Source organism: Trachypithecus francoisi, unplaced genomic scaffold (assembly GCF_009764315.1).
Source record: "Trachypithecus francoisi isolate TF-2019V2 unplaced genomic scaffold, Tfra_2.0 Lachesis_group13, whole genome shotgun sequence".
Classification (NCBI taxonomy): Eukaryota; Metazoa; Chordata; class Mammalia; order Primates; family Cercopithecidae; genus Trachypithecus; species Trachypithecus francoisi.
Window position 1 is genome coordinate 29,783,790 of NW_022681458.1, and position 144,179 is coordinate 29,927,968.

The window sequence follows — 144,179 nt, forward strand, 5'->3', positions numbered from 1 at the left end:
TTTTGGTTTATACTTTCCAGGAATTATTTTACACAGGATTATTTCCAAGGAGAAGGTCCACTGCATGGACAGGTGGAGGTACTGTGAACGTAGACAGGCAGACATGGCTTACAGTACAAAACAAAAATAGATTAGTGCTGCCTAAAAACAACACACCTAATGTTGATCCTGTACATTACATTGTGCTTTTGCAGATCGCATTTATAAATATCAGCTGACTAAAGACTTGCAACAACCCAGAGAGATAGACCAGATACCAGTGCTCCTATTTGTTAAAGAAACTGATGGATGGTTGAATGTAGTGAGAACAAGAAACCAGTTATCTTGCTTTCCAATTAATGCTTATTCTGTTTTAGAGTATTTTTAGTTTTCCCAGAATTATTGGCCCTAGCTCGGGAAAAGGTGTGTTGCTATCAATGAAATCTACAAACCCCTAATCAACTCATCGCATAACACAAGGTAAAATTTCTGAGGTTCTGTCACTCTAAAGAAAAGATTTTTAGAATGATTACTAACATGGACATTGGAGGTCAGTCTGTGGCATATCTGAAGATTCCAGTAATATATATAATACATTACACCTTTAAAATTTATATTTTTTAATTTAGCAAAAAATTGCTTTACAATATTACCACTTACCACGTATTTCATAAAGTAATGCATGTAATCAAATGCTGGAGAGAGAGAAAGAGAGAGAGGAACACTGATATATTACCATTTATAAGGTGGGAATTTTTTCTCAGTGCAGCATAATGCTTATATTGGAGCATTATCATTTGGAAGCCCACATAGATTTCAGATAATAAGAATATCCTCATTTGATGGCTTTGTGTGGGACGAATTTCTTTTTAAAAAGGTCTGTAAACCATAGCACTTCTCTGACACGTTTTTTGTTCTCACTGAACTCATTGCAGTTACTGAGAAATTAATAATAACTAGTTAGTCACAGGTGTGTGGTGTTTATTCTTTCCAACCACACAATGTTTCAGGCATACTGATTTCAGTTTGTTGACAAATTTGCAATGTTGTTGGAGATTAGTTCTGACACATGTAAGTCAGTACCAAAGAATCTAGCTTGACATCCTGTCCTAGATTCAACAAAATTTTACTCTTTGGAGTCTTGAATTCCTTGACAATAACAAGGATGTTAACTGCAAATTGGGAAAAGATAACTCATTCATATTTCACTGTATCATTGAATGTGTTCCTGTGTGTGTGTGTGTGTGTGTGTGTGTGTGTGTGTTTTTAACTATACAAAAAGATGAAAGCATGTTACTTACTGGTAGTAGGAAGACACCTTTTACCTCACATTGAAAAGCTTCTCAACCATTTTGCTTAGAAAGTGAAAGCTATTGTGCTAAGCAACAATGCCAGCCTGGCGGACACAAAGACTTCATGTAAAGGGTTTGCAATATCTGTTTTAAAAATGTCAGAGCTCTGTCTAAGTTGAGAACATTTCTCCCAGAATGATAACAAAGTACCCTGGTGACTGCCTGTACATTCACAAGGACTTCACTACTTTGCTTCCTACCCTTTTGCCAAATGCACGACAAAATGCTTCCGAACAAGACCTTACTAACACAAAGGAAGAATCACAGCAAAAAGGGTCTGACCTTTGTTTATTCTGAACTTAGCTTCAGAACTGATTAAGACCAGTGTTGAAATTTTAGCAATGTGACTTATTCATCAAAGTGCAAATTCCCACTGGTAAATCTGGAAGTTGCCAGGGGATTTGCTCCCACTTAGAAGTCGTAATCATTAACAATAGACTCCTGCCCAGAGGTAACTACTGTTAAGTTACAGAATAAGAATTCAGAATTTTCTAGTGGTGGGTTGGCTACTCTCAACTGGCAACTCTTAGAAAAGCAGATAGGAGGTTTCTCTGTACTGTATTTTGTTGTCATTTGTTCAAGATAGATTTCAGTTATACAGTGACTTATGACTCTATTTGGGGCACGTTTTTCATAGGAATAAGCAGTATCTTATGTACTGTCATTTAGGCTCCAAAAGTAAATGAAGTAGGTGAACATCTGATTTTACTTGAAAGGTTTTCCTCCTTCCCCTATTATCTTGTTTCTTTCATACAATGTTTAGAATTCCTGCTGTTAAAGTAATTTTTTAAAGCTATGATATCATTTTTAAAAACCCAGGGATTTCAATTTTCTGTTGTCGCATTATAATTCATCCCAAAACTTAGGTCTTAAAACAGTAATTTATTATTTGTCTTGATTCTATGATTGACTGGACTCAGCTGGGAGGGGCTTTTGTTCCACATGGTGTCTGATCTTCCTCATGCATTCAGCTGAGGCCGAAATATTCAAGATAGCCTCTCACCTACCTGTGAATCCTCCACGTGATTTTTCCTTGGTGGGAAGTCTAGCTCAAGCCTCTTTAAAGCATGGCACTGGCTTTCAAGAATGTAAGCTCGCTGGGTGTGGTGGCTCATGCCTGGAATCCCAGCACTTTGGGAGGCTGAGGCAGGAGGATCACTTAAACCTAGGAGTTTAAGGTTGTAGTAAGATATCATCATACCACAGCACTCCAGCAGCCTGGGTAGCAGAGGAAGACCTTGTCTCAAAAAAAAAAAAAAAAAGAAAGAATAAAAGAAAAGAGAGTGTAAGCTCCAGTGGGCCTCTTATTATCCTGTGTGCCTCTTATTAAGCCTCTGCTTGTATTGTGCTTGTTAATATGCAATCAGTCAAAGCAAGTCTCCTGGCTAGGTTCTAACATCAATGTGGGACTTCATGGATGTAGTGGGACTCCATTACAAGCCACCACTGTAACAGCTTGTCAGATCAAGTTAAAATGTTAAATGTGAAGGATCATGAGTACAAATTTGCTTATATTTATTGAGTAGTGTATAATATTAAAAAAGCTTTTCTCATGTTAGTTCTGAAGATTCTAACTAATCTAGGGTGGGAGAAGCTTTTACCATTATTGTCTTTTTATAGCTATAGAGCATACATTAGTGAGATTAGTGACATACTTTTTAAATTGAATCCTCAAATGATTTGACCACAACAACATAAGATAATAAATGACAGAGCTGTAACTTAAACACAGGTTTTCTGATTTTAAGAATGGTTTTGGTGCATTAGCCAGAATATATTTAGCCCTCAATTTTGTTTAGGTACTGCTGAGATTGATGAAATTGAAGAACTTCAGTCATACCTGTAATGATATTTTTCTGATGAAAGGGTTAATGTGGAAAATACCCCAATTGTTTGGAAGGCCACAATATCACATAACTCTCTGCAGTGCCTCATCATTAATGCATATGCTCAATAAATATTTGGTGAGTGCCTACTATGTATGTTCCAGGCACTGTCTTGGGTGCTGGGATTATAGAAGTGAACAAAACAGATAAAAACCAAAATCCTGCTCTTGTTGAGCTTATCTTCTATTAGAGAAATCACAAAATAACAAGATAAATGACCAGGCAGAAATTAAATCAAAGAAAGGGAGAAGCAACTTTAGATTGCGTGGGCAGGGTAGTTCTCATGGAGAAAGTGACATGTGAGATAAGACTTAAAGGAAAAAAGCAAGACTGACATGCAGATATTTGGAGAAAGAACACTATAAACAGAAGGAAGAACAAATGCACAATCTCTGGGGTTGAAGCAGTCTTGATAATGTTTGAGGAACAGTAAGGAGGCCAGTGTGGCTAGAGGAATGTGAGTGATGCGGAGGGAGACGAGATTAGAGAGGTAATGGGGACTATATCATTTAGGGTCCTGAATGTCATTGAAAAGACTTAGACATTTGTTTTGAATGAAGCAATGTCTGGAAATCACCATTTGACAGAGCGACCATCTAACCTATTCTTCAACTTCTTGGAAAGGGCTGCTATAGGAGGAGAGGAGGATACTTGTTTTAAAATGCTGAATTTCACCCAGATCTGAGAGTGAGAATCTTTGGAAGTAAGATTATGTAATCTGCATTTTAAATTGCTCCCAGCTGCTTCCTATGTCCACTAAACTTTGCGAAGTAACGCCTGACCTATTAGCACGTTTCAGCTTCCAAAGAGCAGATAATCAGGCCCAATTTTACCATCTGGGTAATGTTCAATGAGGCCCACTTCCAGTTAGGTTAATAAAGCTACAGCAGACTGCATGCTTCTGCAAACCAACGCTGATCTAGCACCTTCAAAATTCCCCATAGGAACCCAGTAAGAAGTATCTAGCAAAATAACTGAGGTGTGAGTACACAATCCACACAGCAACATTAAATTAGCCTTCTTAATCAAATGAGCAGCTTTGCAATTTGTACATCAACAAACCCTGCTGGAATGCGAGCCAGGAACCATTAAAATTAAAATCTATAATTCCGCTTTTTGTAAATAAAGGAGAATCACCGATTACACAGATATACACTACATTCCTAACTTCTTTTTCACTCACAGAATTATTATTAAGCAAAGGCATCACAGCATGTAACTAAAGAGCATCTTCCACCTGAGTTTCTAAGTCCCTAGAAATTTCTTTTTTCTGGGATAATTTTAGGGTGGGTAAATTATCTATTCTAACTATGTACTACAATACAGCAGTGGAATATTTGTGGTGAGTTTATTCCTAATGAGCAACAAACTGCTTTCTATCAGATTTATTTTTGTTGTGGTCTTAGATGTGTTACTTTTTCTTGTTGAGTGAAAAAGAGAAACTATACAGTTTGTGGTTGAAGAGAAACAAAAATTACTGATTTTGAACGTAATTTCAGATTCAATATGAACTATTTAAATATAAGCTAAAATAAAACATTTAGAGAGCTGACAATATTTTTTTCACTTAAATAATTTGTTGCAAAATACTGACTTTTAGTAAATGCAATTGCAATTAGCATTTGGGAATGGTAATTTTTCTGGGAATCCTAAGAAGCATAATAGCTCATTACAAAGTAAGGACTGGAACAAGCTAGCTTAAACAATGAACAGTCTCTCGAGTCTTGGGGTACAAATCATTTCCTTAAAAAAAACCTTTTCTTTCACCGTCTGGACCACATGAAACTTGTTTTCTGTGAATTGCTATTTGGTCAAATTTCTGATTCATTGTCATAGGTAACTCTCGCTCACTTATTGAAACTGACCTTGAGACTCTCTGTACTTTCACTTGTATTTCCATTAGAAAGTTAAAAATAATGTATCATCACTCTGGTATGGTTCTCCGCCCCAGCCCAAATCTTATGTTGAATTGTAATCCCCAGTGTTGGCAGTGGGGCCTGGTGGGAGGTGATTGGATCATGGGAGCAGGTGTCGCTCAGTGCTGCTCGTGATAGTTATGAGATCTGATTGTTTAAATGTGTGTAGCGCCCCGCCCCTCTTTCTCCTGCTCTGGCCATGTAAAGTGCCAGTTCCCACTTTGCCTTCCGCCATGATTGCAAGTTTTCTGAGATCTCCCCAAGCAGACACCAGCATCATGCTTCCTGGACAGCCTGCGAAACCGTGAGTCAATTAAACCTCTTTTCTTTATATTGGGTCAGTGCAAAAGTAATCGCAGTTTTGCCATTTTAATGCCATTACTGGAGCATTTTAATTGCCATAAAATGGCAAAACCACAATTACTTTTGCACTGGCCTAATAAACTATCCAGTCCCAGTTTTCTTGTTTTGTTTTGTTTTCTGTTTTTTTGTTTTTTAAATAGCAGTGCAGGAACTGACTAATACACACTGGTAAAATGGTTGTCCCAGAGTACTTTAGAAAGAGGTTACCATTTTGCTTTTCTTCATCTTCAAGATTCTCCATTTAATTAATCTTTTTATTTTTAATAAACTCTCCTAGATAACCTCTGCTCAGTTGTTTTCTCAATGGTTCAGCATGCTGGCGTACATTTCATAGTGTATATATCTCTCTCCTTCTATGGATGCATACGCTTTAATGTCTATGTTTCTTTCTTGTGGCCCCTCTTTCCCCTGCCTAACCATAAACACAATATCTGTGTCTTTATCATCAATTTACAGTAGTTAGAGAAAATATTTTCTTAGAGGCCAGATATTGAGAAGATCAGACAGTATGCAAAAAGAACAACTCTTCTGCATACTACAAAAAAGGAAGAGGAAACTACCAGCAGAGATCCTCTGACATCCCTTGTTTTCCCTAGATCTCTACTTCTTTAAAAAAGAAGGAAACCGAACAAACAAAAAACACTTTGCAGTCCATTTCTATTTTTCTTCCATATTATTTCTTCTACCTTGAAATCAGCTCCAATTTCTTGTATCGCATTAGTATTGATAGTAATTTAAATATCTACTAGAAAAAAAATTTTTTCCTTATTTTTCTGCATTTTTAAAGAACCAAGTGTCATTTGTTTTCTCTTACAATAATTTAAAATATATACAATAATGAAGTTTTCATCTCTTCCAGATGAATTTTCATTTACTTTTTAAGCTAACTTTGAATAAAGATGATTTAATAAAAAGCAGGGATTTTTTTTTTTTTTCCAATCTCTAGGAGTTACAAAAGGAGAAAAATGGGTGCTAGCTCTCTAATATAAAATGTAATACCAGATTGAAGCATTGCTGTACTTCATTTGTCAATTCCTAAAATGAAAGAAATACCCGAGGAAATACCAAAGGGAAGAGCAACACACCTGGCTAAGGAAGACAGTAGAAAGCTACAGTAACATAAATTAAGAAACAATGTTACCTTTGGTTTTTAAGTTTTACCTTCTCCAAGTTCGGGCCAGACTAGACAAGATCTGTTCTAGCTATAAAATCTTATTTTATATTAAACATTTGAAAGGATTTAATAAACATTGATGTTTTTAATGCAGGAAAATGTTTTTAAAACGGCAGAAATATTTTACTGGAATCTGAATTGTATCAGTTACATAGGAAGCCACCCTGGCTGTATTCTTCAACATGGCAAGTTGAAATGTACAAAAACTATCTATAATACAAAACACAATCTCGTGATTAGAATTTGTTTTATCAATTTCTTCCAGTATGATGTTTCTACTGGCAAATTATGTTGATTTGGAAACTGCATTAACCTGGTTTTAAAACAGTGCTTATGTTTCAACTTCCATCATCTACCCCCAGTTATTCAACTCTGAATTAATTATGGTTATTAACCCACTCTAAGAAATTAATGTTCTAGTAATGCAGAGGCTGGTTAAGGTTCAACAAAAAATGTATTCATTTATCTAGGAAGTATTTACTGACCTCTTACATGCAAGGCATCATGTGTAATACTGAAGTCTTACAAAGATAAATCTGTTAGCACTTTCAAGGTGATCACAGTTCAGTAGAAATTAGGAGATCATTTTCGGTCATTAAAAAAAGTATTTGACTTAAAAGACATATAGACTGAACAAGAAGGCAGTGAGATATATAATATTCATTTTTACTAGTAATAACAATAATTTTAAATTTTGCAAAGTAATTATTCATAATAACAGTGTTGACTTTTTAAAGCATTCCTGAAAGTCTGATCTGGAATTGGGTAAGGAGGTCATGAAAAAGGTGGTTGTTATGGAGATTTCAGAAACTAAAGGACTTCTGAAAAAAGGGAAGATCTTAACATTCTCTGATTTTTAGCCTCTCACTATGACCCTAACTAAATTTTTTATTTTCTTTGCTACTCTCCTCTAAGCTTAATTACTTGATACTGACTTACCATAGACCAAGAGTGCATGATGAGTGTATATATTTATTATTCTCATTATGATTCAAACCAACGTTCATTTTATAGATATAAGCAACCATGAGATAAGCTAAATTGTATGACTTCTTTACCTCCTGTATTAGTCCGTTTTCATGCTCCTGATAAAGACAAACCCAAGACTAGGTAATTTGTAAAGAAAATGAGGTTTAATGGATTCGCAGTTTCACATGGCTGGGGAGACCTCATAATCATGGCAGAAGGCAAAAGGCACATCTTACATGGCAGCAGGCAAAGAGAAAATGAGAGCCAAGGGAAAGCTGAAACCCCTTGTAAAACCATCAGACCTCATGAGATTTATTTGCTACTATGTGAGCAATATGGGGGGACTCTCCCCCATAATTCAGTTATCTTCCACCAGGTCCTTCCCACAAGACGTGGGAATGACAGGAGCTACAATTGAAGATGACATTTGGGTGGAGACACAGCTAAACCATATCACCTCCCTAGGGACAAATGTTCCTGGGCTATTTCTCTTTTGATTTTAATCCATTTTCTGAGAAGGAGAGTGGTGGGATTACCACTTTTGATAGAAACAATACTAAAGAAACAGGAGGCATAGAAATAGAGAAAGTGTCCCCATAGAAGTAGTTGGTTGACCACATTGCATTTTTCTAATCATTGGTCCTAAATCTTTTCTTGGAACAAGATTGATCATAAATTACATAAATAAGTCTCATTTCAACGTTTTCTGAACACTGACACATGCTGACTTAGGATATGCATGTTATATAATCAGTCAATTATTTGAGGTGATGTGAAACTTCAAATACAGACAAACAAGTATTGGGGACATATTATCACTTAGGTTTTTTTCTAAAGTATAGTTTTTGCTTTTATGAGAAAAGCTTATGATAAGTGAAATAAAATTCTGAATTAAATTCAGAAAATTATCATTTTAATCATATTATAGTATGTTGGGAAAACAAAAAGAAGAAGCTTTCTATTTCAGAACACTTGGTTGAATCAATACCTTTTTTTTTTTTTTTTTTTTTTTACACCTTAGAGCTGGAGAAAACTATGACTTTGCTCATTTCAGTGTTTGCAGGAGATTCTGGAAGTATTGGTGATGGTTGAAGGATTTCATTGTGTATTTGATCTGGATTTTCTATTTGTGTTAGTAGTGTGTATTTTAGCCTGGATTCCCCTGAAAGCAAAGCTTGAGGCAAAAGCACATGTGTTATTTCCTTTTTAATGGAGTACGATATCAGGAAAACAAAAGTCAGGGAAACCTTTGCTCATCTCTTGGGACAATTTTTCTGTCATCTGAATGATTGCATCTCAGAAAAGGTTTTTTGAGGGGAGAAAGGTATAAGAGTTTATTTAGCGTTGGCCGGATGTGGTGACTCGCACCTAGCACTTTGGGAGGCCGAGGTGGGCGGATTACGAGGTCAGGAGATCGAGACCATCTTGGCCAACATGGTGAAACTCCATCTCTACTAAAATACAAAAAATTAACCGGGTATGGTGGTGCGTGCCTGTAATCCCAGCTACTCAGTGAGGCAAGAGAATTGCCTGAACCCAGGAGGTGGAGGTTGTAGTGAGCTGAGACCGCGCCATTGTACTCTATCCCGGGGACAGAGAAAGACGCTATCTCAAAAAAAAAAAAAGTTTATTCAGTGTCTTGGCTCTCACTGGCCAAAGCCTCATCGTACAGCAGGCTAGCTCCCCTCTCTTCTAGGTTCCATGTGCATAGTAGCTAGGCAAGTCTTGAGACCTCAGTGTCAACAGAGAATCCTCAGAGCAGTACATAAGAATGAAAGATACATAGAGTGATATATCTATGGATGTATCACTATAGTGGAGGAATTTAGTTTATAAAGCACAAATATATCTGTTGCACTGATTGGAGCCCACAAGACCTGGTCAGTGCAAGTGGTTGCCAAAATCAAAAAGTAACAAAGCCCCAAGTGACAGGTGAGACAAAAGGATCTGAAGTAGCACATGAATGGTATGCAATTTTGTGAGTTAACATGATACCCACAGTGGACCAGCGGTTGCTCTAACCTGGGGTTTAGTCTGTAGCAGTTGCGTGAAAGGTTGTGGTAATAGTTGCAATAGTCTCAATAGAAGAAGGTTAGGATAAAAACCCAAATCATAATGATCCAGTCATCCTTGAATATATCAAACTCTTGCAATGCCTTTATAGTTGAGGATTATGAGTAGGAAGAATCCATACCACTTTCCCTGTCAGTTTAACCTTAACCTTGTGGGTTAGGCATGCATAATTTAAGTGTTCTTCCTCCACGACCTTCATCTCCCTGTGCAAAATTCAAGAGCAGCTGTTCACTCAAGTGAAGGCCCTAGCCCTGCTAGCTCATATTCAAGGCTCAGCTCTAACCTTGAGTGTCGATGTTTACATATTGCTACCTCTCTAGGATAAGTGGCAGTTAGAGTTATTGTGCTGTTCCTCAATGAGAGTCTTGGAATGATAATAAACATGATTGCTTCTTTCTGCCTGTCACTCCAATGACTAACACATATGATACTTAGTCAAATGTAGAATGCAAGATAGATGATAGATGAATTTAGTTTATACAGCACAAATATATCTATTGCACTGAAGGGGAAACTAAGATCTATAAAGAAGTATTCTTTTTAAATAGATAATTTCAAACCATTTAATCTAAGAATACTGTATAGCTTAATGTAACAATAATGTATTGGCCATGCATCACAAGAACTGATTGCTCCTATGGGTTCTTTTCACATGGTATAGTGTGAAGAGGTGATGATTTAGAGCAAGTCGTGCTTAATTAAGAATCTTAAACTCTTAAGTCTCCGGTTGCTCAGTATTAAATATTTCTAACTGAATAGTTGTTAAAAAGATTAAATGAGATAATTCGCATATTTATAAGTGCTTCATAAATAACCAAGTGTCATATATAAAGTGTCACATTTATGAGTTTATGTCAATGTTTCACATATAGACTAAAGCAGGGGTCCCCAACCCCAGGGCCACAGAGCCATACAGGCCGCACAGCAGAAGGTGAAGGGACCTGCAAGTGAGCATTACTGCCTTAGCTCCGCCTCCTGTCAGATCAGCAGCGGCATTACATTCTCATTGGAGTGGGATCCCTATCGTGAATTGTGCATGTGAGGGATCTAGGTTGTTTGCTGCTTGTGAGAATCTAATACTAATACCTGATGATCTGAGATGAGACAGTTTCTTCCTGAAACTCTCCCTCTCCCCTCCTCCCATATCCGTGGAAAAATTGTCTTCCACAAAACCAATCCTTGGTTCCTAAAATGTTGAGAACCACTGGACTAAAGCACTAGCATATATTTATATACATTTTGTATATGTATATATGTATATATATTTAATATACCCACCTCATCTGCTAGAATTTGAGCTCAGAGTAATGAGGACCTCTTTGAATGTTGAATAAATGAATGGGTATTTGGATTTACTTCAGTAAATTAACCAGCTTGATCTGTATTATAAACTCATTATGTTTAGAAAATTTGCAGTTATTCATTGATTGAGAAGTATATCTGAATGCCTAAAGTTTGCATGATACTGTGCCAAGTGCTGGGAATGTAAGATTGTATATTGTATCCTTACATTGTTTCTCCTTACATTGTACTGTCTAGCAAAAACACAGACATAGAATAATAAAACAATGGGATTATTGCTTTTACAGAATGCCTTATATACTGTGCCCCATTCATGTTTTATTTCAAATCTGTAAGGTAGTTATTGGGATCACTTAGTTAACAAATGAAAAAATAGTAGACTTGAATAAAACAGACTTACTTCAAATTCCTCATTATCATAGGTGGCTTCACAAACTCAGGCTCCTCATGAGTCAATACACAAAAGTTTGTATGTTTGGGTGCACATGCAAAACCCTATATATGTATGTCAGTATGTGATACTCAGTAAAATGACCAAATTATCATATACTTAATGCCTGAATCTTCAAGAAGTGGAAACTTCATGCTGTGAACTGGCTGAGATTTCTGGCTGCTCTTTAGAAAGAGGAAAATTTATTCAGGGAAAATTTATTACTCCTAGGATTGATAAAATTAGGTATAAATTTATTACTCCTGGAATTGATAAAATTAGGTATAAATTGTGGAGCATTTGAGAAGACAGGAAGAAGCTCTCTCTTGAAACTGGCAACAACTATGGATGTAGAAGTACTTAAGTGCAGAGCACTTCACTTGTGGACATATTTTATGTTTATAATTTTTTACTTCAAATAGTGAAAAACAGAGGCAAAATTAAAAGTAAGCAATCACATAGAACAAGCTAAGGGAGAAAACATGATAATATGAACTGTTTTGTCATTTTGATTCTTAAGTAATCATTTTAATTTGCACTCCCAAATTATGAGAAATTTATATGGGTTTTGTATGTAAGCATATAGACATTTGAAGCTTTTCCCTTTTTTCCTCCTTGTTCTTATGGTGAAGGAACTGATTTCAATTGGTAAAATAAAACCAAACAACAAAAGACAGCTGAACAGTGCTGCCACCTACTGTTCAGAGAGCTGTTTAGCACTGCTGGGAACCCGTTGTCCCTGGCAACTCATGGAAAATGAATATTTAAGTATTTACGGCATCCAAATAAGAAGTCCACTGAACTCCCTACAGAAATAACTTCTCAAATCAGCTAGTAGGCAATCATAATTATAAGTCCATCAGAGACTTGCAGTTAGTAGATTATGCAATGCTAAATTTTGTGTTTCACACACTCAAAAAAATGTAAGCCATCTGTGTGTAAGAGCATTTTCTATTGAAACGGATGATCATATTAAACGTAGTAATTTCTGTTCTGTGCTAATGAATTTTACTGGAGACAGAAATAAAACGGACACTAAAGACAGAGAAGCACCGTTGAGGATAAAGCACATTCTTTGTTGTAAGTAGCAAAAGACTGATATATTCAGCAAAAGAATGGTTCATAGAATTTTAAAAGGGTTTCATTTGGAAAATGATTTTAAAACTCGCCAGGCAATATTGACAGCACATCCTGTGTGCCCGCCAGCCAGCCAGCTCCTTACACAAGTGAGGAGGCAGAACCATCCTGGCGGGGAGGCGCTGACAAGCCAAATGAGAGTTGGCCACGGTCTTTGTTTGCTTAATAGGAAAAGTTATTACCTTTGCTTGTTATCCCAAGAAGGCTAATGGAGCTCTCATGGTTCTCTCTTTCCAGACACTAAATAACATCAATTACAATAATCCCAATTAAAACAGGGAATAGGAGATGTAAAGTCAAAAATTAAACCAATAATCCCCTGACTGACATCTTCTGTTACTTTTTCTTTGTCACTTGTACTCTTTAAAATTCTGGTTTCCGTCATTAACTCGCATCACCTTAAAAACCCTTAAATTACTTTGAGAGAGAGAGAGAGAGAAATGCATTTGCTCTAGCAATCTTAGTGTTTGAGGCTTTCTAGCATCAGTGCCATTGTGTACCTGATTTTCTTAATGCTGCATTCAAAATGTTATCTAAGAAGTGTAAAGCATAGAGTCAGAGAATGCATGGATTTAGGCTAAACTGAATTTATTTTCAATTTTGTGATGTCCTAAATATAACGACAATATTCTACTGATTGATGCCTCTAAGCTTTTATTCATAAACTCTTAAGTATTAATAGGTTATAATTTATATTCTCTACCCAAGTATTCTCAGGTTACAAATATTCTTAAAGGAAGATATTCCACATATTTAGTCAATACATAATTTTAATATAAATATTACATTGGTGCAAAAGAAAAGGCTTGACTTATTGTAATGTTAATCACAATGTTAACTTCATAAGAAAAAGCTGATAGAATGTATCTTACTAGTTGTAGAGCATAGGGAATCTATACGGTACAAGTATAGGTGCATATCTGAGGATTTATTTGCAATTTTTTCTAGAGACACTTGGAGGCCTTTGTACTCTTATGAAAATTAGATTTATGTAGTTAATTGATCATTGGACTTTTTCCATTTATGACAATATATACAGTTTCTGTATTTGTACTATTCCTACAACTACTATTGAATTTTAGTAGCTTAGTATTTTTTCCTAGACAGGTTTCTGAAGCAGTGCTAGTGCATTTTGTGAAATGAGATGTATAAGTATGTTAAAACAAACAACTTTCTACAAAATAGCAAGTGAATCTATTGTTGAGATTCCATAGACACATTTTTTAATGTTAGCCTGATCTAACACAAAATACGTCTGTTATCCTGGGATCCATGTCTGCCTCTCTGCTTCAGACTTGTGAATGAGATAATAGTATTGATTTATAACACATGTCTATGGAGTTAAGATCCAAAGCACGCTAATGCTATGAAATGGATTTAAGAAAACATTAGAGATTTTCATTTGAAAATATGTCTAGTGGATGCAGTCAAAAGCACATTGCACATGTTATTAATTCTCATGTGCTGTTTCATTTTCCTTTCTCTCTTCCTCTTTTTAAAATTATAATTCATTAGTGAAGATATTAAATAGTACTACAGTATAAAAAAAGGAACATCAAAAAAATTAAAGCGGAGTTGTAAACATGATGAAATTAAACCAAAATTTTTATGTAAATAACGCTCTGTGGAGTTGTTACGTAGTGACCCTGAGTAATATCTACGATTTTGGTATTTTTATTATACTTTTAAAATGAGCTTAAGACTTGAGATATGTTAAACTTAAAAGGCATGAATTTAATTGCACTCTTACTAAATGAGAGCAGTATGAATTTTATTTAATCAGATGTTAATTTACCCTTTTCTTGAGGTGGTACGATTTCATTGCTGACAGCACTACCTGGTACTTTGAATGAAAGGCACATATAACAATTAATAAAGAAATAGCAAATCCTTGAGAAGCTAGGCTTCGAATTTTCTCCTTGCAATCTGGTAGTGCAGAAAAGAAATTAAAGGTGACTTGAGTGAGTTCAATATACTAAAAAGGAAGGAGAAAGTCCTATAATTCAGTTTTCAATGGCTTCTTTCTAACTATATTAAAACAGTCTGAGAGACATAATTAATTATTTATCATTTTGTTGAGATGGAATCACACATACTTTACTGCACAATAAAATTTTATATTGATTTCAATTGTTTGGTATTCAATAATAAACTATTATTAGAATCAACTATTTAACATGACACTGATAATGTCATTTCAGGTAAAACCCAGTGAAGTGCCTACCTAGTGTGGTGTCTTTGAAATGTAATTAAGGTTCTATACTATGAAATGTATAGAACTGAAGAAGATTTTCAAAGAAATTATCTGGTAGTATTTATATACCAATATTATTATGGCCAATATCATCTTAATATAGATAATTTGCTAGAGGTTGCGATGGTTGGTAACAGAGTTTTTAATTTAATTTTTTTTTTTTTAGTGCATCAATATTTAGTTCATCCATTAAAGGACATACGGGGTAAAAATTGAGAGTATACATAGTGATTTTGAAGAAAATGGTAAGAAATAGTGTGCATTTAGAAATAGGGTTTATTGGCCGGGGACGATGGCTCACGCCTGTAATCCCAGCACTTTGAGAGACCAAGGCGGGTGGATCACAAGGTCAGGAGTTCGAGACCAGTCTGAACAACATGCTGAAACCCCGTCTCTACTAAAAATACAAAAATTAGCCAGCATGGTAGCGTGGGCCTGTAACCCCAGCTACTCAGGAGGCTGAGGCAGGAGAATCACTTGAACCTGGGAGGCAGAGGCTGCAGTGAGCCGAGATCACGCCATTGCACTCTAGCCTGGGCGACAGAGCGAGACTCTGTCTCAAAAATAACAAACAAAAAAAGAAATAGTGTTTATTTTTATTACAAATGTATTATCTGAGACAGAAACCAAAAATTCTTAAGCAGAAATATATTTGTTCGTCTTCAAAGCAGGTGCAACTATGTGTATATGAGTGCTGAATATATAGGAGGAAAGCTGTTTCTTAGAAGTAATGTCACTTCAAAATAATTACAAATGGAAAAGAAATTTTCTAAAATTTATTTTCACAGCGAAATATGATGGTGATGATAAGACAAAACAAGCCAAGTTTACAGATAATAGAAGTTTACTCCTGGTAACTTGATATTTCCAATATCTAATACTTCTGAGTACCCACTATTTGCCCAGCACTGGAGCTAGGCATGACAAATTACTTGGAACTATTAAGAAAACTCTAAGTCTGGTTTTGAGACAGGATCCTTTTATACAGCCTTAAGTAGTATAGCCTGAGTCTAAAACTTGTTCGTTATGTTAGCCTAGAGGAACAAACAATTTTACTGACCTTTCTTATAGGAAGGTCTGTCAGAGATTACATTGACCTTGACCTTGTTGTTTAAACCAGTTTACTATAGCTTAGCTCCTATGGTAGGGCTTTATATTTCCCCTTTCCTATCCTTGCTGTTCCCTCCCCACCACTTCCCTAGCTAGAAATAGTTGGGCTTTTTCTGTTTTTTGTTAGGCTGACCAAATTCTCATGACCACCATCAAGAAATATTTCTGGATGCTGTATCAACCCTTATATAACATTTCTTTCTACATCCTGCTTCCCTTAATTCCTCGCTAGTTCCCTGTCTCCCTTTATTTTTTCATAGACATACCTCTTGAAAGAATAGTCTGCAAATACTGTTTTCCTTTTTCATCTCCAATTTCCTGTCTAAACGACGATTCAGACTTCCATCCTGAATGCTTAAGCAAAATTTGTATCCACAATATCACTAATGACCTCCTAAATGCCAATCCTAATGGCATTTTTCCAGTCCTCTTCTTACGATGCCATTCTAGCATTTTGCATTTGACATTGACAGTCATTCTATATTTAAAACTCTGGATTTCTGCTGCACTGCTCTTTGCTGGGGCTTCTTCCATGCCCCTAACTTTGTCATCTCAGTTTTGTCCCCATGAGTTTTTCTTTTGTTTATTCCTTACGTGTATTTCTTCACTTTCGTCTCTGTGAAAGATGTCACCGAGATCTACAGTCTTAACTATCATACATATTCTGACAGCCTTCATGTTCATTCACTTATTCCTTCAGTTAATATTGATTGCCCACTTATGATATGCAAGGCACTGTTCTAAAGGGTAGAGAATACAGCATGAGTATGAGTGATAAATTCTTTCTCCTCGTGGTGCCTTCACTGTAGTCAGTGAAACAGGCAGCAGGAAAGTAACAGTATGCCTATATATTGTAGTCATAAGTGCTCTGATGAAAAATAAAGCAGGATAAGGGTTTAGAGACCTACAGAGGGGAGGATGATGCTTTAATTCAAACAGTTGGAGAAGGCCTCTCTGTGGACATAATATTTAAACTGAAGCCTGAATAGTATAAACATTAGTCCTGCATAGATCATCATCCAATCAGTAGCACTAACTGAAGTTATCCTTGTTTCTTCCTCTCTCATGCTCCTATTTTGACATTAAATAATGTTGATAATAGCTTTTAAATTTCTTTCAAATCAATTACTTCCCTCCATCTCCACCACCATTACTAGCACCACCCTGGTCCGGGCTGCCATCATCTCTCACTTGGACTGTGAAATAACCCCTTAACTCTCATTTTTCACTTCGATCTTCCTTCTGTAATCAGTCATACACTGTAGCCAATGAGATTTTCTCAAAATGTAATCCAATCATGTTATTCCCAGGCTCTCCATTTATACACCCCAAGGACTTTCATCACCCTTAAGATAAAAGTCAACATCCTGAGCCTGGCCTCCAAGATCTTGCAGGTTTGCCCTTGCCTACTCCCCCAGCCTTATCCTACATCAAGTTCTCTGTCTTGTTATTTCTGCCCACCTCCATTAGCTCTCTTACAGGCTCACCAAGTTTCATAATTTCTCTAATCCCAGTTCTGCACATGTATTCCTTAGACCTGAAACCAGGCTGCCTCAGTTAATATTCCAACTCTATTCTTTGCTGTGTGTTTTTGGGAAAGTGACTTAACATCTCTGTGCCTCAGTTTCATTATTTGTAAAATGGAAATAATAATAGTATGTACTTCATGGGATTGTGTAAACTGCTTAGGACACTATTTATCATTTAGCAAGTGCTAGCTGAGTGTTCATTATATAAGTTATTGCTATTATATTATAGTACCTAGATATAGTAGATTCTCAATAAACACTTGTTGAATGTTAATCCACTAGTTAGCCTCTAGAGGCTTGTTCTGCTCTTCTTCTAAGTACACTTATATGCAGGCCTCTAACTTACATGGAAATCAAGTTATTTTTCCTTAGGCAAAGACTATTGTATCCATTATCTACAATATTCTTGTAGGCAATTTCTCATTCCCATTAAATTAGCTTTCTTTTATTAAACTTAACTTTATGTTTTATAACTTGTCTTCGGTAATAAAATGGGCTATAATACATGATACATATTAATTAGGGATAAGGGTATTTCTTCACAGATGGTGTGTGTGCTTTCCATTTCATACTCAGATTTAATCTAAATTGCATATGAACTATGTCTATTGAGTTTTAAAAGTGAATATAAGCTACTGTCCTCAGCAGAAAAGAACAATTAGCACATTCATGAGCTAGAGCTCAATTTATGGTTATATTATAATGAATAACCATTTCCTAATTTAATAAAACTCTATGCCTTAACTGCAAATGTTAATAGATAAAAATAGTAGCTGAACTTTTCACTGGTTGTGAAATACAAAATATTAGATTTTACAAAACAGTTAAACTATGGAGGAAACATCTTATTTTCATAGCAGTTTCAATATTCTGCTACTAATACGACACAGTCTAAAACATTTCAGGACAATACTGTGATAACATGAAAATGCAACTTACCTTTAAGTAAATTGTATGTAGTTCAGCCAAAACGTTCTGATAGAAATTCAGGAACATTAGCAGCAATATCTTAAATATTTCTTATCGAGCTTCTTGTGAGAGATACTAGTACTATTGGGTACTAATCAGTATTAATATCTAGACATAAATAATTTTAATTTGTTAGAGGTATACATAGAATAGTAATTAAAATGTATTAATTTGTCTTAATTGAGAACACTGTAATATATTGAGTGTGTATACTTCAATATCATAGTTTACCCAAAGACATTTTAAATATCTTAGAACAAAAAAATGTGCCTTTAATTTTTTGACTCTCTTACACTTTTCAATACCGCATATCTTTTAGTGAACTGTCTCAATGGAAAGAAGATGCATGACCTCAGTGTTAACAGACATCTATGGTAGCTCTACATAAATATTTTATTAAAGTAATTCCTTTTACAGAAAATATTTTACCTATTCTTGGTCTTAATCTTAAAAGTGTAAACCAGTGGTGGTGTAATGCATTTGTAGCTATACTAAAACTTCTAACCTTTATTGTTCCTTCAAAATGTAATTCGATGTCCATTTTCAAGAAACATTGCTAATTCCTCCATTCAGAATTCATATTTCACCCCATGTGTTTATATGCCTTTGCACCTTCACTAGCATTTCTCATAATCTCTATTGCATTATCTCTGTGTATAATTGTGTGTGTATGCGTATCTGTTTGGGTGGATGTACATCCATACAATTTTCCTTGTCGTCTTTAAAAAAATCATAAATGGCTGTTCAAACACCTTGCTCAAAGTTAGTTATTCTCCAATACTGTTTGGATTTAGATTCGCCTTCTTCAAGTTGGAAAATCCAGCAGAGTCTACCTTCGTGATACGTTATTTATATTAAAAATAATAATGGGCTCGGTGCGACGGCTCACACCTGTGATCCCAGCACTTTGGGAGGCTGAGGCAGGATGGATCACTTGAGGTCAGGAGTTTGAGACCAGTCTGGCCAACATGGAGAAACTCTGTCTCTACAAAATATATAAAAAGTAGCCAGGTGTGGTGACGCACACCTGTAGTCCCAACTACTTAGGAGGCTGAAGCAGGAGAATCACTTGAACCTGGGAGGTGGGGGTTGCAGTTAGTGGAGATGGTGCCACTGCACTCCATCCTGGGTGACACAGTGAGACTCTGTCTCAAATAATCATAATAATAATGTCTAAACAAAATATACAATGAAGTTCTTCCTTACTTACCAAACCCCAGCCACGTTTCTCTTAACAGGCATTCTTAATGAAATGTTCAGTTTTGTACAGACTTTGATTTAAAGATTCTAATTCGTAAGGTCAAAGTTGGGTTTTGTTCCTAAATAAATCTTAGGTAGCACTTAATTTTAACGTTTGAATAGCTTGAATCTCCTGACACTGGCAAACATTTACATACAACCACAATATGCAGAAAGAGGAACTAAATTTGGTCAGAGAGAAGTCAAAAATAAGTCTGCTAAATCCTAGTGGATATAGAATTTTTAATTAAAATATTGGCCTTGAATGCAGATTTCATGTGTTTCCAAATAGTACAAAGTAACATGTATTTCTAAGCAGTGTCTCTTTGTGACTGGATTCAAAGAAAGAACTATTATATTTTAACAGACTTTACATTTTTTTTTTGCCAGTAAATATGGTATTTCTACTAGAATATTGATGTAGAAAAAAACCACTCCATTTTATTTTCATGTCTTTGCATAAGATTGGGTTTACAGTGCCATTATTCACAAAAGGCTTCCATAGAGTATTTTTTTTCTTGTAATTAAAACAGTAGGACTTAATGACGGGCTAGGAATGCTTGCTGTTTTTGTAATAATGAATTGAACTATTTGAATGGGTAAAAAATGTTAATACAGTGATTATTTCAGGCTGAGCTGTCTTGTCATAAAAGATGAAAGTATTAAATTTGCATTAGATGTTTTTAAAATGAAATTGAATATTGTAAAGTCATATAAAGGTAGTCCAACTTTACCAAACATGATCATAATTGTAAAGGAATATAGAAGTTATGATTCAAATAAACTCACTTTGACAGCAAAATAAACCTACAGATTTTTGTAACACAAGGTCACTGGTTTCACTAAATCCATTTATTCAGTATCATGACTTGTGAATGTTGCTACATCATATTACTCTTTCAGTGTTTTAGAGAGGGTTTATAGTTTTCTTATGTTACATGTTAATACACTGTGATGTGGAAAAAATCTTCACCTCTTTCAAAAATATATGATAAATAAAAATTAAATCCAGTAGGAGATATGGATCATTTGTAACTAAAAATGTAGAAGGAATTATTGGAAGGCAAACTATTAAAATAAATAAATCAAATAGTAAACAATACCTTTTTAGTTTCTTTTAAAAAGACCTAATTCAGTTACACTGTTTTAGAATACAATTTTTTATCTGATTCTATAAAGTCATTATCTGATACTTTTAGATTTTGATATTAAGCTTAAAATAAAGTTTTAAAAAATATGGTTTTGGAGTAACTGATTTTAGTTTCTAAATGTTTAAATGAGATAAATTTTTCTCATCCCATGCATTTGTTGGTGTTAGTAAGAAAACCTTTGAAGATGAAACCGACTTCAAAATTCATGCTAATGTCCAAAGCTATTCTGAGTTTTTAAAAGACTTCATATATATATAAAACTCTTAGAATTAAAACTCTTACATATGTAACACTTTCAAATAACACCCTTGTATTTCTACAGTTATTTTTGTTCATTTTTCCTTATCTCTCTCCTCCTGTCTCACTTACCTGCTAATATCCTTCCCTGGATGACCCCAAATACCCAATTTCTTGGTTTCTGTGCTTTTGAGGACAATAGAATACTCGAGCCAGGTGATACAATTACAAATTTATGGTTTTTATCTTATATTGTCCCTCAGTATTCTTTGACAATCTTTATCCTGATCTTATGTGAGCTTTCTTACCCACCCTCCATGGACACCTGCTGTGCTGGTGCACAGAGTGAAATCAGACAAATGGTTCTCCTTTGGCCACTTCAAAACTCTTCTCTCTATCCCATCTTCCCTCTCATCCTCAACTTATATTAGTGCCTCCTAATTTACCAAGACAAATACTGGTATGAAAACACGAACTCCCCCCATCTTATTCTCTTCCAGATTCCAACATGTCCTTTGTTGCCATTTCAGAGGAAATGTCTCTTCCTTTACAAAGCCTGCCTCCTTACATGAACATTTGATCCCATCCCGGCTGCTGGAACATTTCTCCATCATTTCTGCTCAACCTGTGTCATCAGTCTCTCCTGACTCACTGGCTCCTCCCATGCATCATATAAATATTTGAGTTCTCTGGGGGTGGAGGAATAAACAATCACAAACTTGTGATTTCCTCTTCCAAATGACAGCCTATGTATTCATTTATTTTTAAGAGCCTAATTTTTTGTTGTTTTGTGGACCACCATTTTTCAAATCCTTGTTCACTCTTGAATCCACTGCAATCTAGTGACTCACCAGGTTGCTAATATTCCCATTTCCAAATTCGAGGTTCCCCCTTCTGTTATCCTTTTTTAATCCCTATTGTATTTGATACTGTCACTAGTTTACCTTCTTAAAATTCTCTCATTTTCTCTCCAACTCCACAAGAAATAACACTCTGTCTTTGTTCTTCTCCTACAAATCTGGTCATTACTTTTGGTCACTTTTACTGGGATTCTTTTCTGGCACTCACGTATTTAACAATAGTGTTTTCCCTGAGTTTGCCCTGGAAGAAAATATCTGAGTTATCTCATGCTGTCTTATGGTTTAACCTCATTGATAAGCTCCTATATCTGTCTGCTGCTCTAACCTAAACTTAATTCTCCAAGTTATTGTCTTAGTCAAACACTAAAGCATTGCTATTGGAATTAGTATTATAGTATCCCGATTGATCTCCTTGATTCCTTCTAATGTGCTTTACCCTTGTTTGTCCTCCACAAAAGTGCCAAATCTGATCATGTCAATTTGTTTTATCAGGACTTTCAGTAACTGCTGTGCATGTCATATTAGGTAATCACAATTTAGTTAGACACTTAATTTTGGCGCTTCTAGTCATTGACAATTTAGATCCTATCCTCAAGGAAGTTATCATTTTTTCTAAACATATCATTATTTTTTTAGAACTCTATCCTTTTTGTGTGCTTTTTATTATATCTAGAATGTTCTTTACTTACTGTATTTATCCCAAAATTTAAATATCTAATTTTCATTCAATATCAAGCTCAAATTCCACCTCTTCTGTTAGTTTTTTGTAATCAACACAGAATATGCTACATTTCCCTTTTTCTGTACTTTCTAAACACATCCTGTACGTAATTTGTTTGTGTCCATATATGTATCTCACAGCAGACAACGAACAGCTTGAAGGAAATACTATGTCATTATATGTAAAACAATTAGCAGAGTGTCCAGCACATAATTTCTGTTCAATAACAGATTGTTTAGAGAAACAAGGAAACTTATTTTCAACTACGTAGAGAGTGAGTTGTACATACAACGTATATTGTTCATGCAGTAAGCTAGAAAGTGATCAAGAGAAAATAAATGATACTTTGTCTTTACTCCTGTAATAGCTGATAACCTAATAGAATATGCATACCTATACACAAATATAAGGTGTCCCTGATTTTCATTTGTAATGTATTTCTAAGAGTCAAAAGTAATTTTTTAAAAAAGTGAATGATAGATTTACATGTTATAAGTGAGATTCAATTATAAATAAAGAGTAACACAAAATATTTAATTTTGTTTTACCTTTAAATCTCATACACAGTTATATATTTACAGCTTTTCCCCATGTACTTAAATTTTGTTCTAATGAATATATAATCATCCAGCTAAAGTTCAATGTGTGTCCAGTAGAGGCTAAAGATAAGCCAATTTTAGTTTCTTTATTGATTTTTAACTTAATTATATTACTATATGAGAATGTTTTTCTTATCATTTCCATTTTCTACCCTATTATCTTTTAAATATCAAAGTGAAATGTTATACAGATAATTATACACAGAAATGAAAGTATACAAAAAAACCCTCACAAACGTTAAAGATGGTAAGGGTGCTGAAATTAAACCATTATAGGAAAGACAGCATTATCAGGAGATGTGGTTGGCAGCCGATAGAAGTTCTTTGGGATTCTAAGTATAAATCACACTTTTATACTGAGGGAATTTAGAGTTACTTAAAAACTGAACTTTTAAAAATGAGAATCATCTGTAATGCAAGGTGCTGGACAAAGGACATAATACTAATAACATTGAGTGTTTACTCTTAACTGTTCTATGAATTTTACGTATAGTCATTCACTTAATTCTCACAACAACCTTATGAGATAAGTATTATTATTATTGCCATTTTATAGATGAAGATTTTGGCAGACTGAGTAGCTAACATGTCTAACATGCCTATGGCTGCATATAGTTAGTGGCAGAGCTGATAATGAAGTTTAGGAAGTCTTGTCCCAGAAAGCACCCTTCATTCCTGCACTCCACTCCCCAGATGCCAATGATAAATAGGAATGGCTTAAAAATGACCCTTTAGAACCATTTTTATAATATGTGCTTTTAACTTTCTTTCATATGAGATATTAACCACATAAATCTGTGAACTGGAGAGGAGACCAAAAGAAGAGGTCAGCTTTCAAACTTCACGTTGTCAATGTGCGTGAACAATACCCTCATTTCCTAACAATTGTGGGAAAACCGATAGCATTTAACCCAAAGCCCAAATGGTATTCCAGAATTAAAAATATTGAGCAAGCAATTTGCAACATATATGCAAGTAAGCCTGAAAATTAACAGATGTCTAATACTAAAAAATTAAAAGCAAAGGGACAATGTAATAAAAATCATCATTAGCAATAGAAAATTATTGCCAATAATATTAAAATTTATGATACCTTTTCCTCTTCCTTTATTTTTAATTGTTATGAGGTTACGTTTGCAAGTATATTTACTACTGCTGGGAATTTCTTCTTTCCTAACCTCTTGATCCAAAGGCAATAGAAAGAGTAAGGATGAATAAATGGAATAGGGAGAGGAGGAAATCAATCAATCGACTACTATTTATTGACTGTCCCAAAACGTGATGAAATTGGTAAACGTGAGGAGGGTCAAACTGAGCTATGTCATCTCCACAGGAACACGCCATTCACAGTCCCAGGTACTCAACAATCCATAAGGGTTTGAAGTGAAGAATAGAAGATAAAAATCTTTATTTTTCAGACTTGAACAAGCTGAAAAAATATGGCTTTCTACTTCCATTACTCATTTTAATGTTTAATTCTCTTAAAAATAATTTGACAAATTAATAAAGTCAATAGATGCGTGCTCTACTGAGGTTCTATATATATACACATATGAATATATATGTATAAATCTCAATACATATATACACACATACATATTTAGAGGTATATACATACATACATATAACACATATATATATATACATGTGTGTGTGTATGCACACATATATATTTCAGCTTTGTGCTTTACTCTCTATATGAAACTGTTAGCATTGGGTAATTTGTTGTATAGCATTTATAAAGTCTGAGCATACAAGTTTATGTTCTTCCTGATCATAAAATAACTTTGATTTAGCCGCAAATCCAAAAAGTTGTTTTAAAATAACGCTTGATAATCTCAGGGTTTAGCTCCAGATGGATGGATGGATGGATGGATGGATGGATGGATGGATGTATGGATGGATGGATATCTGTCTATAGATATAGATAAAGTTGGAAATTATCATTATGTTATAGAGTGACCCAATCTATTTAGGAGCTAGGGAAGATCTTGTGGAGGAAATGACATCTAATTTGTGATCTAAGAAACATTAAATTTGATCAAGCATGTCTCTGTAGCATGGTAGCAAGAGTGTAGCAGTCTATGGTGAGGGGGTGTTCCAGATAAAGGAAATAGTAAGTATATAGGCAAAAGAAATTAGAGGGTTTTCAGCTTTGCTTGGCCATAGAGTTCAACGTGAAGAATTACAAGAAAAGAAGCTGGAGGGTCAAGTGGAGTCAAGTTGCTTGTGGGCTTTTTTGGCTACCTGAGTGAAAACGTGGTTTGGTGTATGTGCATGATATGTGTGCATGTCTGTTGAAGGGTAAAGGAGAATGCGGAAATGACGGCAAATGCAAACGGTTAAAAAGAGGAGACTTAAGCAAAGATAAATATGTTAATTTTCCATGGCTACCTTTTGGACTAGATCTGAGCCTTTATGGAATGAGTATCTAAAGTTACTGAAGATTTTTAAGGAGACTGTTACTAAGGAATCAAGAATAGCTACTAATACAGCTGAGGACAAAATAAGGCACAAAGTTCAGAAGAGGGTAGAACTCCTCCGTAGGGCTGGGTGGAAGACGGCAGAGCACTGACATGGTGAGGAGGATGGAAGGGCATAATTGCAATGGTTTGAAACATTATAAGCTGCAACTTCTGGAGCATCAAGAGATAGCAGCCCCAGAAAAGATATCAGCATTTCCACAGGAGCTTCAACTGTGGTTTCAACAACTGCAGATATCAGTGAAGAGTCCTGAAAAACAAACAAACAAACAAAAAACAAGAAAGATTATCCATGAGCATCTATGAGGTTCCTGGTGAACCCTAGAAATATCTGCAAAAGGCTTCTTAGAGGCAGGGAGCTACAGATGATCTGCATCAGGTTGGGCCAAGAAACAGTGAAATTTGTATCATTACTATACCATTACATGTGTCCTGAAACATGTAATGACAGCAGACTCTCCAGGATAATTTCTTGACAGTTTTAATGATAGATGATTCACATTTTAAGTAATGTGATGATATCTGGTACTTCTATGGTAATGTTAGGCTAGAAAATGAGCCAAGGTGCAAAGTAGGAATCTCTTTCTCTTAGCCTTTATGCAGGAACTAGATGGAAACAAAGCCCTGGAATTCTGAGGAAGAATGCAAAGGTAGAAACAAGGATGTGTGTCGAAATGGACATCAAAATCAACCGTAGGGGATTTAGATGAAAACAGAAGCCATGGTACAAATCCTTCTGAGGATTTTAAGAGGAACAAGCCTGAGGAAGGAGAGCATGGGGCAGATCAGGAAGTTTGGAAGTGGCTGGGTGACTTCCAGAAGGAAGTATGTAAGTGCCACTCTTGCGAGCTTTACATGTGTTGGGCAGATATTTGTATATAGTGGGGCCAAGCCCATTGCTGTCCAAATGAGACAAGGCAGAACTGAATTGAATGACACACTTTTCAACTCCTTATGCGGATACTCAAGTTGCATAAGAGCCTTAAAGTGTTCCAGGAATTTCACATTTTTAATGCAAAGATACTTACATAAAAATATTCAGCAGTTATAAATAAACTCAACTGCCGAGACATATAGATATGTAAACCACACTTAAGAAAATAGTTATTGAAATTCTTTAGGTCTATATGATGGCAGAAGTTTTGCTTTGTAATAAGGATACCTCATAAAATTTGATATAATCAGCTTAAGAAGGAAAATTGTATATACACATCCCTGTCCCTAAGCTTTATAGTTTTCTACCAGTAGCATGCAATTTTGTGAAACTACAAAATATTAGGAATGATCTGTTTCTGCTCAATTATTACTAAGGTGTCAGACATTCAACCACCTCTCTATAGTCTCTGAATGCATTTGCACAATATGTATGCTCAGAGAAAGGCTCAGCTTCTATTAATCTAGAGGTTGCTGTATTAATAGGTTGCACACTTCATTGATTTTTAATTAATTTCTAAAGAGACACAGAGGATAACTACTACAGCCCACAGACATCTCCATTCTCATTGCAAACCACATCTTTATTGATCGGCTGCCTAAGGAGTAGAAGTAATCCATTTTAAGTACACCTCCCTGTGAGAGTTTGGACACTGCACGATTCACTTCTCCTATTGTAATCATATTGGCAAGAGGTCAATAGGAGAAAAAACTGTAGCATGCTTGATATTCTCTTGATGCAGGCAGATGAGCTTCTTACTCACAATGTAGTAAGAAAGCAGAGGCTTTTCATACATGCTATTTAATTTACTTTTTTGTTTTTGATTTCATTTCTTTATTTTCTGGTTTTCTTAAGAAGGCTTTCAAGTCCCAAGGAGACTGTTCTTCAAATGGATCTTTCAAAAGCTTGCCATCAGTGGTAAATGAAACTTCTGAAGAAAATGTAGGGAGCAAAAATTAAAAAAAAAAAAAATCTGTTATCTCTGTCAGCCTCAGGAATCTGTAAATAGTCTTCCCCTTCTCTCCCCTGGGAGACTAATATCAACATCTGGGGCTTCGCCTAAATGTGGCAGGGTTTGCTTTCCCACATTCCATCATAAATATTGCAGATTTCAAATTGCATTTATTAATTTGCCAGTGACTGTTCTAAATCCTCTGTATATGGGAACTCACAAGAACACAATGAAACCTGTATTACTACTACTACTCCTATTTTAAGACAAGGAAGTTAATGTACAGAGAGATAAAATAACTTGTTCAAAGGTGATACTAGTGCATGACAAAACTTATCAGAACTAAGATTTGTCTTGCAGGCAGCTTGATTCCAAAAGCAGTGCTCTTTACCATTATGCTATATGACCATATATATAAAACTATATGCAGTAGACTATAAGCCATATATGAAACTCACAAAACTGAATGTAATCTAGAAAATGGGTGCTCTGTGAATTCAGTGAAGAGAAAACACTTCCTTCCACATAATAAATGCTAAAAACTTTTAAATAGGCCTCTTTAATTTTGCTGGGTTCCCCAAGGGATGGTGCCTTTGGCGGCACTTATAAAAAAAATTTTTATGCATTTCGCTGTGTCTTTGACAACTTGAAATTTGCCTGGCATCAGTAACTGGCACTCTATACATGTTTGTGGTTGGAGTAAATGAACCATAAGACCAGACTTTTGTAAGTCTGTCCAGGAAGTAGCTATTTTTCTTTGCAGCATAGATGGAGCATTGGAGTGTCAATATCCCAAGAGTGAGGAAGCTGAGACGAATCATCAACAGCCAAAATTTCCAGCTGAGTGTCCAGGTCCTGAAGAGGTTTCTGGGCAGCACACCACAGCATCTCCTACATGCAATTGTGTATGCACTCACACATGCACACACACCACACACACACTCAAATATATTATTGGGACTATGAAAATTTTCAAATAAATACCAAACAATAATTTTTATTATATATTATTAAAATGACAGAAATGTGGTTGTCCTTAATATTCCAAAGTCTTCTTAAAATCTGCAACCTAACTAGGCTTCTTGAAGATCGTGGCTGCAGTTGGAAGTGTGAGAATTAACCATGAGTGTTAACTCCATGCTGGCTCAGGACAGCTGTATGAATCTGCTTTTCTTCCTCTGAATAGAATAATAGGAAGAACATTCAGGAACAAGTAGAATGAGAAGCTACTGCACCTAAGAGTGCTGAGTAACCAACAGGTGTTTCAACTGGCTGCCTTTTCTTCAAAGTAGTCAAATTATATTTTTAATAAGATAAACTTTTGCTTATTTATTTAAAAAATACATAGTCTCTTATAATAGTGAATGTTTATATGTTTTCCAGATTTTAAGCCATTGAATCCTCAGGACAACCCTCAGAGTAGACACTATTATTACCCCCATTTAACAAAGAAAGTGAAACATAAGTGTTGTATAAATTGACCAAAATCACATAGTAAGTAGCCAGTGTTTTTGGAGTCTTATATTTTAAACTTAGGATGCACTAAGATGATTTTTACTAAAATGTATTCATGACTCTCACTAAATATTTGAAGGGGGACATCTACTCTACCTCTTTACTCTTCTCTGTGTCTATTATTGGCCCACAATTTAATATTTCACATAGATATATTTTACAGTTTCATCTATCATGAAATAAAAATTTAAAGCCAGCAGTAACCTCAGAGATCATTTCAGCCAATCCATCACTTTTATAGCAGAGGTGAAATGAGTACCTGTGGTCATAAACCTAGTTAACAATATGTCCAAAACTTCTGTCTCACAACACTCAGCTCTGTGTTCTTTCTATTCTGCCATGAACCGGCTTCTGCTGGTTAAAAAGATCGCTCAGTTGACTCCATTACTGAGCCCCCTTATATTCCCTTTATGCACTATTTGGATAAAATCAGTTACTTCATCCAAAGATTCCTTTCTTTCCTTGAACATGCTTATATCTTTAGCCGTAACCGTAGTAAGCATTATAGTTGGATTCTTCTTTCCCCCAGGGAAAGAATTGCTTTTAGAAGGAAAGGTAGTAAAAAGGAGATATTTTCATTTGAAGTTAGGTTTCCTGAAGCTTCCTGTTATTAAGAAAGCTTCAGGTTATTAGAATGAAAACAAACAAACAAAAAAAATGTTCTCTTGCTAACTCCAGAGATTAATGCTGGAGATTAATGCCTGTGAGCTGACTGCAGCTTGAAATTTTTAGCTCCACACATGTATTTGATGAAATTGTCACATGGCCAATATGTGAAAAGCAAATATTTATTGTCAGAAATAGTCCAGTCTCTCTTGACTTCCTTTAGCTTCCGGCAGCTGGGCAAAATACATTTTCACATTGAATTAAAACAATAATAATGCTTTTTTGCCAGATTGTCATAACTCACATATCGTAAGATTGAAAAGAAGGTCATGGCTAGGTGTTTGTCAATACCAATATTTTAAAATTAAGTCATTCTCTGTTCTTTTCCATAAGCAGTTTATATGAGTTGATTCTAACCAGAGATTAAAATGTTAAATTCAATCCTAATAACATTTTCCTTGGATTTTATATCACAGTTCATTTCTGAAAATCAAGCATACAACTTGACCTTCTGTAGTTAACTTGTATTTACTATGATTACACATTTTAAGGCTATGAGCAAAACATGAAATAAGTATGCATTCTTTGAAAACTTACTAGGGCTTACAGAGAAGGCATGAAAAATGGTAAAATTATGAATAGTCTGGGTAATGGTAAATTCTGAATAGTTTCAATAAAATCAGACTTGTGGCATTTGGATCATGAAGTAGACAAAATAACCCTAAAACACTTCTTTTAGAAACTCCCCTCCATGGTGTGTGGTAAGTGGCAGTTATCTTGGTGTAGAAAATCTATTTTATTAACCCATAGAAAACATTCTGCAGCACTGAACCTTTCAGATCTATTTTATTCGTGACCTTTATCTTCACTAAATTCTTTAGTCTGTGATGTATTTATAGAGGGCACAAAATCTTTTAATATGTCTTCTAATTTTTCTTTCTTCTATGACAGCATCCTTGGGTGAATTATTGTTAAAATAATACTTTGAATAGTAATAATTCTGAAATTGTATTCGCACATTAATCATGATGGGTGGGTTATAAGTATATGTATCACCATTTGCAAACATTTATTAAACACCCACTGTGATATATTAGCTGAGGTTCACAGATTTTCTGAAATAGGCAATTAAAGTTAAGGAGGGTAAGTAAGTCTTGTGCATTCTAGGATTGTTGATAGCTATCCCTGGAGCAGTAATAAAGGTTTTCATGTTCTACACTTACTATATGCCAATTGCTATTTAAGCGCTTTGCATATGCTAATTTACCTCACAACAACCTGAAGGAGAGATGCTGTTAAGCCCATTTAGAGAGGAGGAGAGGAAGGTGATGACAGAGAGATTAAATAACTTTCTCAGAGTGACAGGGCTAGAACATGGCAGGACTGGGGTTTCAAACAGGCAATTGGCCACAGAATCTACACTCATACCCACTCTACTGTCTTGCATACTCTGTGACCAAAATAAGAACAGTCTGTAGTTTGCACAATTCAAATTCCTGCGAACTTACCAAAAGATGCTATAATTTAACTGAGTTTAAAATATAAATTAAAAAATGAGGCAATCACTTGCATTATGTCCTGAAATTCACAGAAACACCAGATAATAGTTTTTTTCTGCCAAAGTACTAGTGCCTTTTAAAGCTATATGACTTCAAGTGGCTGGATGCAGAGACTCATGCCTGTAATCCCAACACTTTGGAAGTCTGAGGCAGGAGGATTGCTTGAGGCCAGGAGGTGGAGGCTGCAGTGAGCCCTGATCATGCCACTGCACTCCAGCCTGGATGACAGAGCTAGACCTTATTTCAAAAACAAAAACAAAAACAAAAATCTGTATGACCACTATGTTCATTAATTTATCCATGCCCACATAACCCTGTGACCCATTAAGAGAGAAGATAGGCTTAAAAATGTAGACTGTAGCGTCTGCACAGCAAGAGATCCAATCCAACTTCTACCATGCATTAGCTAGATCAGCAGTCCCCAACCTTTTTGGCACCAGGGACTCTTTTTGTGGGGACCCGGCAGGGAACATAGTTTCAGGATGAAACTGTTCCGCCTGAAATCATCAGGCATTAGTTAGATTCTCATAAGGAGTTCACAATCTAGATCCCTCGCATGCACACTTCACAATTGGGTTCAGCCTCCTATGAGAATCGAATGCCGCCACCGCTAATCTGATAGGAGGCAGAGCTCTGGCAGTAATGCTGGCTTACCTGCCACTCACTTCCTTCTGTGCAGCCCAGTTCCTAACAGGCCACAGACTGGTGCTGCTCCATGGCCCAGGGCTTGGGGATCCCTGATTAGATAACTTGGAGCAAGTAACTTGACCTCACTTAGCCTTAGTTTTCTCATATGTAAAATATGACAACAGTATGCATCTCATAGGATTAAGTTAACCAACCAATGTGGCAACATTTACTTTAATGACTGCTGTGTCCTAAGTACTGGGTCAATGTCAACTGTGGTTGCCATCAGTATTATCTTCTCATAATCTACTTTACCAAGCTGGCCTGGCATGGATATGAGAACTGCTACAGCGCAGAGTATAAGGTTTCTTTACCCACGAAACACAGCATCATAATGAATGACCCTTATTTGTTCATCTTGAAACTTCCAGAGACTTCATCCAGTTTGTTTTTGTCCCTGTTATTTCTAATAATTGTCTGCCACCTTAGTTGCATGACACTCTAATTTGAAGAGTGATTTCATTTTGAAGGAATCTAGCAGAGTGTGACTCAAATGAGATCTTCCAGAAAGAAAATCCTATTTAATGACTGTGATGTAGAGAAAACTGTTTTGAGCAATCCATAGATGATTCAACACTCTCAGGGTGTGAAAGTAGGACTAAGGTGGCTTTAGTAAGTAATTATTTGAAAGCATCCATCTATATAATGATGTTTCATAGTTACAGAGCAACCATAAACATGTATTTTGATGGTTTGGTAATGATATAGATACTTACGTTCTTATTGCTTTTAGTGACGGTCAGGTGGGTGAGGGAAACTGTCTAGACATTGTCACCTAGTTTTTAAAATTTGATTTTTCATTATTTTGAAGAAAGCGCTTTTTCTGGACAAACAGTATTTAGCTTCAGAATAGTCTATTCTTTGCTGAGCTTTGTGTATAGAATTTCAAAGAACTTTTGGAGTTTTTGAAGTTTTTCTTGTATTGTAGAGTATGTCATTAGAGTGTCAGTCTGTGCAGGCTGCTATAACAAAATACCATAAACAGAAATTCATTTCTCATAGTTTTGGAGACTGGAAAGTCCCAGATAATGGTGCCAGAAAATTTAGTGTCTAGGTGAGGATCTGATTCCTGATTGTTCATAGATCCTGTAACCTCACATGGCTGAAGAAGCAACAGATCTCTCTAAGTTCTCTTTTATAAGTTTGCTAATATCATTCATGAGGTTCTACTCTCATGATCTAATCACCTTTCAAAGTCCCTACCTCCTAACACCATCACTTTGGGGGCTAGAATTTCAACAGACGAATTTGAGGAAGGACATAAAACCATTCAGATCATAGCACAGTTTTAAATTTTTTGGTGAATGTGCCTTAGTTCCCTATTGGCAAAGTACATATCACTCTTCCTGCATAAGTTTAAGAAATATAAAAATGATATTTTTATTAGAACGATATTTGGTTCAAGGGATCATTATCCACCTAAATGATAAAAGTCTAAAAACAAAATTGTTCTCAATGTATTCTCTTTCTTCATCATTCAAACAAACACTGTGAGGATGATTACTTAATTTTATAAATATTCCTTGGTATTATCCTCTTTATAGTATTCCTTCTGGCCTAGTTTAGTTGAAGGTTCAGATACTCTTACACGTAGGAGCAGACGAGTGTCATAAGTGATGGAAGCAGAATTCCTGGGAAGAAATAGTGAGCAGTGGGATCTTGGAAAATGGGTTGGGATTACCCTCATTGGGGTACAGTTGGTCTCAGCTAAAGAGAATGACTAACCCATACCCAGTGTGGGGACTAAAGAAAAAAAAAAATCTGAAAAATGGATGTATGTAGTCCATGGACTGCAAATTTGCAACCTTTATTTTACACTCCCATCACCTTGCTTCTGTATTGTGGCAGTGGCTCCTGCCTTCAGCTACACAGGTGTCCAATCCATTCTCTGTATTAACACCAGAGTGGCGTTTCAAAGAGTCCAACAATAATCTCATGCCACCCCCCCCCCCTTTTTTTTTTCCTGAGACAATCCATCTCGGCTCACTGCAAGCTCCGCTTCCCGGGTTCACGCCATTCTCCTGCCTCAACCTCCCCAGTAGCTGGGACTACAGGCACCCGCCACCACGCCTGGCTAATTTTTTGTATTTTTAGTAGACGGGGTTTCACCATGATAACCAGGATGGTCTCAAACTCCTGACCTCGTGGTCCACCCGCCTCGGCCTCCCAAAGTGCGGGGATTACAGGCATGAGCCATCGCGCCTGGTCTCACTCCCCTTTTTAAAACAACTTCCACATCACCTAATTGTATACTGCATGAAACACAAAAGTCTAAGTTCTTTACCATGACATATAAGGGACCCTTCTTGGACCCTGCCTCTTCTTTTGTTTTCAGTTTCACTTCTCACCACTGTCCCTCCCTAATACAGCATGCTTTAAAAATACAGAATTGCATGTCTTTGTCCAAGTACGCCATGGTACTGCTGCCCCTGTGCTTGTTCTGTCCGCCTGCAGTTTTACCCTCACTCTGCCCAATTGGGAGACATCATTCAATCCTTACTTAGGTCTTAGTACCACTTTGAAGTCTCTCCTCTCATGCATACTTGCTAGGCTGTACTACATAAGGGCCTCAGAATAGGCTCTTTAAATGCCTTGCATGTATCACATCAGTCCATTCAAGTTTTTATTCCCTATCTGCCCACTTTATTAATTAGCTTCTGTTCTCCTTTAATGTACAGACCTTATCTGAATCTTTTTTGTCTTCTCGGTGTCTGGCAAATAGTCCAGCACATAGTATGCGTTAACCTGTTGCCAACATATATTCCATGTTCTGATATGAAGGTGATAAGAAAGAGAATAATGAATGTTTCATGAACATTTCTTAAAGGGATAGATTTGGGAAGATATGAAAATATTTTATCTCCAAGGCAATGCATTTATTTATTTTTTGATCCTTTAAGTCATATAAGGGCTATATGTTCTCAGATGTACTTTATTCTAGGAATTTCTAATTTAATGTACTCAAACACAAAGCACTATTTAGGAAAGCAGGCAAAAGTCCCATAAATCTCGGTTGTAAGTTGATTTCAGAAAACACTCATCCGCACAGTGTCACCCAACTGTTGACTGATTAGACTATATCAGGCAGTATCTCCACTGGTTGTGTTTAATGTGCATTTATATGGGGTTGGCTCATGATGCTGTTTGGAGTAATCTTCTCTTTACACTACACCAGGTATACGGTTCATAATTTTTTGACCTGTGTGATTTATGTGTCTGTTTTCCACAGCTTTTGTTTTGGTATCAGAAACCATTAATCCTTCAAAATCCTGCAGTTGTAATGTTAACTGCCAACGGCATTGATTTGCAATTGGCGTGAGAGTATGGTTCAACCATTTCATAATAATTCTAATCTATTTTTAAATGATGACCATTGTACCACTAAAATAATCAAATACAGAATTGCCCCTAACTCTTCAACAAAAATATATTCACTCTATTCTTGGCCTCAGGTCTATTTCCTTAGTTTTACATGTTATTTTGTTAAACATAATGTTTAGCAAGTCTTAATTTACCTAGTACTGAAGTATAATTAATAAAGTAATTGTCACTCCTCTGGATTATGTTTTCTGAATTTGTATAGATATTAATATATAACATATGTTATATATTGTTACATGTGGATGTATTGTGAGGAGAGCCAGCTATGTCTCTTGCTGCTAAACAGCAACACATTTTATTTTTAATTTCCCTGTATGTTTTACAAAGGCAAAATATTAAAGGCTAATTTCAGTGTCATTACAAACTATGTAATTTCACTATGGATTCTCATAGTGACTACTGATACCATAGAAGCCTTCTTAAAAGTTACAGGTTTTTAAGACTTCTAGGGTATATACTTCATTCTGTGAATAATTAATAAGAATAGTATAATTCTTAGTATAATATCATAGTATAATTCTTCAGCCTCCATAGAGTCTATAATGGCGATTTTGGCACCATTAAACCTCAAATGAAATATTTCTAAAAATTATGGATAGAGGTATTTGTTTGGATGTGTAGGGGGGAGATAACATGAAGCAGAAGTTATTGAGAAGGAATGACTACAAATATGTGGGTCAATCCAAGCATATGTTAGCTTATCTGCTACAACACCTGCACACTTTGCAAAAAGAAAGAGTTTGCAAAAGGATATCAAGTCGCTTGGAAAAATAATGATTTAACATTTAGCTCATGTGAAAGTAATTCATTTGTCTCATAGGACTTTAGGGAGAAAAGACCACAAGCTGTTTGTGGTTTGCTCTCCCCCAAAATCAAGTTTTCTCTAATTTTGAAAATATTCTAGGATTCTGGCTTCACTTAAAAAATTAGGCACTTCCAACTGAAGGCTAAGAGAATTCTTTTTAGAAAAAAAGGAAAAACCTAGGCATTAACTGACTATCATTAAGGAAATTGATGTTTTTCAGGGAATGATGTACCTGGAAGAAAGACGGCTCGTTCATCGGGATTTGGCAGCCCGTAATGTCTTAGTGAAATCTCCAAACCATGTGAAAATTACAGATTTTGGACTAGCCAGACTCTTGGAAGGAGATGAAAAAGAATACAATGCTGATGGAGGAAAGGTGGATATCTTTTTGAAAGCAATATTGCTTGAAAATGTAGTATAATATTCTTTTATGTCCTTATATTTTATACAAGAAATCAATAAGCCTGAAGCTTAGGAGATTATAAAACCTTGGTTCTACCATTTGCCTTTTCTCCTGCTCAGGGTATGTATATATGTGTGTATATATTCCATGTACACACACACACACATATATATATATACACACCATATATTACCAGCTTCCATTTCTCAAAAGTAGCTAAAATAAAGTGATGTATGTCTGTACCCAGGTGACCTTCATGTTAGGTCCAGTGGTGGGAAGGGGGTGGATCCTTAGGGCTTCTAGAAATTAAACTTTAACACATGGCTGTAGAAATTGTCCCATTGATCTAAAGACCATAGCACTAACTCTTACAGATAACATAGCTTCTCTCTTATAGACCAGAGAAAAGTTTAGGTAGTACAAACAACCCTGAACAGAGCCACTGCCTCGTCTAACTTTTCTGACCCTCTAGTCTCAGCCTCTGCCTGACAACAGCATTCCTGACTCTTTGACCCACTCTATGGTCTCAATCCATGCCTTAGTACCATGTCTTGTATTTCCTCATTAACCTTCTCTTTAGCTTGCCTTTCTTGGCCAAACTATTAGGACTAGACTTCATATGGAGGTCCCTCTAGCTTCACCTGGTGAAACCTAAGGTCAGGAAGCCCAAATGAAATAAGCAAATGCAATCTTAGCCTATGGTGACCTATAAGCTTACACTAACAAAAAAAACTCAGTTATTCTCATGTCATGTAAATATATTTATTATATGCTTTATTTATCATGGGCCATCCAAATATATATTATAAATATTTTGCAGTGTTAGGTTTCCAAATGCTTAACTTCATCACAAGGCAAAATAACACAAAATTTTTTTAAACTACCCTATTTTGCCTGTTTGCTACCAAACTGCAGTAGTCTGAGACCACAGCTTTGAAATTCACTATAAAACTGCACAGAAGTTGAAGTCTATAAATCACATGGCTTCACTTGTCTTGAGAACATAAGATTTGAGACATAAGATTTGTCTAAAGCAAGATTCATTACAGCTTTAAATGCTTGGTAACCATTAAGTCTTTATCAAGCTACCTGTGATTTAAACTTACTTCTTTAACACAATGTCCGTAGTCCATAAAGTCTGCTAACTCCTTGCCCATAGGGAAATTACTTTCAATGTGTCTTCTGTTCCCTTTCACTGGATACCATGATTCTGTCATAGAGTTACCTTGGTGTCACCTTGGTGAGCAGCCAACCTCATGATTTCAAAGGCCTATTTAGTTTTAAGCTTTCAACTGCACAGTAGAAGTGTTTATCTTTATTCCATAGAATCTAATTATATTCCCAGCTATATAATGATGCCCTTCATAGTTGAAACTCATTCTGCTGGCCCATCAGCAGCAGGATATGTGGGTTGAGTTGTTTTTCTTGTAGTGATGATAGATTTGTGCTGATCCCCTCACATTATTTTATATAGTTCCTATTTTGAAAATGGTACATATTTTCAATACTGGCTAACCAAGATGAGAGAGGTCAATTTGAAACTGGAAAACAAAGCAAGGCTAACTTTGGAATTCATGATTTTAGGCCTTTTAGTGGCCAAATTATATGAGAGGAGAAGGGAGGGGCAAGTATAGAAAGAGTCCATTGTACTGGTGGCCCAAAATGTGTCTGAGGGTGAAAAGGGATAACTGAAAATATAACAAATCTCATTTTTTGAGAAAAAACTATAAACACATTTTTAGAAGCATATGTATTAGATGTTCAGATTTGATACTGTAAATCATAATATTTACTAGCAACTTAATTACTGAATGTTAAGAACTATAGAAAGTTATCCCTACTTAATTATTTTTACCTTTAATTGTTTATAAAGCTTTTTAAAAAAATAAGTAAGTACGACCAAGCATGGTAGCTCATGCCTGTAATCCCAGCATTTTGGGAGGTCAAAGCAGGCAGATCACTTGAGCTCAAGAGTTCTAGGCCAGCCTGGGCAACATGATGAAACCCCATCTCTAAAAAAATGCAAAAATTAGCCAGGCGTGGTGGCACACCCCTGTGGTCCCGGCTACTCAAAGGCTAAGGTGGGAGGATCACTTGAGCCTGGTAGGCAGAGATTGCAGTGAGCTGAGATTGTGTCATTGCACTCCACCCTGGGTGACAGAGTTGAGACCCTATCTCATAAATAAATAAATAAATAAAAAATGAATAAGTATAGTATGTCTTTAGATTTTTTCACTTTATGTATTTTATAAATTAACATATATTTATGGTTATAGTTATATCTACACATACACAATTTTAAAAATATGATTAAGTCCAGCCCAGAGATTCACATTTATGAAATACATATAGAAATGAATTTTTAATGTAATTTTAAAACTTCTTACTTCTCTACAGATGCCAATTAAATGGATGGCTCTGGAGTGTATACATTACAGGAAATTCACCCATCAGAGTGACGTTTGGAGCTATGGTAAATAAATCTTCTTTGCGAATCAAAGCTTGTAAAGCAAAAATACATATGTTAAATTCATGTGAAATATCTTAAGCTAAATTATTTTGTTGTGTTATAAATACCTATTTATAAGCCTAATCTAAAGGAGTTAACTCTTTGCTTTCTCAATGAAAAAAAAACAACAAAATATTCTATTTTATTTTATTTTACTTTAAGTTCTGGGATACACATGCAGAACCTGCAGGTTTGTTGTATAGGTATACATGTGGCATGGTGGTTTGCTGTACCCATCAACCCATCATCTAGGTTTTAAGCCCCACATACATTAGGTATTTGTCCTAATGCTCTCCCTCCCCTTGCCTCCCATCCCCCGACAGGCCCTTGTGTGTGAGGTTCCCCTCCCTGTGTACATGTGTTCTCAATGAAGAACAACAAAATATTCTAAATAGCATTCCTATCTGCCTTTTTCTGCTTTTTTTCTAGTTCATTACAATGTAATATACTAGTATCTCTGCTAAGATGTTTTCCATAAGCTTTGGTTTGATAGCAACTGGCCTGATCATTTTGACAGGAAAAATATTCAGCCAATACTGGTTTAGGGAAAATTTCACAGAATTTTATGGCATTAATTTTAAGCAACTTTCAAAAACATAACTCTGAATATAGTAAATATTCAAACAAAAACAAAACCAATTTTTGTGTGTGTTTTACATATGAGAATTTTTATGTTCTATAGTAGAAAACAGATTATTGTCATAACAAAGAAAAATTACTGACAGCAGTAAGTTAGAGCAATGAACATGGTAAAAAGAGAAGACTGCTAATTACAACATTAATTTTAATTTACAAAGAACTTGTGGAGTAACAGAAATGTTACAGAGTGAATAATATGAACTGGAAAAGAGTGATATCTATAATTAGAACATTTATTTTATTGTGCTTAATTGTTAAGATGAGCTATTTAGCATCTGTCTGGCTACTTAAATGTAAGTCCGGTATTACTAAGAAGGAGTCAATATGTTTCTAAGTTTAAATATATCATATAAAATTGGCATTTCTTACCAATAAGAAAGCATAACACCCACTTAAATAAAAGGGTGGTAGTGAGATTTAAACGCATGGTACAATTTATTTTACTCAAACTTAAGCTTAAAAAAAGTTTTACCTTTTTTTGCATTGTTGGAAAAAAAGATATAAACCATTCAATCACTTCGAACTTACAACTCTTATTTGTCAATGCTTGACAAAACTTACTTCCTAAACTATTGTAAGAAGTGTACAGAAAAACATCTATTACATGTATTCTATCATAATTTATATATTATATGATACAGATTAACATGTAGATTAGCATTTATATGTTACATGATATAGACAGGTTTATAGAATATATATTATGTCAGATTTATATATTATATATATCATATAGTATATTTTACATATATATATATATATACTTTTTTCTTTTTCTTCTTTTTCTACTTATAATTCACTGAATCAAATGTGGCAATCTCCTGAAAGCAAATTTAAATTAGCTCAAAATATATGTAAAGTTGGCAGAACAGTCATATTTTTGATAGTACAATTTGTCTTTTGGGGAAAATCTTGTTACTTAGGCTGTAACATTTTTCTTCATGTTGAGTTGCAAAATCCCAGGAAGGGTTCATGAGAAATAAATAAAAGATAGGTAGTACTCTGTTTTGAAACACAGCCCAGGTTATCAACCCATATTCATAAGACACTTAAACATGTTTATGATACATCATAGTTGATTGCAAAAGGCATAAAAGGCAGAGAAAGTTGCATAACTTTGTTTACAGTGCACCTTTATGGAAAATTCTCACTAGGTGCATTTTTATTTTTACAAAAATATGCGTCGGCTGTGATCTACATCTTAAGCTAAAGGAATTGCAAGTAAAATTTGAGGTTGTTTTATTTTAGCTTTCCTGATATTGTTCTTTTGCATGAAACCATCCTTTTCTAACCCTATCTCGTCATCACCTTTACAAGCATATAATTGGATTATTATCAGAAGTAGAGTTTTTTTATATTTTGACTTTTGTTTTTGTATTTATATGTTTCTGTTTATTATATTTTCTATTATTTTGATTTACAGTTGCTTTGTATCTTGCTCATGTTGGGAGTTCTGATAGAGATGTGAGAGTATCTACTCTATCTTTTATAACTGCCTATCTAAGTTAACAAAATGTTCTCCTTAAATATATATTCTAGGCCCAGCATGGTGTCTCGTGCTTCTAATCCTAGCATTTAGGGAGGCCGACGTGGGCAGATGCCTCAAACCCAGGAGCTTGAGACCAGCCTGGGCGACATGCTGAAACCCTTTATCTACTAAAAAATACAAAAATCAGCCAGGCATGGTGGCTCATGTCTGTAGTCCCAGCTACTCAAGAAGCTGAGGTGAAAAGATCATGTGAGCCTGGGGAGGTTGAGGGTGCAGTGAGCTGTGATCATGCCTCTTCACTCCATTCTGGGTGACAGATTGAGACCCTGTCTAAAATATAAAATATATCATTCTAAAATATAAAAAATTCTAAAATATATTCTAAATATAAAATATTCTAAATATAAAAAATATATATATATATATTCTGTAAGTATGACTATCTAGAGATGAACAGTCATCCACTTAACTTGTTGCAGCCCGCCTCAGAGAAAATTTTTATGATATATTTTAGGAACTACTCCTTAATATACAAACTTAAAGATGTAATAACAATCAGTCAATTAAATTATCACTAGGTACATGTTAACAATATACCTAAAATCCTAAGATGTAAATATTAACCAAAAAAAATCAAGTAATAGTTAATATTCTATTATAAAGAATAATTTTAAATTCAACATAGGTTTATATTTTAAGCTTTGTATTTTTGTTATCAGTCAATGATAACTGTTATAAACTAAAAACGACTTCAGCCTGAGTAAATAATTCATTACAGATGGCAGTAGGAAAGAAAACATAGCTCTAATTAATGGATTTTATGTTGAAAGATGACTGTATATGTACATCAATCAAAATTCACTTTGTAATATTTTTGTGCCCAGCTAGCCATTTCTGAACTTAAAAATCTTTACCCTTAAGAAAATATTATTTTAAACTATATGATCATTATATCACAAAAATGATATTTAGTGTATATATTATTGCTGAAATCAGAACCATCATTATCAAAACTGGCTATTTGCATGCTAACATTTAGTGTATTTGCTTTTGCAGAGAAAATCAATGTCCCAGTGATTCAAGAAAGCCATTTTATAACCTAAAGAATAAACTACTTTTTACCCCCTTCACAATTTTGTTGATGCCTACTTCGCATGTACTATATATTACATATGGAACATTCCTCACTCAGGCTCTCATATTTACTAAAGAAGTATATCTGTTTTATTCAACTGTTTTCTTTGTGTAAGGTAGAGAGAGTCACAATTCTTTATTGTAACATGAGGTAATTATTCTGGAAGCCTTTAATAGCAAAGATGCTAATCTTAAAATTAGTCAATATCTTATTTTACTGGCAATCATATTTATTGTTACTGAATACATATGTATGTATAGTAAATGAATTGTTTTATGGACTGCAACATGGTATAGTGAAATATAACTTGGATCAGCAAACATTTGTATTACCTATAGGCAGAAATGGGGAACAGATTCTATACGCTGATATCCACTGTAAATTGTCTCTTCTATCCATTAGAAATTCCAAGACAATAATAAGAAAATTGAATTCCCCCGCAAAGATTTTGACATTGGGGTTCTCATAATGGATACAGGAATTTGTGGAGCTTTTTTTTTTTTTTTTTTTTTACATTGATTGGTGTTTTGATTGACCTATAAGGAGTATTCTTTTACCAGTGGTATCTTGCTGGTTTGTTCAAAATATGTTGTTAATATGCTTAAGTAAGAATTTTTTCTCCAATATAGGAGTTACTATATGGGAACTGATGACCTTTGGAGGAAAACCCTATGATGGAATTCCAACGCGAGAAATCCCTGATTTATTAGAGAAAGGAGAACGTTTGCCTCAGCCTCCCATCTGCACAATTGACGTTTACATGGTCATGGTCAAATGTAAGATTGCAAAATAATGTTATCATCACCATCATCATTCTTAGCAAAGTAATAGCACAGATTACTCAATCTGTATAACATTTCTCTGTATTGAAAAATACAACAGTTCAAAAACAATTATGAAGGGAACACGTAAACGCCTCTTTGTTGTGACTATTATTAATATAAAGGAATATTCTTCCATGCTATGAAGTCAAAATTATGACTCTTTTACTCTCATAATCTCCATGACAGTCAAATTGCCTGTTATAAAGAGAGGTAATTAGTCACAATAATGTTCTTAGTAACATTACTAACAGGAATGTTAGTAATAACATTAGTGACCTTTATGGGAAAATATCAGGCTACATAAATGATGTAAACATGAAGGAAAAAAACCTGGAAACTGATAGTTTTAAAAATTAATTTAATAGAAATGGGTCTATGGGTTTTAGTCAAGAGCAAATTAGCAGGATAAGATGGGAAGTGGGAAGAAATGAATCTATAGTGAGCTAAAAAGATTATAAATGTTTACTTTTTCCAATTTGATCATTTGTTTACATCAAACTCTTACTTTTCTTTATTCTTCCTATGCCCCAGACACATATGTATTATAAATGTGTTTTTGAAGCACAGGCCCTTAATTTAAATAGAATTAAGGAAGTCTCCAGAGTTTCTGGCTTAATTTAAGTGAGATTAACATGTAGCAATTTCTCTTGTATAATCTAAGGTTTTCCCCTTCTGATTTACACCGTGTTAGCAAAGAAACAAACTTGTGAAGGTGAATAAGCATCTTATTAATAAGAGACTTTGGACCCAGGTCTACTCAGATTTATATTCATGACATGTGTGATACATTCTGACAGTGAGGGAGGAAATAAAAAATGTTCTTTGCAGTTCAGGTCAGCATGCCCTTTTCACTAAGCATAGTTCTATTTACTCAATATTTAGTTGGAGAGAAACCGATACCTCAACTGTGGTTAACCTTTTTTGGCTTCAATAGTTTCGGAAACACCTATTTTCTCATTAGCATCTTGGCATTAGCAAGCATTTTTTCAAGTGAATGCATATAGAATACAGAGCATTTGAGCTTTGTTTGGAGAGAAAAAAAGCAGATGACATTAATGATACATAAAATAACACCCAAAAAATTCCCAGAAAAGGAAGGAAAAAGCTTTACAGGCTTATTCTATTAAATATTGTTTGGTAGATATCTATGGAAGAAAGTTTAAAAACATGCATGTCTTATATAATCTAATCCTATAACTAGTATGGGAAATGATTGAAATTCATTAGAATTTAGCTCTGATGAAATTATATAAAACCAAGTAAACACTTTCTCTAATAGAGAATTTTACCTTTCTTTTGGAGTTTTAATACCTAACAAGAGGATAATTTGGCAAGAAAATCAAGGAAAGCTTGGTACTTTTATTCTGTCATCTCATTAGCTAAACAGAGCCTGTAGAGATAAAGTCTACTTTATTTAGACTCCCAGCTAAATAATAATACATACCTTGAAAACTACTGATAGTATGTTTATGCTGGACAAGCTAGTACTAAGATAAGCTAATGTCTATTGCTGAATAGGCATTACCAATCACTTTGCATTAGTTTTTTTTTTTTTTTTGTCCACCAGGACAAATGTAGCACAAGACAGTTGCTTTTAATTCCTCTTTTCCCCTTTGTGCCAGTGTAAGCATTGTAACCAAATCTTTTCTCCCATGTCACTCCTAATACAAAGCAATAGCTTATACTGCAGTTACCTCATCTATACCCATCAGAGAAAAAAAAAAAAAATCTTTTGTTTGACAGTACATTACATTTAGTTACGAATATCAATGAAGAGACTGATAAAGCCTTACCAATTGAGTTGCTTCTTTTACTAGCTTTCTTTCTTTTTCAGATCATTATGATTAAAACAACATTTTTCAATCTTTTGCTCATATTTTCACAAAATTTAAATTTCAACTCCTTTGAATTATAGATATAGTGACATTTTCACTGTGTAAATTTCCAGGTTGGATGATTGATGCTGACAGTAGACCTAAATTTAAGGAACTGGCTGCTGAGTTTTCAAGGATGGCTCGAGACCCTCAAAGATACCTAGTTATTCAGGTTAGTACATTTGACTTATGCGTTTAAGACTAGACTGATGGCAAACTCACTGCAAAATGAGTAATATTGGGACTTTGGAACTGTGGGAATGACCACTAACATGCTGATTAATTAAGCAGATTATCATGTGAAATGACTTACTTATGGAAAAGAGCTTTTTTACTTCATGTCAGATCCACCTTTTAGCACCTTCCCTTAGTATTCAAGTGGCTCTGCTATTGAACAGATAATTATGATTATACATATACATGAAAAGGTCTTGATCCTCAGACACTTATTTTAGCACCTTGATTTTATTAACATTATGTATAGGTCATGTTCATTAGTACAATTTTCATTTTTCAGAACAAAAGGAAGACAGATTATTGTTTTAATCTTGCCCATGCTTGAAGACAGAGAATCAAAAGTTTCAGTATATTAATATTTAATTTACCCAAAAATATTTTGAAAGATGTTTTGTTTTATTTGGAGGGATAGGCAGTATCCAAGCAATAACTCAATTCAAATGAATTGATGCACATTTGAATCAACCAACCAGCCAAAGGAATATTTTTTATTTAACACTAGAAAAATAGACTGGATAATTAAAAAATAATAATAGATTTCTCTATGATTATTTTCACCTAAACTATAAACAAATGGGCGTTGGACTAGAGTGAATTATGTTTCCTCAGTAAAACAAGGCAGCCTTTATTTACATATCAATAGTCTGACATAAAGATGAAAGCTAGGTTTTAGAAGATACTTATTTCCATTTATTTTTTTCCCCAAAATTAGTTTTCATGAACTGAAACTGTTTCCAAAAATCATGTAACTTTAAAAATATAGGAAAAATATTTAAGGTGAGGTGAGGAAGAGCATAACAAAGGTTTTGGTGTCTTTCTCGTACTCCTTTAGTCTATTTGCCACTTGCACTATGAGTTTTGAATGTCACTACTTTGAAAATGTAGCCAGTATGCTATAGAATAAAGTATAGACCCTATGGTCCTGATAATCCTACAGCATCAAACCAACCAAATAAACATTGATAAATCGATCACATTTTATTGTTTATTCTTAAAGTTGCACCCCATACACGATCTGGGCAATGAACAATTATTTTCAGACCTGAAATTGATTTTACCTCCCAAATATCATCTTTTGATTTTGCTTTATTATTCTCTAACGGTATTTATCATATTCTCCTTGTATAAAGTGTGTTTACCTGGCCCTATCATTTCTAAGCATGTTATAGGTTTCTTAATGGCTGGTGGTTGTGCTAAAGACTTGTTTTTGTTTTTGTTTTTTTTAATGTGTGTATGAATTTTTCAACCATTTGTTATGATATTACATAAATTTATTGCAGAGACCACATATTTAAGAAAGAAAGAATCATATTTGTGTCTGATGGGCAATCTTTTAGGGTGATGATCGTATGAAGCTTCCCAGTCCAAATGACAGCAAGTTCTTTCAGAATCTCTTGGATGAAGAGGATTTGGAAGATATGATGGATGCTGAGGAGTACTTGGTCCCTCAGGCTTTCAACATCCCACCTCCCATCTATACTTCCAGAGCAAGAATTGACTCAAATAGGGTAAGAAGGAATTATATACACATACCATATTATTTCTGAGATATAAAACCAAGCAAATAGGTTATAAGCACTAACATTTCAAAATACGTATATAGCTCAAATCAATGTGATGCCTAGATTAAAAATATACCATACCCACAAAAGATGTGCCAATCTTGCTATATGTAGTTAATTTTGGAAGACAAGCATGGACAATACAACATGTACTCTGAAATATCTTCAAGATTTTAGAAGAAAAACATTTTCCTCATCTTAATTTATTTAAAACAAACCTTTAAAAAACAATTCCAACTAATAAAACTATATGTGTATATAAATAAATGAAAATTTCTATGAAGTAGGCTTTCTACTTTTCTTTCTTAAAAAGATATTATGATTTATTAGTCAAGAAGTAATACAAGTATAAATCTCTTTCACTCGTTTAAGAAAAATTAAATATTTTCTGTCAAGCAGAAACACAGAAAACCGTGCAGTCCTTTGAACCTAATCATATCAAAAAGGCTGCTAAGAAGTAGATTTTTTTTTTTTTAATTATACTTTAAGTTCTAGGGTACATGTGCACAACGTGCAGTTTTGCTGCATATGTATATATGAGCCATGTTGGTGTGCTGCACCCATTAACTCGTCATTTACATTAGGTATATCTCTCACTGCTATCCCTCCCCCGCCCCCCACAATAGGACCCGGTGTGTGATGTTCCCCTTCCTGTGTCCAAGTGATCTCATCGTTCAGTTCCCACCTATGAGTGAGAACATGCGGTGTTTGGTTTTCTGTTCTTGTGATAGTTTGCTGAGAATGATGGTTTCCAGCTGCATCCATGTTCCTACAAAGGACACAAACTCATCCTTTTTTATGGCTGCATAATATTCCATGGTGTATATGTGCCACGTTTTCTTAATCCAGTCTGTCACTGATGGACATTTGGGTTGATTCCAAGTCTTTGCTATTGTGAATAGTGCCGCAATAAACATACGTGTGCATGCGTCTTTATAGCAGCATGATTTATAATCCTTTGGGTATATACCCAGTAATGGGATGGCTGGGTCAAATGGTATTTCAAGTTCTAGTTCCTTGAGGAATTGCCACACTGTTTTCCACAATGGTTGAACTAGCTGACAGTCCCACCAACAGTGTAAAAGTGTTCCTATTTCTCCACATCTTCTTCAGCACCTGTTGTTTCCTGATTTTTTAAATGATTGCCATTCTAACTGGTGTGAGATGATATCTCATTGTGGTTTTGATTTGCATTTCTCTGATGGCGAGTGATGATGAGCATTTTTTCATGTGTCTGTTGGCTGTATGAATGTCTTCTTTTGAGAAGTGTCTGTTCATATCCCTTGCCCACTTTTTGATGGGGTTGTTTGTTTTTTAGTTCTTTGTAGGTTCTGGATATTAGCCCTTTGTCAGATGAGTAGATTGGTAGATTGCAAAAATTTTCTCCCATTCTGTAGGTTGCCTGTTCCCTCTGATGGTAGTTTCTTTTGCTGTGCAGAAGATCTTTAGTTTAATTAGATCCCATTTGTCAATTTTGGCTTCTGTTGCTGTGTTCCTTTGGAAGGGGAGATGCGCTCTGATGTTTTGAATTCCAGCTTTTCTGCACTGCTTTTTCCCCATCTTTGTGGTTTTATCTGCCTTTGGTCTTTGATGATAGTGACGTACTGATGGGGTTTTGGTGTGGGTGTACTTTCTGTTCGTTAGTTTTCCTTCTAACAGTCAGGACCCTCAGCTGTAGGTCTGTTGGAGTTTACTTGAGGTCCACTCCAGACCCTGTTTGCCTAGGTATCAGCAGCGGAGGCTGCAGAAGATAGAATATTGCTGAACAGCGATTGTTGCTGTCTGATTCTTGCTCTGGAAGCTTCATCTCAGGGGTGTACCCCGCCGTGTGAGGTGTGAGGTGTCAGTCTGCACCTAGTGGAGGATGTCTCCCAGTTAGGCTACTCAGGGGTCAGGGACCCACTTGAGCAGGCAGTCTGTCTGTTCTCAGATCTCAGCCTCCATGGTGGGAGATTCACTGCTCTCTTCAAAGCTGTCAGACAGGGGCATTTACCTCTGCCAAGGTTTCTGCTGCTTCTTGTTTAGTTATGACCTGTCCCCAGAGGAAGAGTCTACAGAGGCAGGCAGGCCTCCTTGAGCTGTGGTGGGCTCCACCCAATTCGAACTTCCCTGCTGCTTTGTTTACCTACTTAAGCCTCAGCAATGGCGGGTGCCCCTCCCCCAGCCTTGCTGCCGCCTTGCAGTTAGATCTCAGACAGCTGTGCTAGCAATGAGGGTGGCTCCGTGGGTGTGGGACCCTCTGGGCCAGGTGTGGGATATAATCCCCTGGTGTGCCCTTTGCTAAGACCCTTGGTAAAGTGCAGTATTAGGGTGGCACTTACCCGATTTTCCAGGTGTTGTGTGTCTCAGTTTCCTTTGGCTAGGGAAAGGAATTCCCTTCCCCCTTGGGCTTCCCAGGTAAGGCGATGCCTCGCCCTGCTTCAGCTCTCGCTGGGCGCGCTGCACCCGCGGACCAGTGCCAACTGTCCGACACGACCCAGTGAGATGAACCCGGTATCTCAGTTGAAAATGCAGAAATCACCCGTCTTCTGTGTCACTCACGCTAGGAGCTGGAGGCTGGAGCTGTTCCTATTCGGCCATCTTGGGCATGCCCCCATAGATTTTCATTTCTAAGAAGGAGATTAAGTTTAGAAAGATGTTTCTGAAAAGAATTTACATTTCATTTTAAATGTTAAACCTACTCTATCTGAATTCCATTCTTTCTTTGAAAGCTGTCAAATCCATGCATTTGTTTATTTTTATACATTCATTCCTCATTCATTCAACATATATTGAGTACCACTGTATGTGAAGCATTAGTATACACTTAAGACTCAAAGAATTTTGACACAACTTCTGCTTTCAAGAAGTGACCACCTTAATCAAAGAATCGTACAGATATAGGGACTGAATAATAAGTGCTGTAATCCAGTATTCACTGACCATTACGGAGCATGAAGAACTAGTAAATTTATGTCTGTAATCAATTTCTTCCATTGATAAGATATAAACAAGATGCTTAATTTTTTCTAGAAGATAATTTTCTCTTAATTTCCTTCTTGATCTAAGAACAGTATCATAGCTAGTAGAACAAACAGCATCCAATTTCTCTTAACCATAGCCATAAGAACATTTTCAACTTGCTGCTCATTATCTAACATAATTTGCTTTATTTCATATTGACAGTAATAATTAAATAATAATCCCCTGGTGTTTACTATTCAACACATATATGTTAACCTCCTTAATCCTTAAACAAACTTCATGAGGTTCTATTATTATCATCCCCTTCTTTCAAATGAAGAAACTTGCCACAGAGATGTCAGCTGATATGACTGGTGTCACACACCTAGTCAGTGGAAGAGAGGAATAATGTAAGCTAGATATCTGCCTACTACACTGTAGTTTTGCTTCAAAGTTACTGAAGCATGTTATTTCCATGATGTGATTAGAGTCTGGGACTTGTCTTGTTTGGGAAATTCCCCAGGTGGTTTTCTTATAAAATGCATCTCAAATCTGCCCTACACCTTTTACTCATCTACCTCCATTTAGAAGATCTGATATGGAAAGAGATAAAGAGAGAGACCTCAATTAATTTTTCTTTTCTATTAAAAATATATTATTTATGGCCGGGCGCGGTGGCTCAAGCCTGTAATCCCAGCACTTTGGGAGGCCGAGACGGGTGGATCACGAGGTCAGGAGATCGAGACCATCCTGGCTAACACGGTGAAACCCCGTCTCTACTAAAAAAAAATACAAAAAATTAGCCGGGCGATGTGGCGGGCGCCTGTAGTCCCAGCTACTCGGGAGGCTGAGGCGAGAGAATGGCATAAACCCGGGAGGCGGAGCTTGCAGTGAGCTGAGATCCGGCCACTGCACTCCAGCCTGGGCGACAGAGCGAGACTCCGTCTCAAAAAATATATATATATATATATATATATATATATATATATTTAAATATATTTATATAATATATAAATTTTTATATAATTTTATATAATTATATAAAAATATATAGTATATATATTTTTTGTTTCAAAGTCTATCATATATGCTTAAGGAACATTTGATCAAAATTCACCTTTAAGATGTTCCCTTAGCACGTTATTTAGCCACCGAACTTAAAATGGAAGTAATTTATTTTCTAATTTTCTAATTTATAATTTCTAATAATATATAATATATATTAAATATATTTATATATTAAATATATATTATTTTATATAGTACAAACTGAAAACTTTATCACATGCCCAATGGGGATAGATAACTAAAAGTTTTAAAAATTAGATCAATGGATAGGTAATGAACAATCAGTCTTTTGTTTGTGAGACGGAAGAAAGCGGTTAAGGTGTATAAAGGAGGCTCTCTGTACACTTTGCAAAATGATCAAATTATATACCCTGGTATTTATAATTTTAAGTGACAAATTCATTACTTCTGGTTACAACAGTGAAATTAAAAAGAAATAGTTTCTCTTTCTTGTAATTCTATACATCTTTTTCTTTTTGTAAGAATTCTTACATTTCAACATTTTGTTCATTTTAATTTATAATTCTCAATGCAAGAAATTCTTAATAAAGGTTTGCGCTAACTAGATGGAATTATTGAGACAAAATATAAATCACCCGAGGACTTATTTGACCTTTAGTCATCATTTCTTATTCCACATTATAAAACAATATTACCTATAGATCTCTTTTTACTTTTTCAGTCCTTGGAAAAGAAATTGTGCTTAAATATCATTTTATGTTCAGGCATTTAGAAAGCTTTATTTGTCATCTATATTGTCCTAATGGTTTTCAGTCTGGCTTTACATAACTTTTACAGAAATTTCTAATATGCGCAAATGCCATGTTCCTCCTTTCTTTCCTACATGGCTAAATTAGAAAATAAATTACTTCCATTTTAAGTTCGGTAGCTAAATAACGTGCTAAGGGAACATCTTAAAGGTGAATTTTGATCAAATGTTCCTTAAGCATATATGATAGACTTTGAAACAAACAAAAAAATGCATTTTGAAAATATAAGCTCCACTGCGCATTAATTAAGACACTTTAGGTAATGTTCTGAATATCTCTATTACTTTGTTTCCTCATTTTCTAAATGCAGTAGTGCCTATCTTATATGAGTGTTAGGCAATTAACTTTAAAACATTGCAGAGTATTTATAATGCCAGGTAAATCACCAGTTTCATTTTTCATTTTTACCATTTTCATTTTTACCTTTTTCCTTGTCAATATCATATAAATAATCACACTTTCTTATAAGGTGCTCTACCCACTATCTATGAAAAGCTTGTTGATGCACTTACTTCTTGGCCAGCAAATTATTTCTGCTGATGTGTTCTAACATCAAATAAAGACAGAAGTAATTTTTATAGTGCTTTTGATTTTTTTAAATTCCACATATATTTTGATAAATTACAACTTTAAAGCAATGAATCAATTCAAAATTTGTCCAGAAAGTTGATGAATACAAATTTTAGTCATGTTAGAAAACACTTACCTAATTTACAGCTGCTGTTATTATTGTTAGATATACTTTTATTATTACCTTAAATTTTTTTTTTTTTTTTTTTGAGACAGGGTCTCACTCTGTCACCCAGGCTGGAGTGCAGTAGTGTGATCTTGGCTCACTGCAACCTTCACATGCCAAGCTCAGGAGATCCTCCCATCTCTGCCTCCAGAGTAGCACCACAGGTGCATGCCACCCCTCCCAGCTAATTTTTTATTTTTATTTTTTTTTTGGTAGAGACAGGGTTTCCTTATGTTGCCAAGGCTGCTCTTGAACTTCAGAGCTCAAGCAATCCACCCACCTTGGCCTCCCAAAGTGCGAGGATTACAAGTGTGAACCACCATGCCTGGCCTCAAATCTTTCTTTTTAAGCAATAATACACCAAAAGCTATTAGGAGAAAATGAGAAGCTATTTAACTTCTGCAAACAGTGCTCTATACCTGTAAAACGGGGATTTAAAAATTTTCTCACAGAATATTATGAAGATTAGCTTTTTAGTGTATGCAGCATGTTACCTATTAATGGACCTGGAATAGATGCTCCAATAGTGTGGAAATAAATGAGTATTAACCAAATGAAAAAAGCAGAGAGTATTTATTCAGACTGCTATAGCAAGAAAGTTCCATCACGTACGTTTTGGCAGAGACTTAAAGGCCCGTAGAGGAGTGGGAAAGCTGTATAGGAGGGGAAAAAAAAAAAAAACAAAAAATGGAAGGCTTCATCTACGCCCTCATTAGAGACTGTTGGCCTGGGGAAGCTATAGGCAGGATAACTAGAAGTCATTGGTTAGAGGTGCATGTTTGACTTTTTTCTGTTGGTCCAAAGTTGGAAGCAAGGACAAAAATTAGGAAAGTTGCCAGTTATTAATCAATGATTGTTATACAAGTAATTGTTTAGCTTCCTGGGTTGTTAGTAGAGATAGCAATCTGACTTCCTGCAAATCTGATTTACAAAAGGCTGGGTTGCTGGGCTGTTTATTGTAGATAAGGAGGTTTGCTTCCCAATTTGTTTCTATTTTTACATAGGGTCAGGCCATTGTCCCTTTGTATATTCAGTCTATTGGATTTAGTTTCCATTGCTGCCTTCTTTTCTCTAGATATTTAAACACATGCTGCCTAATATTTTCGATTACATGTTTAGCATAATTTAAAAATTCTCCATAGGTGTTTTTTTTCTTTTTTTTTTTTGTTACAATGCTAAGTTTGGCCTTTTCTTTTGAGTTACCTAGAGTTATATTTGTTTGATAAAACAAATTGTATACTAAATGAAATAGCAATGAATAAAAATAGTGAATAAACTAATGTGGCTGAAGATATTTTAACTTTAATGATATTAGAAAATTTAATTTAATGTAAAAGCTTCCATGTATTTTTATAGAGGAAGACATAGTTTCAATTGCAAGCCCATCCAGTCATTTGTAAGAAATAGTTTTAAGATTAAATGTTCCACCTCTGTCAAAACATATCAGCTAACTCTTAATTATCTCAGCCAGTGGAAGACAGAGGAATTGTAGCTACCCCACATTAGTGAAGTAACGCACAATGGATTTATCATCACAATCTAAACTTCTTTTCACTACTTTCCTACTGCTAAGAAGTAACTCTATTAAATAGATTTGCATTTTCCTCCTTTTCTTACACTCTTTCTCCCAGAATAGATATATGAATAAGTTGAAAAACAGACAAAATGTAAGTAGAAGTAAGCTAAGACTATAGTTGTGTGCCCCCATGCCCAGCTAATTAAAAAAAAAAAAATTTTTTTTAAAGACATTGTCTCATTATGTTGCCCAAGATGGTCTCAAACTCCTGGCCTCAAGCAATCCTTCCTCCTTGGCCTCCCAAAGCACTAGGATTACAAGCATGAGCCATGGCACTGGGCCTAAGTAGAAATCTTTTAAATTGTTCATTTTCTTTTTTTTGTTGTTTTTTTTTTTTTTTTTTTTTGAGACAGAGTCTCACTCTGTTGCCAGGCTGGAGTGCAGTGGCGCGATCTTGGCTCGTTGCAGTCTCCACCTCCCGGGTTGAGGCAATTCTGTCTCAGCTTCCTGAGTAGCTGGAATTACAGGCATGTGCCACCACACCCAGCTAATTTTTGTATTTTTGGTAGAGACAGGTTTCACCATGTTGACCAGGATGGTCTGGATCTCCTGACCTCGTGGTCCACCCTTCTCAGCCTCCCAAAGTGCTAGGATTACAGGCGTGAGTCACCACGCCCTGAAATTGTTCAATTTCTTATAATGAAAGAGTGAATGAATTAATATATTGAATGTTTATTATATAGGCCAGGTACTGTGTTGGGCAATAAGAGTACAGAGTTGGAAGACAGAGGTCCTACCATCAAAGAGTTAATATTCTAGTTGAGGAGATAATATTTTGAGAGAGACATGCTGGGAATAATAGGAAAAAGATGAAGGGAGCTAAATCAGTTTAGGAGGTTATAGAAAGTCATTTTAGCTGTATTAAACCCCCACCACAAACAAAGGTGAAGAAATGTGTTTTTAAGTTACTTTTTAATTTCTATTTTTTGTAATATTTCTGTATTGCACATGCTTGAGAACTTTTTTCTGAGGAGGTGGGACGGACTTTCTTCCAATTTTCTTTTCTTCTGTCAATGTTATGATGACTTGAAACATGATTTTGAAATCTCTTGCTCCTCATTAAATTATTCAGTTTAAAACCCTTTTTTTTTTTCTTGGCCTTCCTAAAAAACAGCTCTCAAATTCCAATCTTCTGTTTCTGTTATCATGAATCTATTTCAGGCCCTTAGCACTTCACAGAAGTTACAATAATATTACTCTAATCGATATCCAATTTTTTTTTTTTTTTGGAAAATAGGCTCAATTTCTAAATAATAGTGTTTATATTGTACCAAACGAAATACAATGTTAATTAATATTTCCATGCTTTATCTTTTATTGGCACCAGTTTTTATTTTTTGGTCTTCATCTATTTAGAGTACAGCTTTCTATTATTTCCATCAAGGGAATAAACTCGAATGATGTGATGCATGTTTTAGGAGGTCTCTCTTCAAATGATATATAATCCTATTGTCACTAACAGTTGAAGGATTTTTGAACATTTAGCCAAGGAAATGCCTTGGTCATTCCAGTTGACCAGTCACTGCAATTTATTTTCCACTCTCTTCTAACTCACTCACACAAAAGTGCCCAGAGATGCAAGCATTATCCCAACATTGATCTCTTTCAAAATATAGATCATGTTAGTGCTTTCTGTTTGACTTTAGAGGTGTGGATGGATAATTTGTATATTTTTAAGAAAGAGCTCCTCTCCTTATGTATTATAGAATTGACTGTTGTTTTTATATAAGAATATAATATCAAATTGCATTCATTTGTCCTTTCAAGCTCTTAGAAATAATAGGGATATCAAAAATGGTTCTGACCTCTCTGATTTTCCACTAATTTGAGAAACCTTTCAAACACTTAATTTATATATAACAAAATATCAAGGAACCTTTTTGTGCAATGTCTTTTCTACCAGTGACTTTCTTAAAATTGGATATATTAGTTTAGTTATGCTATTCTTTGTAAGATTTACTTGTATTTAACATAGTACCTTAGGTTGGGCATGGTGGCTCACATCTGTAATCCAAGCACGTTGGGAGGCTGAGGTGGGTGGATCATGAGGTCAGGAAATCAAGACCATCCTGGCCAACATGGTGAAACCCCATCTCTACAAAAAATACAAAAATTACCTGGGTGTGACGGCACTTACCTATAATCCCAGCTACTCAGGAGGCTGAGGCAAGAGAATCACTTGAACCTGGGAGGCAGAGGCTGCAGTAAGCCAAGATCACGCCACTGCACTTCAGCCTGGCAACAGAGCTAGACTCTGTCTCAAAACAAAACAAAATTAAAAAAAACAAAGTACCCTTTTGTCTTTTACAAATTGTTATTGTTCTTTAATTTATCCCTGACTTCCTAAGGATTTTCATAGGGTTGGGTTATAATATCTTATTAAACGTAATGTCAAGCCTTCTATAGTACCAGCTCTGAATTCTAAATTCTTCATTTAGCCCTATCTTTAGGAATTACAAACAAAATTGAACTATTTTCTCAATTTCTTTAGTAATAAAGAGGTAAGTTTTAGAGTTATTTATCAAATTGTATCTTCAAGTATCATACAAATCACTGCTAGTAGATCTGAACTTTGTATAACGCCTCCTTGTTATGGTACAGTATGAATTCCTCTATAGTCATTGCTTTATTCTTTAGAGAATCTGCTTTTTCTGTTTTTAAATAATTGCCTGTATCCCTTTTGACATTTTCTCTTATAATAAATGTTAATCTTATTATTTTTCTCTTCAATATTTAAACAAAGTCTAATCTTTCATGTGTGTAAAACTAAATACTGTTGGTATTATAAACCTCTAAATGCACGTTTTCACATGTGAAAGAGGTGAACTATTTCTCATAGTGTGGTAAATCACAGTGCTTTTACTCCTTACCCAAACTGAGGCAGCAGCCTCATATTTAGAACTGACCTCAAAACTGGGAAAGGAGGAGAGATTGGCAATGTGTGTATATATATACATTTAAAACAAATACATTATTCATTGTGTATAAAGTTCCACACTGTCATTGACACAAAGACACCAGGCTCTCCTTACAATGTGGACAACATAATTTAACATCCCTCCTTTGACACTTACTTTTCCTACTTTTTCCCTAGCCTATATGTCCTCTGAACATTTGTTTCCACTAGATTTTCTCTGAATAGAAATACAACCAGTGTGGTTTGCCCTTGGCCCTAGTATATATATAGATGAATTCTGAGTGAAGTGACTTGCTCCACTGAGATGCACTGTTACAGTACGAGGTGGATGCATAAGTAACTGTGGACTCGCGGGGCGTCAGAGTTGCAAGAGACCTTAAAGACCTTCTAGTGTAAACCCTTCCATCTTATATGTGTATACTGATACTGGGAAATATAAAACCTGTAGCCCAGCGTCCTTGTGCTTCTAAGGGATATGTGAGAAGCCATGCTTCAGTTTCTCAAGTCTAAGTCTAGTATTCAGTTCTCTATTGCTCTGTTGGTTCCCCTCACCCCTGGTCAAAACCATGAAAATCTTGATTTTGACTTTAAGTTTAGTGAGATTTAGTATCAATCGGTTAAAAAGGCTCTTACTGGGAGCACAGTGAGAAGCCAGAGCCCCTGCTCCATTTATGTCTCTGTGAGACTCCCTGTAATCAAGAGTCAATGATTAGGAGGAACAAATGGAATTAACAGAGCCAAAATCAGAACAAAAAAGCAGGGAGAACAATGTCTGTATTGGGAATCAGTCATTACCTACTTGAAGATAAAATGATGCTTACAAGTTAAACAGATGTTTCAAAATTCTCAAACACAAACCTAAATATAGCTACCATTTATTGATCACATATTCATGTATTAGGCTCTGCTCAGAACTTTTTTACATTTATTACCCTTAACCTTCATAACAAGGGTAAATGAAAAGCATTACTATGGCCATTTTACAAAGGCAGAAATGAAGCAGAGAGGCGAAGTATTTTTGCTGAGACTTCCAGGTTACATGGTAAAAAGTAAGGTGTTTTTTTTTTTTTTTTTTTTTTTTTTTTTTTACTGATTTTCTATGCTTTTACCTCTCACCCTTCATTTGGTTTAAAAAAAAAAAAAAAAAGAAGAATATGGCCGGGCACGATGGCTCACGCCTTTGGGATCCCAGCACTTTGGGAGGCCGAGGCGGGCGGATCATGAGGTCAGGAGATCAAAACCATCCTGGCTAACACGGTGAAACCCCGTCTCTACTAAAAAAAAAAAATACAAAAAAAAAAAAAATTAGCGGGGCACGTGGTGGTGGGTGCCTGTAGTCCCGGCTACTCGAGAGGCTAAGGCAGGAGAATGGCATGAACGCAGGAGGCGGAGCTTGCAGTGAGCCGAGATTGAGCCACTGCACTCCAGCTTGGGAGACAGAGCGAGACTCCCTCTCAAAATAATAATAATAATAATAATATATAATCTTCAATAACTAGTAATTAAGATATAAGCCTAATAATTATTCAAATGGAGTTCATTAAAAGATGGAAGAGATGGTATAGACTTCTACTTTATTTAATTTGTTTTTTAAATATTGGGGACAAATTTTATGAAGCCTTTTTCATTTTACTCTAGCCTACAAAGTGCTATTTTGAAAAATATCCTGTCCCCTTTACATCCTCACAGTTTGCTACAAGCAGTGTAATTCTAATCAGTGAATCACTTCTATTCTTGTGACATTCACAAAAATAAGTGATAGCTGAACAGTGCTTAAAAGTTTGCAAAGCATTTTGGCATATGTGGCATTTTATTTTTACACCAGAATCCCAATTAAACAGAACACTAAATTCTTGGCCTATTAAATAACTTAGTAACTTGGTTAAGAGCTTGGCAAATACCAGACGAGTGTCAGGTCTTGCGGCTCCAAAGAGAATGACCTATCTCTTAAATAATGATTCACCTGCAAGAACTTCTTGTGCTTATTTTTTGTAGCTTGTTACCAGTGCTAGACTTGGCTGCTGCCAAACATGTTTCTACAACACTAAGACAATGCGTGTCTTAGAAACACTGCTTGTTTAAGGAGAGTCTGGCGCTAAAGAATGTTTCAGAGATCTTTAAGAAATTATTTTACACTTGAGAAACTATCAGCTGGCACGAGAAGCCTTTTTGAACAGTCGAAATAGGCTTCATCCACTCTTTGTTAAAAAGTGCTAAAGAGGAAAATCTAGAGCTGGAAAAGGACACAAAGAGGTGGGAGGGACAACTAGAGAGGATCCTTAGATTGAGAATGTTAATGAATGTTTTATCTAAATCATTTAGATGGTTAATTTTCAGTATTACTGCCACAAGATTCGCAGCTCTGCTGTAAATTACTGGGAAAATCTCATCAAGAAGCCTATTATTTACTGTACTAGACCTAGAAAGGACAATTGTGAGTTTCTTTACCCTTTATGTAATAGAATTGGCACATTATCATCAACTTTCTATTCAAATTTTTTGGAAGTTATTTAATTTATGTATGTATGTATTTATTTATTTATTTTACAAATCCATCTTTGTCTGCCAGAGCTCCCTGTTCAGACCAGCCTGCTATGATGATTGGTTCTGCAAAGTATTCTCAATAAGCATTGATGGCATTTTGAGAGGCTCAGAATATCCTTTGATTACTCCATGAAACAGAATGGAGAAGATGGTTGTGGATAGTGGGGGGTGGGCTGGCTCATCAGCTTTCCTTTGTGCACTTTCTGCAGTTGAACATACCCTAATCACAAGGATCTTGTGTTTCAGTCCCTTTCCTCGCTCACCTGCCCAAATGAAAAGTTCTCTTTTCAGTTCAGAATTCTGACATAACAGCGTGTTCTAAAGAGAGGCTAATTTGTGCTCTGTTGTTTTCCCTCAGACACTGTAAATGAATGGCTGTGGATCAGCCTCTCATTACACTTGAGCAAAAGCTGAATTGAGAGATGGGTAGACCACCGTGGGAAAAATTCCAAATACTATATCTCTTGCAGCAAAATATGCTACATTATGATGAAAGAAGTACGGTAAATCAAAAAGGGAAAGAAATTGGAAGTTTAATCTACAACCAATTTAGTTTGCTTTTTCCAACAATAATCATAGACAATTGTTTAGCAACATTCATGCTTAATTGTTTCCCTCCCTGGAAGAAAAAAAAAATAGTGTTTATAATTCCTAGCATATGGAGATGTTGAGGTATACATAATTCATATTCATATTCATTTGGAGCCTACTACAGTCTCTTCTTAGTTAGAGTCAGGTATTGTAGTTATGTGTTAGAGAGACCAGGCTACCGGATATTCTTGGGTTGAAATGACTAAATGCATTCTTTTGTGTCTAGTAATTACATATATTATAAGAATATTAAATTCCTCAGAGTAAATAATAATAGGTGATACCTGTTATCACTTATCTTGTGCCAAGTACCATAGTGTCTAATATCTATTAGTTCATTAAATCTCATGTAAACTCTTTGAGTTTAGTTTGTTAAAATTTATTTTCTTTTTTTTTTTTTGAGCCAGAGTCTTGCTCTGTCACCCAGGCCAGAGTACAGTGGGGTGATCTCAGCTCACTGCAACCTCCACATTCTGGGATCAAGCAATCCTCTTACCTCAGCCTCCTGAGTAGCTGGAACTGCAGGCCTGCACTATCAAACCCAGCTAATATTTTATATTTTGTAGACATGGGTTTTGCCATGTTGCCCAGGCTGGTTTCGAATTCCTGGGTTCAAGCAGTCTACCCATCTTGGCCTTCCAAAGTTCTGTATAAGCATGAGGCACTGCATCTGGCCTTGAGTTTAGTTTTTTCTATTTCATTTTTCTGCTATTTTAGTATTTACTATTTTTTGTTTATCTACTACTATTTTTATCATCTTTTTGTGGGTAAACCAAGGCACAGCTATTCAATGACAAAACCTGACAGCCTGGCTAGAGAGTCCCTAGAGGCTGCACTGTTTACCAAAATGATGCATTGCCTCTCAGTCTGCCTCTGACATTTTTTTCTCTTTTATTATTGCTATAAGGTCAGTACTCAGTACCTTAAAGATGAGTATATCAGTAAAGAATATTGACTTTTTGAACTTTTTTATCATCAGATTCTTCATAAATGTTAACTTTGATCTTTAAGGGGCTGAATCATTTTACTATTAGTTGCTTATCCATTAATTCAGACTTAGAAATTTCCACTTACCCATATTGAATAATGATTAATTCAGGCAAGTAGTAAAAGCAGTTATTCATTCAATAATTGATCCATTCATCAAACATTTGTTTATGTATCTACTATATATCTGAACTAATGATTTCTCACTAGGGTCATATCCAATTGTGCCTTCTTGTTTGTACGAGAAATTTATGAATAAGTAACTAGCCAATAAAATGCAATGAGAAAGTGTTATAATAGGGACAAAGAGAATACGTAAGGGATCATTTGAGCAAATAAGGGTTTTTAAGCAGGGGCATGGCAAAGTCAGACCTGGCTTCTCATAAGAAAATTCTGATAGCTTTTTAATATGTGAATTAAAACAGAGAGATTTGATTATTTCTTGAGTCAGAGGACATGAGTGGAAAGTTTGATGGAAGTGATGATTTGGGGATAGAAACAACAGGATTTGGGTATCAGCTGGATGTTGCAGAGTGGGAAGGAAAGAAGTCTAGGGTGACTAGAAAGATATTAATGTTACTATTAATACATGAAAATGGGAGTAGAATAAGGAGATATAATTAATATTTTAAAATATAAGTAGATAAGAGTCATTAGTCAGGAATGTGTGTCTAGAGCTCGAGTGAGGTTAAGTCATAATTTGGAAACCATTATTATTCTTGATTCATGACATCTTACTATTCTTTTTGAAAGAAATTTTGGTAGAATGTAGAACTAGTGAAGAGCCAAATAAAATTGATTGAGGAGTTAAAGGCAGGAAATGTGAATTTATTTGAAAAACTCATCTACGTGAAAGAAAGAAAGGACACAGAATGTGAACTCAGAAAGGAAGATGAGTCAGAGGAAGTTTTCTAGAATAATGGGCATCCAAACATTAGACATGAGTGAACCAGTGAAATCACAGAGTATGAAAGATAATAGGGGATAGGTGGAGAAAGGTCTGCGAGGAGTTAGGGGAAAGTATGTCCAACACATTTGTAGAAAAGTTTATCTTAGGAAAGAATTAAGTACATTGGCCATGATAAAATTTAAGAATGAGATTTTAACCCATATGTCAGATGGAAGTTTCTCTGTCCCTTGAGCATTAGATAAAATTTTATTGAACCTGAAATTCACGAATGGAAGACAATCAAATTGCTTCCTCATATTTTCTTTTAATTCACTGGGGATCAAGTGCTGATTGACGCAATTTAGTGATCTGGCAACATAGTATGCCATGGAATCTGAGGTCTGACTGCCTGTACTTAAGTAGTTCTGTAAACTTGGCCACTTACTTAACCTCTCAGTTTATTCTGCTCTAAAATGATGATAATAATATCTACCATAGGTATATATGAGGATTTAGTGCAGCAATATAGGTAAAGCACTTCAAACTAACAACTCATTAATTGTTAGGTCGTCTCTTTTTTAAGTTCCAATTTCCTAATTTCCACATTTTATTGATTCTCACCCCTTCCTTGATTTCCACAAATCAGTCTCTTCTCTCATTTATCCAACAACAAAAATAACTCACATCCAGATTTTGTGAACTTGGCAGCTTAGTCTGAAAACAGAACTGGTGGACTAGATTGAAGGAGTCACTTCATAGAAAGTACAGTCACCTACTGTTTAATCCTCTTCTCTCTCTGCCTTTTTCAGCTGTTTCCTCCCAGACTGATCTGGGGCTCCAAAATTTCCTTTCTCTATTTCGTCATATAATTTTCCTTCTCATCTGAAGCCTTGGTACTCAACTCCCAGTTGACTCACCAACTACACAAACACTTAACCAAGATTTTTTTAAAAGTGTTTTAACACAGTTAAAAAAAATGTTTTAACAAAGTTAGTTGTCTGTCAAGAGGCAGTTCAGTCCAGTTGTAATAACAAGTAGTAAATTTTCTATTTTATTATAATTTAGAGATTAAATTGAGGGACATTGAGGTACTCCCAACCTATAGATATTTAGATTCTATTCTCTCTAGTATATTGAGAGCAGTCTGTTGACAGAGAGGGAGGAGAGCAGGGCTGTGTTAGGAAGCTTAGAGACTGGCTAAGGCTTAAGAAAAATGCCACAGTAAGGCATACAAACAAAGATAAATGAGGGGCTAGTAGATCTCAGGATCACCAAAGGCATAGAAAACATGGCTTTTTTGAGACGCCATTCTGCTTGAATGCATGATTGTTCAGTAGCACTGATGGAACTGGCAGCAAGGGAGAGGGATGAAAAAAAAGATAAATCAAGAGTTGAGCTCTGGTATGGCAGTTGCAAAAATAATGCTGAAGCTGAAGGAACTAAAGGTTACACTGAGGATCAGTGATATAAGGATAAAGGATAATGGGGTATAAGTAACTTATTTCTTTTTCTCTTATCTATGTACCTAATTATACATAATTATGTAAATACTAACATTGTGTATCTGCTATCAACTGAGTATGCTAGGTTCTTGACATAACATTCCCATAAAATGTAATACTAAGGACAAGGAAGGAGCATTCTTTCCTCATTTAAGGCTAAGGAAACTGAGACTTAGAGAGGTTGAGAAGCTTGTAAAATAGCTTTGGTAAGTGCCAAAGTATTCAAAACCATACCTGGCTTACTTCAAAGCCAATGCTGGAAAAATGAAGTGTCAAGGGATTAATTGAGGAGCAGAAAAAAAAATAATAATAAAAGGCAAAAGAACTGATTGAGTCAGAGAAAGGAAATCAATGCACAGAAAGAGTAAGAGATTGTGGTCAGAGGAAGGGATTTTTAAAGAATTGGCATTGAGAGCTTTTCATAGTGATGTCAAAATGTAGCCATATGGTAGTTAAAGTGCCGTGGAGATAATAGGCAAGGAGGAGGCTCCAGAAATATAATACTTATTTAGTGGGGTCCATGGTGAAAGGTTTTGGGACCGAGCCAGGCATAATAGCAATCTCAGTGATACCAAGGAGCATGAACACTCTGAGTGTTGGACAATGCCTCCAAAGACTGTAGATTATAGTCACAAAGAAAAGAACCTGTGGTATAATTGTTTAGCATGAGTCTTCAAAAGAAGAGGGGCCTGAATGAATTTTGAAGACCTAGTATCTGGAAACTTACAGCAATTAACCTTTGCTCTGAGGCCTGAGTTGAATCATGGAATAGACATTCTCCATTAGATGCAATATTCCAAGAAAGCAAGAAAGGATGTGCAGGGTGGCTTCTCATGAAAGCCAGATTTTTGGTAAATAATAAACTATAGGGAACATTTTCAGAAACAGTGAGGATGGAATAGGGGCAGTTCCAGGTTTTGTGGAGCCAGACACTAATAATTGAGAGTAGAGGCAGAGACTCTTTGAGAAAAAGAACACAAAAATAAAATTTTACTTTTGCAAATTTTATAAAATCCCTAAATCATGTGAATCTATGACTTGGGTTCTTCAGCAGGCCTATAACTGAAGAGTCTCAAGCTTCAACTTCATTGCTTCAAGGTAAATCCACCTTTGGGTTGAGGAGATTAGAAAATAAATAGGAGAATGGCTGTCAGGAATTAACTACTAGTTTCAAATAGCATGTTAGTGAAAGTGCTTTGGGGACTTCTGGTGTTCAGAACATCAAGATGGATGGGGTGGACTCTGGAAGTTTAATATAATAGCAACTCTTTATTTATTGTACCTCCTCTTTTCAGGGGAGGATGGTCCAGCACATTTTAAAATTTTATTGCAGGCTGATAAACGTTTTATGAATGTTCACCTCACCTGTCTATAGGCTTAGGATGAGCTTGCTACTTGTTTTCGCTCTTCTCTTGACCAGAATTTCCAAGCAGGAGAATATGAAGGCATTTCAAAGCAAATAATTCACAGGCTGAGCTTGTGTCAAACTCGCTTGGAAATATAGTCTCCTCCTGCATAATTTACCTTCAATATGCCTTCATATGGCAATGAACCAAATACAAATCATAGAATTGCTGCCAGGGTGCTAATATTACTTTTAATTACTTTCACCTGAGCTTTTGGTCGCTTTTCAGTAAGAATTGAAAAGATCAGTCCTAAGAATGATCAAAATGTTCTCTTCTCATTTATTGTTTTTTTTTTTTTTTGCAAGGATAACTAGATCTAAATTTTCTTCACCAAAATTGAAGCTACTAGATAACTTTTTACTACTTGGATAAGTAAATTTAGGAGAAATAAGAGAGGCAGGAGACTAATGTGACTGGTTGGTTATCTACTTAAGGACCTTGTTACCCTAAAAGACAACACTGATGAACTAGATAGGGTTTCTTAAAAGTCTTGGATATATTTATACATGATAAAAACAGTAATAATTCCTAAGAGAGGTTGGTGTGCCTAATATTTGAGACTCATGACAAGAAAGATAAGCATTCTCTTCTTTGTGAATATGTTCATAAGACCATGCGTTAATATTTTCTTTCATTGGAACACAGCTGCACCCTGGCCTAATAATTTTCTTTAAATATGATAAATAATAATTGTGCTAGTAATATAATAAGTGACATAGTGGCCCAGAAAATATAAAAGAGGTTTTTCTTACCTTTCTAGTACTTTTTTGTTTATTTGTTTGGTATTTATTGGTAGAAGAGCTAGGGTATAGGATATGTGAAAAACTTTAATCTATTTTTCCCAACTCTAGATCACTTAAATTACTTTAAGATTGCCAATCTAAGCACTTTTCTGTAACCTGGCTACTTTCTTTCCAAGGTACTTCTTTCTTAAACATGTTTATTGTTTTTAAAATCTACAAAAGTCTTCAGATCTCAGTTTATTAAAGAGGTGACATGTAGGAATGATGTCTCCACCAAACAGGGCATGGGAGTTCAAACATTTCCTACAAGACTACACGCCTGTTTTAGCGTGTCAACTTTCTCTAAAAAGACCAGCAATCCCAGGGAAGGAAAATTCAATTGAAGCGTACATTCAGTACGGAGGACTTCTCCTTGGCCTGTTGACAATGCCTCATCATGAATTCTGAGATATGTCTTATTAGGACTCTGTCTGGATGCTTTCAAGTGTTCAGCAGAAGTGATTAAAAAAATCAAGGCCAACCCATACTCTGTAAAACATGTGAATTTCTAATGTTTGCGTTCCATTGACTTTCTCACCCTCATCATTTAAATAATACAAAAATAATAAAGATTTTATTTCAGTTTATCATAATCTCTACTGTTAGGTCATTCAGTTAATTTATTTTAGTTGGTTAAGGATTTTATTACTGGATACTTCATGTACACCTTTCTGTGACTAAGTGGTGAGAGTTCTAAGGAGCCTTTCTTTGACTTATTGCTGCACTGGAACAAAAAAGCATAGCAGTTTTACTTTTCGAAAGAATGCTTTAAAATAATTTTAAATGATGTATTAATAGACATTTAAATGAAACATACATTATTTCTCACTATTCTACTTATGTCAGTGACAGCAATCATTTTAACGATTGTTTCAAATTTGGTTTTTAAACTTTTTAAAAAATTTTAAATTTTTAATCTTTGTGGGTGCATAGTAGGTATATATTTTGTGTGTATAGGAGATATTTTGATATAGGCATACAATGTCTAATAATCACATCAGGGTAAATAGGGTTTCCATCATCTCAAGCATTTATCCTTTATGTTACAAGCAATCCAATTATATGTTCTTATTTATTTTAAAATATACAACTAAATTACTATTGACTATAGTCACTCTGTTGTGTTATCAAATACTAGATCTTATTTCCTCTTTATATATTTTTTTTTTGTAGCCATTAACCATTCCCAGTTCCCCTTACTCTCCCCTCAACTATCACTCCCAGCCTCTGGTAACCATCCTTCTACTCTCTATCTCCATAATTTCAATTGTATTAATTTTTAGCTCCCACAGATATGCGAGAACATGCAAAATTTGTCTTTCTGTGCCTGGCTTATTTTACTTCAAATAAAATTTGTGATACAGAATTTGCAAAATAACCTCTACCCTCACACAGATAATCATGTCACTATGCAAATACTTCCACTGTGGTATATAAGAAGTGTATGCTTATTTGGATGAGAGCATTTAGTTGATTTTGTGTGAGGGATACTTGGAAAATTCAGCACTCAGCTGTATTTTCTTTATGTCACTGGAGAAAAAAGCCTACTATTGCACATTTATCTACTGTGTTATTCTATTCAAAGATATTTAACATAAACATGAGCTTATAAAGCTTATAAAGCACACAGCATAGGCATTATTATTCCCATTTTACAGATGAGAACCCTAAGCTTAGAGAATACTTTTTTATGGCAGCAGGGCTGCTGGGTGACAGTCCTTTTCTCTTATCAAGAGCTCTTCTCCAGCAGCTACTTCCCTTCTCAGAAACACGCACTATGTAATTTTGATTTAGAATTTCATTGGCTTACAAGTTTGATTTTCTCTAGCATTTAGCCACGATTGTCCTTAAAATACTTTTTGAATATTTTAAAATGGCCCTTCCTTATGTGTTTGCTCTGTGCACCACAGTGTGGAAATGCAGTTAGGTGGTATGTACCACTTGTAGAGAAAGTATACATTTTGCATCTGCCTACAGTTGCTTTGTCTACAAGGTCTGTCGTCTTATTGTTCTTAGTTAACAATTTATATTTTTCAGGGATACAGCTAAACTCTGGTTCTCTAGGCCTCCAAAACAATAGGAAATACATAGGTGTCTTAGGGGAATGCTGTCATATAGTGACAATAGAATCTTGAAGTTTTATGGCTGAATGTGAAATGTTCATTGCCTTCAGAATCACTCACCATTTGTAAGAATACTTTTTAAAAACTTTGGCATTAGAATTAAGATTTCCAACAATGGCTTCAGAAATAGTAACTGATATTGACAGAAATAGTGTACTAGATGAGATAGATATAATATTCAGATAATTGCATCTGAGTTCAATTCCACCCAAGCCATCTGCAGAATAAGAAGTATACCATATATAATATCAGGGATGCTAAAATTCCACATCCTTTAAAACTTTTCCAACTGGCTTGATGGAGTCACTGAGATTTTCATCAATAGAGCCACTCTTTGGGTTTAAGACATTTTGTAATCTATCCTTTGATTCAATATATCTTTGCTGAACATTCACCATGCCTGTGCCCCTGGCGCTGTGCTAGATACAAACAATTTAATAGTAAATTAGAGTGAATCCTCTTCCAAATAGACTCATAGTCTAAGAAAAAAGACATACTAATGAAATAAACAGAATACAGTTGTTAAATTATTCACATGGGGCACATAATGGGTTCTGTGATAAATACTTTTTGAATCAATAATTAAATATAATCAAGGTACTGATAATTTTTCATAAGATCACAATGTAATCAAGGCAACGAAGCCAGAAAGAGCATTGAGGAAGTAATTAGAGCTTGGGCAGAGGTTGGAGGTGAGAGAGGAAAGGGCTTATCAAGCAAATCTGAGATGTATTTGACTGAAGGCTTATGAGGAAAGAGCAAAGGAAGCTGGAGAAATTGGCAAGGATCATAGTTACCAAAGCCTCCAATGCCACGAATAATGGACTTCATTTAGCCTGAGGGCAACAGTAGGTCTTGCAGTTTTGTTTTGTTTTGTTTCTGAGACAGTCTTACTCTGTCGCCCAGGCTGGAGTGCAGTGGCACGATCTCAGCTCACTGCAACCTCCCCTTCTTGGGTTCAAGCAATTCTCCTGCCTCAGCCTCCCAAGTAGCTGGGATTACAGGCATACACCATCACGCCTGGCTAATTTTTGTATTTTTAGTAGAGATGGGGTTTTACCATCTGGGGGTTTCACCAGGCTGGTCTCAAACTCCTGACCTTGTGATCCGCCCACCTTGGCCTCCCAAAGTGCTGGGATTACAGGTGTGAGCCACCATGCCCAGAGGTCTTGCAATTCTTTAAGGAGGGGGATGAAGTATAAATATGAGATTGGAGTGAAGGGAAAGAATAAGATGAAGAACAGCTAGAAGGCTGTTACAGTACTCTAGTCAAGAAATGGTGCCATAATTAATGGTACCTAATGGCCTGTTTTCCTTAGTGCATCCTAGTTTACTTCTATATCAGAAGCATAATTATTAATAACACTTTATTTTACTCTCGAAGTATCGCAGTTGGAGTGATACATTTTGGGGCACCTTAACCACAACTGAAAGAGTGGCCATGAGGATGAAGAGAATGGTTAGATTCTGGGGGTATTAAGAAGTTTGAAAGGGTAGACCTTGGATGCTTAGATATAAGGGGTGGGATAGAGGAGACATCAAAGACAACACTAAGATATTTGACTTGCACAGTTGGACAAGTTATTGATATTATCCACCAAGCCAAGAAAGACAAGCAAGCCCGAGGGAGAAGATGGCCATTTCAATTTAAGAAATGTGATGTTTGAAGTGCTATGAAACAGATCAATAGAGATTATCAGGGCAGTTGTTAGTTATATGGGTATGACATGGTATTCAGTAGTTCAGTGTTACCTGAAGTAATTCCATCATAATCTACTAAGACCAATTTGAGAAGATTTTACGAGTGAATTCATCAGACTAAATAGATGCCCTCTGACCTAGCTAAAGCCATGTTTCTGGGCAGAAAATAAAAGTGTAGATAATTGAGGATGTTTTTGGAGTGTGAGTCGCTGATCAAGAATTGTACACCTGGAATGGGAGGACAATATAGTCCTATTTTCCACAGAGCTGGGGCAGAAATAAATGGGCCCAGGAATCTGTTAGGCATAAAGAATCACGGGCCTGAAATTGCAAAATCAACTTTAGTGGGGAAACATTGAGATCAGATTTTGCCTGCTTCAGAGTTTCACCCGGGCTGTCCTTGGCTCAGGTAGACAATCTAAGGATCCTCAGCAGATAGATGTTTTTCTAATTAGGCCTGTTAGTAACTAGCTGTATGTTCTTGAAGAAAGTCATTTACCATCTCTATGGGTCATCTACGGTACCAATGGCAGATTTAAATGAGATTCTCTAGTTTTAGTTCCATTTTATTTTTTGCTTCCTTCATTTTTTTTTTTTTAGTAAAGTGTTACAATTTTAGAAATTAAAATAAAAATATTATGGCAATGATTCTGGTTAATCTGGGTTGACTTTGGCAGCAACCATGTAAATGGAAAACTAAGAAGTATTGGTCATTTTTTTTATTTTAGAAAATTCCAAAATGGTTCACAAATAGATGCAGGAATGCTTTGTATATTTTTCCTCTTCCTTTTTATATGCAGCAAAATCAAATTTGTGGGCTTTTCAGTCATGGTGAAAGCTGCTTAGACTACGGTCAACAAGTAGCTCTCGGGGAGGGCTATTTTCTCTTGGGGTGTTGCCTTCAATCTGATATTCTTTTTGGCCTAGATCAGTTGTAAATACCAGCCTGTTTCTGTGAAATGTAACTAGTGTTTGCTCTGGGCTGATGGGACAGTCATGTGCTGTTTGTTCTGTCAGTGGCTGTACCGGAGTATTCACAGTACATTATTCAGATCAGCTCACAGGAACCAGCTGTCCTAATTCCAGGTGGACTGTTAGAAATCTTTTTACTTACGGCAACAGCTGTACCACCTGGTAGCTTAAAGAGCAGTAGTTGGATGAATAAACCATTGTTACAAATTCACTTTTTATCTGGTAAACAGTTTGCATAAACTAGCATAACTGAAGATATTTTCAACCTGGTCCACACTGCAATGATATAAACACTGAAGGGCTTTTTCTGTATTATGTTAAATTGTTTCCTTGTTGCCAACACCTATCATTTAAAACACTGAATAAAATCTACATGCCAAAATAAGGTTTATAACATTTGCAATTCTATTTCCTATATTATTTGTTCTCCATGCTCCAATACACAAACTGTACCCTTCATATTTTTTACATTCTCATACATAGATTGCTCTAAATACTCTTACTGAAATTTTAAATATATAATAAAGCATTCTGAGCTTGGATTATTACTAAAGAGAAGATTGAATATTTCATTCTTGCGTTATTATTTGCCAGTAAATAAAATAACTCTAAATAGAGTAACAAATACTTCTAAGTAGAACTCTTATTATTTTTAGTGAACATCACTCATTTGTTGATAAACAATATCTGTATGTGAAACATAGGAAAAACAAAACAAAAGCTACCCCACAAATGAGCTAACAGCCTGTAAAAGACAACGTGTTTGATTGTATGGGTTAAATAACCTTTGTTATCTTGTTTTAAGCTATTAATTGCCTTAGCATGTATATGAATACATATACATGTGTATGCACATATATATCTAACATATGTATCCACACATACACAGAGCCTAAAATTGAGATTTAAGTCTTCACTGATAGTACAAAAGGAAACATATTATATCTAGGCAAATACATTACATTTCAAATTCTAAAATTATGGCATTCAAATTCCAAGTGTTTATAGTCTTTTTTTTTCTTATTCTTAGTTCAAACCTGCCTTATAGATTACTTATTTTTTAAATTATTTTAATAATCCCTAAACAGTATCTTATTGCATAGACAGATCTGGAGATAAATGCTGTGAAGGTAAAAGTATATCAAGTAACAGGTAGAAATATTGTGAAGGTAAAAGTATATCAACTGACAATAAGCATGTATGTATATGTCGATTTTTAATAACTGGCTTTTATAGGTAGAGTGTTTAAAGAACATATCTCTTTTCTGTGAAGGGCAACCTGTTTTGCAGATAAAGTACTATTTTAATAAATACTACTTTTAATTAATATGTTTATGGCCAGCTTTTATATATAGTATTTCATACTATAAGGATATCCCTTTTGTCTAATAAACTTGTAGCCTATTCAATAACAAGTTAATATCTGTCTTAAAGTGTCACTAAATTTACTTTAAGAGTGTATTAATATGTATTTCAGCTTAGAACAAATGTTTTGGTTAAGGCAAATGCTTTCAGCTATATTTTAAAAATAGGTTTGTTTCTGAAAAACAATGCAACCTTTAAAAGATACTTCTTACTATTTATTAAATGTTAATTTGAGGCTGTAAGGTATAATGGATTATACTTTGGATGGGAACTCAGGGAATCTTGTTTCTAGTACTGTCACTATTTTTGTTACCTTGGAAAATTAACCTCTCAGAGTGTCAGAGTCTCTATCTGTAAAATAAAATTATAAACCTTTTTTTCAAAATTGTATTTTCATGAATCATCATCCAAATGTGGTTAGGCTCATAAAAACATACAATTGGGGCCGGGCGCGGTGGCTCAAGCCTGTAATCCCAGCACTTTGGGAGGCCGAGACGGGCGGATCACGAGGTCAGGAGATCGAAACCATCCTGGCTAACCCGGTGAAACCCCGTCTCTACTAAAAACTACAAAAAACTATCCGGGCGAGGTGGCGGGCACCTATAGTCCCAGCTGCTCAGGAGGCTGAGGCAGGAGAATGGCGTGAACCCAAAAGGCGGAGCTTGCAGTGAGCTGAGATCCGGCCACTGCACTCCAGTTTGGGCGACAGAGCGAGACTCCGTCTCAAAAAAATAAAAAATAAAAATAAAACATACAATTATATATTGCATGTAGCCTAAGTGATACTTTGTACAATAGATAGTCCATTTAAAAAAGAAGAGAAATTGATGAATCAACTTTGAAAAGATTTACCAGAGAAAACTTTATAAGATACTTTGCTTTAATGCTAATCACATTTTACAATATTTAATAACTAATTGTGTGAGCTTAGGGCAGAAAATTCATTTTACATGTAAATCCTTTGATAGTTGGAAGTGATCTTTCCCATTACCTGTCCTATACCCATATTCTTCTTTTTAGAGTTAAATAAAGGACCAAGAAGATAAGGAATTTGTTAAAAGTCATGTGACTTAGTGAAAAATATTCAAGAATGCAATCCTGGAGGTAGAAGGATTTCATGAGACCATTTGTTTTAGGTCTGTGAAGTTTTTGTCTTCAAAAGATGCCTGACCCGGTGCATTGTTGGCATCCTGAAAAATCCTCATCAGATACTCTTTATGATGTTGGGATAAAAACCACACAAGCAGAGACAATTTCATGATTCATTTGAAGAATCGGGCTACTCCAGAATTTACACATAGTTAAGGCTTGATGATCTCATTTCTATTCTTAAAGACACTGCATTAGAACTAGATGTTCTTAAGCATAAGCATACATTAAAAAAAGAAAAGAAAAATAGCCTACCCTCTCTAACTGAAAAGAATTATTGAGAAATCTTTGAGAAACTCCTAGAAGTTCTCCTCTTTAGATTTCTAGCTACATGCATTAGCTAGCAGCTAAGAGATAATTAGGAAAAGGTTCAATTATCACAACATGCTAATGAAAATGAATATAAACATGCCAAAAAAGAGAAAGTTGCTAGAACAAACCAAACAATACAAACATTTAGAACTTGCACCAGGGTAAAGAAATCAATTCTGTGTGATAACTAATCTCAAGAAGGGTGACACAATTCTTGTTGTTATCTTGAATGAAGCTAAGGAATGTTGACATTAGTGGAAAATTATATTTCTTTATGCCCTTTCTTTTTTGACTGTGCTAATAACATTCTTTGATTCCATCACACAATATTGCTCAAAGAAGCAACTTAAAGCAGAAACCTGTAAAGTGAGGGGAATGTTCAGCTTCATTTTATTGACTCATCCAGCCATGAATATTTTAAAAGGAAATATCCTCTTGTTCTACTGATATTTGGAAAGGGTATAGGAATTGCTGCCTGGGGATACAATAGCTTACTTACCCTCAGTGAAGCAGGAAGAAGAATTTATTGACTAAGCCTTGTACTAGGAACAATAAATCCATAATCAAGAGTGCTGTCATGAAAAATCTTTGTGCTCTCCAGTTATTTAAAATTGTCTCTTCTTGCTTCAGGGCTGGCTTTGCTCTTGGTGAGGTAGGTATATATATAAATGTATATATACACAATATGATTTTAGATAAAAAGGACTTGTAGGAAAGAATGGAAAAATACACACCCACACATACATATCCTATTAACTCTTAATACTCAAAGTTTTCTTCTTTCCAGTTTAAGTCCTTGTAACTAATTTAAGTGAAAATAAGTGGGGTGGAGCAATACTGTAATGCATTATCAGCATTTTATACCTAAGGTAATGAGTTTCAAATGCACCTCCTTAAGTCATTAAGTTCTTTTCACTAAAACTAGAAAAAGAAACTGTAAGAATTTGAGAAAATAGTTGAAGCATAACACAAAGGAAGAGAGAGGGCAAAGATGAGTAAGAATAGAAATGCTAAAGTCAAAATCTATGTGTGGTATAATGTAAAGGTCATAGAGTGACAGGCTTTGTGGTCAGATAGCCAACTATGGATGTGTGCACATGGCAGATCCTTTCATTTCTCTGCTCCTCAATTGTTTTGTCTATAAAATGAGAGTTATAGTTTTTAATAATGCTATTTACCTTGCAAGTTTATAAGAATAAATAAAACCTAAAATAATCCAAGGTATAGGGTAGGTACATAATACATATATATATATATATATATATGTGAGTGTGTGTTTATACATATATGTTAGTTTCTCTATTTCTTAATTTCCCTAAGAGTCATCATGTATTCATCTATGAAACAGAACAGACTCAAAATAAAGTAGACTTTGAGGACTGACTTAAGAAAAGCGGGATTATTAAGCATTATAAAAGACACCATTTCCATATGCTTTGTAAATTCTGTCCTGACTCCTGTTCACATTTACAGATACCACTCATAGCTTCCATTTATTAAATTTTTTAATTAAATGAGTACATGAGACATATACGAAAGATGAAAGGTTCCAAGATTAATGAGTAAATCAAGAATGAGAGCTGGCCAGGCGCGGTGGCTCACGTCTGTAATCCCAGCACTTTGGGAGGCCGAGGCAGGTGGATCATGAGGTCAGGAGTTCAAGACCAGTCTGACCAAGATAGTGAAACCCTATCTCTAAAAATTAGCAAAGCATGGTGGCGGGAGCCTGCAATCCCAGCTACTTGGAAGGCTAAGGCAGAGAATTGCTTGAACCTAAGAGGCAGAGATTGCAGTGAGCCGAGATCGCGCCACTGCACTCCAGCCTGGGTGACAGAGCGAGACTCCGTTCTCGAAAAACAAACAAACAGCAACAAAAAAGAATAAGAGCCCAAGTCAATATTTCTTCAACTGGACCACAGAGTCATTATTGGGGGGTGTGTGTGTGTCTGTGTGTGTGTGTGCGCGCGCAGAGTAAGAGAGATTCTTCAAAAAAGTAGAGTCCCACAGAATCAAACCAAATAGAAAAATGAGTAAATATATGTATACATAAATAGACAAAAGATATTATGTGTAATATATGTAAAATTCAGCCAGCAGCTGAAATCTCAATAGGCTTCTCCCAGTCATTTTTGGGTTTGGCACATATGGACACATTTTGTTTGTTTCCTTCTGATTGCCCTGTGAAAAATGAAGGTTCTAAATCTACATGTCTCAAAACACTGGTATGTCGAACTCAGTTGTGAGAAACGTGCAGAGTTACAACTGTGCATCAGGAATTAGAATTTATAATACAATAATTATAATAATAATGCAATAAACATTTTCTATATGCTGCTATGTGACCTGTGAAAGTGTGGAAATGCCCATCAGAGTGTTAAGCAGATATGTCAGGGAGGATAAAATGTTGAGAACCTTTAATAGTTACTATGTGGAAGTGTCTAGATAATAAATTAGTGCTGATGGATTAGCAACGTCTTACAGAGACATTTTACTTTAGTCAAAAGAATTTGGAGTATTTCTTGAACCTAGAAATTGTAATCTTATAATTACTGTTGAAAGTAATAGTTATTTAAAGATTAGAAAATGACTCTAATTGATCACATGTTTAATTTAGATAGAAGCTAGGCATTAGGCCTGTATTTTTGTTTCCTCTGAAAGTAGATTTGTATAATAACTTTTTAAAATATCACGAGATACAGTCCATCTATTTAATAATTAAAATTTCTCAGGAACAATATAAACAATACAAATATAAGAAATACTGTGCATAAAATGAGACAAACGTTCTAATATTTGTCATTCAACAAAAAAGTAAATGTTAGAACATGATGTTTTTAAAAGTGCATTTAATACTGTATTTGATTTATTTGCTGATACTTGCATTCTCTGTAATCTCTGGCATTTAAATCCAAGTTAATCATACAATGTTCCAGTGATATGGCCACAGAATTAAACTCATTCCATCCATCACCCTTACAAACCCCCCCACCAGGAACAAACTCAGTGTCACCTGCCAGTTCATAACCCACCTCTTTCTATCTCTGCCCTGCTGACAGTAAATCGCCTCACCAGCTAATTGAACAGATGCATCCAGTGCTGCTTCCTAAAGATCTGCAAAGCTGGACTTTGATGGACAGCAGAAAGTAGCACAATGGAAAAACAAAAGCTTTTAACTGAGAGCGTTGCTTTGTTCTGCTTAGAACTTTAAGGTCACTCCAGCTCATTTTGACTGCTGTGAGGATCTTAATTTTTACTCAACCAATTTACTTGCAGCTGTCATTCTTTCCAATATTAAAAGTTCAGCTCTTCAAGTGTGGGGAATTGAGGGAGAGAGAAATGAGAAGAGCTTGTTTCAAACTAAAAGCAGCAAAAACAAGTAAAATCTGGCTTGGCTCTGAAGTACAAAAAGTTATTTTCAAAGCTTATAAATTATGACATCGTGATTAACATGTAATTTAAATATATTTAAACAACAATTATATCACATTTCCAGCCCAGCTAATTGGCCTCACAGATGTTCCCTTGGAGCTGCATTGCCCTTCCACGGGGAAATGAATGAGGTGCTTTTTATCATGGAAAACAGATAAAAAAGCAAACGGAAAAAATGGAAACAGAAACATAAAAAGCAGCCAGTAACCCTAAAAACAATGAATGCTAAAGGGGTTTTGCTTAGCATTTTTTTCCATTTTAATGCTGAAAACAGGAAAATTCATGAAGATGCTCCTATTACTGTGATGCTATTTGGCAGTTTGTCCAGATATGGAGTTGGCAGGTTGCTGACTGAAAGACTTGTCAAAGCAGGGACAGTGGATGCATTCTAATAGGACATGGCCTCGCTTTCTGTCTTGGAACAGACTAACCGCAAGAGTCCCAGTTATTTTAATCCATTGCCTTTACAATGGAAGCCATTCTAGCCCAGATAATGAATATAGATAATAAACTGTTCCCCGATAAAGAATGACTTGTAAGTTGTTCCTTTGATTGTTTATGTCTCAGGTTTTGTAAAATGCAAAATGTGCAATCAATACTCATTTCTCAGCTGTAATTCTAGTCCAACATTACCCAGTACAGCAACTTTTGCAAGGTAAGAGGTCAAAGAAGCACTAGTAATTATGAATATTTCGGAATACCTTGCATTCTAATATAGAATCATAGAATTGAAATAAATTGCCTTGTTACATTCTTGCCTTTTCTTCCAACAATCTCAGATTATAATTGATAGTGTAAATTCTAAAAGGACAGTGGTCATGTCTTAGTGTATCGTGGTACCGCTGGCATCTACTGCAGTGCCTGTACTCTTACTGTAGAGATTTAGTAATATTTGTTAAGTACTTGCCAAATAGTGTTTAATGAAGAGGGTAAGGCCAGTGTTTGTAGTTTGGTGAAGTTCCACCAGGCAGTTCCATATTTCCTCTACTGTCACTCTATATTACAAATCACTGGACTATAAACATTCTTTCCTCAAATTTTAAGAACAAATGGACTGGATTTCAGGTATTTCTAAAATATAGTAAAACATGCCTATATTTAAGATGATTAGAGAACGGGTGAGCATTTTAAAATGCCTCTTTGATGAGTAGCTTTGGCATCCTGATTGCTTTATTTTAGAAATTCAATTTAGTGGATATGAATATTTAAATGTGATATGTTCTTTACATTTTTATAATAGTGCAGAGTTTACAAAGTTCATTTATATGCATTATCTTACTTCATATTTATTAATAATAGAGAGGCCAAGAATGAAAACGGGGTCTGAGATGTTTCATGATTCAACAAATTCACACCACTTATCATTGGAACTAAAGCCCAGGTCATTAAATGATCTGTCTGTTGCCACTGCACTCCAGCCTGGGCAACAGGGCGAGACTCATTTCAAAAAAACAAACACACACACAAACAAACAAAAAAGATGTAAGGTATCTTAGAGGTTGATTTTAGTCATCTCTGCTTACTTAAAGCTGGATTGTAGAGAATATAAGCTTCATAAAATCAAGTGGTTTGGGTCTGTGTTTTGCATTATCCCTTGGCCTAGAAAAGTGCCTGGCATATAGACAGTAGGTTCTCAAAAAATGTGTTTAATGTATTTTTTTATTAAGGAACAGAATTAGTATCATACAACTCCTTTTCCTTACCCTAAAGAACACTGTCCTTCATATTTTATTATATTTTTATACCCTCTTTCAGTTAGCCCATAGGATGGAGTGTTAAGCTATGAAAATATACATGTATTTTTGTTGTTGTTTCTTTAACTGAAATCTGATTTTGACTCATTATAAATACATAAGGGGAATCTAAAGCATGTTTCCAGGAAATGAATTGATTTTCCAAATTTTCTGCTGTTTCTTAACTTAAAAAAAAAAAAGTAAGACTGAAGATAAAATAGCATATACCTTTTAATAAGGAGAGGCAAAGGAGTTTACCCTTTGCTGAAGTGGTGAAAAATAAATGTAGCTTGATAGCAAAAATTACTGCAGGCAAATCGAAATCTCCTGCTATCTCCTTCCAGAAATATTTATTCTAAGAGAAAAAATGACAGCAGAGTATATGGCCATTTCAATCTTTTGACATGTAAAGAAGGAAACCATTTCCCATTTACATCTATAGTTTATTTACTACTTTTTCCTTTCCTATAGGGTTAATCAGAAGCAAGTTTATTATTTACTTTCTAATCCATTGAAAAATTTTGCTTTTTCTGTATAATTTGCCTTTTCAGGGATTGAATTAAAATATTTATTTTCCTCAAAACATATAAATAAGCTTGCTTATGGTCAGAATACAGACAATTTTACTGCTTAGGAAGCTTCACTGTTGTGCACTTTTCCCCCTTTGGTTCATACAACTCATGTGGCTTTTCTTTTTCGTTTCTTTTTTTAATTTTTTCATTCATATTGCCTCTTATTATATCCATCATTCCATTTTTCTTTCCTATTAGAGTGAAATTGGACACAGCCCTCCTCCTGCCTACACCCCCATGTCAGGAGTAAGTATTTCACAATCAACCTTCATCTTTTAGGATTTTTGGTCTTTGCTTACCATGTTTCCTCTCTCTTGTCTCTGCACAATTTCCTCATTTTGCCTTTGCCAACAGTGAGTTAAGAATTTGCTGTACATTGTGTAGCTGCCTTTGTAGATGTGTTTTTATCTCAGTTGATAATCCAAAATTGAGATCTCATGCATCAACAGTAGCTTTCAATTTTTATCTGAAGGATTTACCTGTGCATATAAATTATGCTTCTGGATGTGGAGGTGATCTTTACTTCCCTGTGTATAGATCATGTACTAAAAAGTCAGAATTATAGTGATAATCCTCTAGTTAGGTACTAGAGCCTCAAATTCATAATAACCAGAGAATTTTAGAAGGCAATAAAGACAAAGGATTATTCAAAATATATCCATGTACTTCTATTCTTAATGACAACTGTCTATAATTAATGACACTCCCATTTATCATAAAAATTCACTTTGAAGTTTATATTAAATATAGGCACTTGTGGGAAAAGGGCATCAAATACTTTTTATTAGACTACGTTTCAGTTGGTTAATAAAACTAAAATGTGTACTTCAAAATTATTTTCTGATGACTTATCTTTTAAGAAAAGTGGAAATTTTAGGTGTTTCTAGTTTGTAACTCAAATTCATTAGCCACTAGGGAAAAACAAATAAATACTATGACTATTCTTTAAAAGACTGGCTTTGACATCCTTGTGGCTATTAACATTCATTTTTAAACTATTTCTAACAACACCTTCTCTCTTAATATGTTTCTCTTATTAACAGAATCAGTTTGTATACCGAGATGGAGGTTTTGCTGCAGAACAAGGAGTGTCTGTGCCCTACAGAGCCCCAACTAGCACAATTCCAGAAGCTCCTGTTGCACAGGGTGCTACAGCTGAGATTTTTGATGACTCCTGCTGTAATGGCACCCTACGCAAGCCAGTGGCACCGCATGTCCAAGAGGACAGTAGCACCCAGAGGTACAGCGCTGACCCCACCGTGTTTGCCCCAGAACGGAGCCCACGAGGAGAGCTGGATGAGGAAGGTTACATGACTCCTATGCGAGACAAACCCAAACAAGGTACGAACTGATTATTCAAAAATGATTGCCATTCAAAGTTCACTTCCATCAAGATAAACAAAGTACAGAATGGAAATTGCCAGATAGCTGTACAGCACAACATTTGTGACCTAGTAAAGGCCTAGGCTACTGCTACTTGCAGTATGGTCCCAGAATCAGCAGCATCCACATTATTTATTATTATTTATATAAATCAGAATCTCAGGCAGGCCCCATCTGAATAGGAATCTGGATTTTAACAAGATCCCCAGGCTATCTGCATACAGCAATGAGTCTTGAGAAGCACTATTCTAAACATATTTTGTTGAAATATTTGAATGAGGTAGCATACCACAAAGTGTCAGGACCATAACTTTATTGGACTTAATTGTGGAGATCATAAAGACTGGTATTGTTGGCAAATGTGCCTGATGCTTTTGATGGCACTAATAAATGATTTGTTTGACTCATTTAAATGATGTCATTTAAACAACCTAGTTTATTATAGGAAAATATATTTTTATATGACATTTTTCAAAAATTAAAGTTTTGACCCTGTATATACTTACAAGCATACCATCAAGATTTGAAAATAATAGTTTGTGGTTTTACAAAGCACAACAATAATTTTGTAAAGTTAGTAGTAGAAATGTTAAGCACCCAAATCAAATAATGCTTCAATTTTGCAACAAAACAGCCTTTCTTCTTCTATGCTAACAGTATCACAACAGAGAAGATAGATGATTGTTATTAAAAAATGATGATCATGTCTCTCGCAGTCTTTAGTGTCAATAGTAAACTACATTTTAAAACTCTGAGAAGGGCTTGTTATAAGGTTATGTTCTCTCCTTCAAAGTAAAATTTAAAGATCTCTAATTGTAAATAACCCTTTAAAATATATCTGTCTAGATAAAACGTTTACATATATAAAACTTTTATACATATAAAAATGTAATGAAGAGTTTGGATGTTCATAGTAGCCTAGTGATGACACAAATGTAGGTGTTATGAAGATTTGGTGGATTAACCCCAAAGAAGAATCTTTTCTGGGGAGTTTTCACTTCAACCGTAAAGTTATTGGACAGCTATACAAGTTTGCATCAGGATAATATATAAGTAGATCACATTGAGGAAAGGTAATGTAAGGCTAAGAGAAAAGCAAGTCACCTTATATAGTCACACTGTATTCTCAGATTTTATCTCTGAACACTAAGCTCCATTTCTATAAAAGATTGCTGTAGTCTCACCTCGTACTCAGAGAGTACAGAATTTTAGTATAGACATTCCTATTCTTTCAATTAAGAAGTTTTAGAAATCTGGTAAGAAAGATCAAATTCTACATTCCTTGTAAGTGTTTTCATACACTGGTCAAATTAAAACTTGTGGCTAAGCATAAAGTTCACCCAACTCCTGCAGGGGCAATAATAACAAACAGTGCAGTAGAATAAGAAGATTACTCAAGAGGAGTAAGAAGACCTGAATTCCATCCCAACACTAATTGTATCCTGCATACATCACTTAATCTCATTTTTCTGTCTACAAAGCTGGAAAAATAAGTCTTGTACTTCTTTTTCACAGAATTGTGAGGATGAAATGATAGTGTCTTATCAAGGCCTATATATGATAGTGGGATATTCATTTCTGCCCTTTCACTTGAATAAATGATGCTAAATACTTACCTATTCTGTATACATACATTTGGAGAAAAATAATCCTGGCTTAATAGAGTTTTTCTCTCTACTTGTTGGGCTCAGGATAAGAGAAAGTTTGTTTCAGAATGGCCTCTCAACAAGGAACTGTGTCCTCTCAATGCCTTGAATTCAAAATAGGAATAGCTTAGGGCTTTGTGTATATAGTAAAAGAGAGGACTATTAGAGGACCTACAATATATATGTGTATATGTCTATGTGCAGTTTATATTATAGACATAGATGTAGAATTAAGATTCAGGAGAATGGTGATAATTATTAGCACCGTTTAGGCCAATACCTATACTAGATGGATTAGATTGATCCATACAAAATAGGCACTAATTGACTGGTTTCAATATGCAAAATGGCTATTTCATATGATTCAAGCTGATAGTTTGCTATTTTGTGATTATGATTGGTCAATGGAAATATTATAATTATACTTTATTATTAAGTAGAAGTATATGTAATGTCAAGCAAGTCAGCCAGAGGCATGTTAGCTATCTGTTAGATTTGCTTTTTTAGTTGATTTTTTTTTCCTTTGATGCTTTCTTTTCCATGTGTAAAACTTTTGTCAGGAGCATCTCCAATCAAATCCTTTTTACCAGTATAGGCAATCATAGCAAACCACAGAGACTAATAAAACATGATTTCTTCACTCCATCTATTCATCTTGGCATGGAACTCAGCTATAGACTCTTTGGTTTTTCAATATCCTTTATAGAAATTAAGCTGTCTGTATATTTAAAGGCTATTTAATCCTAATAGGTAGTCTTATTTCCTAATATAAATAACTTTTAGAAAACAAAAACATTGAAACAATCAGCCCCATATGCAGAAGAGACAAATGCAATTAGAAAGAAATAAAAATTTAGGAGACAGAAATTCTGATTCTGGCCTCCTTGGCTTCTTGTTTTGTTGTAAACGTGTTTGGCTCCCTTACTCTTTTTTTCATAAGACCATGGTAATCCACAAATAGTTGTGAGAAATCATGAAAACAAATCTGTTTTTTTGTTCTAGACAAAGAAGCTAACCATTATGTATAACTTTGCTCTGATTAATATTTTCCAGAAAGTATAGGTTAGCTGATTTTTTTTTTTTTTTTTTTTTTTTTTTTTTTTTTTTTTTTTTTTTTACTCCTTTAGAATACCTGAATCCAGTGGAGGAGAACCCTTTTGTTTCTCGGAGAAAAAATGGAGACCTTCAAGCATTGGATAATCCCGAATATCACAGTGCATCCAATGGCCCACCCAAGGCCGAGGATGAGTATGTGAATGAGCCGCTGTACCTCAACACCTTTGCCAACGCCTTGGGAAAAGCTGAGTACCTGAAGAACAATGTACTGTCTGTGCCAGAGAAGGCCAAGAAAGCGTTTGACAACCCTGACTACTGGAACCACAGCCTGCCACCTCGGAGCACCCTTCAGCACCCAGACTACCTGCAGGAGTACAGCACAAAATATTTTTATAAACAGAATGGGCGGATCCGGCCTATTGTGGCAGAGAATCCGGAATACCTCTCTGAGTTCTCCCTGAAGCCAGGCACTGTGCTGCCGCCTCCACCTTACAGACACCGGAATACTGTGGTGTAAGCTCAGTTGTGGTTTTTAGGTGGAGAGACACACTCGCTCCAATTTTCCTACCCCCTGTCTTTCTCTGGTGGTCTTCCTTCTACCCCAAGGCCAGTAGTTTTGATACTTCCCAGTGGAAGATAGAGATGCAATGATAGTTATGTGCTTATCTAACTTGAACATTAGAGGGAAAGACTGAAAGAGAAAGAGAGGAGGAACCACAATGTTTCTTCATTTCTCTGCATGGGTTGGTTGGGAGAATGAAACAGCTAGAGAAGGACCAGAAAATGTAAGGCAATACCGCCTGCTATCAAACTAGCTGTCACTTTTTTTCTTTATCTTTTTCTTTCTTTCTTCCTTTTTTTTTTTTTTTTTTTTTTTTTTTAAGCAGATGGTTGAAACACCCATGCTATCTGTTCCTATCTGCGGGAACTGATGTGTGCATATTTAGCATCCCTGGAAATCATAATAAAGTTTCCATTAGAATAAAAGAATAACATTTTCTATAACATATGATAGTGTCTGAAATTGAGAATCCAGTTTCTTTCCCCAATAGTTTCTGTCCTGGAAAGTAAGAATGGCCAACTCAACTTTCATAATTTAAAAATCTCCATCAAAGTTATAACTAGTAATTATGTTTTGAAGCCTTTTTGGTTGTTTTCATTTTGTTTTGCTCTGACCAATTCCTTTATATTTGCTCCCCAATTTTTGGCTTTAATTTCTACTTGCAAAGATGTTTATATCAAAGCTTCTTCACAGAATTTAAGAAATATTTTAATATAGTGAAATGGCCACTACTTTAAGTATACGATCTTTAAAATAAGAAAGGGAGGCTAATATTTTTATTTTAGCTCTCATTTTTCATGCTATCAAATTATCTTCACCCTCATCCTTTACATTTTTCAACACTTTTTTTCTCCATAAATGACACTACTTGATATGCCATTGGTTGTCTGAAGAGTAGAAGGGAAACTTAAGAGAGAGTTCTGTGTGATGCAAGAAAACTACTGATACTTTCAGGGTTGGTCCGATGAGGGAATCTATTGAACTGGAAGAAACACACTGGATTGGGTATGTCTACCTGGCAGATACTCAGAAATGTAGTTTGCACTTAAGCTGTAATTTTATTTGTTCTTTTTCTGAACTTCATTTTGGATTTTGAATCAAGCAATATGGAAGCAACCAGCAAATTAACTAATTTAAGTACATTTTTTTAAAAAGAGCTAAGATAAAGACTGTGGAAACGCCAAACCAAGCAAATTAGGAACCTTGCAATGGTATCCAGGGACTATGATGAGAGGCCAGCACATTATCTTCATATATCACCTTTGCTACGCAAGGAAATTTGTTCAGTTCGTATACTTCATAAGAAGGAATGCGAGTAAGGATTGGCTTGAATTCCATGGAATTTCTAGTATGAGACTCTATTTATACGAAGTAGAAGGTAACTCTTTGCACATAAATTGGTATAATAAAAAAAAAAACACAAATATTCAAAGCTTATGGATAGGTCCTTGGGTCAAAAGTTGTAAATAAATGTGAAAAATCTTCTCATGCAATTATTTTATTATCCAACACACTAATCTTTTGATACTTTATATAATTCCTTTTCTTCATATACTGCATCCAGTACTAGAACCATCATTATTATGTATCATTTTGAAAGAATACCTGATGAGATGAAGGATGGGAACAAATGACAGAGATGAGTCTCCAAGTAAAGGGGGCCTCACATCAATAATTAGGAAACTTAGATATAAGTCCCCCTTTTCTGAAAATTCTACCCCAAGTCATTTAGATTTTTTAAAAAATACTTCTTTCTAATGTTAAAATATTGGGACCAAATTAGAGTCAATAGTATAAGATTACTTAATTAGAGTAAAAATATCTATTAAGGCAGAGAAAGTTTAGAGAAAAAAAAAAATCCAAAGAAATTTGTTTCTTCCTATTCTGAACAAGTAAATCCATCCATCTATCCAAATCTCCTTTATCTAACTGTGTCTACTAAAAGCACCGTATTTTGTGGAGAACACTCAGATAAATGGAATATCATCCCCAACTTCAAAATTCTATCATCTAGGAGATTTAATTAAAATGACATTTTAATTTTTCTATGAGTTCAAAGAATCAGATTGCATAGTCTCTTTTGTGAAGAGCTGTCATCTAATCAGTTGTACAGTAACATATCTCCTTTGAACTCATTTGGAATATAAGTTAAACATCCTTCAAATTGTTGATGTTGACAAATAGGATAATTTCAGTAATATTCTTCAAACATAAACTGGTCTAGAAGAATATTGCATCACTGGCTAATTAACCTATCTAGATTCTAACTTCACCATTAAACCAAAAGTAGATGATGGTGGTCCTTGGCCAAGAATGATGAAGACACTGGAGTTGGTTTTCTTCTAAGCTATAAGAAGTGAGGCAAGCTGAAAAAGTACGGTAGAGCAGGGGAAGGATTTGTGAGATTCCTTCTAGTGAAGTTCACCCTCAAACTTTTCAGGGTTAAAGACACAGAGTGATTCAGGGGCCATAATCGAACAACTCAGAGCTCTCCTATCCATTCAGAGAAGTCTCTAGGAAAAGGAATCTCATATCAGTACTTATGAAAAATGGAATATAAGCCTCCCTTTCTAAATAAATCTGCACCAACTCATCACAGCCCTCTTTTTGGATACTATACCTTGATTTTTTTTTTTTTTCTGATTTACAATATGCATATGGTTTCTACTGGGATATAGAAAGCAGAATCACTCATTTTGGAGAAGGAAAAAATAAATAAAAGACTTTTACATGTCGGGTAATACCTAGAGACGGAGGTAGGCACGATCCAAAATGACCCAAATGCTTTATAATAGCACCACTTTATAATTCTTTTGAATGATTTCTGTAGTATATAATTGACTTCAGTTGTTTGAGTGTTTTTTATTTTTGTCCCCCCCTGGGAAAACATATTTCAGCACGTATAAGAGGGAGAAAAAAAGTTTCATTCGTTCCAGACAATAACTTATTTAGCCCAGTAGGGTAGAATTTTAAAATGTCAGTTAAAGTCTTCAAGGTGCTTTGGGGGATATCAGATTCCAGAGGCCAATTGTAGCAATTGAAATTTGCAGAATCAATATGTAAATTTGAAACAAATTGTATTAAAATTACACTGACTATATTTTTTAAATCACCTGACTTTGTAGATTATACCTATTTTGGGCAATCCTATTTTCAGGAATCGAAAACCTTTGCAGTTAAATGATTGCCTAAAGAAAGTGGTGCTTAAACAGGTGAGGAAAGATGGCCTCTGATCTAGGGTAGATCCAGAACCACAAAGCATTTGCATCACAAAAGTTGTTAGACTACCAAGCAACTCTTGGTTTTCTGCACAATATTAGCAGCACAGCTTAGGATGAGAATCCTTTCTCCAGTAACATTCTTAAACTAGCATGAAAAACAATGCAAAACTCAAATTTCTATTAAAACACACAAACTAAAATCAAGTGATTCTTTTTTGTAGATTAGGGAGAAGGACTGAATATCTAATTTAAGAGAAGAAATAGCAAATAGAAATTCTTCTAAATGCTATAGTGTGTGAGCTAATACCTTCTAAAGGAAAGACATGGCATGAAGATTGTGCATATTTACAATGCTAAGGAAAAACCAAGAAAAGAACTGTGAGGCTCTGCTGCTAGATGAAGTTGGAAGGACTATTAATGTGCTTCTTGAAGTATCAAAAATGAAAAGAAAATTAAAATTGTTTAAGCCTGACAGGGAAGGATGTAAATACAAGTTTTTCTAGAGCTATCTAACCTTTATTTCAAAACTGGAATTATTCATCCCTCTGTAATTGTTGATAATTTAACTAGTATATGTAGTTCATAAGGTAATAGAAAAGGTGATCATGAAAGCATGTATATAACTGGACAGAACCACGATAATGCTATAAGATGTAGATTTAGTTAGGTTATCAGATGTTAAATGATTTTAATATTATTAAATAAATCAAACTAGAAAACTAACCACAAGTATAATATAGCAAAGTTAAATGCAGGATATTAAGATGTAGGATGGATTTTGCGTAGTAAAAAAATAAGTTTGCCATTTAAAATTGTCATTTGTTGGGTTTAGCTGAAAGTAGGCATATATGGTTCCACTTGTGAAAACTTGCTTTAAAGCATTACAATGAACAATTTTTTCTCATTCTCTTATTCCTTTATCACTTTTTAAACGTAAAGAAAATTTTATTTACTTTTTTAAATAAACACCACCTTGCAGAATTTAACAGGCAAACATGTTACATATGACTAAGTAGGGGTCTTCAAGATGAAATAAAGAAAATGTAAATGTTCTATTACCTTATGCAGAGACAAAAAAAATGAGTGGTGTCATTTAGCAAACAAACAAAATACAGTTAATTTGTGATATGTCCTTTCTTTGCTCCCTATGCCCTCTTGCCTCCACAAATGACAACACAAAATCACAATTTTTCTGATAAATAAATGCTAAACCAAGTGTTCCAAAGTACTGCATTGCCATTCTTTTGGATTTTAGTTATTAGAATGATGATTGTTATAGGGCAAATGAGAAATCCAGTTGCATCAGCTTCTAGTTGGTAAAAAAACCAGATAAATTAACTTCTACTGTATATACTGTGGGCAGAGACCCTGCTGTGCCTCTGTTTGTGTACGTGGACTTTGATGTGTATCAGTTTGAAGGACAGCCTTGCCCCATGTAAACATATAAATGCAGATTGGTATCCCCTGGTTGCTATTTGCTTAAGAACAAATATTATACAGATGTAGATCAGGTATAATTTTAAAAGATTATTATCAGTGGAGACCTCATGATTACTGATATTACAATGGGGCCAGTTTTTATACTTCTGGGTAGAATTAATACAATTTGTCTGATCCCAGAGATCTGAGTTCTCTCTGCAGCTGGAAACAAGAAGCTGTTGTGGGCATTGTGTCGGGCCAGGGGCCCCTGTGTTTGTATGGGCAAATATCTTTTAGCAGTGTGAGCTGCTGTTTTCTTTTCATTAAAAGTCTCTCTAAAATAATAGAAATTTCAGATACTCGGTTCAAGTCTCACTGATTTTGTAGAGGTCCAAAAATGTAGGATCTGTCACTTTTGCAGGCCCCTGCCTCATCTAATTCCTGGCCAGGTGATATTTTGGGCAGAAGTAAATGCTTCTATAGTCATGAGCTAAAATGACTCTAAGTCCCAATTTCATGGGGGTGTTCACATACTTCCTCTAGAAAATACCCTTTGACAGTCAGCTTTGCAAGTAAGTGATTAATTACCTTGTTAGAAATCACAGAAAAATTTATTTCTCTCTGACCTTTAGAGGAAAATAGAATCCTTCCCTTTTTTTGCCCATTGACACAACTGGCACTGTTCTCTTCCCTTTCTGCCACCCTGGTTTAACGTAGTCCCCCGATGCTGTCCTGTTCCTTTCTTAAGCCATAGTGGATCGCTGAGATCCCACACCCCACTTTTTGAAATACTGACTTTGTCTTTGTCCTCGAATGCCTGATTTTTTCATAAGAGATTCTAGCAATTTGGACACTGTTTAAATGAACTATCAAACTACTGCATAGAGAATATTTAAGCTATTAAAATTATGGTTTCCCATGAAGATCAATCCTCTGTGTCCTTCCCTATAGGAATTTGAGATGAGTTAGCCCTGTGATGAATCTCGAAACTCATATGTCCACAGACCCTTGGTAGAACTTCAATTTAATCTTTACATAAAAGCTGTACATATAACCAAGAGGTTACTTTTGCCAACAAATTAACTTATTTACTTTATTCATCTTATTTTATTCCTAATCGTAAATATTTTGCAGCTGCTGTAATTTTTTTTCCCAAATGAGGAGTCTTATTATCATAAAGGTAAAGGCTATTCAGCTTTGAGAACCACCTGCAATTATTTGTTGGATCATTCATCCATCTAACAAATACATAATGAGTGCAGTTCATGTTAATGAAAATCCATGTTGTCTAACAGAATGCCATCCTTTATCTACTTTTGCTCTTTATGGACATTTTTCTTTTCATGATCTAGTGAGCTTTCCCTATATCATGAGAAGTGATTATATTTGTGCAAATATACAAATATAGGAAAACAAAGATTCATACCTGTAGGCAATAGTCTAACTTGTCCAAACCACTTTGCCTTTACTGCTATTTTTATCCCTAATGTGTAGATATTTCCCCCAGGCCTATAGCCTTTGTGAAGGAAAGCAAATCATACCTCCTATATATTGACATGAATCTGGTTTTCAAGTGTCATTTCCAGATTTTTTAGTTAACCGGGGGTTGTCCTTTTCCCTTAATGTGAGAGTCATTTTCCTGTATATTTCTGGATCTCTCAGGGGCTGGGAGGGGGGAGTGAGGGGACTACAACCATAGCACTCCAAGAACCCTTTTGGGATTACTCCAGTAATCAACTACGAAAGTTATTTTCTACATGTAGATATGTAAGGTGTTCTTTTAAAGTAAGGTACTTTGAAATATGTAGCATAAACTGGTACTGCTGTTAAATGGGTCGATTATTAAACGGAGCAGCTGTGTGAGGGTAGTTAACTTTGAATGCATGTCTCCCTGACTGGTGTGTCTCCTTCTCATGTTGAGAGCACCAGGGATTGCGTGGCTGCATGTTGAAACCACATTTTCACATGGTATGACTAGTTCATCTCTTTCTTGAGCACCATTACAAGGAGGTCAAATGAAAATGAGATCAATGTGCAAGACAATTCATAGCACAGAAAAAGTCATCTTAAATCTACTCTCAAACATTCATCTGACATATGCATCAAAGTAATTTACTGACATCAGTTTGGGTGAGAGAGGGAGTCACTTCACTGAAAAGGCAGAGGCTTAAAGTATATACATTTGTACTCATTTCCTTATTTTCTTAACTTGTAAGCAGAAAACAAGCCCTCTCTCTTGTGAAGTATCTTCAAAGGATTGGGGTGCAAAAATACCTTGCTGGCAAACCATCAATGTTTCATTTAAATCCATGCATTCAAAGTTAGCTGCCTTTTTGAAATAAACAAACAAAAAATACTACTGTATGTTTGAAAATGTGAATAGTATTTTTATAGCTTGTTAAAGACATGGCTAGTTGCATTTGTAAATAAGTATAATGTTGCTTTGATTTTCTTTTGTGGACATCTTTATTTGGAACATAATTGTCTTTAGGGTTGATTTGTATATAAGTAATTGGCTTGTGATTGTTTCTTTTTTGGTTGGAAGTTATCATTTTGACATTACTTGTGATTCTGTGTTCAGCACTATTGTGATGTGTTCAACCTCTGCACTCGCTTACACAATAGGATATGCCAATTGTGTGTGGTGTAATGTTATTTTGATTTTTTTCTATGTTATTGATGAAGGAGTATGCACCTAACACATACTAACTTTTTTAATGTTAGGTATATTTTTAGTATACTTTCTCTTATTCTTTCTTCTCCTCTAACCTTTTACCCATCCTCCTTCCTTTCCCTCATTCCTGTTGTTATTTGAGAATGAGGGAGAAACAGTATTTTAAATTTATGTAATTAGGCTTTTCAGTTAGTTCTCAAGGATCCTCTTTTGGCTCTTGGGAAAGAATTGTACCTGTACAAGGCAATTATAGAATGCGAACTGCTTTGCCTCATTCCATACTGATCATCCCAGCTGAACAATTTGAAAACTGTTCTGCCTTTTTGTTACATGAATCTGTCAGAAATATATTTTTAATTTAATATAAATGAAATTCAATAAAATATGAAACAAATGTTCTCTTTTGTGTCAGAAATTTGTTATAGGATAAACCAACTAGCGGAAGGAAGATTTGTTCTAGGTTTAATAATGTGAAGATATAAAAATGGGCTTATTTTGTCCATATTTATGCATCTCATTAATTATTCCTCAGAACTCTTTGGTGTTTGTTTGGGATGTGATATGTTCTATATGTTTTTACCATCCACTGCATATGCCCATTGATGTGTACAGACTTACTCATCTGTGCAGGCTATGCTTGATTAACTCTGGTTGGTTTGTTTCTCTGAGAATAAAAAAATTATAAAATATTTTGTAGGTTGTATCCAAATAACATTAATATTTTTATATACGTTTTTTTCTTTCTGCCCTCATTGCAGTTTATAAAATGGATCCTGGCACCCCTTGGTTATAAAGAATATCAGATGTTATTACTGTCCTTCTGGTGGGGGAGGGAGAATGAGGCCTTAAATAGTCAATCAACTGACTAGTGACTTACGACAAGCACATAACAGTGTGAGAGTGATTTCAGAGACATTGGTGACATGAACAAGATCCTCTCTCAACATTTTCTTATTATAAAACTTTTTTATTTTAAACATTATTTATTATTCCATGCCTCCAAAGTATAAGAATTTCAAAATTCCAATAACTTCTGATTAAAGATTCTATTATTCTTTCAAACTATTGTGGTTATTTGACTGTACAGAATGTTGACTGAGTCAGTGGACAAAAAATATATTTTCAGCATCATGTATTGGAGGAAGTTCTCTTAAACCTGTTCAATTGTGATACTGCAAAGATCTTTTAAATAACACCTCCTGCTATTTGTATGGGCCTGCACACATACCCTCCCTTATATGTTTTGGCCCTTTCATCTGAAATCATTGTGATTTCATAGTGTTCAGGGTGAGATATGTCAAGGCACTATGCATTTTAAACAACTATAAACTGAGAAAGGGGCAGAAACAACTTGTGTTCCTAATGCTTTAAGGTACAATTGAAATTTCCAGTGGCACCATGCTAGCTTATAGCAGTTATACTATTTACTAATTACATAGTGTTTTGTAAACTCATTCTTCATATGTTGGTTCATTTGGCTCACCACACCCTTTTGAGGCAAGTATTATTAGAATAGTCCTAGTCACCCATATAAGGAAAATAAAACTGAAATAACAAGTCTAAACTAGAATCACACAACCATTAGTAAGTGATGGTATTCACTCTCAAAGCTGCATCTTTTGACTTAAATATCTTTCTTTAATTAGTTACCACTTTTCTTTCTTCCTCTGCTAAGAAGTAACCACATTCTGATGAGCGCATGCATAAAGCTGACACACTGATGCAGGTCAGGACCTTCAATGGTCTTCATTAGTTCCTTGGCAACTGGTCTTCTGATGCAACTAAAAACCTTACTCCATATCCTCAAACTACATGGGAACAACTTATCTATAATGGAGGGGGAGGTTTCTTTCATTCAAGAAAGATAAGTGCAACATAATCACAAGTAAAATAATTGAAACAACAAAACAACCACTATGTGGAGAGTCTACTGATGGTGTGCCTTGCCCAGGGTGTTATAAATCTGCTTGGTAAGGCACCCACTCCACCCCCACATATATCAGAGAATACTGCAGATAACTACACTTATCTCTAGCAATCTTATTGCATATATTAGCGTTAATAGAGGAGAAACTTCACATATAATGCCCAATTTATAAATAAGTTGGTAAATTTTCTAGAGTTTATTATAGGCTAAGTGGTCACTGGAAACTTCTAAAATACAATGTAGAATCTGATCCTGATCCAATGTCAAAGCTTCATTTAAAATGACGATGATGAGAGGAAGAAATTATAGAGAAGCTGTGAGGTATGTAAAGAGGTACAGAAGAGCTTCTAATGAGGCTAAAATGAACGTCACAATTCTGACTGTAGCTACTCTCTACTGCTTTATAGTCTTAAAACCCTGAATTCACATATTGCTTAATTTAAAAAGCCCCTCTGGGAGACACATATACGCAGCCACACATATATATACACAATATATAGAGAGATGTAGTATACATATATGTACAGAATATATAAAGAGATGTAAAATATTTAAAGATATATTGATATATTACAGAACTTCATATAAAATCTCTATTTTCAAGAACCTCTATCACAAGCCCCATAATGTATATCATACTACAAGATGGACTCATAAAACTGTAAACTGAGCAGGTGCATAGTTAGCTAATTATATTTCCCTCCACAGTGTTATCAAGCTGCATGATAAGCCATGGGGAGCAAAGCCACTAGACAACCATCTTAAGATTAGAACCAGAAGACTGTCACCCAGATAGCAATTTTGGAGCTATAAACAGAACAATTCACCACAAGATAGCAATCAGGAGACTGTAAATCAAATGGTACACAGGAGACATGTGAATGAATATTGGAATACTGCTCTTGTAGGTTACCCATTGGTTTTCAAAAGACAAATACCCATCTTGCAAAATATTTGACCTGTTTCCACTTATCTTTCCAATACAAGTAGAGAGCTCTAAAAAGTAATATAATCAAAGTTTTCTGCCTGTTTCAGAAACAGAAAAACAAAGCTTCCAGGCATTAAAGACTTATCCCATTAGCTGCCCACTGACTCCTATTGCAAGAGGCATATACATACCACAAAGTATTCTGATCAGATCTTAACGCCTCATTTCAGTTATCTTAAGCATCATCTTTTCTGTATCATCTTTGTTCATGTATTTAGGGATTTATAGAATCACCCTGCTATTACTTAGTATGGAACTACTATATTTGTGTGGATTTATAGCCATCATGACAACAACATTAAGATAATAGTAGACACCGATTGGATGCTTGCCTCATGCTGGTTTTCCATTAAGAATTGTGTATGCACTGTATCTTAATGTTCACCACAACCTTATTAGTTAGGTACTATTATTTTCCTCTTTTCATAAATAAGGAAAGTAAAATTTTAGAAAGATTAAAAAACCTGTTTGAAGCTACACAAAAAGTGGTACAGCTGGGACACAAACTTACTTGACATTAAAATACTTTATTTCTTGTGCTACATTGCAATCACATCGTAATATTAATAATTACGTAATGGCTATGTTTTTTTTTCCTCATACAGCTAAACTCAGACATGCAATAAGTGTATAGTTTTTGGGTTACAAAACTTAGCGCCTTTCCCAAATTTCCAGTTCATTCAGAATAGGAAAACATACACATATATAAAAAACATAATAAGCAAATAAGAATTTTTCAGAATCTATTTAGAGTATATTCAGCCAATTGAGCATTTTTCCTCATCACTTCGTCTTTGAGGTGGCCTCTACGTTCTAGAGCCTTTAGTACTAAGTACTTACAAGTTTCTGTAGTGATGATAACTTAACTCTGAAACAGTATTGGCTTATAATATAAAAGCTTATTTTGGCTGTGAGTTTGAAAGGTTTCTTCCAAATGATGTCTTAGGAGACCACACTACTTCATCTTGTGGCTCATCAATTTCTACGTGTGTTACCTCCATTATCATCATTAACAGAGAGAAGAATGTTGGAGGCACAAGCAGGGAGTTTTCACTGGCACAGCCTAGAAGTGACATATTGCTCCTGCTCAGAGCCCACTGGTTGAAACTAGTCACCTGGTTGTGCCCAAGTTCAAGGGAGCTGTGGGAGCACATATATATTGAGTGAGCATAAATTTGTCTGACACACAGCTGATGTAGCATTATGACAACAGAGGGAAATGCCTAGTCCTTGGTCAATATCTGATGATGACATCTGTTAGGATATACACAATAACTTTGTTTATTGATAATTATCACTGTTTTCCTCTGTCTCCCTTTGAGATTCCCATCTGGTACCAGATCATTTGGTCTAATGCACATTCCACTCTCATATGCCCCTGCTGTGACCATGGTCCTCAGGTGCTTCTGAAAATCTCTGAACCTTTCTAGAAGAAACAGTAAAATGTTCTTGCTCACATGACTTCTGGTCTCTGAAAACTTGGTCCTGCTACTGTGACTCTCTATCAACCCGACTACTTCCAATTCAAGGGGAAGTGAAACTCTGTCAGGCTACTTTTCAAGGTTCCTGCAGAAAGTGGGAAATCGTTTGCATTCCCATACTTAACCTAGGGGAAGTTGCAGAAGAAAATTGTATGCTCACAGACACTCATGAGAATCTGTCATTTTCCTCTTTATCCTCATTCTTCTTCTCCAGACCAGAGGAGATTTTTAGGTTGAAAAGTGGGATTGGTGGGGAAAGAGGAGTATTGTGAAAAGTAGGTTCTATCTTATTATTTTTATAAAATAGTGAATTTGAAAGTGAAAATATTGTTGTTTATTTTCTCTAGTTCTTCTTCCCATGGTGCCTTGGCAGTTTCCTATCTTGTAGCCTGAAGAGGTTCATGAGTAAAAGAATCATGAGGGGACAGCAAAACAGCTATGTACTAGGCAGTATACTAAAAAAGTTGTATGCACTAACTCATCCTGATGACGATGGGGCACAGTAAAAAGACCCCTGAATAGGTAGGGGCCAGAACTCTTAATTACAGCTCTGAAGGAGAGGAGACTGCCATGCAGGGCAACACAGTGGGATGCAACTGGGGAAAATTGTAACAGCAAGGGAGATAGCTTATGTATCTCCAGGTAGAGTTAGCTAGGTTTCAAAAGCTTGCTGTGGATTATTCTGAATAATCTGCAGACCCAAGGAAGAAGGGGCCATCCTTAAATGTTTGGAACCTGGGCGTCTGGCAGTTGAGGATATGTTTTGTAACCAAGCATACTAGAGCCTTATAAGGTGGAAGAGGTTAGAACATGGGCTTAGCAAACTGCCAATGAAGGGGCATTGAGTTTTTAGCCATGATCTCAAAACTGGATCAAGACAGCACTTAAAAATATTATGTCACAAGCTGTCATGGTTACTCCTTTTCAGTTAGAGTAACTGAAATATTGAAGTATTAAGCTACTTAACCAACATTACACAGCTGGGAGGTTCTACAGCTAGAATTCCAACCAAGATCCAACTGTCTCTTGACTATACCATCTTTCTGAATAGACCTATACTCTCCTACTCATTCTTTAGTAGGGCTTTAATAGGCATTTTTCCCATTATTCAGTTTAAACGCTTTATATCTCCTATCTTGCACACTGCGTCATTTGCATGATTGCTAGGAGCTCTCGCGTGTTGAGTTTCTGGTCATTTGTCTCTCCGAGTCCTGTCAGCCCACACTTACTTTATCTTGGCTCATTCCTCTTTCCAAACTCTTGGTGTTTAGTAACTTATTCTCTGGAGTTTCAGGGGTGGGGAAGGACATGTCAGGGGAGGAAGAAGAATGACTGTATATACATTATTTGGAAAACAAACAAAAGATATTTTTTAAAAATCCTTATGTCAGTAGTAAAATTATGCTTATTGCCATAATTCTAGTAAAAGAGCATTTTAATATTCAATGTATTAGATATAATGTACTACTTTGTAGAGCAATTTTAAAAGCATTTTACAGTTAACAATAGGAATATAATTGCTTAACATTCTACAAAAATAGATTGGTCTTACTCTGGTTTATGCTAGATTTTCTCTAACTCACAGTGAATGACAGATCAAGTAGTGATCATCCTAAGGCATTTCATTCTCCAGTATTCAGATGGGTCAATTTTACTATTGTGTGATAAATACAATTTTTTTCCCCGGTGTTATCTAATTTTATGAGCTAAATTCAAACACTCTATAGATTGAAAAATTACACAATGAAAAATATTGACATCTTTCTTTCAGAGAATAAAAGAGACATTGCAGAAAAGAGTTTTACATTGATCTCTGGTGTGAACTAGATTTCTCACTAAATTTAGGAGCAGTCCTGCCACTGTTGTCAAAGAACAGATACCAAAGTGCTAATCAGGTACTGTTCGGTTTCTTGCCTAATATAGATGATGCTCAGCTTGACTTATTTTTTCTAGAGACAAGGTCTCACTTTGTCACCCAGGCTGGAGTGCAGTGTCTTGATCATAGCTCACTACAGCCTCAAATTCCTGGCCTCAAGCAATCTTTCTGCCTCAGCCTCCCAAGCAGCTGGGACTACAGGCCCACTCCACCACACCTGTTTTTGTCACTCATTTTTGTAGATATGTGGCTCAGGCTGATCTCAAAATCCTAGTCTTGAGTGATCCTCCAACCATGACCTCCCAAAGTACTGGGATTACAGGTGTGAGCCACTGTGCCCAGTGTAGCTTGACTTTTGAGGTGAATAAAGAAGAGAACATATTGGATGATAAAGTCTAGTAGTATCAGCCAGAGGATTAAGATGAAGCCAATTTAAAATTACTTGGAATGAGAATGGTAGCTCAACTGAAAATATTAAAACAAATTAAAATCAAATAGTTCCAAATGAAATCATGTGCTTAAATAATCTCATTTTAAATCATGTTAGAGTGGTTGGTTTTCTTTTTTAAAAAATTTAGTGTTTTTAGGCCGGGCGCAGTGGCTCAAGCCTGTAATCCCAGCACTTTGGGAGGCCGAGGCAGGCGGATCACAAGGTCAGGAGATCGAGAACATCCTGGTTAACACGGTGAAACCCCGTCTTTACTAAAAAATACAAAAAAAAATACTAGCCGGGCGAGGTGGCAGGCACCTGTAGTCCCAGCTATTCGGGAGGCTGAGGCAGGAGAATGGCGTAAACCTGGGAGGCGGAGCTTGCAGTGAGCTGAGATCCGGCCACTGCACTCCAGCTTGGGTGACAGAGCGAGACTCCATCTCAAAAAAAAAAAAAAAAAAATTTAGTGTTTTTAAAAAGTATTAAGTATATTTTTAAAATTATTATTATTGATAAAATTCAGTATTTTTACAGTGAAAGGACATTATTATAATCTGATCCACAGATTTCAAATTCCAAGAGTCCACAAAACAAAACTGCACAGCAGTCACCCACTGTTATTATCCCATTTCAAGAAACTCCCAGAAATCTAAATACTTGAGAAATGTCATCTATTTTTTCAACTACAGATGTGGTCCTAGACAGGAGATTTGAGAATGGCCTGTGTGCAAAAGACAAACATAAAAATGAAAGATGTTGATTTTCTTGTAGATAGATTCATAGCAATAGCTAAAATGTTATATTTTCACAGCAGCCTTATATGTAAAGACTAACACATAAATTTCTAAGACAACTCAGAGGGGTTTAACAAATGATGAATGATCTGAAATTGTTTTTCAGGAAGAAAAGATGAAGGAACAAACTATGTAGAGCCAGAAACAAATGTGAGGGGGCAATTAATGACTCTTCAGGTATGAGAAGCCACTAGGTGAGTGACAGCATTAGAGACTGTACCTCACAAATAATTGTCTCCATTTGACTGACACCAAAGGGTCAAAAGAAACAAAGCAGCTGCTGAGAACCTACACACTCTGGCTTCTTTCTGTTCATTTTCTCTGCAGCAACCAGGTTCACAGTCTCCTGCTTGGGTCCCTCTCCGGCATTCTCTCTGGTATTCAGGATGGAAATCTCAGCAGTGTTTATATTGCTATCTAGTTCACCATCGTAGGTTTTGGCTTCACAAGTATCTCAATGAGGTCCTTTGCTGAGAGTGTAGAAGTGCAAACTTACAAGTCCAGACAGAGACAAGACCAATGGGGTGAGCTGCTTAGATTCAGCTCACCAAGACTGCTAAAGAGATGAATTTCAGAAAAATATCAAATGCTTTCTTGGTATAGAACAAAACAGGCAACACAGAATGAGTGTTCTGGGAGTTGTGCGTGAAATGGAGAGCTTTTGTTTTGGGGGTCTAACTACCACCCTTGTTTTCTGATTCACCAGAAAAGCTCACAAGACTCAATAAGAGGTTATATTCAACAGCTAAGTTGTATTATAGCAAAGGAGCGAGAACAACAGGAAGAAACAAAGATAAGCAGTTGATATGGTTTGGCTCTGAGTTCCCACTCAAATCTCATCTACAACTGTAATTCCCATGGATCGGGGGAGGGGCATGGTGGGAGGTGATTGAATCATGGGGGCAGACTTCCCCCTTGCTGTTCTTGTAATACTGAGTGAGCTCTCAGGAGATCTGGTTGTTTGAAAGTGTGTGGCATTTCCTCTTTCATGTTCGCTCACTCTCTCTCCTATTGTAAGTTCCCTGAGGCCTCCTCACCATGGTTTCTGTACAACCTGTGAAACTATGAGTCACTTAAACCTCTTTTATTCATAAATTACCCAGTTTCAGGTAGTTATAGCAGTGTGAGAACAGACTAATACAGCATTAAGAAGGGTTCAGGGAAGTCAGATGCCAGCTTCTAAGTCCTTCCCTTTCTACAATCACACAGGACATGCTTCTTCCTCCAGCTGGGAGGAGCAGAGATGCATGTAAAGTGTCTCTGCCCAGAAAAGCCTACTCAGGATCCAAGGTTTCTGTGGAGGACTGGTCATGTAGGTATATCCTGCTATGCAACTGACCATGGTAACTGAAATTCAAGACTCCAACAATATAACCAGAAACATCATCAATCCTGACATTTATGTAAATCAATCCTGACAAGTCCTGACAAGTTGGTACATTATGCGCCATTGCTCCAGGTATATTAGTCTCCTTAATTAGTAACATGGTAACATAAAGAGTATTCTAAGAGCCACGTTCTCAGGCATGCCAAAGGTCAATCACAGTTCCAGACTCCCCTGGAGACATGCTGGGATTGAGCAACCAGGACCGGTGTGCTAACTTTTTCCTCATATCTATGTCAACATGTTTGGGAATAGGATGGAGATGAAATCCAATGGTTGAGGGAGAGTGTGGTGAGCATTATCTCTTGATGTTCTAAAACATGGCAGGTGTGACAATCTGGAAGTTTTAACTGGAGGAAGCTGCTATAGGAAGTTGTTTTGTCTTTTTCTCACTGGGTAGATGAAACCAGAGAATTAACTTTGCATTGAGGTCCTTAATGAAGGAGGAGCCAGCCAAGCTGACCTTTCCAGGTTTGATGGGAATACTCAGAAAGCCAGCAGCTATAGCACAAACTCAATACTATTGCTACGCTGGGAATATTCTTTACTAAAAAAAGTTTATTCTGCATATATAATACTTATACATTAAAGAAAAGGAGAAAGCACAGAATCAGAGAATACAAATAAAAAATAATGATCATATGATATCATATCATATACAAATCCTAAACCCACACAAAGCATTTTGCAAATATGACATCATTTGCTATATATGCTTTCTTAATGACTTTTCCCCACCTAAAATATATCATGTACATTATTCAGGTGCACAAATATTCTTTTAAAGTTTGTTTGTAATAGTTACATATTCTCCTATTGTGTGGAACTACTATATTTTTCAACCGAACTTTTTTGTTGGGGACATTTGCATTGCCCTGGACTGTCATGTACATAATACATTATTTTCTTAGGACAAATTCCTAGAAATAGAATTTTTAGTTAATCACTGTATACATGTTTAAGGGACTATGAAATAATGTTCCATTCACCTCGATTTATACATTTGTGTTTGCAGAAGGTTTGTGGACAACCTCAGAGTTATTCAATACAAATTGAAAACCCACAGGGGACCATTTTTGCCAGTTTAGTTATCAAAAATCTGTGTGCAAGTATTACTGCAGATATTGACTTTGAGCTTTCTCCTCTTGGAGAGAATGTTTTGCTTTGAGTTGGGACAAGGAAGATTTCCCTATCACAGAGAACTTCTTCAGCCTCACTGACAACATTTTATGCTAGTGACACATTTTGATTTTTTTTTCCTAGCACAAGAGAAGTGAGCAAGGGATGGATTATTAGACAAAAGAAAATTGTTCTATGATCCAAAGCCAAGATGCTGTTCCATGTAAACCTGTCTTTAATACAAGAACTGATTGATCAGGGATATAGCTTATGAGCCCATAGCATGTCTTTTTCTTGTTTGCATTATGTCATCCTCAACAACAAAGAGTAGGTCCAGATTTGCATTCATTTTGTGTTAGGACCTTGTGATTCTCTCTTGGAAGATTTAAAGCACATTCCTGCTACATTCCTTTCATATTTCTTAAAAAGGCCATCTAACATTGGTGCTACTATATGTTGGAATCTCTAATTTTTATTTTTATTTTTGAAAAAAATGGCACTGGTGATGACATTGCTGCTGCTTCAAGTCAAAAAAATAACACGTTTCACTTAATTTTCTAATTTAAAAAGCACGGGGATTGAATAGCTGGCCTGTGATGACCAGCTGCACTTTGAGGCCCTCATATTTACATGTACTTAGTACTTAACACATTTTCCAAATGAAATGGTACCAATTATGGAAATATCTTTTTTTTTTAATCTAACAGTCATAGTTGGCCAAAGCTCTTTGAGAAGTAACATTACTCATTCACAACAGAAAACCAAGTCCACATAAAAAAATTGTAACGTTATGTTCAAACTACCAATAAGACCTTGCTATTGTAATGGTAAAGAATGTATTTCCCCATCTGAAGCTTCAATAATTTGAGCCTATAAAACAATCTGACAATGGACAGGTTAACAAGAAAAAAGGTATACAAATTTATGAAGGTGCGTAGACGTGGAAGCCATACACAAAATACGAGATTCAAAGGAGTGGCCAGATGACTGAAGTTTTTACAACATCCTGAGGTTACAGGAAGAATAGAGGACTGTGACTTCTAAAGGGGACTGGGGAAGTGGTGTCACAGATTATGGGAGGGTGAAGGAAGGAAAGCATAGGTAGCAAGGCTGTTTCTTATGCAGATGAAATCTCTCAGGTAGCAGGTTTCAGAGAGAATAGACAAAAGCCTGTGGTAAGAGTATTTCTGTCACACCTTCAGAAGTATCAAACTTTTAGTCTTATTTTCCTGTGAGTTAATCTGTTCTAGATCTGGACAAGGTGGGGGAGGGAGGCATTGGAGAAAGCCTGTTTGCATCTGCTGTTTATTTCACTAATATAGATTTCCTTTACAGATGCAAATCTCCCCACAAAAGGACAGCTTTTCAAAGCTATTTCTGTGGTTTTCAGCCCCTCTGAATAGCCGACTCAAAATACACCAAAGAAGTACATTGGAGGGGAGTGAAATATTCTGTTTCCTTCACTGCTCATTTGAAAGAAGTTGGAATTGAACTTGCCAGTCTTTCAAACTATCGCTAATTTGCTTCCACTCCATTATCTACACATTTCCAATAGGAGCAACTTCTACTATTTTCATATTTATGTGTCACACTGGTAATCATGCTTCTAATGCAATAAAGGAAACATCAGTTAAAGAATTTAGGCTGAAAACCTTCCCAATGGTCTAAATAATGTGGACATTTCCAAGAATAGTCTGTACCAAAAGACCTTCAAAACAAAACCTGAGGTAAAGCAAAATGTTGAATAATAGGGGAAGTTACTCAAACTTTATCGAGGCTCAGAAAAATGGAGAGAGTAAGAAGAGAAATTTGGTTTTCATAATAATAACTTAAAACTTTTTTTTAGAGATCAAGTAGATATTTCTTTTATAGCATAGAAAGGAGGAATAATAATTTTATAACATTGGAGAGTATGCTTGAAAAACAGTCTGAGACTATGGGAACCTACAGGAAACCCTAGGGTTGGTATAAAGATTAATTTAAGCTGAAGAAGTTTGACATTCCAGAGATGCGGGAAGAAGCTTTCTCAGAGCTTCATTTAGCTGACAAAAATCAGAAACTTCTGAGAACTGAGGACTGCCATAAATTCCCTCTCTGGGAAGGCTTCTACTCCCAGAAGAGAGACCCAAAGTAAATTTCCCTGACTTTCCTCTCCAGGAGAGTTTATGAAGAAGATGGAAAGACCACTCATACCTGCATAGACAAACATTATCACAAACTTTGGTATCTTCCATTTGTTCTCCTAGGAATCATCCCACTGTCTTCCACAATGGTTGAATTAATTTATACTGTCACTAACATTGTAAAAACATTATTCCTTTTTCTTCACAACCTCACCAACATCTGTTGTTGACATTTTAGTAACAGCTATTCTGACTGGTGTGACATGGTATCTCAGTGTGGTTTTGATTTGCATTTCTCTAATGATCAGTGATGTTGAGCTTTTTTTCATGTTTGTTGCCTGCATGTACGTTGTCTTTTAAGAAGTGTTTATTCATGTCCTTTGCCCACATTATAATGGGTTGTTTTTCTTTTGTAAATTTGTTTAAGTTCCTTATAGATGCTGGATATTAGACCTTTGCATAGGTTGCAAAATTTTTTTTCCCATTTTGTAGGCTGTCTGTTATAGTTTCTTTTGCTGTGCAGATTCTCTTTAGATCCCACTTGTCAATTAACACTTTTGTTGCAATTGCTTTTGTCGTATTTGTCCATAAGATCTTTGCCCATGCCTATGCCTTGAATGGTAAGTATTGCCTAGGTTTTCTTCTAGGATTTTTATAGTTTGGGTTTTACATTTCAATCTTTAATCCACCTTGAGTTGATTTTTGTATATGGTGTAAGGAAGGGGTTCAGTTTCAATTTTCTGAATATGGCTGGCCAGTTCTCCTAGCACTATTTACTAAATGAGGAAATGTTTCCCCATTGCTTTTTTTTTTTTTTTTGTCAGTTTTGTTGAAGACCAAATGGTTGTAGTGGTGCAGTCTTATTTCTGGGTTCTCTATTCTGTTCCATTGGTCTATGTGTCTGTGCTTGTACCTGTACCATGTTGTTTTGGTTACAATAGCCCTGTAGTATAGTTTGAAGTTAGGTAGCATGATGCATCCAACTTTGTTCTTTTTGCTCAGAATTGCCTTGGCTATTTGGGCTCTTTTTTGATGCCATATTACTTTTAAAATAGTTTTTGTCTTATTCTGTGAAGAATGTCAATGGTAGTTTAATGGGAAGAGCATTGAATCTATAAATTGCTTTGGGCAGTATGGCCTTTATTACAATATTGATTCATCCTATCCATGAGCATGGAATGTTTTTCCATTTGTTTGTGTCATCTCTGATTTCTCTGAGCAGTGATTTGTAATTCTCCTTGAAGAGGTCCTTCATGTCCCTTGTTAGCTGTATTCCTAGGTATTTTATTCTTTTTGTGGCAATTGTGAATGGGAGTTCATTCGTGATTTGGTTCTTTGCTTACCTGCTGTTGGTGTATAGAAATGCTAGATATTTTCGCACACTGATTCAGAAATACCATTTCATCCAGTTATCCTATTACTGGGTATATACCCAAAAGAATATAAATCATTCTATTAAAAAGACACATGCATGTGCCTGTTCATTGCAGCCCTATTCACAATATCAAAGACATGGAATCAGCCTAAATGCCCACCAATGACAGACCAAATAAAGAAAATGTGGTTCATATACACCATGGAATACTATGCAGCCATTAAAGGAATGAGATCCTGTCCTTTGCAGGGACATCAATGGAGCTAGAGGCCATTATCCTTAGCAAACTAATGCAGGAACAGAAAACCAAATACTGCATGTTCTCATTCATAAGCGGGAACCTAAAGAGGAGAATGCATGGACTTGTTGGGGGAAAACAACACACACTGGGCCTGTTAGAGGGTGAGGGTTGGTAAGAGGAAGATGATCAGGAAGAATAGCTAATGGATATGCTGGGCTTAATACCTGGTGATGGGATGATCTGTGCAGCAAACCACCTATTGTTACATGTTTACCTATGTAACAAACCTGCACATCCTGCACATGTACCCCTGAAATTAAAATAGAGGTTGAAAAAAAAAAAAAAAAGATGAGAAGGAAGAGAATAAGGGAAATGGGAGGGCATAATGTAACAATTTTAGGACTTCATGTTTTAAATGTTATTTTTATCCCATCTATTTATTTCTGAAAGTAAAGCTCAGTTTCAGGAAACCCTTACACTGAAGATGACAGTGCTTAGGAAAATAGAAGAAAATCGCTATGGTGTTTGAAGAGAGGAAGAAATGAAAAATAAGGAAGGAAGAATGGGGAAGAAGGAATGGGGAAGAAGGAAGGTACAGGAGAATCAGCAGTGAGATGAAGGAAGGTCAAAAAGAAAGAAGAGAGAGACAAATAAGTAATTAAGAGGCACAGGAAAAAAGAAAAGGAAAATGGCAGAGCAAAAACATGAGAATAATGGAAGTCAGGCATTGGCACACTATAATCCCTAGACCAAATCCAGCTCATTGCCTGTTTTTGTACAACCTGACCTAACAATGTTTTTTGTAGCTTTAAACAACTGAAAAAAAAAAAATAGAAAAAGAAACAGAAAAAGAAACAGTGCTTTGTGATATGTAAAAGTTGTATAAAGTTTACATTTGGGTTTATAAATAAAGTTTTATTGCATGCATTTAAAAAAGAAACCCATCAGTCTTTCCTACAGAAACGTATTTGTTCTTCCCATAGGCTGTTTCTCCTAAAAGATGTATGTAAGCCTTACCTTTAACTATTTAACAGCTCCTTCTTTTGTTGGCTACTATGTTCATATGCATAAGAATAACACTTTTTCTCCTGTTAATCTGTCTTTTGTCAATTTAATTTGCAGGCTTCAGGGACTCTAAACTTTAAGAGGGTAAAGGAAAAAGAATTTTCTCCTTTATAAGACTCAAGATAGAAGTCCTAAGGAAGTACCTCTAATTATCTGATTAACCAAATATGGTATTAGCAAGATAGAAACACTACAATCTCTCTCAAGCTTAATCTTAACTTCTGTGGAGTGCCAAGGAGAAACTTCCCCTTCGCCCTCTGAAGAATCACTGAAAAATCACTGACATGTGGCAGATTAATAGGAGAATGGGTATACAGATGTATTTAACATGTATACATGAGAACTTTCAGACTGAAGACCCAAAGATAGAAGAGAAATATTCCATTTTTATGTTTAGGTTCAACAAAGTATGGAAAGCTGTGTAGAAATATGATTGGACAAAAATGGTCTCATCTGATGGTAACGGACTGAGTGGGGAAGCCCAGCAAGGTCAATCTGTCTAGATTCTTCTTGTCCTCTCTAAGCATGAATTTCTTCATTCTGGGTGTGGGGCAGAACCATTTCTGGAACGGGGGTCTTATGACCTACAGTCAAATGAGATAGGTCAGATAACTTCTTCTGGCTACTTTTTACACAGAAAGGCAGAGAGAAAACTTGAGTAATATTATTAGGTTTTATAACTAGGTTTGGGGGATGAGGGATTCTGGTTTCTGTGACCTGCCTTGCGGAAGAGGGATTCTAGCTTCTATGGCTAGCCTCAGCAGGGAATGAGTCTGAGAGACAGGAGGGCAGGAACAGGTGGGAGAAAAACTTTGCTTCTGTGGCTGCTTCTGAGGTTTGCATTTTGGGGTATTATTTTCTGAGCCCCAATACCTCTTAGTTATTTGGGCAAATTAGAGAAAAGGAGAAACTGCATTCTTTAACTACAAAGTTCTCTTGCATGTTAAAGTGGTGGTTGCTTTATGTTTTATATGTCATAGATCACAGCAATTTTTCATTTGTTTTTCTCCCAGGGCATTAGCTGTACAGATAAACTCTCTTTCATTTTAATGCTATGCGTTTTGGCAAGTCAAATGCCCCAAGTCTAAATGCTTGAATACCTCAAATCAAACTCTCTCTATAAATGTATAATCTGGACACAGGTGACCATTTTATATTTAGGGAGAAAAAGTAAAGGTCATTTAGTTCTTCAAGGCATATTTTTAAATATTCCAATTTCCCTAGGGGCCAACTATTTTTTTTTTTTTTTTCTTTTCTCCAGCGACCTCAATATTTTACATTCACTAGCCTGGAAAGGTCATTTCCTAGAAATCTAATTCTCTAAATAAAATGTCTATGTTTCTTACTGTTTATTTGGAATATAAAATTTGTTAACTTGCCTACAACATGCCAGAAATAGAGATGTGTGCTAATTAACACAAAGTTCACACCTCTGAGTTTTATGTTAGACAAATATATGCCTATTTTTACAAGTCTTTATAATTCTCTCCTGTTGAACATTGATTTTCAAACTTTGTTTTTTGGTTATTACATAGTAAAATGTTAAGCTGGCATGCAAGACCAAACATCCATGAATTCCATACCTCACTATTTTTTATGCACACACACAAAAAATCAGTATGAGATTTCACCTCTTAAATAAGCACACTATTTTTTATGCACACACACAAAAAATCAGTATGAGATTTCACCTCTTAAATAAGCATTTTGTTTTTAAAAATATGTTTTAAAAAAGGAGATGAGGTAGGATTGACTTAAAAAACATGCCTTTCCACAGGTATTAAAAACTTCTATGTACAAAATCATTGATGAAAATATTCCCTCAGATGGTATATGCAGGGAGGTGAGGTGTGCAGGAAGGTACAGGGAGCACAGATATCACAGGTAGATATGATGGCAGTCAGATCTAGCTTCTTTCCCTCCTGCTTCATCAGAGGCTGGTTTCTCTTTAGGTTTAGTGGCTCTGTTTTCTGCAGACCCATCTTGCTAAGTCACTTATGCCTCTTTTCCTTTTGCCTCACTTTCCCAGTAGTTAGCACTTTTTCTGCTGCCTTTTTCGCTCATCTACCCTTGGGCTCTCCCTTTATTGACCCTTCAACTGACTTAAACTTTCTCTTGGGCCAAATGACAATGGTTGCCAAGGGACACAGTCAGTCAGAGGCTTTGAGAATCTAAGCTGCCTGGACATTTCCGCTGTCCACATTTTTTTTAGTGGTACTACTTTCTGCTTCACATTTCCAGATAACGTTTCTTTGGAAGTAGGTGGTCATTAATACTGAATCTCTACAGTTTGTAGGAGATATAATTACCCTTTAATTCATACTGTGATCTGTAATTTTGGAGCATGACTCATTTGAAGATGATCTTAGCCTGTTGACTCATTTTTCTCTTCCAAATAACAATAATGATATTGTTTTGGTAGAAGGCTTTTATTCAAATAAAATTTTTAAATCTGAATTTTAAAATTCATTTCTGATCTACTCGTCTGCCTCAAGGCTTATGTCAACTTTATTTCCTAATAAATTCTATAAATCCTATGTCACTCTCATCCATCCCCACTTTTCCATTCCTATTCTGTCATTGACTAGAAGAGTTGACCTGTAGCCCTACATCCTGCAAAATTGTTTTCCTAACTTTAAACTGGAACAGCCATAAGAAGTCTTAGTTCCAATCCCAGCTCAGTCTCTGGATTCTATCTGGCAAATCAAGCATTTTGGACCTTAGTTATCTCATTCGTAAAATTTTGGAGACAAACAAGATCACTGCTTCTCAAACTGTTTCCCCCAATGGCTAATTGAAAACACAAGTTCAACTGAGCTTAGTTAATCTGGACAAGGCAAGCTCCTTTCAAGCATTTGGATCAGAAGGTTGACGTGGGGCCTGAGAGTCTGCATTTTAACAAGCATCCTGTCATTGTCCTGGGACACCGACTGTACTTAGGTTTCATTTTCTACTTGTTCATTGACGTATATAAGTGCTTAGGGCTGCTCCTTTTTTTTTTGGAAGGCCTTTGATATGGTTAGGCTTTGTGCCCCCACCCAAATCTCATCCTGAATTGCAATTTCCATAATCCCCCAAATCCCCACATGTCAAGGGAGAGATCAGGTAGAGGTAACTGAATCATGAGGGTGGTTCCCCCATGCTGTTCTCTGAGATCTGATGGTTTTATAAGGGGCTCTCCTCCTTCACTCAGCACTTTTCCTTCCTGCTGCCTTGTGAAGAAGGTGCCTGCTTCCCCTTTGCCTTCCACTATGATAACAAGTTTCCTGAGGTTCCCCCAGTCATGCTGAACTGTGAGTCGATTAAACCTATTTCCTTTATAAATTACCCAGTCTCACACAGTTATATATAGCAGTATGAAAATGGACTAATGCAGCCTTCTTCTACTATATCATGATTTTCCCCAGCCTTCAAGTCCCCATTCAATGCCATTTTTTAAATAATGTCTTTCTTGATCATTTTCTTGATTATGCAAGCAGCACATTCACTTCCCTTATATTGAACTCTTATCAAGTCATACCATCACACGGCACCTTTTCTACTTTCATTTTTATTTTTGTTTATCTATTTGATTTTAAACTCCTTGAGGATTGTAACTCTGTCCAACCTACAGTTATTTACTCTACCTCATTACGTTTAGAACAGTAGTTCTCAAACTTCAGGAGCATCAAAATCACCTGAAGGGTAAATAAAACAGAGATTGCTGGGCCTTGCCCCCATAATTCTCATTCTGCTGGTTAGGTAGGGCTCTTGAATCTGTATTTCTACAGTCTAACAGTGCCAGGAATACTGGTGAATAAAGGACTGAACTTTGTGAACACTGCTATAGAGTAAAGCTCTAGGCTTTAGAGTTAGAAAAATCTGGGTTTGTATCACCAGTTTCTCATGTTATTCCAGAATAATCATGGGACAGTTACTTTTACTTTTCATTTTTACTTCTTCAGTAATAAAACATCTTTTAGTATTTGGGAAAGAAATAAATGAAAATGTACAAAAGGGTCTGTTTGTTATTCATTAATTTCCTTCCTTTATAATTAAACTTCAATGTTATTTATACTGGGTTGCCTTTCTGATCATCCTTGGACAAGGGAAGGTTTCCTGCAGTGGGCTCATTAGTTCCCGTAACTGCATCATCTCAGTATTTTTTTTTTTTTTTTTTTTTTTTTTTTTTTTTTTTTTTTGAGACGGAGTCTCGCTCTGTCGCCCGCCTGCTGGAGTGCAGTGGCCGGATCTCAGCTCACTGCAAGCTCCGCCTCCCGGGTTTACGCCATTCTCCTGCCTCAGCCTCCGGAGTAGCTGGGACTACAGGCGCCCGCCACCTCGCCTGGCTAGTTTTTTGTATTTTTTAGTAGAGACGCGGTTTCACCGTGTTAGCCAGGATGGTCTCGATCTCCTGACCTCGTGATCCGCCTGCCTCGGCCTCCCAAAGTGCTGGGATTACAGGCTTGAGCCACCGCGCCCGGCCCATCTCAGTATTTTTTACACACACTATTGTAATTGCTTCTTTAATTATTGACCTCCTTTGATAAATTGTAAGATCACTGAGGACAAGGGCCATATATTTACTGTGACCTAAGAGTATTTTGCCCATAATCTTTACTGAGTACCTGATACAGAGAAAGTGCCCATAAATATTGGAATAACAATTAGTGATTGAACAAAAACAGACATAGAGATGAGAAAGAGAGGAAGAGAGAACATTGTGCCTGGTGAAATAGGAATAACAGTACCTACCATATGTCATTATTTCTTGGAAAGAATCTTGCATAGTTTTGGACATGTTCAAAGGCATCCAAAACATATTAGTTATCCTTTCACAGCAATCATGTATGAATATGGTGCTCATACTCCCAAGACTTTCCAAAAGAGCTCTATTTTAGTTTAATTTTTTAAATAAAATCAATTTATTCATATCTGTAAAATAATTTTTCCACTTTTTTAGACATTATAAAATAATGCCACAAATCAACAAGTTTACACATCACAATATTGATCTGGACATTGGTAAAGGGAAGATACAGTATATGAATGATTAAAACAGTGCCCTCCAGAGCCACACTATTCTGGTTCAAATTCCGGCCTAGCAACTTACATAGGAAAGTCACTTAATTTCTCCATACTTCGGTTTGATCCTCTTTAAAAATGGCATAATCCATAATGCCTACCTCATAAGTGTATTACAAGAATCAAATGAGCAATGTAGGTAAAGTGCTTCAGATAGTGCCTGGTACATGTTACATACTAAAAAACTCTTATAATAAAGATCTTCATAGTTGGTATTAACTATTTGTTGGTTGAATTAAAGAACATAAAATGTTTATTGCCTTAAACAGAAACTTGGCCAAATAGCCCTGAGAAGCAGAAAAGGAAGAAACTGTAAGTATTAAGAGCTACCATGTGTCAGTTATTGTAATAGATTGTATTTTCTCAAACTAGCCACAACAGTATTTTCCCATCTTATGTGTTCTTTTGACAATGTGACTTTGGCACTCCAACTGAGAGGCGAGTCCTATGTTCCCTACCTTTGAATCTGGATAGGACTGTGATTAGAGCAAAGTAAAGCTATATGACTTCCTAAGCTAGGTCATACATGGTAATGCTGGTTCCATCTGGTTCTCTTGGGAAACTCATTTCTGGAGGCTTGAGACAACATGTAAGAAGTCTGAGTCCACATTGCTGAGAAAGTCCAGGCCACATGGAGAAGCCACATGAGTCTACTGGCTGACAGCCTCCACTGAGGTCCCTGCCACTCATCAGATCAACTGTTAGATGACAGTCTGACACATGTGACTCACATGAAGGTGCTTCCAGATGATGTACCTGCTTCTAGCTGTCTAATCACCCCCAGTCTTTTCCTTTTTGAGAGATGGGGTCTCACTCTGTCACCCAGGCTGGAGTACAGTGGCAAAATCATGGCTCCCTGCAGCCTCAACCTCCCAGGCTCAAGCAATCCTCCTATTTCAGCTTCCTGACTAGCTGGAACTGTAGGTTCATGTCACCCATGCCTGGCTACTTTATTTTATAAGGATTAGGGTTTTACTATGTTGCCGAGACTTGTCTCAAAATCCTGAGCTTAAGGGCTCCTCCTGTCTTGGCCTCCCAAAGTGCTAGAATTATAGGTGTGAGCCATTGCACATGGCCTCACCCCCAGTCTTTGAGGTTTCCCAGCTGAGGCTCTGATATAATGGAACAGATACTCCTGCTGTGCAAATTCCTAAATTACAGAATCCAGGAGCATTAAAAGAAAAAAATTGTTGCTTTAAGCCACTAAATTTTGGGATTATTTATTAGACACAGATAACCGTAACAGTTACTATTTATATACATTAGATTATTAAATGCCTACCAAATTATGAAGCCGTTATTAGTATGTCAACTATGCCAGTAGTAATATTAAGTCTTAAGGTACTATGATACATTTTTGTAAGGATGCCCATCAACTAAATGATGAAGCTGAAGTTTTAGATCCTTTTGACTTCAAATCGATGTATTTTTTACTATCCAAGGGGAAAATCATCCTTACGTCTTCAAGATTTCATTTTGAAAAGTGTAAAGACCAAGCTCATTATGTCAGGCTAGCCTTGATTTTTCTTATGTCCTCAGAAGATGGTAATTTTCACAATCAACCAGAACTATCAATGGGGAAAATGTCTTTCTAAATTCAAGGATGCTAAAATGATCAAGCCTAAGGTCTATCAGTGAAGGTTGCCACATGATTTCCTGTATATGCCCAGCAATGCCTGACTTAGGAAGGGTAAAACACAGCATTTGCCCAGCTAAAGTGATCACATTCCAAATGATGTAGACAAAAACACTGCGTGATTCTTAGCCCGCATGCTGAGGAATATTTGCAGTATGTACAAAGACCATCCACGCTATCTGGTGTGTGTGTGTATGTGTGTGTGTGTGTGTGTGTGTGTGTGTGTGTGTGAGAGAGAGAGAGAGAGAGAGAGAGGAGAGAGAGAGAGAGAGAACGAACATTCAATTATGAGCAGTAGTATTGTGTAGCCAGACATAAGCAGCCATGGCATTACAGGTTAACAGGTTCCAAAGAAATAATAAGACTACTGGCACTGTATTTGTTTAGGTTTTCTGCTCAGTGCTTACCATTGCCTACAGAATAAAGAATAAAGCCCAAACCCCTCATTATGGACTAAGTCTGCATCACCATCAGTCTTAATCCCCATGGCTCCTTCCCCTGCTCCTACATCCTACTTGACCCTTGAAACAAGCACTTCTTCCTCTGGAATTGTTTATTTCTATTTGTAGCTCTGTATACTATGATATACTTAAGACCAAGGAATGTGTACCTTGTTCATCTCTGAATTCTTAGCACTTTACTCAATGCCCAATAAAGAGGTTACCAAGAAGTGTTTGTTGAATTAAGAAGTGAGTTAAGACTCAGGGTTTTTTTGTTCATATTCTGGACATAGATACTTGAATTTCTGGGACAATGACCAATTATTCTGATCTGACAAAGACATTTGTACTTTAAGAATATGGTTCCTAATAACTCATTAAGTATTTATAGTTCCCCATTTTTAAGCCACGTACCTCTAGTGTAGATTATATAAAAGCAAGGAGAAAGGGGTGTTTACTCTCAGTTCTAGACAGCCTCTCTCAGGGGCCTGGGACATTTCTACAAGTGACCTCTGGGGTAGACTCAGAGCAAAGGGGTGAGGCACTAACTGTGGTGGCTACAACCCATATGTACAACTAATCATCAAGTTCTAATAACTGTCTTAGTAGTTCTTGAATCTATCTATATCTCCCCTTCTCTTCTGTTAGTAAGCTAGCTCAGACCCACATTAATTTTTGCTTGGATAACTACCCAGCCATCTGTGGCCACTAAGAGTTCATGTACTAAACCAATAAAAAAGTTTACTTACTTCTTTTAATCAAATGAACGTGACTCTGAGCATTCACCTGATTCAGGTCATGGGGTAAAAAGAATATCCCAGGGCCACAGGTGAACCCAAAAGTCTTAAACAGGACTCAGAAAATGGACAATCACCCCTGATTTCAGTCAATCCAGGAGGGTTCTGATATCCTCAAGGTAAAGATCACAGTGATCCTTTCAAGTCTGGCAGGGGTGGGGGAATCTTCCCTGTAGCTCATGAGAAAGACTACCCTCAGCCCTCAGGGCACCTGCTACCTGCTCACACTGTTACTGGGGAGGGGCAAATACCTGTACTGTTTTTTTTGTTTGTTTGCTGAGAATTGTTTCCTTTTCCTTTTTTATTCTCATTTAAAATATTCTCTCTCCCTGCTTGGTGGTTTCAAAGTCACTTAGTATAATCTCTACAAAAACTATGAATTTAGATAAACACAAGCCAGAGAAGAGAACATTTGATTTTAACTCCTTAAAGTCCTCCCCTGAGGTAAATAGGTAAGAAAAGACTGCTACTTTAGTGGAAGTGCAGGGAGGAAAGTACCAAAAGAAAAATGCAACATACTGTAATATTCCAGCAATTATATTTTTATACTTGTAACCGATCTCCAGGTTTATATCTGTAACTGGTTCCTCCATACTACTGCCAGAGTAATTTTTTAAATTAAAACCCTTTTTTTTTTTTTTTTTTTTGCTGACAATTCTTTAAGGACTCTGAAAAGACTTATAAATACATAACAATAGTCTGGAGATTAGGGATCCCTCTTCTTTTCTTTCCAAGACTTTTCTTACTACCACCATTGTCCACAAACTTCACTGTAGATATTCTGAATTATAATCATCCCTTGATATCCATGAGAGATGGGCTCCAGAACCTCCACAGGACACCAAAATCCACAGATGCTCAAGTCCCTTATATAAACTGTACATATAACCTACACACATCCTCTGTATACTTTAAATCATTCCTAGATTATTTCTAATATCTAATACAATATAAATGCTATACAAACAGTTGTATTGTTTGGGAAATAATGACAATTTTTAAATCTGCACGTTTAGTACAGACGCATTTTTTTCTGAATATTTTGAATCCTCAATGAGTTGAATCCATGAATGTGGAACCCAGGGATATAGAGCACCAACTGGATTTTCTCTGCTTAGCATGCACCTCGCCTCTCATTTTGCCTGTCAGGGTGTAGTTTCGGTGTCACTCTGTCTTTGAGAAGCCTTTTCTCACCTTTCCCTGCTCCCAGCTCTAGCCCCAGAAGATATCTTTTTTGTATAAACCCATAATATCTAAAGTGCATCTTTGTCTTCTATATTATCCTTGTTTATTTTCTTATCTGACTCCCTTGGGCACTCTTGAGATAGGAACTATATCCTTTTTATCTTTAAATCCTCTTGTTTTAATACGTTAAAATCTATTACATATAATGAAAAAGAGAATATCAGAAACAATTCTGTAAAAGTAAGACAAACTATAAATTCTGTGTGAAAATTTGTATTTTATCTCTCACTTAAATGAATTTGATCAAGATAAGTACAGGTTGAATACTAATAATGTATTTTTTAAATACAACTCCACCTATCCAGGTCTCAGTCAACTCTCAATATATGTCTACTTTTAAAAATGAGTGAATGGTTTCATAGAACCAAAATAATCACAAAGAGGCCTTTGTAATTTATGGAACTGAAATATTGCAGTTATGCTGGGCACAGTTCTCTGAGCTCCATCATGCCAGTTCCTCATCTTACGCTTTATCTGTTGGGATCCTGCACCCTTGCCAGAGTTGGCTCAAAAAGAATCGGCACCTGACTAGAATGCAGCCACTCAGAAGCTGGCTGCAACCCACAATGTGGCCTGACATGGCAGCTGCACTGAAAAGGCCTGCCCTGGGTCACATGACAGATGATCTAGTCAGATTCTCTCCTGGGAAGTTTGACAACCATTCAAAGACTGAGTAAGTCAGAGGGAGGACTCTGCTGAATCCTCAAAATGGCAGAACACTAGCAAAGGGGATATCATATCAGATGACCAGAGTTCCTGAGGGCTCCAGAGCTGCTGCAGTGGCCTGAACACTCAGGATGCCTGGCTGTGCAGCCGTGCAGTCTGCTTCCTGGAGTTTCCTATCTTCCAAATTTCCTTTAATTAAACCTCCCTTCAACTGAGCCAAACATAGCTTTGTTCCTTGCACTCTAAAAACACCAAACAAATACTTGAATGCAAAGTATAGAGGCAGGGCATGGTGGCTCATGACTGTAATCCCAGCACTTTGGGAGGCCAAGGCGGGTGGATCACCTGAGGTCAGGAGTTTGAGACCAGCCTGGCCAACATGGAGAAACCATACCTTTACTAAAAATACTAAAATAACCTGGGCGTGGTGGTGGGCACCTGCAGTCCCAGCTACTCGGGAGGCTGAAGCAGGAGAATACCTTGGAGGCAGAGGATGCAGTGAGCCGAGATCATACCACTACCCTCCAGTCTGGGCAACAGAGTGAGACTGCATAAAAACAAACAAACAAAAAAAAAACAGAAAACAAAACCAACAAAGTATACAAGGTGAGGGACTTTATTGCTCTGTCACCAGTCTATCTCCAGTATCTAGATCAGTGTCTGCTCTTAGAAATCGTAAATATTTTACTTAAATATTTGCCAAATGAATAACTAACACATTAACTTGGTCAATTTTCTAAAATTTGAAAATTGAATCCTATTAGATTACATTGAGCTCTGGGGTCTGACATCCTATGTTTAAATAGGAGCTTCTCCACTCAATAGGCATGCAATTTGACTCCTCTTCCTTGGAGTTTAGTTTCCTAACATGTAAAATAGGAACACTAATTGCTATGGTTGGATGTGGTTTGTCCCTGGCAAGACTCACGTTGAAATCTGATTTCCAATGTGGTGGTGTTGGGAGGGTGACCCTAGTACACGGTGTTTGGGTCATATTGGAAGATCTCTCATGAATAAATTCATGCCCTCTCTCAGGGGTCAGTGAGCTCTCACTCCTTTGGGAATGGATTAATTCCCACAAGAACAGCTTGTTAGAAAGAGTCTAGCCTCCGCCATTTCTCTCTTTTGGAAAACTCTTGACAACGGATCTCTTTGCACACACCTGCTCTTCTTCCTCTTTTAACCATGAGCTGAAGTAGACTGTGGCTTTCACGAGATGCAGCTGCCCAATCATGAACTTTCCAGCCACCAAAATCATGAGCCAAATCGATCTCTTTTCTTTGTAAATTACCCAGTCTCAGGTATTCTGCTATTGAAACAGTAAATGGACTAAGGCGCTAATATTCCCTACCTCTTAGGTTTGTTTAAAAAATAAGATGAGAAAATGTAAGCAGGTATGGTGCCTGGCATACAGTAAAAAGTCAATAAATGGTGGTAAATATAATAGTATCATTTAACGCTAGTTTTTCTATAGATATAATTACCTTGGATAAGATTGTTTTTACAGAGGTGGTAAATAGAATTTTACAAGGTAAAATACAGAATAAAGGCAAGAAGTCAGAAATGCTGGGTTCTAATCCTTTTCCTGTCACTATTGTGCTCTGTGAATTCAGATAGGCTAGTCAAATTTTGTGTTCATATTTATTAAATAGGAGAGGGGGTGGAGGCTAGATATTCTGTAAGATCAATTTCAGCTTTAAAATTCCATTATTTTCTTTATTAGTCCATTTTCACACTACTATGAAGAAATATCTGAGACTGGATAATTTATAAAGAAAAGAAGTTTAATTGGCTCATGGTTCTGTAGGCTACACAGGAAGCATATCGGCTTCTACTTCTGGGTAGGCCTCAGGAAACTTCCAATCATGGTGGAAGGCAAAGGAAGAGTAAGGCACTTCATATGGTTGGAGTAGGAGGAAGAGAGAGTGGGGAGATGCTACACACCTTTAAACAATCAGATCTCGTGAGAACTCTATCATAAGACAGCACTAAGGAGACGGTGCTAAACCATTCATGAAAGATCCACTTTCATGATCCAATCACTTCCCATCAGGCCCCACATCTAACACCGGGGGAAACAATTCAACAAGAAATTTGGGTGGGGATACATATTCAAACCATACCTATGATTATACATAAAAAGAGCAGATTCAGTTTACTTCATATTGTTACTTATTAACACCTGTGATAAAAATGTTGTTTGGGGAATGATTGATTCAGTTGTGGTTTGGAGATTTACTTTATTCAGGCACATACTTACCATGACGGTGAAGAGACACACAGACTAAGAACTATTTGTATTATAAAAATAATTAAATCACATGCAATAACTAAATTACTTCCACACTCAGTGCGATGTTCATAGACTGTGTTCAATATTAACTGGAATAGTATCTTAAATAGATTTAATTGACCAATGAATAATAATTAAATCTACTAAAGCAATTTGATTTAGTGCAGATTAATTTGGACAAGAAAAAAGTATATTCACTAATTCAATTGGCTTCTTTTTCATTATTTTTTTTTAAGATCTCATAAGTGGGCAAAAAACAACACTTTCCTTGAAATCAGTCTAATTTTGACACCACAAGTGCTACTTATATTTTTGCAAATTACAAATGAGTCCAATTGGGGCTGTCCTACTTAGAGGAGTAGACAGTTCTCAGGGTCTTAGTTCCTGGGGAGATTGCTTCAGCTGTTAATAAACAGCTCACATCTATCGCTAAAGTATTCATTCATCCTATTTACATGATGTCCCCAGGTCCCTGGCTCTTCAACTTTTGCGCATGCTGCAGGAAAGGGGCTCTTCGCAAAGCGAGGAAACTAGGCAGCCATTTCCCTCTGACTTCTTGCCACCCCCTCATTTGAAGCCAGGATGGTATCAGTCTTCCGCTTTCCCAGCCCACAGATTACTGGCTCCCTGCCGACCTCCAGAACTAATACTAATGATTCCCTCAGAGGCACTAGGTGTTCAGATGATTTCAAATAATCCTTTCAATGACTTTAGGTCTGTGAAAATCAAAACCAGGAAGTAAAACTAATGATTACTCCTAGTTCCACTCTGCCACCACCCTGCCCTTATGCAAGGGAGCACCCAGCATCCTATCTGCCAAAAAGGGAGAAGGAAAACGCTGGCAGACAAACACATATGAGTATCTCAAAAAATGCTTCTGCCACACCAGGTGTATATCCACAAAGGCACTTCCTTCATAACCTGTGGTTACATTTGTTCAAGGTTTCTCTCAAAATTGTCTTTCCTTAGCTTCATCATTTTTAGAATCATTTTGGCTGAGAACTTTGAAAATGCCTAGGACCAGTAAGCCAAAAATTATATAGTCAGATGTGTCTTATTTTAATACCACAGTTAATTATTTATTTAATATACTACTTTACCAAGCATTTACATACCATGTATCAACTGGTCACTGTGACTAGTCTTTAATATATTATATTTGAGGATTATTTGAGCATTATTAATATTTCTAATGCTATTTGTAATAAAATAAACACATAACAAAAATACTAAATGACTTTGCACAGTCTCAAGGTTATTAAGGTGTGGAAACAGGATTGTGATTTTTGGACTCTGGCTCAACCCCCTTCACCGCTGTTATTTATCTTTGCCTCATGAGGCCATTGGCTCACTCGCAGGAGAAACTGAATGAGCTAATCTGTCAGGATAGGAGCAACTAAATTTTACTTAACTGAAGATAAAACGAAGCCCCATCTCTTAGACATTGAGAGACACAAAGATACGAGAGCCAACCAATGGCAAGCAGCTGATAGACCAGTATGTGAAGTTTCTCTTCCAAATATCCATTTTTGTCATCTTCACACTCCCACTAGAATTAGCTTGTTATGAGCATTTTTGTTTTTTTTCTAATACCTTGAAGGTGCAAACTGTGGAAAGAAGGTATAAGGCAAGCTTCTTAAACAAGTAAGGTGGCCTTCAAGTAAAGGCTTAAAGCATAGGCACCAAAATCTTAAAACTGAATGGTTGTTTCCCCATGTTATAGTATTGTGTACACATTTGTGGAGTCTTGATTTGATTGGTACCCAAAGTCTTGCATGTTTGTCTTATTTCTGTCACAACATTCTATTTTTTTTTTTTTTTTTTTAGACAGAGTCTTACTCTGTCACCCAGGCTGGAGTGCAGTGTTGTGATCTCAGCTCACTGCAACCTCTGCCTGCCAGGTTCATGCCATTCTCCTGCCTCAGCCTCCTGAGTAGCTGGGACTACAGGCGCCCGCCACCACACCCGGCTAATTTTTTTGTATTTTTAGTAGAGACAGAGTTTCACCATGTTAGCCAGGCTGGTCTCAATCGCCTGACCTCATGATCCGCCCGCCTTGGCCTCCCAAAGTGCTGGGATTACAGGCATGAGCCACCGCGCCAGGCCAGAAAATTCTTATTTCACTTCAGAAAGGTAATACAAGTTTTAAAATTCTAAATGTTAACTATACTTCCCAATATAAACCACATTTCCCAGCAGCTGGCAATACATAATATCTGGGTGTCGCAGTGCACACCGGTAGTCCGGCTACTCAGGAAGTTGAGGTAGGAGGACAGCTTGAGCCTAGGAGTTCAAGGCTATAGTGTGCAATGATTGTGTCTGTGACTAGCCAATGCACTCCAGCCTGGGCAACTTTAAATGATTTCAAATAATCTCTTCAATGACTTACTGAGCTAGTAATGAGGTGGCCAGGTGGGAGGGGGTCCCTGGAGAAACTCCAAGCAGTCTGTGCACTGGGGTGGGGCCACATATTTGTGCCCTTTGCAGCAGGGAAGAGCTGGGATCCTCCTTTTCCTGTCTGGAAACTGGGATTCAATCTGCTGAGTGGGAAGAGCTCTAGCAGGAGCTCTGGCCTGTGAGAGTCCCTGTTTCCCCCTTTTCTTCGTTTTCACCCGATGAAACCCTATCTTACTCACCTTCAAATTGTCTGCGAGCCTGAATTGTCATGGCCATGGAACAAAGGACCATGTCTTCAGCTGATCTAAGCAAAAACCCTGCAACACTTTTGGTGCTGAACATGGGCGCCCCGAGGACCCTCTGCTTCATGGGTGCAAGCCACTTTTACACACCGGACAGCATCTGCCAAGGTCGCCAGGACTCTGGAATACAACGACAGGAGTGGAAAAGAGGGTGCTCTTCCCTTTCTCCCTCACGTGCCCTGGGTATCTGCTAGGAAGAGAAAGGAACCAGGGACACCTCCTCCCCTCTTTTAGATGGGTGGCCATCAATCTTCAGTCCGTACCCCTTTTGAATGCATGCTGAACCCCTGGGACTCTTTTGAAAAAAATACATTTTTCCTTTGCACTGAGTCCTCCTCTGCGGCCTCTTTCAGGTGATTCCTTTTCAACATTTGAGTATCCAAGGTGGCAGAAAAAGGTATTCAGATGGTAATTTATGTTTTGCTTCCTTTGTTATAGAAGAACCAGGGAGATTAAGAGCTGCTTGTACTTTCTTCTCTGTTTTTCCCTCTGCCATTCTAGATAGTAGTGCCTTTGTGTTTTCTTGTCTTATGGGCCTTTGCACATGACCATCTTTTTAGCTTTTGTAAAAGTCTAAAGTAACTGGAGTGTTCCTGGTAAGCATACCAAGGAACTCCTTCTTTGGTTGGATAAGAGAGCAAGAGAGGGAAAAATGAAGCTAGGCAGTGAGCAGCATTTGGAGACCACAACTATTGCTTACAGGGACTTGAAGCAATGGCAACATACCTAGAGAGGATGTGTACATAAGACACTTAGGAAGGCTGGACTTTAGCTCCCTGCTTTGGCAGTGTTCTCTTTATCCAATAACAGAATAGAAGTAGGAGGACAGAAGTAGTAGCAGATGTCACAGACTGTGTAGGGCTGAATAATGAACCCATGAAGACAGTCTGTGTGGACTGAAACTGGGGTGGTCATTCGTGAATGTTTTACTCCACTGAAGCCACTTTGGTCACTTGGAATCTTCTAGAAAGACTGATGTGAAGTTTACCTTCAGAGTAGTGAAAAGCAAGCATAAACTTTCTCACATGCTTCTATATGTAGCTGCAAATTCATATCCACTGTACTATGTTACCACCTCGAAGTTTGGCAAGAGACTTGACTTCATATTACCACCAAAATGCCTGGCACCCTGTCATCTAAATGCTTGGACCATAAAGTCTCTGAAGTTTATATTGACACAGGTACACTACTTCGACAGGAGAGAAATTTTCACAGCACCTACATTTTCTTTGTTTTTTAAATTGTTTACATGCCAAATATTTTCCTCTCTGTTGTCCATCTAACAGAACACAGAAGAAGACTGGAAGGGTGAACAGTAAAACAAGCCCAAAACTCCCACTGTAGCTAACAAATAAAATTGCCATTCAGAAACCTTCACATTGGGATTGTTCAATTCTAACACACAGCTAATAGGACTTTGATTATTCTAAATTTTAACCTCATAAGGTAAAATTATTTGTGAACGAATACTGTGGTAAACCCTTTCATGAAATGAAAACTCCCTTTAATGTTGGGGAAACATACATCTTTGCTCATGTAGCACTTTTTTTTTAAGAGATTACACCATTGTGTAATAAAACTTTGGAGTATTTAATTTTTAAAAAAGCAACACTAATGATGTCTTTATTAGAAAGACAAAATCCAAGGTGAACTTGGGCCTGTCAGTTTCTCAATATTACCTCTCACAACAAGTAGCTATACCCCAGGCAAGAGCAGCAAGTGTTGTCCTACAATGTTGAGAAAAAGGCGGTGAGTGCTTGGCAGGCTCTTCTTTGATGTTATTCTCTTCACTAGGACTAAAGCTCACACCGATGGGGGATGGAAGGCATTAAAGCAGGATCCTTTAGCAACTGAAGCTTTAGAAGTGGCTGCAGGGACAGTGGGGAAGCCAAAATCTCCTTTCATTAAAAACCTCAGGTCTTCTTTGAAAGTCTTCCAATCTCCTGTTTATAGCCTGATGCACCTAATTTGATCCCTGTCCAGTTACTCTTTTTGCTACATAACTATCCTGGTTTCATTTGTTGAACAAACAAATAAATAAACAAAGGCATAATTGAATGACCTAGTGTTTTCTTATGATGGCTGAGATTATAAAAGGAAAAAGAAAAAAATAAATCTCTAACCTAAACAGTCAGATTAAAAGCACTTGGGAATTTATTTACCAATTTTTTTTTTTTTTTGGCAGTTATGAACACTGTATCAAATACAATAAATAGTTAAAGAAGATAGTGGTTTTATTTGTGTGGGCCTTGACAATGTTGAACTTTACCTGAGCCCTTTGCTCCCAAAAAGCAGAAACAGAAATCCCACCTCCTTTTGTATTCTGAGAAATTGCTTACTATTACAAACCTCCTTGCCCTATATGACTCAGGTAAGGCGTGAGAATGAACCCCTTGTTACCTATGATAAGCCTCTTCAAATTCCTACTCTTGGCCTCATAAATGATTAGCTTCACTGTTTGTTCCCGCCAAACCACTTTTGTAAAATGATCATAAACAACCAAACTTTAGTTAGGCTTTTCTTTTTCTTTGCCCCACCCTTGAGCTTGAGGAAGCACTGTAGAGCAACCTCCTTAAAGGCCTCTTCTGAGAATCAGCTGCTAGAAAAGAAAAATTTTCTGCTCAACTGTCTGATCACGCCACATGCTTATCCCACGCCACCCCACATGAATTTTTCCAACCTTGTTTACTCCCCTCTGTAAAAGAAAAGCCTTTTCTACCTGACTTTTGAGACACATAGATCTTATGGTTGGAGATCTCACTTGCGCTATAGTCCTTTCTTTATTGCAATAATTTGCCTTCCCATATCACAATATCCTCCTTCTCTTATTATGATAGATTCCTTTCCGTTACATTAGTTCCCCTCCCACATTGCAATAGACTTTTTGAATCAAGTCTTTCCTTCCTAAGTTTGGGCTAGTTCTTTATTTGACAAACCTCATGGATTAGCTAATGCTCAAGATTAATCATTTGAGTAAAACTTTCAGTGAGTTGAAATTAAACCATGTTTAGTAATTCTATGAACTTCAGCAAACATTTAGGAAAATAGAATTTACATTGATTGTTAGTTTCCCTGAAGCATTCAAAGGGACATAGTAACACAAAATCTGCTTCATTTAAGGGTGCCATAAAAATCCGATTAAAAAAAAATCTGGGCTAGGCACAGTGGCACATCTAGCACTTTGGGAGGCTGAGGCAGTTAGAGCATTTGAGCCCAGGAGTTCAAGACCAGCCTGAGTAGCACGGTGAAACCTCATCTGTAAAAAAAATCAGAAAACATAGCTGGACAAGGTGGTGTATTCCTGTGGTCTCAGCTAACTCAGAAGCTGAGGCAGGAAGATCACCTGAGCCCAGGAGGTCAAGGCTGCAATGAGCTGAGATCAGTCACTGCACTCCAGCCTGGGTGACAGTGACAGAGTGATACCTTGTATCAAAAACAACAAAAACATCTGCCTCTACCTGGATATTGAATTATTATAGGAATATATATATTTTAAAACCTAATTTTATTTCCATTGCTTTTCCCACCTTATTCTTGGACTCTTGCTAAGTGACTTTATTTTTTATCTGTGAAATCCCCCCAAAATAAGTGCCTTAAGGATTTCAATAGTTCCCAAGAACATATAATGATTGTTATTAGTAATAATAATTATTATTGTTATTTATTAAAAAGATAATTGGACCCAACACAACACAATTATTCACAACCTTTGCCTCTGTTCTTCGAGATTGGTGATACTGAAAAAGGAGGGTATTTGAAGAAACTTTGCTTAATTTTGGTAGCCATAATTATTATTTTTAGATTAATTGATTAATTTTACTTTGCAAAATGGCTAATCGGTAGATATCCAATCAGTGGATAGCTCCTGCTGGTACAGAAATTAATTTGACTTCGTAAAATGGTTCTGGAAAGATGACAGTTTCTAGCGGTGGCAAAAGCATTTTGTGTTGTAAGCTCCCCACACATTATTATGAAGGGAGGGTGAAAAGAAAAATAATATAGGTATAGATATAGAACCAGAGGTTAAGAGGACCTTAAAGTATAAAGTAAATATAATATTTGTGTGTGCACATGTGACTGTGTATACACACATATATAGCAGTATATATAAGTATAAATGCATATATACACATATATAAAAGTTTCTTCTTCTCAGTTTAGTAGTATAATAAATATATATAATCCTTAACTATTTCCAGGCAAATCTGCCTATTTACACTTAAATATGGTTTTAAATAAACAAAGTAAAACAACCACATTTTCTATTTCTTAGCAAAACACAAAAGCAAGTTCTAGAGGCAGATTTAGCCATTTGATTTATTATTGTAAGCAAAGTATTCTTCAGGGTATCTGCTTTCTTAAGTAATTATCTATAAAATAAATATATTAGATTTGATGATAAAGAATATTAGCAAAGCATTTAAGAAGCAAACTTTCTTTTAACTTCACCCTCTACACTTTTAATTTATATTTCAAACATAAATAAAAGGCTCAGCATGTGGCTTATGCCTGTAATCTCAGTGCTTTGGGAGGCCAAGGCACGAAGATCACTGAAAACCAGGAGTCTGAGACCAGCTTGGGCAACAGAGCAAGACCCTCTCTCTACCAAAATAAAAATAAAAATAATTATTCAGGTATGGTGGCATATAGTTGTAGTCCTAACACTGGGGAGGCTGAGGTTAGAGGATTGCTTGAGCCCAGGAGTTCAAGATTACAGTGATCTAGGATTACATCACTGCACTTCAGCCTGGGTGACAGAGTGAGACCCTGTCTGTAAAAATAAATAAATAAATAAATAAATAAATAAATAAGATGAGACTTTTAGGAATTTAATATAAATGCCTATGATGGCAGAAGGCTTCCAGAAAATTGAAAGGATGGTAGTTGAGAGGATAAGAGGTAACACTGAGAGCCCTAGTTGTCCTACACAGTTGGTTTCTTTATTCTTTTTTTTTTTTTTTTTTTTTTTTTTGAGACAGAGTCTTGCTCTGTCGCCCAGGCTGGAGTGCAGTGGCCAGATCTCAGCTCACTGCAAGCTCCGCCTCCAGGGTTCCCGCCATTCTCCTGCCTCAGCCTCCTGAGTAGCTGGGACTACAGGCGCCCGCCACCTCTCCCGGCTAGTTTTTTTGTATTTTTTAGTAGAGACGGGGTTTCACCGTGTTAGCCAGGATGGTCTCGATCTCCTGACCTCGTGATCCACCCGTCTCGGCCTCCCAAAGTGCTGGGATTACAGGGTTGAGCCACCGCGCCCGGCCTGGTTTCTTTATTATTAAAATATTATTTATGAATGTTTGATTTCACTGAGAGTTAGAAACAGAAATTTGTTTGCCCTCATCCAAAAGCATAGCATAGACAAAGACCCCTGTGGAAATGGTAGCATGGTGGATGGTATACTCCATCTGGGGAATAAAGGCTCTGAGGAAAGAAGCTTGGCTGCAACTAGTGAAACAAAATTTATGTGAGTAGTGGGACAAGGCAGTTTCAAACTCTGAGGCTCAGCACCACAGGAAGGTAGATGTCTGATCCAATCAGTGGATAGCTCCTGCTAATACAGAAAACTGCATCCAAATAGAAAGTGCCTTTTAGAGTACAGCCATTGTGCTTACAACTCACGTGGCAGCAGATACTACCTTCCTACAAAGATAATACCACTCTACCCCCACAGGGCAGCAGTGAGAGAATGAAGCCTCTTTTTTTTTTTTTAACATATAAAATGAAAAAAAAAATGCAGATGCTTTCTACATTGAGCCTTACCATTCCAATCTTACTTGCCAATTTCTCAAACCATGAAAAGGACTTATACTGATTTTAAAGGTTGTTCCTTGTTTGAAGATTGAAATTTGGATTAAAAAAATGTGAAAGCATTAACTAAATTAGCTATGGTATTGGGCCACATAGATGAGTTCACAAATTTGGTATTTCCTAATTCTTCACCTTTGTCTCACTTTATTGAGATATAATTTACATGCAATAAAATTTACTCATTTAAGTGTACATTTTAATAATTTTAAGCAGTCATGTAGTCTTATAATCACCACCGAAATCAAGATGTAGAACAGTTCCCACTATTCTAAAAGTTTCCTTGTGACCCTTCGTAGTAGATTCACCCTTTTAGCCCCACTCATAGGCTCACATTGACCTACTGTCACTCTAGTTTTGCTTTGTTAAAATTTCAGGTAAATGGAATAATACAGAATATAGTGTTTTATATTTGAATTTTTTCACTCAGCATATTTTTTGAAGTCCATTCATGTTGTCGCATATATTTGTACTGTGTTTCTTTCTATCATTGGCTAATATTATACAATATGGATATTCACAACATTCAGCAGTTATGGACACTGAGTTGGCTATTGTAAATAATGATGCATTGTACATTTGTGTACAAATATTTGTGTTTTTGTTTTTCTTGGATAAATATTTAGAAGTGAGATCACTGAGTTGTATCAGTAGTATATGTTTAATTTTATAAGAAATTATTTTCTAAAGTTGTTGCACTATTTTATACTCCCGCCAGCAATATATGAGGATCCCAGTGGCTCCACATCCTTGTATACATTTAGTATCGTCAGCCTTTTAAACCTTAATTATCTTGTGGATCTAAAAAATATCTCATTGAAATTTTTGTTATTTCCCTGATATTTGATGTGGGTTGAATTATGTGTTCCCAAAAATGATATATTACAGTTCTAAGCCCCCACTACCTCAGAATGTGATCTTATTTGGAAATATGGTCATTGCAGATGTACTTAGTTAAAATGAGGTCATACTGGGGTAGGGTGGGTCTCTAATTAGGTATAATAGGAGTCCTTATAAGACGACCTCCTTGTGAAGAAAAATAGAATGCCCTGTGATAATGAAGGCAGAGATTGGAGTTATACAGTTATGCAGTTATGCAGCTGCAAGACAGGGAACATCAAAAATTATCAACAAACCACCAGAAGCTAGACTAGACAAAGAAGGGGTCCCCTAGAGATTTCACAGGGAGCATTGCCCTGCCAACACGTTGATTTGGGATGTCTAACCTCAATAACTATAAAACAACAAATTTCTGTTGTTTAAAGATTCACAGTCTGTGGTACTTCCTTGCAGTAACTCCAGGGAACTTATACAACTGATAATAGACATCTTTTCGTGTGTTTTTGACCAGTTGTACATCTTCTTTTATTAAGTGCTTGTTCAAATATTTTGCCCATATTTTAATAACAATTCTTTTTCTTATTACATTTAAAGAGGTCCTTCTATATATTCTTGATATAAGCCCTTTGGTAAGTATACACTTTGCTAATATTTTCTTTCAGTTTGTGGCTTGACTTTTGGTTTCTTAGGTGTCTTATGAAAAACAAAACTTTTCATATTTTATTGAAATCCACATTATCATTTTACTTTTTATATTTTGTACATTTTTCCTAGTTTAATAAATATTTTTCTTTCCTAATATCACATAGATTTCACTGACATGTTTTTCTGGAAGCCTAATAGTTTTAGCTATAACTTACGATGGATGACATTACTATCATCCATCGTAAGTTATTTTGTGTGTGTCATGGGGGAGGTGAGATAAAGGTTAGTTTTAAAATTATTATTTTATACATATATCCATTTGCTCTAGAAAAATATATAGAAATACTACCTTCATACCGCTGAGTTGTTTTGGAACCTTCATTGAAATCCATTGACTATATCACTATAGGTCAAGTTCTAGACTTTCTATTCTGTTCTGTGTCATTTGACTATTGAGGAAAGTTTCCTCATAATCAAATGAAATCATATTAATATGTCCTAATCATGTTGCAGATTCACCCACACTGTCTTCACAGAGTATAATAACAGAAACTTACAAAATATTTCAAGGACACGTGAACATTTTTAAACACTTGAACCTATTGGGATTGGAAGATTACACCCTAGCAATTCAAACAGCCTCCCAGTGGTAAAACATCACTTTGAAACTTCTCTTTTTTTCTATGCTGAATACATTCTTGAAGAGTTAAAAACTCTTTCCTCTTTTGCCTTGCGTTATTTAGTGCAGGAAGATTACCTTCAAAAAGAATGCACAAAAACTCAATTATCTGAGGAGAGTTCCTTACTGTGTTTGGAAAGCCATATGCAGCAGTTTGTGAAACCTATGGGATGAAAATAGAAAGCAGGAGAAAGCCATCCAGAAGACATGAGGAGGTGTTTTCTGAAGTTGGGAGGCATATGCTAATGTTGATTGAATTTGTGGAGAGTCAACCAGCAAATTCTGGTGAACACAATGAAAAATAATTTTGAGAAAGTTTAGAAGAAGATATGAGTCTAATCAGCAGGTGTAGGCCACAGCAATCTGGTTGAGCCCTGCTGCATATCTTACATAACAGGTAATTTGGAATTAGAAGAGCTGTCCTTAGTTGAGATGGAGACTTTGTGACCTTGGTGAAGTTACTGAGGCTCAGTACCCTGATTTAAAAACATGGAGCTAATAATACACAGAGAGTTGTCATGATGCTAATAGCACCGAGAGTTGTCATGATGCTAAAATGAAATAATGGAAACCCTAGTTAATGGTTCACATTTGCTTCTAACATTTTAAATTATTAACTGGTAGAAAAATTATATTTATTTTTCTAGGAAAGAAATTATACAGAAGAAAGGAAGTAAAGATTGCATCTATTAGTTACATGACACTTTGTCTTTATGTCCTTACTTTTTAGATTTAGAAACGTTTATGAAATTAAAAGTGTTTTTTTTAAAGCTTTCATTAGAAAAGCAAACAAGCGGCCAGGTGCAGTGACTCACGCCAGTAATACCAGTACTTTGGGAGGCCGAGGCAGGCAGATCACGAGGTCAAGAGATTGAGACCATCCTGGCCAACACGGTGAAACCTCGTCTCTACTAAAAATACAAAAAAAAAATTAGCTGGGCATGGTGGCACATGCCTGTAAGTCCCAGTTACTTGGGAGGCTGAGGCAGGAAAATCGCTTGAACCCAGCAGGAGGAGGTTACAGTGAGCCAAGATCATGCCATTGCACTCCAGCCTGGGTGAGAGAGTGATACTTTGTCTCAAAAAAAAAAAAAAAAAAAAAAAAGCAAACAAGCATGAGCTATGAATATTCTGCTGTTCAGTTAATGGAATCATATACTTAAACTGCTAAAAAATTAGAGATGAGCTTGTACACTCTCCTAATTTTACAGGTAACTAATATGGTTTGCCTGTGTCCCTGCCCAAATCTGATCTTCAATTGTAGTTCCTATAATCCCCACTTGTCATGGGAGGGACCTGGTGGAGATATTGAATCATGGGGGTGGTTTCCCCCATCATGTTTTCATGATAGTGAGTGAGTTATCATGAGATCTGATGGTTTTATAAGGGGCTTTTCCCCTTTTTGCTCTACACTTCTTTTTGCTGCCGCTATGTAAAGAAAGACATATTTGCTTCCCCTTCCATCATGATTGTAAGTTTCCTGAGGCCTCCCAGCCCTGTGGAACCATGAATCAATTAATCCTCTTTCCTTAATAAATTACCCAGTCTCAGGTATGTCCTTATAGCAGTGTGAGAATGGACTGATACAATAAGGAATGAGAGTCCTGTGAGCTTAATTTATTATCTCAAAATCATTCAGATGCTGGAGGACAGAGATGGTGTTTAGATTCTCATGCTGTCTCAGTAATTTGTCCAGGAATATGAAAAGTAAACACAGGCATGTAACTGGTTTCCTTTGTCCTACCTTCCAAATCCACTTATTATTAATTGTGTCATCTAAAGCGTAAGTTGCAGCAAAAATCATTTAAATTATTCTATAATCCAAAGAAATACATTAAAGATTGGAGCATCAAAATGAAGAAAGGTTAGGTGTAAGGTGCAAAGTCACAGAATAATTGAAAATCAATTGTGGATGTGGAATACAGCTGGGTCATTGACACATTCTTGGCAATCACTTTGGGTATGGTTTTCCGCAGACAGAAAAAGCATCATCCCTCTTATGTTGTGAATAGCACCCCAAAGAACTCCTCTTTCTCTAATTTCACCATCATCACCATCAACACTTTAGTAAACAATTTCTACGTAGCTGAATTTATGGTGCCTGAAATCTGACCAATAAAATCTCCATTGAGATGACATTTCTAATTCTATTCAACAAATTTTCATTGAAAGGCTGTTATGAGTCAAGGGCTAAACTAGACTACAGAATGGTCAGTGATGCATTAAGTCACCCATGCCCTCAAAAAACTTAGTCCAAGTGGATTGAGCAGGTTGTACCCAAATAAGGGTAGGCTGCATAGTTTCATATAAAACAGAATGAAATAAGAACTGAGGAAGGAGTTAAATGCTACAGGGACTCAAAAAAAGAGATATAACTTCTGGTTGTGGAGATATGGAACTGTTAATGAACAAAGTGGTATTTGAGGTAAGTTTTGCAAGAGGAGCAGAATTTCAGAACATCATGAGGTCAGGAAAAATGTCTTCCTACTGCATGTCTCCATCTGGAGGCACATATTCAACTTAAAGAACAGAACATGTAAAATATCCATACTTAAGTGCTTCTTCCGGTTATGTCCTGTATTGTGGTTAATGATATCAGTGAGGGTCTAAGGTTACAAATCTGAGATTTGAGTTTAACTTCTCTTCCTTATCCTACTCCATTCACATTGTTCCATGACTTTAGTCTCAGAAACATTAACTGACTGCCATTTTAGGCTTAGAAGATTTCAAGAGCTTGGACTGTCTCACTCCACTCTTCTACTGATTTGCAGCCAACCTCCAAGATGGCCCCCAACGATCCCCATCTCCTGTTATTGATGATCTTGTCTAGCACCCTTCCATATCATAACAAGATTGGCAGCCCTTATAATATATTATTTATAAGATTAGATTAGGAAAGACACTATAACTTCTGTCTTGATCATTCTCTTATTCTCTCTTGTTCTTTCTTTGAATGTCTTACGGACACTATAGAGAGGCCTATGTGAAGTAACTGAGACCTCTTGTTAACAGCTATGTGAGACAGCCATCTTGGAAGTGGATCCCCCAGGCCCAATTAAGCCTGCAGATGATTGCAGCCACAGCCAACTTCTTGACTGAAACCTAATGAAAGACCCTGAGTTAGGACCACCCAACTGAGGTGTTCCTGCTTTCCTGACTGCCAGAAAATGCGTGAGATGATAAATGTTTGTTGTTTTAAGCTGCAAAGTTTTGGGATAAATAATTATGCTGCAATAGATAACTAATACACTCTTTGTGGCTCTTAAATTTCATATTAATACTGGAGTCACCTTCTTAAGAAAAAAAATTATTCAATTTCTAACATTCTATGATTTAGCACTTCTCATGTTGCATTGTGGTAATCTTACTAAGGTATTTCTCCATTTAGTTCAGAATTTGATGAATAATAACCTTTTAAAAGAATTGAAATATGGAGCAAAAATCATGGAGGAAATGATATATGGATTATATTTAAATAATAGTTTGACTAGATTATGGAGGAGTAATTGGACATTCCTTGGATAATTCAATATGAAGATATGATGTACAGATTACCAAAATATGAGAAGGGAGGGATTTGTAACAAAATTTAATTTGTTTAAGTGCAGGAATTTGTGTTATTTCTGTCATCCAGGAGGGAAGAAGAGGTACTTGAGGAAATATGTCAAAGTATCAGTTACTTGGCTGGGAAATGTAAGATTGGGAAAGAAAGAGGGGTGTGTGTGTGTGTCTGTGTTCTTGGTACAGGATAGAAACAGAAGTGTAAAGGAAAGACAACATAGGAGTCTTATGCCAGGTACTGACAAAGTGAAAATTACAGATGAATGCTTTAAAAAACTGTGAATGCCAGAGACTAATTTTTTTTTATTTTCAAGTCTGGCAAATTAAGCAGCAGCAAATGAGAGAAAAAGCCTGGTTATTAAAGACTGACAAACTGGTGAATCCCAGTTTTCCACTTTTTGACTGTGTGATATTAGGAAAGTTAATCTATATGAATTAAAATTGTGTATTTTAAAGACTAAAAATAAAAAAAAAAAAACACTTTCCAGGATAAGCGTAATGAAGATTAGCATACAGGAAGGGCCTTGCATGGTACTAGGCACCTGAGTGCTCACACCAGGGAAGGTCCATGAACCCCACACAGCCCTTTCTATCCTGGTCTACATGTGATTATGAAATTCTGATTCATATTCTAGACCTATTAAACAAATGCACAGATTTATTTAAATTAATGTGTTCACTTATTCATGTAAAATATGTGCTATAAAAAGAACTTCCCCAAAGGAGCTTGGCAGAGCTCCTGAAATTTTAGTGCTGTTAGATTTTTTTATAGCAAGCGGTCATTATTAGTGCCTCAATTTCTAAATTACACAACTGATAATTCTACTATCCCTTGTGTTTATGGTGCTTTTCAATCTTGTATCTTTTGATGGCTTTCCACTTTATTCTTGCTGCCTGTGAGTCTAGACTAGTCATCTCTAAGCTCTTGAATGTACTGATAGAAAGGAGGTTAGATGACCTCATCTCACAATCATAACTCAAGTCTCAGGAATGGTGGTATTTGTTCTCAAAGACCCTATTACTCTAATGAGACTCACCCCAAATTTTTGGCATTAAATACCACTACTATTTATTTAGTAGAGATTATTTTTTAAAGTTTTCATTTCCTATGATGCACAAAACCTGACTATTATTTAATGTACATACATAGAGAATTTGATTTCTCCCTATTTACATAATTTTTAGAAAGCTATTTGTCAAATTATAATTTAAGAGTACTAAAACCACATATTAAGATTGACTTAGGACCAATGAGCCATTGTAAAAACAACACTTGAGCTGTAGTTCTTTACAAGAGAGAAGCAATTCAACATTTTATATTGCAGCTTCCTGCAATGATATAACAAAATCAGCTTGTGAAACTTTACGCTTATAACGGGCTGGATATATGAAAACAAACACACAAATTCTTTTTAGTGTTTGATGATTGAAATTTACTATCGATCATCAAGTACACAATTTTTTGGCAAGGAAAAGGTTAATGACTTCTCTCACTTGCCTCTGGCTCTGGGAGAAGTAGAAGGTCCTTTTTTCACTTTATCATAGAGTCTTATATCTTGGAATCTATCCATGCCTCTCTGTGATACAAATTGGATTTTTATATACTTTTCCCCAAAAATTCTGTTTATAGGTTAATATAAAAAAGAAAAAGAAACCAATGGGGTGGTATGGGTTGGGGAGGGGGATTTTTCTCCCGGCTTTCTCTTTTATTCGCCATCATAAAAGTTGGTTTTTTTAAAAAAAAAAATCCACAATTCATAACCAGGAGCAATAACATAAAAATCAATAAGCAAGGAGTTAGGGTCTTGCCAGCCATCCCAAAGAATTTAAGCCTTTTTTTCACTTCTAGTTTAGAAGATGCCAGTTGAAGGCTAAATCAATGCCTGCTATGTGACTCTTCTGCACTATTTGCTGAGGTAAAAGAAAGAATTGTGCTTTATTTTGTTGGTACCTTCTGTCAAGACAAGACTGGAAAATTCCCAAATAGGCAAATGTCTCCCTCTTACTTCCTAAAAGGGCTGATCTGGTTATTCCTCACTTTATTGTTAATGTAATCTTCATAAAACATTAACTGAAGACTCATTTAGATATAATTTCTTCCCAGGATGTTTATAAAATCTTCCTGGTCCCAGTACTTAAAAAAAAACCAGACTTTGCTGTCAAAAGGTTCAGGTCTAATGGCAGCTCCACCTCTAGCCAGTGTGATGAGCTCCTGTTATTACTATTTCCTCATCTATAAACAAAGATTATTTCTATTTCCACACCATAAACTTGTCGGGAAGGTGAACCAAAATTATATATTAAAAACATTAAAAACTCAGTCTCATCAGGGCAACCAGTTTCTCCTCTCCATCATCCACCCTCAATAAATGCTTTTTTCTTGCTTTCCTCTCAGTCTTCTCAGACTGCTCAAGTTGTATTTCTATTACTTGGAGCCAAAAGTGACCTTACAAAGACGCATTTTGCAAGGAAAAAAAAAATGAAGGGAATAAATGTATGTACAAGTTCTAAAGCAGGATGCACAAAGAGTTTTTGCTATTAAATTTACTAGTGCGTATTGTCAAGACTTTTGATTCAATTTAAATAGAATTGTACCATTCATTTATTGAATTGCTTTAACTTATTATATTTGCTCTGCTATTATATTGTTATGATAGTGCTTTTGTTTTTACAGTAAATAATAAATTATTTTCTTTTTGCTTTCAATAAAGTAACTGCAGTTTTTATATATGCAAAGAGTCCTTTTGAATAGAAGCATAATATTTCCTGGTAAATCTTTTGTAAACTAAACCTCATTAGGAGAGAAACTGGTACTGGAGTAAACTGAAAAACAAAAAATGCCTTTATTTCCTCCTGTTTCTCTTTTCTCTGTTTCTCTCTGACCTTCTAATTCCTGTTTCTCTCCTCCAGGCAAACACATGTTTCAGCCGTGGTATTCCATTTAAACTTGCCCCAGGCTCATAACACTGCACGCATTTTCTTCTTTGCTACTCCTCCTTTATTATAAATACTATTATTTTATTTATAAGATTTTAGCAAGCTTCTGGGAAAAAAGTCTCTTGAAGTAAGACATCTTAACGTGTAAATGACAGTGCAAACATTTCTAGGTGGTCGTTGTTATTATTAAGAAGATAATGACTATATTTTTAAAAAATTATTTTGTGAGGACACATAGGGGATGGGGAACAAGATTTTTCTGTGGCTAATTAAGTTGATTGAACTGAAGAATATTTAATGACTTTTGTCATTCTTTTATCTTAGTATTCTTTCATTCTAGACCCTGAAATCTTACAAATTGGTTATTATACTACTGAAAAATTTCAGACCAGTGTAGAGTTTACGGGAGAAAAATCATTTTAAAAATACTGTAAAATAATAAAGTGTTTTTATTAGCATTAGACTCTTTCTGCCTTACTTCACACTAACTGTGAAATCTTCTTGTACACTTTTTACATGCAAGGAACAATGAACATGCTTTATAAGAGGTGACCAAGATGAGTCTCAACATTTCCCTCAGCTTGGCCAAACCTGAGACAAGATTTTCAATCTGTAGGATTTTGACATGCCTTTCTTAAGAACATTTACTGTAGAGCGCTTGTCATTGCAAATTCTTTCTTTGCCCCTTTGAGATGTTAATTTTGATCTGGAAGCCATCCCTTTGAAATGCAGTCATCAAGGAAGACAGTATTTCTATCTCCCAGGTCCTATCTCCTGGTCACTGCGGGAGGGTAGAAGCCTACTTTAAGTTGGACACCTTTGTTGAGAGCTACCTTTTGTCAGGAGGGCAGGAGAGTACTTTTCCTTTAGGTAAGGCCAATTAGCAAACATAGATGACTTTATCTCTCCCCACCCTCATCCCACCCCAGTTCTTAAAAATTCTCCAGCCCTTTGTTTCAGTAGACTTGAGCTCAGACTGAGTTCTGGCCTAGCTACCCTATTGTGATAGCCTTAAATGAAGTCTTCCTTATCTCTTTTACTTTGTCCATGCAAGTTTTCATTTGACAGTTGGTAAACAAACTTCTTGAACAATATATACATTCTGTATGAGAAAATAACTGTTATACCTGCCAAGAACCTTTTAAAGTAGGAAGATTTCTTTATTTGAAAGGATGTGTACTTACGTCATTCTGGAAAAAACAACAACACTGGTTCCCATTTCCAGCAATTACCATTATCCTCATGTAAAACATTTTGATTTCTATTTTGGATTCCTGTAAGGAAAAGATATAGCTTTTAAAACATAGATTCAGGATTCAGATGCTCTAATTAATTCCTTTTTTTTTTTTTTTGAGACAGATTCTTGCTCTGTTGCCCAGGCTGGAGTGCAGTGGCATGATATAGGCTCACTGCAAACTTTGTCTCCCAGGTTCAAGTGATTCTCCTGCCTCAGCCTCCCAAGTAGCTGGGATTACAGGTGCGTGCCACCATGCCTGGCTAATTTTTGTATTTTTTTGGTAGAGACGGGGTTTCACCATGTTGGCCAGGCTGGTCTTGAACTCCTGACCTCAAGTGATCCTCTCACCTAGGCCTCTCAAAGTGCTTTGAGATGTCTCTAATAGGAAGATATTTTATAATTTGTGGGATAAGAGGTTAATTGTAGTGGCTACTTTAAAGGGATTATCATGGTCAGCCTTTAACTCCAACCTTTAAAAATGGCAAAGCTCCATCAATGTTTAATAGTGTTTTCGTCATTATCCACAATTGAAAGATTTGTGCAATTTCAGTTTTTGTTATTGAGAGTGGTAGAAGGCAGACAACGCCTAAGCAGACCAGGGCACGCGCCCAGTGAAATCCCACCTTCAAGCCAAAAACAGTGTAAAGCCTAGCTACAAGTCCTAGGTAAATCGACAGACTGGATTGTGAACCTGTCTTCCCGTTTGGCACACTTTCCTCGGATTGATCCCCACCCTTCACCTATTTTACATATACCTGTCCTTCCCTAATTGTTTTTTGCATTATAGTGTCCACCTTTGACTGGTGCATTTATTGTAACCTTTTTCGCATACTCACAAACCAGTCAGCACACACTCCCCTATTCTGAGCTCTTAAAAGCGCTGGTCTCAGTCACGCTGAGAGAAACCACCAGACTTTGGGTGGGGGACCATCCTTGTGACCCCTGTCTGTTGAGAGCTGTTCCATCACTCAATGAAATTCTTCTCTGTCCTCATCATCCTTCAATTGTCAACATATCCTCATTCTTGGATGCAGAACAAGAACTCAGGAACCACCAAACATGGGTATGGGCTGTAACACAGGTGTGCTTGGTCACACTTGGCCACGCTTGGCCCAGCCAGAGACCCAGCCAGTGCACAAACTAGATGTGGCCAAGATGGGCCACGCAGGTGGGATGCCTCCTGTAGCAGGCAGCATGGCCAAGCGAGGCCCAGGTCGGAGCATTGCTGGCCAGAGGTCTCTGGTTGGTAAAATAACCGAGAAAAATCCTGTCCCATTATTTTTATTGAAAAAAGATCTGTGGGCTTATATTACGTAGAACTGAAAGTTCACCCCCAGCAACATGTCAGAGCCTAGGCAGCAGAGGTGTTGGCTTGTAGGTGATAAAGGAACTTACCAACAACAGTATAGGTTTGAAAACCGAAGTTTTATTAGACAGAAAGGACTGTGCAGCAGAGTGCAGCAGGGTGCTTCAAGAGAGAGTACTGAGTGGGCTGCAATGGATTTTCCTTAGGGGTATTTATGCACCTTAAAGTGGGAACTTAGGGGTAATTTAGAGGTAACATTAGTCATATAGGTCTCAACTTAGAGGTAACATTAGTCACATAGGTCATGGTAGATGATTACATTTGTAGATATTTTAGTGCCTTGATGTCAGCAAGGTTGCACAGAGTTTTGACATGCTCACATTTAGGAGACGAATAGAAATTTTAATTACTTATAAACTCTTGAGAAAGAAGCTGGGTACCAGATGTGGCTTTAGATAATAAGGAAGTTTAATTACTTCTGAATTTCTTAGATAAGGGGCTTGGCCTCCAAATGGTCTGCTTGATGGCCACCAGATAATCTTTGCTCTCTCCTCAGTTTAGAAGTTTAAATTTTTGTTGCTGTTGTTTTTGACTCTTGTCATTGACTTATAGTTGGACTTTGAATCAGTTGATGACTTTCTTTTTTTTTTGAGACGCAGTCTCGCTATGTTGCCAGGCTGGGGTGCAGTGACGCGATCTCGGCTCACTGCAACCTCTGCCTCCTGGGTTCAAGCGATTCTTCTGCCTCAGTCTCCCGAGTAGCTGGGATTTCAGGCACATGCTACCATGCTCAGCTAATTTTTATATTTTTAGTAGAGACGGGTTCTCACCATGTTGACCAGGATGGTCTCAATCTCCTGACCTCGTGATCCGCCTGCTTTGGTCTCCCAAAGTGCTGGATTTTACAGGCATGAGCCGCCGCGCCTGGCCGGTTGATGACTTTCTTATTTCTGACTTTCCTGCCAAGATACTCTAGGGAATCATGGACTATCTGGAAACTACTCACTACTAGTAATAATGAAGAGTGATACTCTAACCTATATTTAATAAAGAAAGAGAAAAGAATACTGCCTTGTTAACACACAACACATGCTTACATCAGACTTCTAGAAGCTACATTTGGTGTGTCTGTTGAATGCTGGTGTTTACACTGTTATTCAACAAGTTTAAATATAAAGAAAGAAACACAGCAATATATAAGTGTATGTGTGTGTGTGTACATATGCATAGACACGCCCAGATACATATATACATATGGTTTTGATGTTGGATTTTGTTTCTCTTGTATGATACAGAATAAGTAGAATTTGTAACAGCAACCCTGTGTACCTCATATATCATTAACAAATTTTGGCATCATATTTAGTTTATTACTCAAATCTAAGGCAATCAACAATCCTAGATTTAAATTTTGTGGTTTTTGTCTTTGAAAGAGTAGATATCCCCAGATCCCCAGATGTAGCTGCTGCACAAAACAAAACAACAATTAAATTACCCAAAAATAACAGGAACAGTGGTAGACTGTGAGTAACCTTGTGAAATATTACATTGGGACTTAACTAATGAGAATGCTTTATGACTAATCAGTATTCAGCCATATGTTATACTTGACCATTTAGAAGTCTAAAAGCTTAGCAGATTTTGATAACTTGGATGGGGAGATTTCTTCCCAAGGAAAAGAGGATCTTTTATTCGCATCTACCATGTGTGATAATAACTTGCTAAAACAAAAACGAAAGATAGACCGGGCGTGGTGGCTCATGCCTGTAATCCCAGCACTTTGGGAGGCTGAGACGGGCAGATCAACTGAGGTCAAGATATCGAGACCACCCTGGCCAAGATGGTGAAACCCCTTCTCTACTAAAAATACAAAAATTAGCTGGGTTTGGTGGCACACGCCTATAGTCCCAGCTACTTGGAAGGCTGAGGCAGGAGAATTGCTTCAGCCCAGCAGCAGAGGTTGCAGTGAGCCGAGATTGTGCCACTGCACTCCAGCCTGGTGACAGAGTGAGACTCCATCTTAAAAAGAAAAAAAAAAGCTGAAACTTATCCTGATAGCATGATCTAGCATGTTCTCTCTTTTTACTTGGGAACTGAGTACCTGTGCTATTATGCATCTCCAGTAGAAGCCAACATGTGGTATGTTTCATACCAAAGATTCTATTGTGTATGGATCCTATGTTATTAATAGTATATGAATCTCTTTGTAAAAACTGACATTTCCCTATAACTTTTGTTAAACTCAGCTCCAGAGCTCTCAGAGTTGGATTTGCCATAGCCTGCCCTGTCTCATGTGTCTGGGGGAAAACTAGATTCCACATACACACCCCGGCCACTTTTTATTTTGTTCTTCTGATGTTTAGAGATAAAATTGTAGCTATAAATATAGGAATGATGAAATATTTTTTTCTTGTATTTACAAGAACATCAAATAATATTTTATTAACATAACTCTCTGGGGAAAAAAAAATTGCATTTACCAAAGGCCAGTATATTTTAAGTGGGAGTTTAAAGTTCAGGTAAAATGCAACAAATTCTTTGTGGACATTCATAAATTCTAGAATTGTGAGTGAATAAGATAGGTATTAGTTGTTCTGATTAAGGAAGAAAAAGATGTGTTGGTTTGTTCAAAATACAATAATATTCTAAAAGACAAAGGAAAGTGAGGGTGTAAAAGAAAAGCAGTTTGCAACAGATCAGTAAAAGTGAAATGCTGTGCACAGATACACTTTTCTATGAATTTTGCTTGAGAAATGTCATCATACAGATGCAATGATACAATCTATTATATGACTCTCTTTCCTTATATCCATCAATCTCCAAATGTATTGTTTTTTAATCTGGAGATTCCAAGTGAGGAACAAATTATATTTTTTTGAATCACCAATAAATAGCTTCTGCAGTCACCATTTGTTAAAATATGGGGTTCAGTTTGCATTTTCAGTTGCTGTAAGAATGAAATCTAGGAGTCACTTAACACTAGTGATGGTGGACCAACATTAATAAAGATAAGGTAGTGGGGTTGCCACCTTATCACCTGGGGGTAAGGGTGGGGGTCAGGGGTGAAAGGTCCTCTGATGAAGTCAGCAAGGAAAATGGACTGATGGGTTTAAAATGTGATGACTCTGTTATAAATTTAATAAGCATATTATTTTAGCAAGAAGCATTATAGAATTATTAACTCTTACAGACAGGGTGATCTTTAAACGTTCACTGGAAAACATGCCATGGGTTTAGAACTTGTCAGAATGATGAATACTCTGCTTTTCAGAGTCTGTTCTATGAATTTTCACAGCATGCTTTGGGAGGGAAAAAAATTACCCCCAGTCCCTTATAATAAAATAGGTAAGTAATCAAGCAAATAACCAGTTTCTTATTTCAGTTACATAAAATCAACCTCAATGAGTATTGTTGAATTAGTTGAATCTGAATGTTAAGACATTAATGGCCTTGCTTAAAAACGCATGCCCACTAAAATTTGTATTAGGAGTAGATGATAACTCTGCCTCACCACCTCTCACAAGTATTTTCTTTTAAAAAATAATGGGAAAAAATTGAAGTAAAAGAAGAGAAATGAAAGAACATTTATGGAAATCTTGAACACAGTGATACCTCGGCCTTCTACATCCGCCCTCAGAATCTGATTTTTAAACTTGGAGACTTATTAGGGGGATAAAAATGTAGAAATCCTTGACATTTAAACATTTTAAAAACCTACAAAAAATAACAGTTCAAGTCTGAAATTCTAGTCACAGCCAACAGAGAATGTAAAGAAAAAATATTTTTCCATTGACTCCTGATTTTTTTCAATGGTCTTTAGTTACCTGACAAATTGGGAGATATGTTCTGTCCTCCATTCTTTTTCTTTCTTTTTTTTTGAGATGGAGTCTCCCTCTGTCACCCCAGCTGGAGTGCAGTGGCATGAACTCAGCTCACTGCAACGTCTGCCTCTCGGTTTCAAGCGATTCTCCTGCCTCAGCCTCCTAAGTAGCTGGGATTACAGGCACCCACCACCACGCCAAGCTATTTTTTATATTTTTGGTAGAGATGAGGTTTCACCATGTTGGCCAGGCTGGTCTCAAACTCCTGACCTCAAGTGACCTGCCCACCTTAGCCTCCCAAAGTGCTAGGATTACAGGCTTGAGCCACATTTGTTCTTAAAGAAACGATGTTAGGTATTAAAAAGGCCTGTCCCACATTTGTTCTTATAGAAACGATGTTAGGTATTAAAAAGCAGAGATCTATAAACAAGGTAATTTTCTTAATGTTATGGAGTCAGAAATCCCTGCCTCTGGAAAGAAGTACACTATTTACAGAGAGAAGCTGTCTCTCAAGGTTCCTTTAGACTCTCTGCCTTTTCTGATCATCTCAGTTGAGACTTTTCTTAGACCTTCAGAGCTCTATGTAATTTAATAGTCCAGGTTGATTTGAGCAATTTGTAATTATTCATAGGTTTATGTTTCTACACACTTTGGGAGAATAATTTTATATTTCGTTTTTCAGAAAATGTTTATAGATTTAAGGAGTACAAGTGCAATTTTGTTACATGAATATATTGCATAAAGGGAAAGTCTGGGCTTTGAGTGTACCCATCACCCAAATAGTGTATATTGTCCAACAGGTAATTTTTCATCCCTCACCTCTCTCCCACCCTCCCACCCTTTGGAGTCTCTAATGTCCATCATCCCACTCTGTATGTCCACATGTGCTCATTGTTTAGCTCCCACTTATGAGCGAGAACAGACATTTGTTGTTTCAAAAGAAGACATACAAGCAGTCAACAACAACATCATCAACAACAACAAACCATACATGAATAAAAGCTCAACATCACTCATCATCAGAGAAATGCAAATTAAAACCAAAATGAGATACCATCTCACACCAGTCAGTATGGGTGTCACTAAAAAGTGAAAAAGAAAAAAACAGATATTGGCAAGGATGTGGAGAAAAGTGAATGCTTATACACTGTTGGGGGAAATGTAACTTAGTACAACATCTATGGAAAATATTATAGAGATTTCTCAAAAAGTGAAATATAAAACTGACATTTGACTCAGGAGCCCTCCTACTGGGTATCTACCCAAAAGAAAACAAATCATTGTATCAAAAAGATACCGGCACTTGCATGTTTATTGCAATACTATTCATAATAGCAAAGTCTTAGAATCAACCTAAGTGTCCATCAATGATGACTGGATAAAGAAAAAGTGGTATAAATATATACTATGGAATACTACTCAGTCATAGCAAAGAACGAAATTGTGTCTTTTGCAGTAACATGGAAGGAACTGGAAGGCATTATCCTAAGTGAAATAACTGAGAAACAGAAAGTGAAATAACACATATTTTCACATTATAATGGAACATAGTCCTTAGGGAAGAATGAGTCTCAATAAGAAGAATGGACTATGATAAACAGACACAGACAGCTGAATCAGTTGTTGCACAATATTTGTTAAAGTCAGAATTACTACAAGTGCTCTTTAGTGCAGACTAGCCTTTACATTTCAGTTTTTAATTTACATGTAATAATTGTACATATATACGGGGGTACAGTGTGCTTCAATACATTTATACAAGGTGTAATGATCAAAAAAGGGTCATTAGCAAAGTCATCACCTCAAATATGTATCATTTATTTGTGTTGGGAAGATTCTAAATTTTTTCTTTTAGCTATTTGAAAATATACAATAATTTATTGTTGTCTCTAATGACCCTACAGTGCTATCAATCACTAGAACTTACTCCTTCTATCTGGCTGAAATTTTGTATTCATTAATCAACCCCTCTCTATCCTCCCATCCCCATTACCTTTCCCAGCCCCTCATAATCATAACCACAATTCTACACTCTACTTCTATGAGCTCAACAATTTTAGCTCCTACATATGAATGCAAACATATAATATTCACATATGTGCGAATATTATGTGTCTAACTTATTGTACTTACTCTAATGGCCTCAAGGTTCATCTATTTTGCTGTGAATGACAGGATTTCATTCTTTTTTCTATGGCTGAATAGTATTCCCCTATGTCCATTTACTACATTTTCTTCGTTTATGGACATTTTGATTGATTTCATATCTTAACAATTGTGAATAATGCTGCAATAAACATGGGATGCATATATCTCTTCAATGCACTTATTTCCTTTCCTTTGGATAAATACACAGTAGTGGAATTGTTGAATCATATAGTTTTTCTAATTTTAGTTCTTTGAATAACCTCCATACTGTTTTCCATAAAGGCTATACTAATTTAAATTTCCACAAATGTGTATAAGAGTTTCCGCCCCATCCCCAGCTCTGGATCCTCATTAGTATTTGTTACATTTTGTCTCTTTTATAATATGTATTCTAATTGAAGTGAGAAGATATCAGCTGTGGTTTTGATTTGCATTTCCCCGATAATTTAGTGATGTTGAGCATTTTTCATATACTTGTAGTCATTCATCTGTCCTGTTTTGAAAAATGTCTATTTAGATCCTTTTCTCATTTTAAAATCAAATTATTTTTATTATTATTTTTGCTCTTGAGTTCCTTTTATATTCCAGATATTAACTATTTGTCTGATGAATAGTTTGCAAATATTTTCTCCCATTCTACAGGTTGTCTCTTCATACTGTTCATTGTTTCCTTTGCTGTACACAAGCTTTT

At 36.1% G+C, this 144,179-nt stretch overlaps 1 protein-coding gene across 1 annotated transcript; it reads left to right on the forward strand.

Moving 5' to 3' along the window:
• Positions 1-36,395: 36,395 nt before the first annotated feature.
• Positions 36,396-87,765, forward strand: LOC117094573 (receptor tyrosine-protein kinase erbB-4-like). Its single transcript, XM_033230405.1, has 7 exons — positions 36,396-36,548; positions 38,973-39,048; positions 42,977-43,123; positions 45,120-45,217; positions 46,620-46,790; positions 79,955-80,252; positions 83,068-87,765. Exons 1-7 carry the CDS (start codon positions 36,396-36,398, stop codon positions 83,511-83,513), a joined length of 1,389 nt encoding a protein of 462 aa, XP_033086296.1. The 3' UTR covers positions 83,514-87,765.
• Positions 87,766-144,179: the final 56,414 nt, after the last annotated feature.

Coding starts and splice junctions, on each gene's coding strand:
- LOC117094573 (XM_033230405.1), top strand. CDS start 36,396: ATGATGTACCTGGAAGAAAGACGGCTCGTTCATCGGGATTTGGCAGCC. Junction 36,549..38,972: donor ACAATGCTGATGGAGGAAAG/GTGGATATCTTT, acceptor ACTTCTCTACAG/ATGCCAATTAAATGGATGGC. Junction 39,049..42,976: donor GAGTGACGTTTGGAGCTATG/GTAAATAAATCT, acceptor TCTCCAATATAG/GAGTTACTATATGGGAACTG.